At 46.3% G+C, this 121896-nt stretch overlaps 3 protein-coding genes and 1 long non-coding RNA gene across 4 annotated transcripts; 2 read left to right on the top strand and 2 right to left on the bottom strand.

The window, feature by feature from the left end:
- Positions 1-4992: 4992 nt before the first annotated feature.
- Positions 4993-54730, bottom strand: ABCB7 (ATP binding cassette subfamily B member 7). The gene is made up of 16 exons (XM_053273383.1): positions 54494-54730; positions 46149-46226; positions 42126-42212; positions 37868-37987; positions 29161-29293; positions 28306-28574; positions 26214-26302; positions 26032-26119; positions 25348-25522; positions 23904-24061; positions 23238-23401; positions 22979-23108; positions 20609-20780; positions 12323-12426; positions 10871-10978; positions 4993-8184 (listed from the first exon to the last, which is right to left on the bottom strand). Exons 1-16 carry the CDS (start codon positions 54656-54658, stop codon positions 7966-7968), a joined length of 2259 nt encoding a protein of 752 aa, XP_053129358.1. The 5' UTR covers positions 54659-54730; the 3' UTR covers positions 4993-7965.
- Positions 54731-56245: 1515 nt separating this feature from the next.
- UPRT (uracil phosphoribosyltransferase homolog) lies at positions 56246-74786 on the top strand. The gene is made up of 7 exons (XM_053273385.1): positions 56246-56824; positions 68441-68483; positions 69918-69987; positions 71548-71610; positions 72211-72372; positions 73261-73359; positions 74330-74786. The coding sequence occupies exons 1-7, from the start codon at positions 56442-56444 to the stop codon at positions 74434-74436; spliced, it is 927 nt and encodes a 308-aa protein (XP_053129360.1). The 5' UTR covers positions 56246-56441; the 3' UTR covers positions 74437-74786.
- A 5125-nt stretch (positions 74787-79911) lies between these two features.
- ZDHHC15 (zinc finger DHHC-type palmitoyltransferase 15) lies at positions 79912-103771 on the bottom strand. Its single transcript, XM_053273384.1, has 12 exons — positions 103396-103771; positions 97140-97166; positions 94906-95000; positions 93809-93929; positions 92835-92904; positions 92276-92308; positions 90908-91028; positions 89245-89377; positions 87915-88041; positions 86573-86685; positions 83883-83962; positions 79912-81950 (listed from the first exon to the last, which is right to left on the bottom strand). The coding sequence occupies exons 1-11, from the start codon at positions 103580-103582 to the stop codon at positions 83919-83921; spliced, it is 1071 nt and encodes a 356-aa protein (XP_053129359.1). The 5' UTR covers positions 103583-103771; the 3' UTR covers positions 79912-81950; positions 83883-83918.
- A 4570-nt stretch (positions 103772-108341) lies between these two features.
- Positions 108342-118371, top strand: LOC128335343 (uncharacterized). The gene is made up of 3 exons (XR_008311575.1): positions 108342-108462; positions 111027-111132; positions 117492-118371. It is a non-coding gene; the product is annotated as an uncharacterized LOC128335343 (long non-coding RNA).
- Positions 118372-121896: the final 3525 nt, after the last annotated feature.

The raw sequence follows: 121896 nt of genomic DNA, 5'->3' as shown, positions 1-121896 counted from the left end.
CCACCATGGTTGAATAACTGTGTATAACACCATACACATCCAACATTCATACATAAGAGTCACGCTTGCTAACCAGAGGTGTTCACTAGTGTGTATCACTTCCTACCCACCTCCCAATATCCTACCCACTGACCCAGAGACCTCCACTAGAGATCCTATCCCTGGCTGTCCCCATCACTGGCTCCTCCAAGCTAACCATTAGACAGTTACACCTTCACCCTCCACGCCATTCGAAAGCCCCTCCCTCAGGAATCCCACCCGGAGGGCAGTTCCTTGGTGCTGCCACTGCCAACCATCACACCTGGCCACAAAAGGTAAGCATGTCATCTGAACACAGGAAGCTGCCTTATACTGAGACAGACCATGCATGGAGTCAGAATCCATGTTGCCTGCATTGGCAGGGACTCTCCAAGGTTTCAGGCAGGAGTCATTCCCAGCTCTACCTAGAGATGTTGGGGTGGGGACTGAAGCGAGGACCTTATGCATGCAAGCACCCCTTAAGGGCCTCATCCCCGAAGGGAAATATCTCACAGCACAAACATGTAGTTGCCCATACCAATGCAAACCAAGGCAGTCCCTGCTTAGCAAAGAGGACAATTCATGCTCACTACCACAAGATCAGCTCAGAGAGTCTGAGCTTCTACTTGAGGTGCTAAGTTCAGAGAGATGTTGATCTGGTGAGGCATTCAAACACACACACACACACAAACACCCCTCCCTAAATGCTGGGGTGGTTCAGTTCAAGGAAGATTCCAGCACCTGCTTTTCAAAAATACAGTGTTAATTACAGAGATGATGACAAAGCAGCCAAGAGAATTCTAAAACACAAAGCAAACTTTATACAAAAAAGTCACCACCACTGTCACCACCACCACCAAGGAAAATTACTTGCACACATTTATCATCACTCATTGGTAATTTAATGCTTTGACCCAGGGTTTTAGCACTTCAGGATTTGCTATTAACTCCTCTCTGCATTTTATCAGCTAGACTAATTTATTGTTTGCCTTCTCTTAACATGCAGATTGGCTGCAAGGCATGTTTATATATTTGTTTCCTTATTGGGAGATCTTATCCAGTTTTTGATACAATCTTGAATGAGCAGATCAGCTTGGGACAATGGAGTTTCTTGCTAATCAGCTTCTATCTACCTGAAGGTTCCTGGTAGGATGGGGCAGCAGGCGGGGGGGGGGGGGAGTCAAACTGCAAAGGGGAGGGAAATACATTTTAAGATAGATGGATGGATGGATGGATCTAATGATGAAGTAACTTTTCTTCACCCATATCTATAATATAAAGCGATTAAGTTGGGCCTCACTGACCAACCTGAAACTCCCAGACCAAACCTCAAGATAGAAACATGTTCACAAGTAGGTTCAACACAAATATCCAAAACCCAGGGGGGGAAGCATTACTTTCCCAGAAAACTCCTCTCTCATTGGAAAACATGAGGAATGAGACCACACAAAGCTAAGAAAAGACCAGAGTCACAGTGAGATAAGACATTAATATGCTTGCAGACTGCAAGCTGTTTTACGAGCATCCCATCAATGTATCAGCAGCCAGAGAAAAGGGAAGAAACAGAATCAAGAGCGGAAGCCTCTCTCTAGCAGTCCACTCACTGAACTCTCCAAAAGTGCGGGGAGGATCTCTCCCAAATGTCTGCAAAATCCCAAGTGCCCACTTCCATTTCAAATAAGCATCAGCACAAGATGCAAGTTTCAACTTCACTGCTATAGACTAAAATACACAATCCGTTATTTTTCGAGCAGGGGCCACTTGGGCAAAAAGCCTCCAATGGGAAAGCCATTTCCTTCCAGTTGATCTCCACACAGTGCCAAGCTTGAGAGAGAGAGAGACCCCTTTCTTAATTGCTCTAGGAAGGATGACACACTTCCCAGGATTCTGGATGCGCCTTTCGTTTCCCTTGAAGGAGCCCCCTTGATGCTGGACAAAGTGCAGCCCTGCACAGTGGGTCACCTCCGCACCATGCCAGGGGGACTGTGCAGAAGATTCAGCTTTGGCCGAAGCTTCACCCAGGCCCAATAAACAATTCACCTGGGATCAGGGTTAATGGGGGCAGCTACTGGCCTTACAAGGAAGAACCCTGGTTTATAGACTAGTCTCCACCAATAATCTTCTCACTTTTATGCAGTGTTTTCTGGTTAATGTTTCCACCTCTTTTTGCTTCATTTGATTTGTTTTATGGAGTTGTATCTAGGCCTTCCTATTGTCCCATTTCCGTTCAATTTCCCTTCCATTACAGCTTGAATTAGTCCCCTCTTTCTAGAATCTGCCCTGCCACACTTGATCACCTCTTCCTAGTGCTTTTCAAGTCTTCGTCCCTCTCCAATCCTATACAGTATCCCTCTATTACAGTCCTTTTCTGTCCTACTCACTTTATGCTGCCTTCTCCAACACATTATCAAAGGCTCCGAGTCTTCCATTTTTACCTAGAAACATATTAATAGTCTCAATGCATATTAGTAATAATTGACCTTCATGTTACATCCTTAATTTTTTGTTTTAAAAAAACCTCTATTCTCTCTCTCATGCCACTCTTTGAAGGCCTCCTGCATTAGGAGAAAGCCTATACAATCTGCTGCTCAATGCATGCTATTTGAACACCAGTTCAAAAGGATGCAATGCAAACCTCAGTACAGATAGGGTTCATTCCCGCATTTTACCTGCACACAGTCGAGGTAAAACTCCTTTCTCTACACACACACACACACACACACACACAAGGCTGAAAGCTTTAGAGGGCACTTCTTAAGGTTGGAGTGACATAAAAGTGCTTTCCTTGACAATGTTATTGATGGCTGCAAAGCGCAGAAGAATAGTGGTGAATGTGCTTGCGATGGAAGATGGCACATTTGTTTTTCAGCTCTTGAGATTCAACTTTACATGTAGCCTCAGGCAGGCTTTAAAGATTTTTGTTGTTCTTTCTTCAAATCAAAACACACCACCGCAAAATTTAAGTTGTGCCAGCTGAAGGGAAGGGAGTGTGTAATAGCGCTGGGGGGTTATTTAGGTGGAATTGTGGATGGTGTGGGAGAGAGAGTAGGCATGACACCCATCTGCACCCAGCTCTTCCCAAATCCTCACCCCAACATAAACCACTTAGGAACGGATCAGGCCCACCAGTCAAGCCTGGAAGATAAACCTAAGGCACAATGCAAATTTTCTTTAAGGTTCGGTGGATTCATCCATGGTGTCTTTGTCCCTACACCTTGACAGTAATTTATTTCACAGGTATTGCAGCGATTTGCTGAGCAAGGCCACAGCTGAGAGGTTAGATTTTTGACAATGGCTCATTAGGAATTTAAGTGAATGCAGGTGTTCTCAGACCCAAGTCCCCATATGTTGCTGGGCTACAACTCCCACGTCTCCCACCATTCTCAGCCACAACAGCATCCCCAACATCTGGGGACCCAATCTGGAGAGTCCCTGAATGCATGAGATGCAACTGATTGGCAAGCTGGACTGCCCCAAGTGAGGAAGTTCCTGAACCTTTTAGCTTGTCTGAGAAAGCATGAGGGCTGGATCTGCCTGCACCGACAAGAGACCGGCTATTCTCAGGCAGACACCTTGTCCCCCTCCGCTATATCAAGGAAATTGCTGCTTCCACAGGGTGTTCAACTCACAACAGAAAACTTGCTTTTTCAATGGGGTCTTTACCAGCAAGCAAACATGCTGGTCCTGGTGACATGGACCATCTTGAGAGCCCCCCAGGCAGAGGAGGGGGGATATAAACCTAAATGCATGCATAAAATATCCCACTGAAATGCCACTTTGGCATCCATCCTTACCTGGATGCTTCTCTGCTAGGTTTCCTGTGCTCAGGGGTCATCTCTGCTGCCCTCTGCCTCTGGATCAGCAGCAGACACAAGACGACACCACCATCACCACTCTTCATCAGACTCTCACAGCACCTTTCTTCTTGCCTGGACTCTGCTAGCAGTCCTACTGCATGCCAGTGTGCTCTACTGCTTAGGCTGACCTGAGTTCAAGTCCCACTCCACTGTGCAGCTCACTGAGTGACCGTGGACCAGCAGCTCTCTTGCAATCTGCTCTATAGGGTTGTTGGCAAGATGAAAGGGGAGTCCTGGTGCAACTGTAGTGAAGCTCAGGGAACATTAATTGCACCTCAAAAGTGTGATGTGGAGAAGGTGGGAAGAGAGCCTCACCACCACCATCCTGGATCCGCATGGCTACGCCTGGGTTCATACCCCAGAGAGGTTGTTCTGATGGCTTGGGGAACTATCTCCTCCTCTTTGGGGAGGAGAGCTGGCCTTGAGGTAGTGAGCATGAATGGTCTCTTCTGCTAAGCAGGGTCCACCTTGGTTTGATATTCCCCTTAGGGGATGGGGCCATAACTCCGTGAAAGAGCATCTAAGGTGCCAGGTTCACTCCCTGGCATCTTCAGGAGGGCTGGGAAAGACTCCCAGCAGAAACCTTGAACAGCCACTGTCAGTCAGGTAGAGAGAACTGAGCTGGATAGACCAGTGGTCTGACTAGGTAGAAAGCAGCTTCCTATGGTCTACACACACACACTGCAGGATTACAAAGCTGCTTGTTAATGTACACTCTCACCACTGGGCTATACCTTCCAATTTTGACTGGGCTTAGATTAAAACATGGCAAGAGTTTACTTTTCTAATAATAACCAAAACATTCTACCATTGTGGTGGAGGGGACGGCACAACATGAACTTTCCTCTCTCCAACTGATCATCCAAGATTCCTCATTGGCTACTGTTAAAATGCAAAGCACTATAATTTATTCTCCTTTCACTGGCATTACCGAATGCTGCACAAACAATGACTTTTACTCCCAGAATAATTCTAAGGCTGTTCCCTCTGGGTAGACGAAGCGTGCTATTAAAATCATCAGCACTTCTGTTCTGTGTGAGGAACTGAAAAAGGTTGCTTTTCCTCTTGGAACGGATGATGAAGCTGCTGCTAAAAAGAGATTTCAACAGGACACCCATTTTTATTCACAAATAAATCATTTATTCCAGCAATAATTATCTACACATATTAAACAAATGAAGGAGGTTTCCTAATGGACTTCGTATATACAATAATTTTATTGCGAGTTTCTTGGACATTGGTTATCACTACATCTTACTCTATTGGCTGAAATAAAAGCCTGGATGCAACTTAAAATCTGAATTTTAGCACACCTTGGGGTGGGGTGGGGTGGGGTGGGGTAAACACAGCTCTCCCAAAACACAAACAAGAAAAGCTGGAACCAAATGCAGAGAAGTACCAAGTCATACCTACAATGCATGCTGCCTGACATCAGCAAGAGGTTAAGGAATCTCCCCCCCCCCCCGCTTGCTATTTCATCTTATTTGGTGTTCAGGGAATCTGCCCATGAATTGTAAACAAGTCTATTTAGGCATCAAAGCAAATCTCAACAGCACTATCCAGTTTGCCTCATTCTGATGTTAACGGGCATTTGTTTTCTACCTCTCCTGGCTTGGTTGAGCTGCCATAACCCGGTCTGACTCCTAAGAGCCATACAAACACACTTATTGAGTCTGCGGATTTTATAATGTCTATAATGTAACCTACCAAACAGCTTCAAAGTGCTCGGAAAACAGAACTGCAGTAGGATTTCAACCTTACAACATCCTCTTGCCTTATCTAAGCTACAGTAGTCTCAAACAGCCAAAATCAAGGATGCCTTTGATATCAAAGAATGACCTGAGAACGCTGATCAAATCCTACCACGCCAAATTAAGCATTCAGTTGGTAATAAGTAAGAGTAAGGACGACCAATTTGGTGTTTAAAAAAAGAAGCAGCACAAATTGCATTGTAACAGAGGTCAAAAGATCATCTATAATGCCAAGCTGCTAATACTAAAGTTTTTACCTCCTGCTCTCTTTATAATACCTTATTTTTGTTACATTTTAAAAGAATGTGTAGGTTTTACTATAAACCAGCAATTCATGCAACAAGTAAAGAAAAGGAAGGACATGAACAAAGAAATATGGTTGCTAAGAGTAGGGGTGATGCTTTAGAGATTTACTGTTTTGCTTTCAACTGATGCTTCACCCCAAAATACACAGAAGGTGCTTGACAAAAAACAAACAACCATTGGCATTCTCTGTATGAACCACCTTCCTGCAAAAAGGAACAAAAAGAAAATGATGAATCCAGGATGCCGTGGTTAACAGGTAAGCATGCTTAATGCACAGACAAATGCAAATGAGGAAAGTTCATCTAGGAAGAAAGCAGCTTCTGTTGTGATTAAAGGACATTCTTGTGCAGGCTTCTGCATTCATGTCAGTGGAAGCAGGCTCAACATTCAGAGAACTCTCCCCTTCCATTAAAACCCACAAGGAAGTTCTTGTGGGTGCACAAGATGGCACCCTCACAATGTAATTTAGGGTTTCTTAACCTTGCCCCCCCAGATGTTGTTGGACTACAACTCCCATCACCCTCAGCCACAAAGGCCATGCCGGTGGATGATGGGAGTTGTAGTCCAACAACATCTGGGGGCCCAAGGTTAAGAAACCCAGTTCATCCATTGATTTCTGGATGACAGTGCATGTCCCCTGAGAAATATGGAAACTTGAGCTTAGAGTTTTCACACTGGGAACAAAAAAGAAAACCAGAAGCAGAAATACAAGCTTTTATTTACACCACCTTTTCCTGTCCACAGCAGTAGGATGCTGATGCGATTGGCTCGCTTCCCTCCCTCCCAATGCCCCTTACTACTGCTGCACAGGAAAGGGGGCAGCAGCTACAGAAAGCTTTCATCTGCGGTTTCTGGCAGACAGACATATTACATTCTTTGCCACTATTCTCTGCACCAATTCAAGTAAGAGACACATCCAGTTAGGGAAAATGAGAAGACAGAGTCTAAATTAAAAGCAATTCTAAACTGCCACCACACATTAGCAGGATATTGCTTTACATCCACAACATGAAGGTTACTCATCTTTGTACTGTAATGGCCCAACAGTAATTTTTAATCAAGGTCATCTCATGCTCCAACACATCAATTTTTAAGAACACACACAGTTTCTTCATCAATACTTACAGACATAATTGAGTCCAATTATGATAGGTCCTTTGAACTGCACCAAGCATTTGAAGCATTCTTTCTTTCACTGCAGAAACTAAACTCATGGGTAAGACAATAACACTGACAATATTTTGTATTGAATTCTCATTAGAATTTAATAGAATAATAATTTCCTTGTTTTTAGAAGTGGTAGAGAACAGAGATGGTCTTGTGAGGTGCACTGATCATATTAGGATCAATTTTTGCTTGCAATTTCGACATCTTAGCTGTCCAAGAAAGAAGTACTTTTTGTAAGACAAGAACAGGGAGAATAAAGTGTGAAAGGACAAAGCAGAAATCTCTCTGAATGTGCTGGTTCAGACTCAACATCCATTATTCTTTATAAAAAGGATACAAATTTTATTAAATCCAACAGTTATTTATGAATGTTAAAGGCTTCATGTTTCCCCATTAACACACACACACTCGAGTTTATTGGCTTTTGTTAAAACTGATAATATAAAAACATCTTGAACCCACTATCAGTGGTGAAGAGCAACAGAATGCAAACACTTCACAGTGTAGCTCAGAAATTATATTCTGGCCAGAAGACAGATTCCTGTCACCTTACAAATGAATGCTGGGGACAAACGCACACGTCCCAAACTATTCTCCCCCACCCCAATATGTGTTACTCAGATATGCCAAGGAAATTCCAACATGCTCCCACCGATCTCATTAAGTATTAGAGATACCAAGAGGCAGAAGTAAAGTCTTTTGGTTAAAGAAACTGCATCCCATGGAGAAAAGCCTTTTTACAAGACCCACACAATCTCTGCATTGTTTATTCTGTTAAAATGCAGGAAATAGGTTCAGTGCAAACTTGTATTGCCATTACATCTGTGGGGTGGGAGGCAGAAGAAGAGGGCGAGTTGGGCTTGCACCTAGCACGAACAGTTCCCACAGCCTTTCACACTGTTGATGATTTCTTCTTGCAGCTTCTTCCTCTCCTCCTCTTTGGACATGTGGTTGTTCCTCTCCTCCCACCGTTCGTTAGGTCTGCTGTTCAGCATGCGGCTGCTCTGAGTGTGCCACATTTCATAGTAGAGGCTGCTGGGACTGGTAAGGAGATCTAAATGCCTTCCACGCTCTGCAATTTTACCCTGTTTTAAAAACAACAACATGAAGTCAGTGATCAAACAGTATCAACTCTCCAGAGTAGGAAGGCGTCCAACCCACAGCCCAGAGAAGAAGGCCACACACGCAGCCAGCCTCATTTTAATGGCAGAGAAGCAGCCTGCCAAGGCAGACACTCCGATTACAAGATGCTGAAGGCATCCTCAGGGTGCAAGTTAGAGAGCTGTGCGTGGGTGTGCATGCACACGTATGCGCATGCAAACTCTCTGAAGGTGAACCCTGGCATTTTTTCTTGACCAGTGGATATTTCCATTTCCAGCCTCTCTGTGCAGCCAGAAGTACAGGGGGAGGGGTGGGGAGAGAGACGACAGGTTTCCCCACATACATATCCCTAGAAATATAGGAAAGCGGTGATTCTCTGGCAGCTGAATTCTGCAATCCCCATCCCAAGCCACAGAACACACTTGGCCATGATTAAAGGCCAAGGACTTGGAGCACTGGCTGCCCATAGGTTTCCGAACGAAATACAAAGTGCTAGTTATTACCTATAAGGCCCTCAATAGCTTAGGTCCAGGGTATTTAAGAGAGCGCCTTCTCTCTCGTGAACCCTGTCGCCTATTAAGATCATCTGGAGAGGTCTGATTATGGGTGCCGCAGACCCGTTTGGTGGCAACTTGGGACCGGGCCTTTTCTGTGGCTGCCCCAGGGCTTTGGAACACACTCCCTGCTGAAATAAGAGCATTTCCTTCTCTGTTTGCTTTTAGGAGGACCCTGAAGACGGACCTGTTTTCCCAGGCCTTCAACTGAGATTCGATTTTAAATTTTAGTGTTTTTATCTATGATTTTTATCTTTTGATGAATTTTAATATTTTATGTTTTAATTCTGTACACCGCCTAGACTCACTCACTCCACTTTCAGTAGGGAAGCAAGAAAAACCACACGGAGTCATGAACCGAGAAGAAGCAATGAAGATGCAGGGTTCTGTGTGCGTGCAGAAAGGGTCAGTGGCCCCCTTTCCTGCTAACGTAAGACCACCCCGCCCTGCTCTGCCTTAAACTAGGAAAAGGGCGGGCATGTGGACCATGCCCCATCACATCTGCTTTGGTAGTCCATCAGCATTAGACCTGAGAGTACTTAAGAGTCTGCAGGCTGCACAAGTTAAACCTACAGTCCGGCATGGAGGTGGGTTTTCTGGGGCAGGAGAGACATGATGCCTCCTCTTTCCTCCACGTGAAAAAAAAAAAAGACCTGGGCATATTGCTTAGTTATGACATCCAACACTGTTTATACTGAAGGATATCCAAAAATGGCCCAAAGGTCAAGAGTAAGGTTGGCTCTATTGGATGGACTAAGTCAATCCAGTGAAGTTAGTGCCATTTCTTTATACAGACAAATAGCTAGATGGAAGTCACTGAAACTGCAATCCTGAAGCAATTTTGGGTGGAAAAGTGGGTCTTCAGAGGTCTGCCTAAAGCAGGAGGTAAATATACAAAGACAGTATGTGTGTCCTGAATTCTGCAAAGAAAGCAAAAAGTGACCACATCAAAGTACCAGAATTATCGGTAGCGGGGAGGGTACTTCAAAAGCCTTTCAAAAACATCCATTAATTATTTGAATTAAAGGCTTATCATCTTTTGCTATTGCAACTTTTGGGAGGTTAAAGTGACATCAGAAGCCCAATTCTGATGGAAACTTCTGATGTATAATTGAAGCTTGTAGCTCTGCAACATCTGTTGAAAGAACAACAATGGTAAATCAACAGGACTCTTATTCATGACACATTTACCTTGGCTCCCAATATATATTTTAAAAAGCCAAGCTCACAGTAGGTCACTCTAATTTACAATTCATCTGTGAAGTTAAATTTGAAAAAGGAAGAGCTTAAAATGGACTGTCTACGATTGGCCTTTTCCGGCAATTCTGGAAACAAAAAGCTTCCAAATACCACCCACTCATCCAGCGACATTCCTGTGCTAAGATCACTGCTTAATTCTCTTAAAGATCAACTAATTTGTTCAGATGTTTATTGTACACCAAACCTACTGCAACCCAATAATGTTTACACTTTTGGGTGGGTGGGTGGGGACAGCTCTCTAATGTTCCGAGCCCAGCAATCATAGGATCATGCCACACAGAGCAGAAATGTTTTCAGAATGTGTGGAAAGGTGGGACAGAATTTTTAAGAACAAGTAAAATAATCTAGAGACATTCTGTTACGACAGAGTGGGTAATACATTTCTCACTGAATTAGAATGTATGTCCACAAAAAAGTTGTCCACAGGGACAATTAGAAGATCATTCTAATTGTCTGATCTTGTCTTTTGTTAAAATGCGGCATCTCTGAAAAATGGTCACACTTGTGGCATGATAAAACACAACCCAGAGACACATTATGAATCTAGCATAAGAATGCATTTTACTGGGGCTTAAGAAAAGCACAGTGCTTCTACCGCTGCTAAGCCACACAGAGAAGCTAATTAACAAAAATCCACATAAAAAGCTGTTATGTTCAGTTTCCACATGCAAACCTGCAAATTCACGAGCACATAACTTCATTTCTTTCTCTCTCCCGCTGTCCACCCCAGCAATGTATCTGGTTTCTAAGGAAAGGCAGCTTGGATATGTGTAGTGGATTGTAATTGTACACCCTCAAAAGACACACAATGTTGCCAAAGCAAACAGAAGTACATCATTAGGAAGCTGGGTCTCACCTGATCCAGGACGATGATTTCATCTGCATCAACCACTGTTGACAATCTGTGTGCAATGAAGATGGATGTTCTGTGTCTCACCATGTCCCTCATGGCATTCAAAATGTTCTGTAAGATTAAAGACGTGGAACATGGAACATTTTGTGCCTTTCAGGTTGGGTGGGGGGGTGAGAGGCAGAAATGCATGTAACGTAAGATCTCGAACAAGAACAAATGAATAACTTTTTCAACAGGGTCATCAGCAGTACCAAAGAAAGGAAGAGATGGTAGTTTAAACTTAAAATGTCGCAAATAAATAATAAACAAGGAGCAAAGTTCAAGAATTAAGCTGCTGTTTGTCCTGAGAATACCTTAAACCCGACATTTTAAAATTTACAAAGAAACTTTGGAGTGTCTAGAGATGGGAATGGACAGGAGATTTGCCAGACTTATTTAGAAATTAATTTTGAAAGAGGAAAATGCATGTGTAAACAGCAACTCCTTTTTTGCATTCTTTATAATGCAACTCCTTTCAGACTGCACTTCAACAGGGTGATATACACACTTTGTTCTCTCTTAAACACAAAATACCCTTTTGATTGCATGGTACACACACTTGGGGGGAAAGGAGTGATTTTTTTACTAGCTGCTTTTAAAGTGCAGCTGTGTTGTGCAAACATTCAGCTTTGTTTGACAACCTTGTAATAAATAAATATTGCAGAATGAAAAGGAATAAGCAGAACATTCACTAGACATTCACGTTGCAATCTGTGAGTGGAATCCAAGGAGGCTACTCCCGACAGGTGCATCTTCATCTTTCTGCACTCTGTAAGGGACCAGCACATCAACTGACTGTCAGCAGCCAAGCAATCTCATGATTAGAGGTCAACAGGTATGCCAAGTAACCTAATGCAAGCAGAGACTGTTAGCAAATCAACCTCATCCCCGGATCTTGCTATAGACAAGAAGATTAGTTTAGGAAATCATTGTTGGTGCTGAGATTTCTGTATTTAACTGTTATGAAGGCTGATGCAGTTGCTACGGCAATGCCATGACATCTGTGTCACAACATCCTGATGTTTTACAGTCCTACCTGTGAAGTGAATATAAATTGATACCGGGCCAGAGGCTGATGTGCACCTGACTTGCATCTCAGTAAAGATGCTCCACAAGGAGGAAGGCTTTCTAGCTTGCATTATGCAACAATCATTTAGAGAGCTTATTTCCATGAATGTTAAGTGGCAACCAACTGCCTGCCATTGGAGTGGAAGGCAAGGCAGGCCTCACACACACAGTGAGCCCGTTCCCAACGGCTTCCTGTGATACAAAATTTCACACCACAGCCAGTTTAGAGCTGGACCCAATTATTCCCACATTGGCTCAAGGACTGGTCCACAGTGCACGAGCACCTGCTTTGGAGAGACTGAATAAGGACGCAACAGGAAAAGGCAATTGTTGTGCAGCTTAATTTACCTCTTCTGTAATTGAATCTAAAGATGAAGTAGCTTCATCGTAGAGGATGATGGGAGGGTTCTTCAAGATCGCTCTAGCAATGGCAATTCTTTGCTTTTCTCCTCCTGAAAAACAGAAAAAGAAACAAGGCCAGGGGTGGTTATTTTTGCCTCAAAGACAACTCCTGAGTGAAACAATCTACATCTTTGCACCTTTTTTCTTCACCCCCTAGGCGAATACTTCTCTCTTGTTCCCTGCTCACAACATTTGCTTCTCAAACTCCACTAGACTGCCTGCAGGTTTGTGAGCTCCTCCCAGCAGAATGGGGTAGAGGCATAAATGAACCATAAATAAAAGACATCCAGGTCGGAAACAGCATATATCGGATTAGAATGAATGAGACCTGTCTCAGCAAAGCACAGACATACAAAATGTATTTATATTGCTCCTTTTAAGGCTGCACCCAAGTAGGATTTCTGGATATTAGGTGGGCTGACCCAACAGGCCTGACACCAATAGGTCGCATGGGAAGTGGGTGCCCATCACTGTGTCAGACACCAGCAGAATCAACACAGCGCAGAAGCGAAGCTACTGCACTACTACACACCATGCTGGAATCCATAGATGAGAGTGTAAACGGAGCCATGGAGAAAACTGGTCCCTGAGCAAGCTCTGTGAACGCTATTTGGAACACAGTAAGCTGCCGTCTACCAAATCAGACCAATGCGCCATCTAGCTCAATATGGTCTGTACTGACTGTCCACGGCTCTCTAAGGAGCCAGGCAGAGCCCTAACTGAAGATGCTGCCAGGGATTGAACTGCGGACCATTTGCGTGCAAAGCAGGGGCTCTGCCACTGAGTTTACAGCTCCATCCCCTAATGGGAATATCTTACAACAGACAATGAGCACATGCAGTCACCCATCCAAATGCAAACCAAGATGGACCCTGCTTAGCAAAAGGGACAATTCATGCTCGCTACCAAAAGACCAGCTCTCCTTCCCAATTTGTACCTCTCCAGGCCACTATTTCCTCTAAGGGATCAGTCTTTCCAAGTCCCTTCAGATACAAGTTTTTGATACGCCAGCCAAAGCATGCAAGCTCATTTTTAAACCTTGAAAATCCATTTCAGGTTTTGGAGGCAGTGCAAGTAATTAACAGTTATATATGCATCTGCCTTCCCGCACTGCATTCCAAAGATTTGACAAGGCTTCCATTTAATACCTTCATATTCTTGGTGATGTGCCCTCCTAACTAACACTGACTTGTTTTAGCAAACCACTTTAGGAGGATAATAATCTCATTTCACTTTGAGCCTTAAGTGGCTGTGCTGAAGCTGAGCAATAAACAGAAATTGAACTATTCACCCAAGATGTGGTTCCTACTTCTCTCTCTCTCTTTATAAACGCCTCGTCTGAAGTGTGTTGTTTTTGCTACTGCCAGTATTTGGGAAAGGATGTAATGACCCCATAAACACACGGCCCTTTCTTAGGTTCCCTTGTGCCCACTTCACAATCTCAGCAGGTCACTCTCATGACAAACACACATCAGCCTGTGTCCATGACAGACACTGGCATGTTGAATCCCATGTGGGTTCCTGGAACAAAGCCCCTTTGAGCCACATCCTGTGCCTCCGTTTGAAGCCTACTCCGAGAAGAGCAGAAGCAGCTTCAGGAGGTGAGCAAGCTTTTCTAAACAGAACATCAGCTAGCCTTCCCCCCCTTCAAACTAACTAACAGGAGGAGGGGAGATTCTGAGGGGCTGGTTTCTCTTTTAGGGATAAATCCTAGTCTGTGTTTTTGGTTATTTGCCAGGGCTAGCAAACTCCAGTGGTGGGGTTTTTTTTGGCCCTGCCTGGAGGGGGTGGAGTCAGCCAGGGCTATAGGAGGCCTCACATGTCTTTGACCCACATCCTATGTCTCAGTTTGAAGCCTACTCTCTACATAAGAAGTGAAGGCCTGAGAGCACAGCGAACAGGGACAGCAATTGGAGTTTAGCAGGAGTTTAGCAGGAAGTGTGTGGGGGAGCCTGGAACAAGCCCCTGTGATCACAAGGAGCCCAGTGGAGAAGAGAAGGTAAGTACAAATCCCTTCCTCATATAAATACTGACCCCTCCCTCATATTCTTGAGAAAGGCTATTTGGACAGTTAACTAGCTGACCAATACAGCTGAGACCTATCCTTCTAATAAACTATCTCTAAATACTGTAAACAGCCAACAAAACCAGTTATGAAGACAGAAAGTCAGCAGGGGAGGGGGCACTTTTCAGTGTATTCCAGAGTGTCACATGTATGACTATTTGCTTCATGGGCAGAAGTCATGGGTGTGTGCTCGGTGCAAGGAGCTCCTGGCTCTCAGGGAACAAGTTCGTTCCCTCGAGACCAAGGTGGCGGATCTGGAGAAGCTCAGAGAGACAGAGAGGCATGCAGACGAGACCTTCAGGGATGGGGTAGAGGCATCCCACTCCAGGGCAGATAGCTCCTCTGCTGTCAGGGAGAATGAAGGTCTCGGGGAAGGAGGACATCAGTCTGAGGAAGAGGGAAATTCTCCTTTAGAAGGGAACCCTTCCGTGGAAGATGAACCCATATCTTCTCACACGGGGATATTCCTCCAGGTGCTGGGGGCCTCCTTGTAGTAGTGGGCAATTCAATCAGGTATAGAAAGATGGGTTTGTGACTCACATGTTGACCGCATGGTGACTTGCCTGCCTGGTGTGAAGGTTGCGGACATCATGCAGTGTCTAGACAGGCAGTGCTGGGGAGGAGACAGCTGTCATGGTGCACGTCGGCACCAATGATGTGGGGAAATGTAGTTGAGAGGTCTTGGAAACCAAATTTAGGCTGATGGGTAGCGTTTTGAAGTCCAGGACCCCCAAGGTAGTATTCTCAGAAAAGCTACCTGTTCCATGTGCAGGTACAAGGAGGGGTAGAGCTGAGGGGTTTCAATGAGTGGATGAGACGGTGCCGGGAGGAGGGGTTTAGATTTGTTAGGCACTGGGATACATTTTGGGGCAAGCAAGGCCTGTACAAAAGGGACGGGCTGCACTTGAAACAAGATGGAACCAGACTGCTGGCACTTAAAATAAAAAAGGTTGCAGAGCAGGTTTTAAAATGACGCCTGGGGAACAGCCAACGGGAGCTGGGCAGTATCCGGTTTGGCAAATGCCATCCTTTAAAGTGCGAGGATGCAAAGGATTCAGATAAAACAGAAGGGGGCAGAGCAGAACCACATAAAGAGCAGACAGAAGGCTGTGCCAGCTGGTCAAAGAGTCAAAAGAAAGATAGACACCAGTGTATAGGTGCTTATATGCCAACAAGTGAATTTTAGCCCGTTGAAAAACGGGCTCTAGTAATGGCTTCGGCCCCCGCCGCCTCGGACGCCGCCGCTGAACTGCCCGTCCTTTCCGCTCAAAGCGCCAGTTTGAGAAGAGCCTTTGCAGAGAGAGGAGCTCTGCTAGCGAGCTCCTCTCTCCTGTAGAAATGGTGGGATCGGGCAGCTGGGAGGGCGGTTTGGCGGCGGCGTCCGCGGTGGCATTTTTTAGGGCCAATTTGGCCCTTAGTAATACGGGGGGAGGAACGGGCATGGTGGGATCGGGCTAGGGCCCCAAGGTCCCCCCCGCTTGGCTTTACCAGCGGCGCCAGGCCTCGGCGGCGGCTCCGCCACCACCTCGGCCGGCTTCCCCGCCACCTCTTCCCCCAGCGCCTCTCTCCTTTGTTTGCGGCGGCCTAACCCTAACCCAGAACAGGCAGGCACGGACGCACGCTTGGTGTCCGTCCACAGATGGACACCAAGCGTTTTATTAGAGAGGATGCCAGAAGCCTCCGAGCCAAGATGGGTGAGCTGGAGTGCTGAGTTGCTAATGCAGAAATATAGCAGGTATAACAGAAACATGGTGGAACAGTGAGAACCAGTGGGACACTGTTACCCCTGGAGATGAAAGGGCATGGAGGGGTGCCTTGGAGGTGGAGTAACACTGTGTGTTAAAGAAGGGATAGAATCTCCACAGAAACCCTGTGGGTGACAATACAAGGCCTTAAAGGGAAAGTGCTACGGGGGACGTGCTATCGCCCTCCGGATCAAAACGCTGACAGTGACTGGGAGTTGCAGCAGGAAATCAGGGAGGCGTCAAGGAGAGGCAGGGAAGTAATAATAGGTGACTTCAATTGCTCACACAGACTGGGTAAATTCACAGTCAGGTCAGGACAAAGAGGTCAAATTTCTAGATACGCTGAATGACTGTGCCTTAGAACAGTTGGTCTTGGAACCAACCAGAGAGAAGGCAACCTTGGACTTAATTCTGAGTGGCACCCAGGACCTGGTGCGCGATGTCAGTATCATCGACCCTTTAGGGAAAAGTGACCATAGTGCCATCAAATTCAGCATACATGCGGGGAGAGAATCACCAAGGAAGTCTGACACAGACATTTTGAATTTCAGAAGAGGAAACTTCTCCAAAATGAGTATAGTGAAAAGAAAGCTGAAAGGGAAAATCAGGAGAGCCACTTCGCTCCAGAATTCATGGAGTTTACTCAACACCACAGTACTAGAGGCCCAGTTAGATTGTATACCCCAAAGGAGGAAAGGTACCACTAGGTCCAGGAGGATGCCAGCATGGCTAACAGGTAAAGTCAAGAAAGCCATAAAAGGGAAGAAGACTTCCTTCCGAAACTGGAAGGCCTGTCCAAATGAAGAAAACAGAAAGGAACACAAACTCTGGCAAAAGAAATGCAAGGTGACAATAAGGGAGGCAAAAAGAGAGTCTGAGGAACATTTAGCTAAAAGTATCAAGGGGAATAACAAAAACTTCTTTAAATACATCAGAAGCAGGAAACCTGCCAGGGAGGCAGTTGGACCATTAGACAATCAGGGAGTGAAAGGGATTATTAAGGAGGATATGGAGGTTGCAGAGAAGCTGAATGAGTTCTTTGTGTCCATCTTCACGGCACAGGATACTGAGCATATACCTGTTCCTGGACCAGGCCTTTTGGGGATGGAGGCTAAAGAACTGAGTCTGACAGAAGTGACAAGGGATGATGTTCTAAACTATCTGGAAAAACTGAAAACTAGCAAATCGCCAGGGCCGGATGGCATCCATCCAAGAGTCCTCAAAGAACTCAAATGTGAAATTGCCGACCGCCTTGCTAAAATATATAACTTATCCCTGCATTCGGGCTCTGTACCAGAGGACTGGAGAGTAGCAAATGTAACACCGATTTTCAAAAAGGGGTCCAGGGGCGATCCGGGAAATTACAGGCCGGTTAGCCTAACGTCCGTTCCAGGCAAATTGATGGGAAGCATCCTCATGGATAAAATTGTAAAGCACCTAGAAGAACAGGCCCTGCTGGGAGTGAGCCAGCATGGATTCCACAAAGGTCTATCTTGGCTCACCAACCTTTTGGACTTCTTTGAGAGTGTCAACAAGTGTGTGGATCAAGGTGATCCAGTTGACATAGTATACCTGGACTTCCAAAAAGCTTTTGACAGAGTTCCTCATCAAAGACTCCTGAGGAAACTTAGCGGTCATGGGATAAGGGGACAAGTACATGTGTGGATTGCTAACTGGTTGAAAGACAGGAAACAGAGGGTAGGTATAAATGGAGAGTTTTCACAATGGAGGGAAGTAAGAAGTGGGGTCCCCCAGGGATTTGTACTGGGACCGATGCTTTTTAATTTATTCATAAATGATCTAGAAGCAGGGGTAAGTAGCGAGGTGGCCAAATTTGCAGATGATACCAAACCCTTCCGGGTAGTGAAATCCAAAACGAATTGTGAGGAGCTCCAAAAGGATCTCTCCAGACTGGGGGAGTGGGTGACAAAATGGCAAATGTGGTTCAATGTTAGCAAGTGTAAGGTGATGCACACTGGGACGAAAAACCCCAACTTCAAGTATATGCTGATGGGATCTGAGCTATCGGTGACTGACCAGGAGAGAGATCTTGGGGTCGTGGTGTACAGCTCGTTGAAAGTGTTGACTCGATGTGCGGCAGCTGTGAAAAAGGCCTATTCCATGCTAGGGATCATTAGGAAGGGGATTGAAAATAAAACAGCTAATATCATAATGCCCTTATACAAAACTATGGTGCGACCACACTCGGAGTACTGTGTACAATTCTGGTCATATCTTAAAAAGGACATTGTAAAACTGGAAAAGGTACAGAAGAGGGCAACCAATATGATCAGGGGCCTAGAGCACCTTTCTTATGAGGCACGACTACAACACCTGGGGCTTTTTAGTTTAGAAAAAAAGACGACTGCGGGGAGACATGATAGAGGTCTATAAAATCATGCATGGTGGATAGAGAGAAACTCTTTTCCCTCTCACACAACACTAGAACCAGGGGTCACTCCATGAAATTGATTGCCAGGAGGTCTAGGACCAACAAATGGAAGTATTGTTTCACACAATGCATGATCCACTTGTGGAACTCTCTGCCACAGGATGTGGTGACAGCCAACAACCTGAATGGCTTGAAGAGGGGTTTGCATAACTTCATGGAGGAGAGGTCTATCAATGGCTACTAGCTGGAGGGCTACAGGCCACCTCCAGCCTCAAAGGCAGGATGCCTCTGAGTACCAGTTGCAGGGGAGTAACAGCAGGAGGGAGGGAACGCCCTCAACTCCTGCCTGTGGCTTCCAGCGGCATCTGGTCGGCCACTGTGTGAAACAGGAAGCTGGACTAGATGGGCCTCCTTGGGCCTGATCCAGCAGGGCTGTTCTTATGTTCTTAACTCCCATCATCCACTGCCACAATGGGAACTGTAGGCCCCTGCTAACTGAGCAAAGAGAACCTTTTAAAGTGGTGATTCTCTTAAATATAGCAGGGGGGAAGCAACTGGCCCTCTCCACCCCAGCACAGCACCCCTCCAGTGCCTGTTGCTGGTGTCTACTTATGATTGTGAGCCCTTTGGGGACAGGGAGCCATCTAAATTGTGTATTATTTTATTTTTCTATGTAAACCGCTTTGAGAACTTTGGTTGAAAAGTGGTATATAAATATTCATAGTAACAGTAATTATACAAAGCAGTGTTGGGTACATGTCCCCTTCAAAGAAAGGGGGAACTCACAGCTATAGAGAGACTCATGACCTGAGCAAATATGTGAAACCGTTTCAAGATGGCCAGTTTCCAGTTAACTTAACCAATGATTGAAGTTTTAATGAAGCTCCTGTTCTTTTTATGTTGAAAGGATATATGCCAGCACTACTATAAGAATACCAAATTCATTGCATGAAATATGCAACAGTTGCCCCTTATGATTAGAGGATATTTTCTCTTATAGCTGAAATAATACCAGGCAAGGCAGACCGTCTCTCAGGAGCCCAAGGCATACAGCTTGCATCTCAGAGGGGAAATATCCAAATGCAGGGAACAGCGCTTGGAAGCATTAAGCAGAGCCTGTTAAAAGCTCAGCAACTGCACAGGGCTTCCAACACCCGGTGTGAGGTGGGAGCTGCAACTCAGGTTGTGCAGCAGCCAGAGACCGCCAACCCCATCCACTTATCCCAACGCTCTGTGAAGCCGCATGGCAGGCTATACATCCCAAAGCAAGCCCTAAAAACACACCCACGTTTCCCTCTTCCTCTTACTTTCTAGTTCTTGCCAAAAACTTCCAAACAGGCAAGCTTACTATCTGAGTGATGCACATTAAAGCACAACTGCCAAAATCAGAATGTCAACTCACAACAGAATGGAGGTTTTTCTGATAACATGTTTAGAGTTTATCGCCGAATTTCCTAGATATCAAAAGAGTTCATGAGGAGAGTTAAAAGGCTACTGTTGGGGTGTGGGGGGAGGGAGGGAGGGAGGGAGAGAGAGAGAAACAGGTTTTCTTCCCAATACACTCCATTCCCTTTTACCAATATCCTCCTTAAGGAAAATATTGCCATTAAGTAGTGACATTTGAACCCATCCAAGCAATACAGTACTACGATCATAAAAGCATCCCAACCTTTAAATTACTTCATTTCCAACATGAGCTGCTAACATAGGCTACTATTTATGACAGAAAAGCTACTGATGCAGTAGCTAGTATTTATATGTCATGAATGATCACTTCACCTGCCTAACCCTAAAATATGCCCACCTTGCATTCTACCAAGGAGCCATTAATGGTTCCCAATCCAGCCAAATGTTGCAACAGACATCCCAGGTTTGGGGAGGCGGTGGGGGGGAGAGAGGGAGAGAGAACGAACGAACGAACGGAGCGAGCACCACAACCATCCTCTGTTCCCAACCACCCAGCAACTGTGTACCCAGCCTGAGGCTAGGCAGAAAGAGCATGAAGACAAGTTGCACGCTGATTAACTCACCTGACAGCTTCAGACCGCGCTCCCCCACTTGCGTGTTATACCCATTGGGCATTCTGAGAATAGCATCATGGATCCCAGCCAGCTTTGCCACAGCATAGACTTCTTCTGCAGAGGCATTGATGTTGCCATAGGAGAGGTTGTAGTAGATGGTATTATGGAAGAGAACAGCGTCCTAGGACACAGGGAGACAGGACAAAGACTTTTACGCAGGAAACACTGATTGACAAGTCAGGTGTTTTTTTCAAAAAGTCAATAACCAATTGTCTAGACCTTTCCACCAAGCCCCTTTAGGCAACAGAATCTCGAGAACATTTTTAATGGGAAGCTGCAGATATTGCAAGGATTTTACTCCTAGCCAGGGATGGTGGGGAGAGAGACGATTCCTGTTCTTTTGGCATAAATAAGGATGATATAGAAGATGAGGATCTGATTCATATCCGGATAGTACTAAACTCACAGAGTTTCCCAAAGTCATGTGAATTCTGCTGTTTTTATTTTAAGTATTCATATTTCACCTATCTACTATGCTAAGAAAGGCAGTTAATGTAAAAATCACACAAAAAGCTGAATAGGCCACAAGTCGCAGTGCTTCAGCAAGGGTTTAAATGACCATGAAGAGTCTGTCCTTCCCTCAGGCGCATGCGTGCCCTTCCCCTGTATCTCCATCCATGTTTGAAGGAGGAGATCAAAAGCTCCCTACTTTGAACCAAGTACAATTCCCAGTTCCATCCAAACTTGGGGAACCACAGTATCCCAAGTTTGGATGGAACAGATATCAGCAGTTTCAAAAGTAAGTTTTTAGTCTCTTTCTCTGGTATGTAAAGGAAGAGGAGAGGGCAGGGCATATACTCAAGAGAAGGGCAGCCTCACCTTTGATAATCTAATAGTTTAGAATCAAGGCGTTCTCAGACTTGAGACCCCAGATGTTCTTGAACTTCAGCTCCCATAATCCAATGACCTTTAGCCACTGTGGCTGGGGATCGTGGGAGTTGGAAGTCCAACAACACTTGGGTTGAGTTATCTTATTCAGAAGAGTGTGGAGCTGATGAAGTAGCCAAAGTTGGTGAAAGCCACCCCAAGCCAGGGTGCCATTAGGGCATCCAGATGCAAACCAGCAATATCCCACAGTCACGGAGACCCCTATTCTATTTTGTTTCAGCTTTATGTAATAGTTCCTATATGTGTATATATACAAATTTGTATCGATATTCACTTTAAGGATCCTTTTATCTGGGTTTGGACTGTGTATTTGATGAATGATCATTATAAACTAAACTGAATTGAAGCCATCAAGCCTGATCTTGTAAGGGCAGTCCAATCCCTTCAAGAACAAGACCAACACAATCGTCATTGTTTACTAACCCCAGGCACCCCTGCCTTGTCTCGACTGAATCTCAGAAAGGCAAGAGAGGAGAGCTGGTCTTGTGGTAGCAAGCAGGACTTGTCCCCTTAGCTAAGCAGGGTCTGCCCTGGTTGCATATGAATGGGAGACTTGATGTGTGAGCACTGGAAGATCTTCCCCTCATGGGATGGAGCCGCGCTGGGAAGAGCAGAAGGTTCCAAGTTCCCTCCCTGGCAGCATCTCCAAGATGGGGCTGAGAGAGATTCCTGCCCACAACCTTGGAGAAGCCACTGCCAGTCTGTGAAGACAATACTGAGCTAGACGGACCAATGGTCTGACAGACTCAGTATACGGCAGGTTCTTATGTTCCTAAGATTACTTTCTGGACACAGCCAGCCATTCTCTCCCAGCTGGATTTTATCAGCCAGAATGGGCAAGGCTCAAACATGCAGGTGACAGCTCCCCATTCAGTTGGACTCATCTTGCAGTTTCTTCTACCTAGCCAACAGCCCAGCTGCTGCTTTGCCCCAATTTTCAGATCACTGCTGCAGTACTGTTACAACTACAATGGATATTTATATGCCGCTTTTTCAACCAAAGTTCACAAAGTGGTTTACGTAGAGAAATAAAAATCAATAAAGACAGCTCCCTGTCCACAAAGGGCTCACAGTCTAAAACGAAAAACAAGACAGACCCCAGCAACAGCCACTGGAGGGATGCTGTGCTGGGGATGGAGAGGGCCAGTTGCTCTCCACCTGCTCAATAAAGAGAACCACCACTCTATGAGGTACCTCTATGCTCAGCTAGCAGGGGACTACAACACTGGGATTTTACAAATGATTATGATTTCCAAAACAGAACACACACAATGTCTACCTAGGCCACCTCCAGGTTCAGATGCCTCTGAGCACCAGCTGCAGGGGAGCAACAGCAGGAGAGAGGACACACCCTCATCTCTTGCCTGTGGGCTTCCTAAAGGCAACTGGTGGGCCACTGTGGGAAACGGGAGGCTGTGCTCATGTTCTTACCTGAGGCACGACTCCTATAGCCTTCCTTAGGCTTTCCAAACTGATGCTTTGTATATTCTGGCCAGCAACGTATATCTCTCCCTTCTGAGGTTCAAAGAAGCGAAATAATAATCTTACTATTGTGCTTTTCCTAAAAAAAAAAATTGAGACACAAGTCAGAGCTCTGATTACTTGTTTAGCCTTTAAAAAAACAGCATATTCATTAGAATTTTTAAGAAACCAATCAATGATGCAGAATTTTGCAAGTCTGCTTACCCACCCTGACCCACTGCCTCCTACAATGGCCACTTTCCTTCCTGCAGGGACTTCAAAAGACACGCCATTGAGGACTTTCTGCCCCGCAAGGTATTCAAAATGCACGTTATCAAAGGCGATGGTAGAGGTCTGTGGTGTGATCTGCAGGGGCGGAGCCAGCGCTTTATCCTATTAAGAGAAGAGTGCTGCTTTACACACTGCCCAGAAGGTGTTTCAAAGAGCTTAGCAACGCTAAAACATTGATCTAATTCAGAATGGAGGAACAGGCAAATGCTTCCGCCTGAAGGGGTTAAACCAAACCTAGTTATTTCAGCCACACAGATGAGTATCTATCTTCCCCTCTCGCCCTAAAGCTCAAGAATCTCTTCTGTAGCAGTCAGGCTTCTAGGCAGCATTTTGCACAATAAATTCTGCATCATTAATTAAAATGATAGAAGACTTCAATGCACGTTGCACACATACAGCACAAATACTACAAATACAGTTTTGTGTCTTTTTTTAAAATTAAAAAAAGCAGCCATCTTTCCAAGGCACGAGATTAAATAACACTACTGCACTAACCACTCTTTCAAAAGAACAGAGGCTCCTTATACAACATTCCTTTTGAGAGGAACACATTGGCTCAAACGTCTTTAGCAAGGTTTTAAGAAACATTGTGGGGAATACTCACTTTAATTTTTGTGTCTACACTAAGTAGCGTAAACAAAGTGTTCATGTCTATGAGCGCTTGCCTTGTCTCTCTGTACACTGTTCCCAGGAAGTTAAGGGGTAGAGAAAGTTGGAACAACAGTCCGTTCACCATTACCAGATCACCAACGGTTAGGTTACCTTAATGACAGAGAAAAGGTGGAGAGCTGAAGCACGTCTACCTCATCTGGAGGAGTCAGCACTCTTTAAAGCGACTTAGCCCTGGTCTTAAGACAACAGCGGCAGTAGCAAACTACAGTTAAGTCCGTTCAGCTTTGCATTCGGAACACATTCATACGGGAAAGTCAAAGACAGTTGACAATCACACTTTGGATTACAGCCATCCCCTTGCCAATTGCGGGTTTCCCATTCACAGCTTTGCATATCCGCGACAGGGAAATTGTGGCAGGTCTAACCAACCACGACCTGAGTATCAACAGTCTGATGAGGTTTTTTGGCAATTTGGGAGGGGGGTTGGGGTGATTTTCAGGGGTTCCCCACACCTCTTACTCACTCGTGGTGATTGGGGGGGGATTTGGATTCCCCCCCCTGGTTTTTACTGTATTTTGCAGTCCGCGATTCCCCTAACCCCATTTGCCATTGATCTCAAAGGCTCACCAACCGTGAATTTGCCAGGTGTGAGGTTTTCCCGGAACGGGACCCTTGTGGTTGGTGAGGGACGACTGTATAATGGTGCACTTGCTCACACTGCATATTTGAGGTTGTGGGCAGAGTTGTGCAGAATCATGAAGAATACCCTGCAGTATCTGAATATTGCTGTTTCTCATCAAGCTACAAGATAATTTTGTTTCTGCTCAACACACCATCCAATTTCCAGCAGATAGCCATTGTGCTACGACTTCCTTTCACCCAGTGCTAGCAACCACCCCAGTGATGTCCCCAAAAGGCTTCCAGGAACAACAGGCAGATCCACCAAAAATCTCTGCAGCCTGGAACGGACAAGGTTGCTCTGGACCCAAATACAGACTTTGAACAGAGACGATGACGATGACCATGTCTATTTATATACCACTTTTCAACCCAAGTTCCCAAAGTGGTTTACATAGAAATTAATAAATCAGCTCCCTGTCCCCAAGGGGCTCACATCTAAAAAGGAAACTGAAGACAAACACCAGCAACAGCCACTGCAGGGATGCTGTGTTGGGGACGGACAGGGCCAGTTGCTCTTCCCCTGCTCAATAAAGAGAATGACCACTTTTTAAAAGGTGCCTCTTTGCTCAGTTAAGAACCATCTCAAGAAGGACCAGCAGACGCTGTTTACAAGAAGTGTGAAATTAACATGGTCAAGCAATCATTAAGGGCACTCAATGCCATTATGAACTTTCATGCTTCTGTTCAGGCCTTTTGCACATTTTTATCCAAAACACATTAAAAAAGCGATTGGTTTAAGAGACATAAGGGATTACCTGCAATGATTCCTTGGCTAGCCAGCACCATGATGGCAGTTAGGCCAACACTGAATATAGCGCTTTGTCCAAAGTTAAGCACAGCTAAAGTAGAGGTAGTCTTCAGAGAGGCATTTTCGTAGGTCTTCAAAAACCCATCGTAACGCTTGGCTTCATACATTTCATTATTGAAATACTACCAAATAGGAAAAACACTTTAAGGAGACACGTCTCAAGGATGCACTGACAAGTTGTGCGTTAGTAGATAATTAGCTATGCTCTAGCCGTTTATTGCTGGGTCAGCCAACCAGCCCCAGCAGCCCAGCTCCCACACCCAGGCACAGCACGTTTCCTGCCTGCTTTGGGCCCTTGGTGGCCAATTGTTCCTCAGTTATAGCCGCTATTTTTGCATAATATCTTTATTTATTCAAACATAAACACTCTGCCTGACCAGATAACCAACAGCTTTTGGCTTCTCAACCATAATTCTGCAAGAATGCCGTCAGTGGGGGAAACAGAATACAAGCCCAAATATGTGAGAATTCAGGAGAGCTATTCAAGCTGGGGTTAATTCTGCAAGTCACTCTCATGAAGAGAAGAAAGCAGTTATGTATTCTTTTTAGGGTAAAAAACGACGACGTTAATGGATAATAAATTCTATCCAAGTTAATGGCAACATGAAAAGTTAAAATGTTAATGGCTCACCTTCACAGTTTCATAATTCAGCAGCGAGTCAATTGCGGCATTACCTGCATCATTATCTGCTTTGTTCATTTCTACCCTAAATTTAGTTCTGCAAGACAAAAGGTTTGCATAAAGGAGGAGTGTTGTTCTCATCACTGCTCCACAAATCAATGCATCCTAATCAGTTATGGGAAAGGTCTTACCTCCACTGCGTAATGCCTACTGTGTACATCGTGTATGCTCCCAACGTCCCCAGGCTTACTAGCGCAAACTGTGCACCACATTTGTAGTACTGAAGGAGGGGATAAAAGATAGTGTCAGTGACTGCGATGGTTTTCTCAAGTCTACTGTTCAGTAACGGCATCAATACAGACAAGACTGGACGGGATGAAAACCACCCACTACAAGCCAACCAGAAGAGCAGCTTGGGAGGACAGTAGTTATCCATCTCCTTCATACCAGACACATTTGGCCCTTTCCAGAGGCCTGCATATATGCTGATGCACACACCACTCGCATATAAAAGAGCCACTCCATCCATATCAATAGAAAGGAGGAATCCTCATGTTCAAAGGGGAGGGTGTGCGCACGCACACGCACACACACACACGTACGTTATATGGTAAAGCTTCTTAGGAACATAGAACACACTGCTGGACCATGACAATCTAGAAGTAAGTTCTGGTTATTTTAATGAAACAAAGACCCTATCCATGTGGTCACCTTTGCAGCGTGGTGGCTGTGATAAAGCCCATCCCTTATGACCGGTTCCCATGCTCCAACAGCAACATATTGATGAAGATACTTGCCACGCCAGCACTGACTGTCCGAACGAAGAGTTTGCACTGCTGTGATTAAGGCTACCCACACAAAATCTAAGCATCCTTAGGCTACCAACGAAACATGGGAGCTAGCCAGTGTTCCCTCCAAGGCGTGAGCACATGCTTGTGCTCACACATTTTTTGATGTCCGCTCAGTTAATTTTAGATTGCGCTCAGGTTGAACCAGGAAGGCCCCATTCTGATTGCATGCGTACACACGCGGCCTTGATATTCCCCCACCCAGAACAAAACTCATTCCGCACACAGATGAAAAAAATCAGAGAGAAAACTGGAGTTGGCCACCAGGACTAGCGGCTGGGTGTGTATGCAGGGTGGGAGGGTGTTGGCTTTGCAGCCACAAAGGTAGCACGGCTAGTTGTAAGCAACACTTGGGGCTTTTTAGCTTAGAAAAAAGACGACTGCGGGGAGACCTGATAGAGGTCTATAAAATCATGCATGGTGTGGAGAATTAGGAGAGAGAAATTCTTTTCCCTCTCACACAACACTAGAACCAGGGGTCACTCCATGAAATTGATTGCCAGGAGGTCTAGGACCAACAAACAGAAGTACTTTTTCACACAACGCGTGATCCACTTGTGGAACTCTCTGCCACAGGACGTTGTGACAGCCAACAACCTGGATGGCTTTAAGAGGGGTTTGGATAACTTCATGGAGGTGAGGTCCATCAATGGCTACTAGTCGGAGGGCTGTGGGCCACCTCCAGTCTCAAAAGGCAGGATGGCTCTGAGTACCAGTTGCAGGGGAGTAATGGCAGGAGAGAGGGCACGGCCTCAACTCCTGCCTGTGGCTTCCAGCAGCATCTGGTGGGCCACTGTGAGAAACAGGATGCTGGACTAGATGGGCCTTGGGCCTGATCCAGCAGGGCTGTTCTTAAGCAGTGTGAGAACATCTGGCCCATTTGCAAAACTCTTTGCCAAGTGTCCCCCATGGACACAGGATGGAGAATTAACTTCTGCCTGGGACAACCACCATTCCCTGGCAGCGGTCTGTGAGAGCACCCCCACCTTTTAAAAACTAACTTTGCTAACATGAATCAGACAAGAAGTGGAGGCAATCAGTGTGGTCAGACCAGGGCAGAGTTTTCTCCCATGCCTCTCATCCACCAGTATGCTTACCATGGAAGGCACGCAGAGACTGAAAGTGTCGTCAAGATGCAGGAAATGTTTTTAATTACGAGTTAAAGAACTGCTTACATTCACAAGCAGGCGAAGGACCCTGACTAGTTTTTAAGTAGCACATATTTGGAGCTGGTCCTATAACCAGTCCTGTACTCCAAGGTGCACAGCCAGCAATCACGCTTAGGAAACAGGCAGTTACTTTCATGTTTAGTCAGTGCCACATTCAAGCAGTCATCGATCAAGCTGCCACGATGGTTAAACAGCACCATCAACATATGTGCATCATCAGCAAAAGTGAAAGCTGCTGAATTCCTTTTTATAAAAGCAATACATACCAAAATCCCGCTAACAAGGGCCACTTCAAACATGGTGGGTCCCAAATTGAATACTAAAGCACTGAGGACAAAGCTGATGCCTCTGGTTCCCCTGTCAATGGCTTTCGATAAGGCTCCCGTCTGCCGGCTCAGGTGGAAACTCAAGTCCAGGTTATGCAGGTGGAGAAAGACGTTCTTTGCTATCCTTCGGATGGAGCTTTGGGCTACTTTCCCAAATACAGCATTTCTCGCTTCATTAAATAAAGCAGACCCAGCTCGTGAGATGCCATCTGGAGCGGGGGGGAGGGGGACACACACACAAGCTTTTAAAAACCCAAAAACTTATGAATCACCTCTTTCTATTTTTACTAGGTTGAACCTTCAAGTGCATTTCCAATTAAGACATTTTTTAAACATAGGCATCACAGACTTAACAAGGGGATGAGGATGTAGCTCAGTGGCAGAGCATTCGTTCTGCATGCAGAAGATTCCAGGTTCAATCCCGGACATCCCCAGGTAGGGCTGGGAAACATCCCTGAGCTTGAAACCTTGGAGAACGGATGCCAGTCAGTGTAGATAATACTGAGCTAGATGGATCAATGGTTTGACTTGGCACAAGGCAGCCTTCTATGTCCACAACAACAAGCCACTAGAATGTACTCTTGAGTCCAGCTGATTATTTCTACAATTATTATTTTTGTCCAGAATTGGAGGTGGTATAAGTCTTTTATCACAAATGTCAACCAAGTAGGTAAACCCCCATAGAATAACATCCACCCCAGATGCTTAGCAGTGAAAAGGTCAGGTGCGTGAATGTTCCAAAACCTTCCCAAAGAAAGTCAGCACCTGTCATCAGATTAAAAGAATCACACTTACATCCAATCAGAACAGCTGTTGCCATGGTTGCAACTGTGTTTGGTGCATCACTTAGGTTCAGAACATTTCCAGACATCTGGTTGAGGTTGTCTACTGCATATTTAAACATGAAGGGAACCACTATATTCATGGCCTAAAAAGCAGAACACACAGCAATTATGCAAGGAGCACTAAACTGTTTATTTACCAACTATAAATATTTCCCCTGAATTAGCTGCAATTATGATATCTGGCGATTACCAACTTAGCAGGATGGCTTTGCAGGTTTGGGGGTCAAGGGGCACTGCCAAGGTCTGCCCTTCCATTGCAGAAGCACCAGCTTCCCCCTGGCTCTTTAGAAAAAACCAGCTTCCATTGCAACTAAACAGTTCATTGAGAATGTACTTCAGTTCATTTTGGAGGCTCATGAAAGTGATGGCAAGACTGGGAGACACAAAGCAGGAAGACTCTACATTGCATATATTTATAGTGCCATTATGCTATGAAGAGTCATTGGAGGCAGTTCAGAGCCCTTCAGCTGGAAATGCTGAGCGAACAGAATGCAATCATCTCGCGGCTGACGGACCAGTACCAGCCAGGACGGACAAGGGGCTCAGCACATCTGGTGGGGAGAAGAGCACCAAATACCATGTCCGTGCCTTCAGGTGTCAACAACAGGAATCCATCCAACAGAACTGGACAAGAGAAGGCAGCTTCCATTGCAGGTGCTATGCCCAACATGGGATCCAAGCTGGAACAATTTTGAGCCGTTTTATTTGCAAAGTATTCACAGTGGCCCAGTGGAAGCTCGATGCAAGAGATGTTTCACCTCTTTCTTATGAAGTGAAACTGTTGAGAGACTGTACATAATTCTGCAGTTACTCAAGGTAGGAACAGGCATATGCACAATGGACAAATCCCAGGTGCTAGGGAGTCATGGACCCAAGAAATTCAACTGTGCCTCCTAGACTAGGCTATTTAGAGGCAGGGCTATTTAATAAAATCTTTATCTGTCCTGGGCAGCCCTGCTTCTGTCCTAAGCATGTTACTTGTAGCGGGGAGAAGCCCATGTACCCTCCCCCTCCACAATGTCCATCCCTATGGTAAGGTGCCATGGCAGAGCAAGCCATCTCTCACTGCCAAACATCGTGTTCCCCCCTCAGGCACTAACCTTTATCAGAATTATGCAAAAAAGGAAAGCAAAAATCCCTAAAGGAGCCACATTCTTAAGATTCTACAATCGCAAATCGCTCTCAGTGAAAACAACAAACAGGTTGTTGGGGCTGGAAAATAATTTCACAGACCCAGGGCTCTGAGGAATTGAGGGTGCGTTAACCAGATTTTAACGCTTTAAGGAAATATACTGTTCCAGAATCTTAATTTCCAAAATAGGCCCTTCAGATAAACAACAACAAGAAGTTGGTTAACTCCCTGCAGTGTCAGTTGCCCAGCCAGAAACTCCATTCTCAGCCCTCCTTTTGTTTTTAAAGAGGCACACAATCCCGCAGGGCTGTGCTGACCACCACTGAGAGGACAGAAACCAGGTTCTCCTAGGGGATCTTATTCAGTAGAAGTGAAATGTATTGTAATGTAGATTGCCCTGATTTGCTGGAGATCCGCACAAGGCCCTGTGCAGCCATTTCCCTTTTCAAAAACAGGGCTACGTGGAATGATTTAAGCTACATTTAGAAGAAGAGCTGCAGCCCTCCTTCTGAAGTTAAGAGGCTGCAGCACATCAAGTCCTCGCCTCAACCTGCAATTAAATTAATTGGCACCACTCTACAGTTTTGCAAGAATATTTCCTTCCCCTCCAATGTAGCCTTGCCTTGAAAACCGTTTAAACGAAGTTTAAAACTGGGGTCTCTTGCTCCCAGAGGATGAAAAGATGAAACAGAAGGAGGCAGCGTGGTATTAAGCCTCATTCACAACCAGTTTGTGCCATATCCCGCCCCGGTTCAGAACAAAACAGTGCCGGTTCTGCCATATTTTACCCCATGTGCACGGGAGGGGTTAAATACGAAAAGAAGTCCTTCACAGTTGACCCAATGACCATGGACAGGATCCAGCAGGTCACTTTAGGCATCTCCCAATGACCCTGCACGTGCCCTGCGGGATCTGCCACTCTTTCTCCTTTGAACCCCCCACTACTGCCCTCTGTTTCCAATGCAGTTTGCCAGGCAGCGTGAGGAGCTGCTGTTAAAGAACCAAGAGCCCAAAGCCTCCTTGGGCGATCAGGACTAGCACAGGGCTCTTTGGAGATCGGCCCATGACCATCAGCCAGTGACATAAGGGACTATGAGCTTCCTAGGATACAACACCATGTTATCTAGCTCAAATATTCAACTCCATTACAAAGAACGCTGAAGTTAGATGCTTCAGATCTAGACCTTTGATACTCACTGTGCTATAAAGTTATGCTATAAAATTACTCCGCAGATAAAATACTTGAAAATAGATACAAGAGAAGTAGTAGTATATGTACCCTGTCTATGCAGAACGCAGGGCAAGGCAGTTAATAAGGCCTTTGCAGGTCAATGTGGCAGACAAAACCCTACACTGCCCCAGAACACAGCAGACATTGCTGGGTGGAAAAAACGGGCTCAGTAGAAAAGTGCCCCGAAAGTGGTGGCTTGTCTCAGGCACTTCAGTGCGTTCACTGTGGGGCTTCCTGAGGAGGAACAGAGGCTCACACCTCTTGCTCCATGCCTGGGGTGAATGAGCTGTTAATAGCTCAGTCACAACGAAAGCATTTAAGTGTTAAAGAAATACTTGTAAAACTTTATTTCGGTCGTAGACCAGCAATACAACAATATTAAAATAATAATGTTAAAGAAATACTGTTCCTCTGAAGGATTGAGAACCGCCTGAACCCTGAAGCAGTATTAACAGGAGAATTCAGTATGGCAACATTTATGTTTTCAATTGACTAATCAACATTTTGATTGACTAAAAATATTCTCTCTCTCTCTCTCTCTCTCTCTCACACACACACACACACACTTTTACTTTAATGCAGGTACTTACAACAGATGAAGGTTGCAAGCACCAGAGAGAGAGAGAGAGAGAGAGAGAGAGAGAGAGAGAGAGAGAGAGAGAGAGAGAGACACACTTCTCTCTCACATAGAAGGGAATGCCTCCAACGAATACTGCTGTCACATGCACATCCATCCTCTAAAAACACTTTTTTCATTAAAATGATTGCTTTTTCTCAAGTGTAAAAGTACACCAATTTAAACAATTAAGGGTATGATTGGAGCTGTAGTCCAGTAACAGCTGGAGTGCCAAAGCGTACCTACCCTGGTCTACAATTCAGCTTAGATTTTCTTCTCATAGTAACAGGATTGGCAAGGCCTCCTGAACCCCAATAAAATGTCCCCTCTGTCTGCTTCGGTTTTAAATCATGGTTAAGGGATCAGGTTATAGGATCTTATGTTGCCTCCTATCTTAAGTGCAAACTGGTCCCACTGGTCTTCTTAACCCTGACTGAGAATAACCAGGATTTGCTGCCTGGAGATCAGGGGCATTGATGTCACCTGCATTGGGCCATCTGGGCATGTGCCCTGGTCCTCCGTGCTGCCTGAGACAGGTGTATGCATTACTAGCTTCAAAAACAGGAAGAGAACACGGGATTCTTTTTGAGAGCATGAAAAGATTTAATTTTCAACATGGGGGTGCTGATGGCTCAAGCCAGGCCCCGTGAGCATGGGCCCCAGAACTTCTAAGTACCTAGCAACACCCCTGCTGGAGTGATTAGGGTTAAAGTAAGTGCTGATGAAAAAGGAGGCAGAAATATACAGTTCCACAGGCTGATGACTCCGTAGCTGCAATGAAAGAGATTGGGAGAATTTATTATTTATTTTATTTTTTACATTCATATCCCGCTCTTCCTCCAAGGAGCCCAGAGTGGTGTACTACATACTGAGTTTCTCTTTCACAACAACCCTGTGAAGTAGGCTAGGCTGAGAGAGAAATGACAGGCCCAGAGTCACCCAGCTAGTCTCATGGCTGAATGGGGATTTGAACTTAGGTCTCCCCAGTCCTAGTCCAGCAGTCTAACCACTACACCACGCTGGTGTAGAATTACTTCTACATCAACCCTGCTCTTGCAGCTCAACTTAAAAAATACTCCTAACTCCTGAGGATATAAATGTAAAAACTTTATCTACGATATAAAGCTGCTTTGCCTCTGCTAACTGGGCAAAAAGGCAGCTTTTTAACATGGTGATTCTCTTTATTTAGCAGGGGGAGAGTAACTGGCCCTATCTACCCCACCACAGTACCTCCAGTGACTGTTGCTGGTGTCTATATTATGGTTTCTTTTTAGGCTGTGAGCCCTTTGAGAACAGAGATCCATCTTTATTTATTATTTCTCTATGTAAACCGCTTTGGAAACTTTTGTTGAAAAGCGGTATATAAATATTTGTTGTTGTTGCTGCTTGGGCCTCACTCACTCACATGAAATTCCCAGACCGAACCACAAAAAATAGGAGCACACTGTTCTTGCAGGTAGGTTCTAGACATTGCCCAGACTACCAAAAAAAGAAAAAATCCCAAACCCTGGGGAAATGCATTACTTCCCCAGAAAAACTCTCCCATTGGAAAGCATGAGGAATGATATCTCCCTAGAGATTGCAAAAGACGAGAGTCACAGAGAGCTAAGAAGCTGATTTGCTTCCAAACGACAAGCCCTCACTGAGGCTGTTCTCACGACCAGCCTAACCCTGCCTGGGGTGCTCCAGGCAGGGTCAGGCTGGTTGTGAGAAGAGGTGGGATCCTCCCAGGTCCCTCCACTCCTCGCCCACCTAACCCCCTTCACAAACCTGGCTTTCAGCCCAGCTACCCAGTATCGTTTGACACCTTGGGCTGCGTGCAGCCCGAGGAATCAGAGAGACGGGTGCACAGAGTGCCTGTCTGAGGGCAAGGGGGGGATCCCCAATACAACATCCATGCCATGCAATGCATTGGGAGATGTCTGGAGACCGCCACAAGTTCCAGCCCCAGATCCCTCTGTCCTGCTCCAAGCTTCACGGAGCTGCACAGAGCAGGGCTGCCCATGTGAGTGTGCGGGTGTGTGTCGAAGAGGACCTGCTTGGTAGTCTGGGGGGGAAGGCAAGGTGAGAGCAGCCTCCCCACCCCGGCGCCCTCCTGGGGCAATCGTGTGAATTGCCTTACTGACTCGCTCACTACCTGCCGTGAAACTCCCAGACCAAACCACGAAAGCGAGAAACGTGCCTTTTTTGCAGGCAGGTCCCAGACCTTGGCCACACTATCACAATAATCCAGAACCCCCGGGAAATCCAGTAATGTCCTGGAAAATGTGGGGAAACGCTCCCTTTGGAAAGCATGGGGAAGGATGCCTCCTAGACATAGAGAAATAAGACGTTCATATGCTTGCAGACTGCAAGCCCTTTTACTGGTACATATATAAAGTACCAGGAGACGGGGGTTCAGGAGATGGCACTGCTAAAGTCAATTAGACTGGGGAACAGGAGAGGAGCTTTCTGACTTCTTGGGACTTGGCTCTAGTGGGGGTTGCAGAAAAAGCAGCTGGTAGATCTTTTCATCCCAAGGGTTCATGAAGCTGACTCCAGCTAAATGAATTCAGAGACTGAATTGACATATCCCTTGTTGATTAGTTAGATAAGAGGTGCGCAGGAGGTAGCCGCATCTTCCATTTTAAGCTCCTCTGGCACTCAACATGCGTGCTTTGCACTTCCAGTCAGTCTCCCCCCAAAACGGAGAAAATTAACCGTCGGCAGCAACACAGAGAGAGTGAAAGATGTGCCTGGCTCATACATAATGGATGCTCAGCCCCTGAGGAAAAGGCCAAAAAAGACGGCAAACGTGACAGGAGGTGGCAGCAGCTCTTATCCAGCCTGGGAATTTAATCCAGCTCCTATGGAGACGTGCCGGCTGGTCCAGAGCCCTCCTAAGCCGAAGGGCTTCTGCCAATTGAGACCGGCCGTGTCAGCTGCACTCACTTCCAAGGGCTTCAGACTTAACTGCAGTGTGGACGGGGCTGTCAGGGACAGGGATGGGGTGTCAGGGACATGGCAGGTGAGAAGAAACGCTGAGACATCCCATAGTCTAAAAATGGCACCAGCTAGCAGCTGGGTGCTCCCAAATGACAATACTTTTCTTACCACAGCTTTTGCGGCTGTTGCTATTCCAACACGGGTCCCCCCACTTGGCGTTTTGTTTTGTTTTATTTAAGGCACGTTTTCATACGACTGCTGTAGCAGAGGGTCATGTTTTAGCTAAAAGAGACTCATCTCTCAATATCCTCCCTCCTGCTTAAGTAGCTCCCACCCTGCTGTCGGGCTGAAGGCAGCCAGCCCAATCCACACCAGCAGCTGCCCTGTTCCTGCCACCACTCTTGAGGCTGCTCCAAGGAGGGGACCCCGCGGCCCGAAGGTCTGTCTCCAGCACACCAGCGGTCCACGCCAGAGTGTGCTGTCATGTTTTACTTCCAGATCAAAAGAGTGGTGAAAGTGCTGAGGCTAAGCCACAGCTTGAGGAGATTCTAGAGGAGCCTCTTCAGTGTATAGGTGACTTGAAATTTGGAATTCTCCAAATCTCCACGGGGTGTGTGGGGGGGGGTCAGTAAAAGATAGCTGAAGAGGGGACAACAGGCAGGTAAGTAGTGTGGAATCACTGAATTATACAACCACACCAACCAGGTGAGGCAGTTATACTATATTAACTCACACCTGTGGGGCTGTTGCAACAGAAACACTAAACATCTCTATAAACCCACTATTTTAACAAAACGGGACAACAGGGGAACATAGGAATGCAAAGCTTTAGAATGAACGTCGTTTTGATTCTTAGGAAAGACTACTGAATCCAAGATCAATGCTACAGAAAACAGCAACAGTGTTATGAGTTAATGCAAAATGAGCCTGTTGACCTGGCCAAGACCCGGCTGGATGAGTTGTCTGAGCTGCTGCTTGCTCATATTGTTCTAGCAACCTGCTTGATACTATTACTGCAATTAAACATGCACTGAATGCCAATAAGCACCAAGCCAAACACAGAAGGAGCACAGCTTTGCCAAGAGGGTTTGCGGCGTACACGAGTCTAAAAAGAGCATAAGGAAATGGATAACGCGAACCAACAGGACAGGGGCGCAGCCCAGCCAACTTTTAGGCTTCAGCAAGAAGGGAGGCTTAGAGGAAGGTTCAACCACACAGAGTCTGTAACCAAGAGATCTGCACAGAACCCAGCAGTAGGAGATGGCTGCTGTGCCCAGTAGGGTTGGGATTATCAGATATTCTTGGTACATAACTGGATATATAGGCCAGGGACCAAAGAGCTAGACAGCTAGTTCTTTGAGCTCAAGGGTGCTCCAGATGTGTGTTCCTTAAAAAAAGAAGTGCCCGGCCCCTCCCCACATGCGACCTAGCAAACTGCTTTTGAAACTGAAGCGAATAATATAAGCATCTGATGCAGGGTGAGGTTGTCGACTACTTAAGATAGAAAAGTGAAAAATTCACCGGGCCAGTGAAAGTCCCCTGGGTAAGTCAAAGCAACTCTTTGGATGCAGGCATGCAATTCTTCTGGGAAATGCAAACTATTCTCCAGTAAGGCTATTGTCCAGAGGCAGACCGCCACTGGCCAAACACAGTGCATACCAAAAAGTTCCACTCCCATGCAGTCGTGCTTCTCACTGACAAGTAGGCTCTTTTTATCATCGCTCTGACTCCCTCCTTCCTTTCATACCAAGACCACGCTGCTGAATGCAGATAAGAAAATTCTCAGTTCAACCTGGTTCAGCATTGAAGCCTATTTCTCATGTAGCTCAGACCTCCCTGTCAAGCAAAGTGGTTTCTCTGTTGGGCTAAAATTTTGGCATTTTCCTTTGTCAAGAAAGGCCAAAGCAGAACTGTGGATCCTTTAATAAGACACAGCCTATGGAAACATCAGCACGAGAATTTCTCCAGTGTCAACCAACATGAAAATCCTAACTCACTCCAACATCCAAGGGTTCAACCCCAGTTAGCAAAAGCCAAAGTAAACTACAGTTCCACAGCAAAAGATGTTCAGACCTACTCCAGGGAAATATAATCTCATAACTTTAATGAAGACACCATAACAATCTCTTTGAAGGTTGTTTTAAGGCAAGCACCATGGAGCAAGTTGCTTGTCCAGAATGGATCATCATGCAGAGAGGACTTCATAATTATACCACCTCACTTAGTCGAGGATTCACAATGGCTCAGAGAGAGAAAAGAATTCTCCCTGAGACAGACGGTTCTGGGAGAATGACTTGCAAAGAAGCAACCACCACCACATGGCCATTTGGTCAACGACTTTGAATAGGTGACAGGGTTGCTTTTACTCTTCCTCCAGTCCCTCTATTTGGAGTATCAAATAGACTCAACTGCACTGAAGCTTCATACTGGAATCAATATTAACGTCAGAACTCATGTTTTCTTACATCCCACCCATCTTAGCCCATTGTTGAGATCACAACAGGATGGAAGAAAATTCCACTTTTAGGATTACAGGCACCAAGCCATTTAGTGGATTTCTAAAGCAAGAAGGATTAAAGAAACTCACCACCACCACCACCACCATCTCTCTCTCTCTCTCACTCACACACACACACACACACACACACACACACACACACACCCCTCCATTCCAATATTGCAGCCTCCCCATTTTTGAGATCCAGCCCTGGCAGGAAAAGCTCTGCACCCCATATGAGCAAAGCAGTGCTTACCTTTGCACATGCTAAAAATCCAAGGGCAATGGCTACCCTGGCACGCAGGTCAGGCCTGTCCTTGGGCCACACGTAAGACAACATTGCTTTGATGATTTTCCCACCATCTATTTCTTTCATCTGATGGGAAAGAACACGTTACAGGTTACAGAAAATAACCCAACCACACTTCAAAATAATTAACATGGATGGCTGCAGAATCTAGATCCAGAGATGCAAGTCGTGTTTAGGCAGCAATGGCTGTTTGTTTCTTAAACAGTTTCCTTCTACAGAACTACGGTCGCCACGCGGAGATTCTTTTGAAACGTGCACAGTGATGTGACTGTTGAGATCAGGAAAATTGTTCTAGGTGGCCTAATTGTGTGTGCAATGTCACCAGTTCGTTTTAACAGAAGAGCCCTGAAGTTGGGTAATCCAGCATTAGGAGGCTGTTTAACAGCCACGTGCAGAACTAGGGATGTCTAGTAAATCGGAAGACCATCCTGTGTTATTAATTCTTTGACTGAAAGCTCATACTAATCAGACAGAGCTGCAGCCTTCCTTTTTCATTTTATGAACCTTCCTATAGAACCAGCCATCTCGGGAGAGAGCCAAGAAGGTTTAGGCTGAAGTTTAACAACTAAGCTGGGGTCCTTTTCCAGGAGGGCCTCCTCAGAGGCTGGGCAGGTCCAGACAGATCTCTATGATCAGACAATGGCTTGACCATTGAGCAGCATAACATCTTCCCAACTGGAGCTAGCAGAACTATCTGACCAGGCAAGTTCCACTCGCATTAAAAGCGTCTTCATCTCAGGACTGTGTGGGATGCTCCATTTGTTGCTTCTGGTTAATTTGTAAAAGCAGCACACATACAGGCTGTACACTTTCAAAGCAGAGTGCCTATTTTACTTAATTCTATGAAGCATGTGTACCACACTTTTTGAGTGTGCAAAAGTGCTTCATATACATCTCAGTAGTACATTCCTTTCCTCAATCTCAGGATGAATTTGTTTTTAGCCAGTGATAACACCACCAAGGTAGGGGTGTGTGTGTGTGTGTGTGTGTGTGTGTGTGTGTGAGAGAGAGAGAGAGGACGACTCAAACATGCTTGTATTTAAATAAAGTGTAGCTCAGGGCTGCACAACCAGGGCCCTCCAGCTGTTGGACTACAACTCCCATCATCCCCAACCACTGTTGCCCCAACCACCCCAACCAACCCTATATACCTATAGGGATAATGGGAGTTGTAGTGCAGCATCTGTCCGAGGACTGAAATTGTGCGGTCCTGGAGTAGAGGAACAGACCACAGACCAATAGATGGAAGAAAGAGAAATACAGATTCCTTTTCTATTTTCTTCCCCCTATCCCCCACCCCCTACCTGTGGGGCGACACAAGTGTTAAGATATACTTAAGGTTGTGGACAATGTAAAGTATCTTATCCACTATAAGTACCTTTTACACATCCTGTAGAGGATGCATATTCTCTGACAACTTACAAATCTCAAGTGGGTACAAAATAAATTTCTGCTCATCCTCGATTCTGAAGAAAAGGAGAAGGGAAGTGCGACAGCATGTGAGGAAATCTTCTGTTAGGCAGAGCCATGCATCAATGGTCTCACACTTCAACAAGCAGGTGGAAGAGATGTCTGAGCACCATTAGTGGCTTGAGAGGAAGCAGAACTGGTGCCAGATTAACATGAAAGCTACTTAAGAGTCATTACACACACTGCGACTGCTTTGTCACCATTTGCAGAGAAAAGCTATTTGAAAGAGCTAGGAAGAAACCATGGTTGCAAACAAGGCAACACAGAAAATGCAGGAAGGAGCTACGAAGTAGCAAGTGGATTGCCGCACACAATGAAAAAGGGCAAGGAAAAGATCAAGGTAAAGAATGTGCAAAAATGCCACTTTACAGCAGAGGTCCCCATGAACTAAACCAGGATACAGAAGTAGAAATGGATTTAGAGAAAACATAGCGGTGAAAGCAGAAGATACAGAAGTCACGTGAATCTGCTGCACACAAAGGGACTTTATGGCTGGACACTTTCTTGCACGCATAAGGGGAGTTTGAAAGGATTTCTCTCTTTCCCCCCAAGTTAATTTCTTGGGGCATTTCTAGAGAAGAGGTATAATAATACTAGATTAAATCAATTCCAAAGAAAAACATGAATAAAGTCAATGGTATCTAGGCATCTTGAGGGCAGATTCAACCACTGTTCAGTAGTCAGCACACTGGGCCCAATCCAGTTGTTCTCTTTAAGCATTCCTGCAAGGGGTGCATTTTCACAAGCAACTCTAAGAAGGCCTTTTAGTCTCTTTAGCAATTACTGTTAACATGAGACTGAAAGCAGGAGAGTGTCATCTTGAAACTCAAGGCATTCTAATTAGCATAGCTCTTGCATGTGATTTACAGGTGCAGGAACACAAATGGAAAAAAAATAAGCATGATGAAAACCGCCTAAGGCAATTACAGGGGTCCATCAATTCAGGATTAGCTCACCAGCTGGCCATTATTTATTTATTCGTAAACCGCCCTACGTACAAAGACCCCAGGGCAGTAAACATGATAAAAACAATAATAAAATTTCAACAAATCAACCTAAAAGCAAGCCAACACAGCTACAACCTAAAAAGAGAGAGCCAGAGACCACTCATCAGCCAAAAGCCTGGATAAAAAGGGCAGTCTTCAGTTGCTCTGAAAGGCTGAGAGAGGGAGCCATGCAGATCTCAACTATGAGTGAGTTCCACAGCCTGGTGGGGGTAATCACTGAGAAGGCCCTGTCCTGTGTGCTTGACAAATGAGCCTCAGCAGGTGTTGACATGGGCAGCAGAGCCCTCCCAGCAGATTTGTTCTTGTGGTACCAGGCATGACTTGTCCCCTTAGCTAAGCAGGGTCCACCCTGGTTGCATATGAATGGGAGATTTGATGTGTGAGCACTGTAAGAAATCCCCTTCAGGGGATGGAGCCACTCTGGGAAGAGCATCTAGGTTCCACGTTCCCTCCCTGGCAGTATCTGCAAGATAGAGCTGAGAGAGAGTCCTGCCTGCAACCTTGGAGAAGCTGCTGCCAGTCTGGGTAGACAATACTGAGCTAGATGGACCAATGGTCTGACTCAGTATATGGCAGGCAGCTTCCTATGTTCCTGGTGGGTACATTCAGCTTGGAGCAGACGATCCTTAAGGTACAAGGGGCCCAAGCCATTCAGGCTTTATAGAGAATAGCCAGCACCTTGATTTGCACCCGGAAACCAACAGGGGGTCAGTGCAGTTTGTGCTTCCCACTGCTCTTTCCACAAATCCTTTCTGGCACACAGGCAGAGGGCTTAGGAGAGGAGCAGGTTCTCTCTCTCATTTGCACTGGAGTATGAAGAGGGTAAGAAACAGCGGGAGCCCTCCCCTCTCCTACTGCTCAGAAAGGATTCCTGCCGTTTCTTACTGTCTCCCAAAAACGGCATTGGAAATGAGACCTCTAGGGAGGAGGTCTGTGTGAGGCTGGGGGTCCTGCCCACCAGAGGCACACACCACTGAGCAGATGCCAAGTGGATCCACTGATGCCTGCCTAGGAGGCAGCCCTACAGTGGGTCTTGCTGCCCCATGCATCGGATTACACTGTGTACATTAGATAATACTGGATGTGCTGCATTAGTATGACCATATGAACAGAATTGCCCCTGAGCTTGCAAAGACCCAACCATGGCCCTTTGAAATAGCATGAAGGAATAATGAGTCTGTCTGTGCTTGCTACTGTCCTTCTCATGTGGACAGGCTGCCTTAGCCAACTGAAACCATCGCCGTGAAGGCTAAGGACAAAGGCTAGGGATGAGCTGAAATTCAGAATGTCAAATTCAAATAATCGATAGAAAATCAAAATCCAATGCTTCTGGGATTAAACATGCCCCAAGAATTGGGACGGCTGTGATGCACTTGAGAAAGCGAGTCGAGAAGGAAAGAAATGAATGCCTAATAGAGAAGCCCGCTTTGCCATCTGTCTGCGAAACACACAGAGGCCAGCCAGACTCAATGGCCACTTTCTGGCTAGGACAGAACTCTCTGCAATGATGGGAGGATGAACTGGTTTCAACCACTTCTTTGGTCTGAGCCATCATGGGGAGATAAGAGTTTGCTTTTGGTAAACTGTTGTTTTTAGAACCACTAGAAGGTGAAACTGGGACAATTACCAGATGTTATTTTAAGTATTACCAATAGTAACTGCGAGGACATTTGTCTACAAGATGCCTCTGTACAGAAATACCAATGCATACAAAGATCAATATTTACCCCTTTCTTTGGATCTGTATGGAGTCCTCCACCAGCATGTCCATGCCAGCACGTCCTTTTGTCTATCAGTGACCATCCCTGAAGATTCTGTGTGAAGAAGGAAACACTGAACAGCAACTTCAACCATTACAAACTCTCTGAAGAAACAACAACAGAGTGCAGCCCTATCTACACAGCTCTGCCGATGGATCACCGAAGGGTTTCATTTAATTTCACTTGCATTAGAGCACAAAACATGTCAGGAGAATTGCTTTTAACACTACATTAAGTCCAGTGGGAATAAGGTGGGTGGTCTAACAGCATCTCTTCACTTCAATCTGCTTCTCACATTTAAAGTACTTCCTGCAAGGAAAAGGCTTCCATGTTTTCATCACCTAAGAGGGCTAAACACAAACCTCAAAGCTGCTCACAGTACCAAATTTAAAACAGCACACTTAAACACACTGCCAAAATAGAGCAGGGCTGCACAACTGCAGCCCTCTAGCTATTGCTGGACTACAACTCCCATTGTCCATATTAGCCACTGTGGCTGGGAGTGATGGGAGTTGTAGTCCAACAACAGCTGGAAGCAGTGTTCCCTCTAAGAGGGATTCCCAGATGTTGCTGACTACAACTCCCAGAATCCCCTGCTGCAATGGCTTTTGCTTGGGGATTATAGAAGCAGTAGTCAACAACATTTGGGAATCCCTGTTAGAGGGAACACTGGCTAGAGGGCCACAGTTGTGCAGCCCTGAAGTAGAGCAACCTCCTCACACACAGAGCATCTCCAAAACAAAGCTCTTTCCCCCCCGCCCAGCAGTAGAGTTCTTTAAGAGCCAAGTGTCCAAAGGAGGTGCATTCTGCACCTCCTTCGGAAGGCCTGAACCATCTCATCCTGGGGGAGTGGTGGTAGTGATTGCATCTCCCTAGGCTAATTGCAATAAGAGTCCTGCTCCCTGCTGCAGACACCCTCATCTCACACTGTGAAGGAATATAAAGCAGAGCTCAATCCACAGACTGCAAGTAATGGCAAGACACATGGTGGGGGGGAAGCAACCTCTGCAGTTTGTAGGTTCCAGTCCATGGAGGGCTTTTTAAAAAGGGGGGCAGCCAGTAGGAAAGTGGCATGGTTGCAGCTTCCCAGCACAAGTATACCACATATAAAACGAAACACACACACACACACACACACACGTCCTTTAGCAACACAGCTTGCTGCTCACAGCCTAATAAACTAACATATCGTTTCCTTTAATTTTTAACCCCTGAAGTTTTCTGCTTTCAAGCAAGAAGAGAAGGCTGCATTTATAATGTCAATTTCCAAAGTGCATCTCTGCTTTAAACAAAATGCTTAACATCTCTATTATGCTAGAACTCCAAGAGCAATTTGGCAAGCATCATAACAATGTGAAGCACTTATACAGACCCTAAGAAATGCTTACAAGTGCCACAGAAAGCATTAATTCAAAGCAATTCTCTGCAGAAAACATTCCTGCTCCTGCTTTGAAAAAGGGGAGTCAGGAGGTTATGGCGAAAGCAGCACTATAAGGAGAAGAACTGAATGTGCCGTGAATAAATATTCAGCCAGAGATCACAAACTGCATAATATGTGAACTATATCACATCTGGGAAGAGGTAGGTTAACACTGTTTGGAGACTGCAAGTATGTATTCACTATATGCATTACTTGCTTTTGCAGGGTATATAATTTAAGTATAATTTTAGTGCAAACTTCCGATTCAAAAATGTGTGTGCTCGGTCTAATTTTAATGGTGAGCTTGCAGTAAGGGACTGTGTCTAGTTAACTTTTTAATGTAGATGCTACCAACGCATGATACTGTATCACCATCATCAGAGCTCAGGAACAGGACGCAGATGTCAGCACTACCCAGAAATAACAAAACTATTGTTTCTAAGGAAAAAAGCTCCAATAATAAGAGCACAGCATTATATGCGACCAGTAAGTTTGGACATTTCGTCACATTTAACTCACAGAATCTGGTGCTTTTTGACTAGGGGTAGACCTTTTTCAACAGGTGCTCTAAGTATGGGGATCGGACTTCAGACAAGCTGGGACATTGTGCTGACATGTTAAGAAATCACAGAGTTATGAGTGCTGGTATGGTGGAAGGTTTTGACTTGCGTGTCCAACCATGGATGCTTCGATAACTTGGTATCAATCTTAGGCTTGTGGATCTCTTGCAGCAGCAGCACTGTGGATGTGCTGCACTTACTATGCCCTATGACTATATGCAAATTAAACCCGCCAATTATGGGGGAACAAAACTGAGAACAGGAACCAGAGATCGTTAACATGAGGATGGAGAGTTGATTCACGACACCCTGCCAACTGTTGTATGATGCCTTGAAAATAAATGTACTGGAAGGCAAGATATAAATCTATGGTTCTCAAGTTTGGGTCCTCAGATGTGGGACTACAACTCCCATCATTCCCAGGAGATGCCTGGAGATGATGGGAGTTGTAGTCCAGCATCTGAGGGCCCAAGTCTGAGAACCCCAATATAGGGATACACATATCAGGCAGTATATAAATACAATAAAATAAACAGTTTAGATAGCATTATAGAGAGTCCAGTTTAGGCAGCTAAGCTTGTGAGTGGACACTACGTATCTTGAATTTAATTCAATTTCATTAGTGGGGGAAGAGAACTCAAACTTTATGCAGTCACCCTCATGCTAGGTCTTGGCTCCCTCACCAACTATCATCATCATACACATGTAGTAATAGTAGATAAGACTAGCCATGCTGTCATTTAAGCAAGCATCAAAACATGTGTTAATAGATAAGCACAGACCAATTTTCTATCTCTAATCAGAATTCAAGTCTGAAAGATCAGTAGCTCCTAATTCTAAGCTATTTCAAGGGCTGAATGAAACTACAGCATTAGAGCACTAAACGACTAAAGGGAAACAATATACTGGGCAGCGCCCAGACTTAAGTTAGCCATGACCAGCTCGTTTCATGGATTTCCATGGTCCTGACTAATAAGTCTGAATGCTGTCCATTATTTTATACAGCATTTCATTGTTCTGAAAGAAATCAAAACGGTTCTCCCCCTGCCATCCCCCAGTGCCAATATTTCTGTGCTGAGATTCCAAAAACAAAAAGAAGGCAGGACAAAATATGGGCATGATCCACCTGCTCCTACAGGCAGGTCCCTCATGCTCTGAGCAGGCTATTTAGATGGGGAAGCATTCATGGGCCTCCCTTAACAAATAATGGCTTCGAGTGTAGCTAGATACTTGCATCTAGCTGAGAGTTGGCAGAGAAGGGCTCCACTGAACTTTCTGCAGGGGAGCACAGATTCAAGTCAATTTGTTCCAGGCTTTTGTATGCCTATGTATTGATATGTCAAGGATTTCATACTGAAGTAGTATCATCATCATCATCATCATCATCATCTTTTAAAGGATTTAAGGGTGAATCAATACACACAATATGAAAATCCACCATGCTTTTCATCTCATTAGTGCCAATATATTTGCAAGGTTTATTACCACAAGCCAAGCATAGCTAGCCATGACCAGGGTTCCCTGTAACAGGGATTCCCAGATGCTGTTGACTACAGCTCCCATCATCCCCAGCCAAAGGTCAACACAACTAGGGATGATGTGAATTACAGTCAACCAACTGGGAACCCCTGTTACAGGGAACCCTGGTCATGACTAATTTAATAGAACTTCTTGCGCTCCTCCATGTTCTGCAAATCAGAAAATATTGCATGAAGGTAAACCTGAGATCTCACTCATGCCCCGGCATCTGTAAAACCTTTCTGAAGCATTACTATATTAACAAAGATTTGTGTTTCCCCACCCCCCGCAGAGGATGGTCAGCGTAGAAGAAAACAAGGGAAGGTTTCCGAAGCTCTTTCTCTGTTTCTGCAAGCAGGAACAGAACTCCGCTTCTTTCGCACAAGTACTCTGAAGCAAAATGTATGGCATCAACAGGAAACCAACACTGGGGTGCTTGCATTTTTCTTTCCTTGAAGATCTACAAGGGGAAAGAAAGGCCACCAATCCTACCTTTGCAGCATCCAGGAATTGCCTTGAGTAGCATCTCCCTGAACTCTGCCACACGAACTGGTTTGATATTGGTGGAATCTGAAAACGGAGAAAAGCGAGGCTGTGATAATTAATAGCACAAAGTCCATGATCAGAGAATACTTCAGCCATCTCACATATCCATGCCTGGCAGCACACTCGAAGACCATTTGCTTCTGAAAAGCAACAAAAGGAAACCTGAAGAAAAGTGGAGAGCAGGTGTAAGATGAAATGCATCCAACCATTTAAAATGTTAAATGGCAATGAATCTTCCCCTTCCCCACTTGTGCTCCCACCAGATGTGTGTCCCTTTGTATTCTCAAAACCTCAAGTCTCTTTTCCAATGTAAGCTTTTCTCTCTCTCCATTGTTATGTATATTTGTTTCAGATACATCTCATGTTTTCCATTGCACATTTTCATATTTTCTTATTCTCATGATTTTTTGCCTCTGTCCCGATGCTCAGTCAGGGTGATTGGCTGAAAGACCAGATCAAGCTTGAGATGGGCTGCCTCAAGGCAGAGTAATCAAGAACCAAAGGAGACAAGTTATGACCTGGTAGAAGATTCCTTGTTGGCTCTACAAAGCTGCCAGGTAGCCATAAGAAAACCTATGCATCAAGACTATCCAAGAGACAATTTTGGTTCCTGCTCAGAAAGTTACCCGACACAAATACTTTGTGTTGGAAACTGAAAGATATGATCCAAGTCTCTTAATTAACAAACGAACAAAATGTGCTTCCCCTTAATTCTTCTCTTTTCCATAGTATTGGTGGTCCTCCTTTGGGTTCTCTACAAGGATGCTAAGTGGACTTTCTGCTCCTCAGTCCAAGTAGTTAACACTGAGCAAGTGTTTAGGTCAGAATGAAATCTACTGGGCAACCAAGATGATCAGGGGCCTGGAGCACCTTCCTTATGAGGCAAGGCTACAACACCTGGGGCTATTTAGTTTAGAAAAAAAGACGACTGCGGGGAGAATGATAGAGGTCTATAAAAGCATGCATGGTGTGGAGAAAGTGGATAGAGAGAAATTCTTCTCCCTCTCACATCACACTAGAACCAGGGGTCATCCCATGAAACTGATTGCCAGGAAATCTAGGACCAACAAAGGGAAGTCCTTTTTTACACAACGTATCATCAACTTGTGGAATTCTCTGCCACAAGATGTGGTGACAGTCAACAACCTGGGTGGCTTTAAGAGGAGTCTGGATAACTGCATGGAGGAGAGATCTATCAAGGGCTACTAGTCGGAGGGCTATAGGCCATCTCACTATACTCCCGCCAGCCTCTCTACACTCCTGGACCCACCAATATCTGGGCAGAGTCAGTGTAACAAAATGTGGTGCCGGCTGAAAGTCGGGAATCTAGCTCTGGGCATCTTACCTAAATAGTTCTGAAGTTCCATGCCATAAATTTGTTGTTTAAAAGATCCTTTTGCCCTCTCAAAACCCAAAAATATTTTTTTTTAATCCGATAAGAAGTCAGAGATAATTTTCTGGTGAGAATCTTCACCCATTTCGAGTGGAAATCATTAGCAATACATATTAAAGGACTCCTGCAACTAGAAATGTAGCTCTTCAGGGAGTAATCTGGGCTGGACCAAAATCTGTGCGAAGCTGAGGCCGACGTCAAAGGGCACCGCGTGGAGGCAACTGTTCCCACTGCCCAATGCTACACTTTCCCCAACACCCGTGGGGCTCCTTTATAGGAAACTAAGCCCTCTAGAGCCTCAGCACCATCTTAAAGGGTGTGCATGTCGTGCTGGGAAATGTAGTCCTCCTATGGGGAGAGCTCTGGGAAGGACTGCTTCCCCCTCACACTCTGCACATCCCTTTCAAGGTGGCACTGGGGCTCAAGAGGGCTCTATTTGATTTTAAAGGACAGCACTGCAGGGGGGAATGTGCCTCCACATGGTGTCACGGGCAGTGTTCCCTCTAACGGGGATTCCCAGATGTTGTTGACTACAACTCCCATAATCTCCAAGCAAAGGCTATTGCAGCTGTGGATGTTGGGAATTGTAGTCATCAGCATCTGAGAATCCTTGTTAGAGAGAGCACTGGTCACAGGGGCTGGGTGGAGTATTCAGCTTCTGCCAAAGCGTCACACAGGCCTAGCTAGAAGTCCTCTTGCTTGCAGCGAGCTCCATTATCCAGGGGAGTTTCCCAAATTTTGTTTTCTCCACCTGCATTCTGAGGTGTTCCAGTCCCTTTTACCACTTAATTGTGCTGCACGTATAAATAAGACCTCTACTTAGAAAGCAAAAGCTTCTGGGACACATTATCAAAGGCAGGAGAAATTCTGACTGAAAAGCAGTAATACAGACAGTTATCCATGAAAAATAATTATTGCAAGAGTATATCCACCCCTACTTTGCTATACATGTAAATTAAAGCAAGGGGATGCATTTAAAAGCATTAAACATAAGTGCAATTAAATGTCAAATAACTTTGAGAAGAGCCTAGATAATGGCTGGGTCTTAACTATGAATTTTGACATGTTACATGTCATCAATTATCCTAAATAAATAACTCGTGAGGGGGTGGGGAAGAAGAGAATTACTGAACAAATGCCAAAAAAACAGAGATAAGAGTCGAAAACGTCAAGCAGCACTACAAAGCAGATAATATTGGAGAGGATGCTGCTTGCTGACCAGCTTGCAAACAGGTAGTGCAAATAATTTGCTTTCTGGAAGGCATTTCCAGAGAGCAACATGTGTCAAGAATGCCAGAGGTGGAATTAGCCGTTCCAAATGTGGAAACAGTCACTCACCTGTGGCGGGACATAAGAACTGCAGGCATGGAAGCATCATTTTATTTTAAGACTGCTGACATACCAAGGAAAGATGGCTAATGGTATGTCTAGGCAGGTTGGCTAGCAAAATTTTTTGTGGGCTATAAATTTTTCCAAGCTTATTTGCAGGACTTTGCTATTCATCTCCTTGCATGGAACAAGCAACAACTGCCACTGGACAAGAAGATGAGTGACATCATCCATTTACTAGATTAACTGCGATCCCAACTTTCCTCCAAGGAGTTTAGGCTGGCATACATGGTCCTCTTTGTTCCCAACTCTGATTTTGTGCTTACAAACATGTCATGATGTTAACTCCTGCTAACCGGGCAAAGAGGCACCTTTTACCGTGGTGATTCTCTTTATTTAGCAAGGGGAGGGTAACTGGCCCTATCCATCCCTAGCACAGTACCTCCAGTGACTGTTGCTGGTGTCTATCTTATGTTTCTTTTTAGAATGTGAGCCCTTTGGGGACAGGGATCCATCTTATTTGTTTGTTATTTCTCTGTGTAAACCACCCTGAGCCATTTTTGGAAGGGCGGTATAGAAATCGAATTAATAATAATAATGCAGGTTAGGCTGAGGAATAGTGACTGGTCACTCAGTAAGCTTCATGGTTCAGCAAGGAATTGAGCTGGAGTAGGCTAAGACTAGACTAGGAGTCAGTGTGATATAGCAGACAGTGTCAGAAGAGGACTGGGAAGTTTTTTTTATGTTTGGAAGTTCAAACAATGAACCATGCTTTAGGTTCTAAATTATGACCAACACAAGTCACAGTCTGCTATGATGTCTGACCTAAGGCAAGACGTCTCGGGAGCACAGTCGACATCAGGGATCCAAAAATTTAGACATAATTCACTAGCCAGCAATTTATCTGTGCTAACACCAATTCCCTCTCTTCCCTTAAAGCGTTTTCCAGCACACAGGCAGAAGAGAGAAGCGGGCCTTCTCCCATTTGCACTGGGAGATGGAGGTGGTTAAGAAACCATGGGAGCTCCTATGGCTCAGAAGGGAAACCTTCTCAAAAATGGCAGTGGAAATAAGATCTCTGCGGAGCAGATCTGTGTAGTGCTGGGTGTCCTACTCACCAGAGGGCTGGAGGCACTCATCAGTGGCAAGTGGATTTGTAGGTGCCTGGTCATAATATCCAGGAGCAGAAGCCATTCTTTGTGCCTTGTCATTTATCCACATAACAAGCTAGCTTAGAGGGAAATCAGCTAGTTCTGGACCTCTATGATCAGCCTTGCGATACTGGTGTTCCAAAGGAAGATTTCCCTTTAGAAACATCCTATTTCCAGCCCTGCATGTCACAGCCTGAATCAACAGGAGGTGGCTCAGTTGCCAAGGAATAAGTAACTTCATCATCTGCCCCTCTACCTCTGACAACTGCAATATGTACACACCAGCATTGCATTAGTGCGCGAGGACTCCAGAATTCTTCCAGGCAAGGTTTTTCATGTTTGCCTAGCAAAGCTTTAGCTTTCCTAGCTCAGAGGGCCCCCGAGAAGTTCAAGAAATTAGACTGTTCTCAGACATCTCTCAGTGAAGAGTCAGCTTGTAAGTATAATTACATGGGATATACATGCAATTATATTAACATGCTCCCTTTGGGATTAAAAAACAACGCGCACTAGACTGATTCACAAGACCAAATAAACCATGAGCCGAAGTGGTAACCACAACAGCCACAACCTAACACAGACTTGAGCAAGCTTAAGCACATTAATTTAAATGTTTTAAAGAGTTCTTTGCTCAGAACTAAATTGAAGCCAACAAGTGGGTGGGGTGGGGAACCTTTCTTATAGCTGGCTTCTTGTCTATTTCTCAGAAGAAGCAATACACCAGTGGATAAAAGCACATTTAATGTGAAATACAGCTAACAGGTGAATAACATCTTAAAAGACTGAATTAATCAATATGGCCCTTATTAACACAAGGCAATCTACATTCACTACTTTTTTCATGTTAGTTTATGCAATATTGCCACAGGGAAATTTCCATCCATGCACAATCATAAAACAATATGACTAGATACCCATGGTTAAAGTCCCCCGCCGACTGAGCACAGAGGCACTTTTAAAAAGTAGTGATTCTCTTTATTGAGCAGGGGGAGAGCAACTGGTCCTATCCAGCCCTAGCACAACATCCCTCCAGTGGCTGTTGCTGGTGTCTCTCTTTAGACTGTGAGCCCTTTGGGGACAGGAAGCCATCTTTATTTATTTATGTTTGTTTCTCTGTGTAAACCTCTTTGGGAACTTTTGTTGAAAAGCACCATATAAATATCCGTAGCAATATTTGTGGTAAAGTGGGGTTGTAATGATACACTTGATAAGACAAGACTCATTTTGCATAGCTGACACTGGACAATTCATAACCTGGAAGACTAAAAAACGGACTACTCTTCTCTCCGGTCTATTTATTTATTTATTCGATTTTTATACTGCCCTTCCGAAAAGGCTCAGGGTGGTTTACAATTCCAATACCATCTGTTTGTTGGAGCTGTAGCTCAGTGGTAGAGCATCTGCTTTGCACGCAGCAGGTCCCTGAGAACCTGGTTCAATCCCTGGCCGCACCTCCAGGTAGCACTGGGAAGACGACTCTCTGAAACCCTGGAGAGCCATTGACAGTCAGTGCGACAATACTGAGTTAGATGGACCCAGGTGCATAGGAAGCCAGCAGCAGCATGGGTGCAACCCACTGGTGGGAGCCCCTAGGCGCCCTAGCCACACACCCTGTGCCCCACACGGCCCCATTCGCAAGGCGCTTCAGCCAGAGCTGGGTTTCCAGCCTGGCTGGGAGTGCCTTTCCCTGCCTGTTTCCACATATGGCCATGTCTCCTGCATTGGATGCAAGACACAGGGGTCATGGCTAGGTTGGATGGGACGGCTCCAGAGGGAGTGGCGAACGGGTTCTTTGGACCTGTTCGCACAATGGTGGCTCCATCCCTGGTTTTGAGAGAGGAGAGCTGCTCCTGTGGTAGCAAGCATAACTTGTCCCCTTAGTTAAGCAGGGTCCACCCCAGTTGCAAATGAATGGGAGACCACATATGTGAGCACTGTAAGAGATTCCCCTCAGGGGATGGAGCTGCTCTGGGAAGAGCAGAAGGTTCCCAGTTCCCTCCCAGGCAGCATCTCCAAGAGAGGGCTGGGAGAGATTCCTGCCTGCAACCTTGGAGAAGACACTGCCAGTCTGTGAAGACAATACTGAGCTAGATGGACCTACGGTCTGACTCAGTATATGGCAGCTTCCTATGTGGACCAATGGTCTGACTTGGTATAATGTGGCTTCTATATTCCTGTCACTTGTTTATTTTTAAAAAACCTGTACCCTGTTTCCCCCCAAAAAACCAGCTTCTACAGATGCATTCATAAACAATTCAAGAAATAAAACCTATTGCAATTCATTTAAAATACACTAGATATTACAAAACTGGAAAAGCACACAAAATAAGCAGAAAAGTGAGGTGTTTGCCACAGTGTCTCTGAATTCTTACTAGCAAAATGCAAGCAAGAGGAGATTACAATTGAGAATAGTGCAATGGAAACATTGGGACGTGGCTAAAGAATGAATGGACAGAGCTGTTGCTTAATGGAGGACCACCTGCTGGGCATAAAGAAGGTCCCAGGTTTAAGCCTCAATACATCCAGTAAGGGTTGGAAAAGAGATACAGAAATCAGTTTGTGTTCCTAGGACTAGGAAAGAGTCCTGTCTGACATTCCAGAGAGCTGCTGCCAGCCAGTGCAGACAAACAACCTGGGGCAAACTTGTTGCTGCTGCTACTACAGGACTACAACTTCCATGATGCTGCAGCTGCGGACAGTGGGAGTTGTAATCCAACAGTAGGATATCTTCCGCTTGACCAACCCTGGTGTGCAGAACACCCAACTCAACAGGAGAGACCATACTACTTGGGTTTTGAAAGAGCTACACCGGCTGCCGATACATTTCCGGGCAAAATGCAAGGTGCTGGTATCTGCCTATAAAGCCCTAAACAGTTTAGGCCCTGGGTATTTAAGAGAACGTCTTCTTTACCATGAGCCCCATTGCCTGTTGAAATCTTCTGGAGAGGTTTGTCTGTGGTTGCCACGGGCTTGTCTGGTGGCTACTCAGGGACAGGCCTTCTCCATTGCTGCCCCTGGACTTTGGAATGTGCTCCCTGTTGAAATAAGAGCCTCTCCATCTCTGGTAGATAAGACCCTTCCCATCTGAGAATGCAGATGATCTTAAAGCTCTAGTAATGAAAGTCATGAAGCCCAGTACAAAAATGGGACTACGACTAAATGAAAAGAAGACTAAACTAATGACAACGGGTACAGCAACCAGTCTCAGAACTGACAATGAAGACACTGAAGGTGGATAGCTTCTGCCTTTTAAGATCAACCACCAACAGCAAAGGATCATTAGTCAAGAAATACACTGCAGACTAGCACTTGATAGGTGAAGGCCTTGGAAAGGAGATTTAGATGCTGTGACGTGCCTATACCTACAAAGATTAGAATTGTTCAGACAATGGTTTTTCCCATGACACTCTAAGGATGCGAAAGCTGGATTTTGAAGAAGCAAGACAGAAAAAGCATTGATGCTTTTGGTGCCGGAGAAGACTTTTGAGGACACCATGGACAGCCAGGAAAACAAACAAGTGGATCATAGAACAAATCAATCCAGAATTTTTACTTGAGGCACCAATGACCAGGCTCAAGCTATCATACTTCAGACACATCATGCGAAGACCCAGCTCCCTCAGGAAATCCATCATGCTGGGGAAAGTTGAAGGCAAGAGAAGAAGAGGACGGCCAGCAGCAAGGTGGATGGACTCAATTATGACAGCAGTGAATGCACCACAGAGAGACCTTAAAGGCTAAGTAGAAGACAGGTCATCCTGGAGAGAATCTCTCTATGTGGTTACTAAGAGTCTACATCGACTTGACAGCACTTCATCAATCAATCAATCAACTCATTCCCATTACAGCAGAAGTGAACAGGGTCTCAGGGGCAACAGACTTGTAAATTATAAGCATGGAGACTCATGTAAGGTTAAACTAATCCACTTTATTCAGAAGTCCATGATGAAAGGCAAGACCTATATCTAACCACTGGCTACATGGTGGTCAGAGAGAGACCTATAGAAGCATGGTGCTCAGAGAAAGGCTTTAGAAAGGCACTGAAGACATATTTATTCACCCAGGCTTTTAATTAGGTTAATAGTTTCCATACTCTTAGTGTTGGGTTTTAATTGATTTCAGTTGTTTAATTGATTTTAACTGCAAACCGTCCAGAGACGCAAGTTTTGGGAAGTACAGAAATATGTTCAACCAACCCACCCGGTTCCAGGGACTGCAACCCTACATGGAGGCGATCCCTCCTGCCGGGGAGAAAGGGGAGCGCTGAGCCGGACGCCTCTCCCCATCTCCGTCTGCCCTGACCCAGGAGGGCCAGACACAGCTCCGCTCCCCGGAGAAGGGCGAGAGCCAGCTGTGCGTGCCCCCAGCCAGCCAGCCAAGCAAGCAAGCAAGCAGCCCGCCCGAGCCCCGCAGCACACCTGAGAGGTCTTGAGGGCCGCCCGGCGGGGCTTGCAGGCGTGAGTCCAGGCCGCTCCCGCCGCCGCCGGTCGCCACAAGAAGAGAGGCAGCAGCGACCTCCTTCGCCGAGCAGAAGCTGCCGAGCAGCTCAGCGCCGTCGACGGCAGAGCCCTCAGCAGCGCCATATTGGGAGGGGAAAAGGAGAAGGGGATTGTGGGACGCTGGAGGACTCGGCGGCGGCGCCGGAAGTCAGCCTGGCCCGGCTCGATTGGAGGCTGTCGGCAGGGAGGGGGAGGAGCCGGCCAACATGGCGGTCATGGGGTTAATAAAAAGGGGCTTATCATCACTGCAGTCACGACGAACACGTGATTAATAACGATAGGGATAAATCGCATGAAATGCATATTAATTCATTTAATATTCCCATTATACATACGGAAAAATACAATACTTCATTTCACTTATTTATTGTCAGATTTGTATACCGTCTTCCTTTAAAAAAAAAAAAAGTAACCCCAAGGTGGTTACAGTATCTTTAAAGCAATATAAAGATATGAAAGAGCAATACAAATATTAAATTTCAATATTAAAAATAGCACAAACCTATTAAAAAGAATAAGGCAAAGCAATATACAGAGCAGCAGCAACACAGGACATTTTTTATTTTTACATTTATATCCCGCTCTTCCTCCAAGGAGCCCAGATCGGTGTGCTACATACTTAAGTTTCTCCTCACAACAACCCTGTGAAGTAGGTTAGGCTGAGAGAGAAGTGACTGGCCCAGAGCCACCCAGCTAGTCTCATGGCTGAATGGGGATTTGAACTCGGGTCTCCCCGGTCCTAGTCCAGCACTCTAACCACTACAGGCGCATGGCAGAACATACTGTTCTACTGGATCAGACCAAAAATCCGTGGAGCCCGGCTTCCTGGCAGGGCCGCAATGGGAAGTGCAGACCCAGGGCCTGAGGGCAATTCTCCTCTGATGCTCTCCAGCAGGAGGTTTTCAGAGCTAGACTTCCTCTGAACATGGGGGATCCAAGCATTTATCGTGGGTAAGAATTTTGGGAGAAACCTGCTGGATCAGAGCACAGGGCCGCCCAGTGCAAGATTGTGCTTCCCATAGTGGCCCACCAGATGCCTCTGGGAAGGAAGCCCACAAGCAGGAGATGCCCCCAACATGGTTTACATAGATATAAATAAAGATGACTCCCTGTCCCTGAAAGGCTCACAATCTAAAAAAATACACAGAAGATAAGACACCTGCATCAGCCACTGGAGGAATGCTGTGCTGGGACTGGATAGGACCTGTTTCTTTGCTCAGGTAGCAAAGGACAGCCCCGTTAGCTGTTGTCGGGCTACAATTCCCATCGTGGCAGTGGGTGATGGGAGTTGTAGTCTAGCCGCAGCGGGAGCGCCTCGGCCTACAACCACCGAGACGGAAGGCCCTCTGTAGGGGACTTCAATCTCTCTGGAACTGCCCGCAAAGCCTCCTGGGAAGTGTAGTTTGGCCTGGGGCGAGCTTCCCCTCAGCGTCCTCCTGCCTCTCGGCCTTTCACAGAGCGCCGCCTCTCCCCCAAGCAAGCCCCCTGGAAGGGCGGCGGCAGCAGCGAGGCCCACGGGGCTGGGAAATCCGGGGCCGCGGGGCCCGGAGAGGGCGGCGGCATGACAGGCCAAGCCGGCCCGCGCCTCCTCCTCCCTCTAGACTCGCGCGCTCTCGCCTTTCCGAGCGGGGGCGGGGCAAGGAGCCGCGCTGTCGGGGGTGGGCGGGGAGAGAGGTCGGGGGGTGGTGGCCGAGGCCCGGTTGGCCGCGCGCGGTGAGGGGCACGGCCGGCGGCCAATGGTCGCGGCGGAGGGCGGGCTGCGGCCGGCGCCAGGCCCGCCGGAGAACGCCGGGCTGCAGCGCGTGGGCTGAGGGAGGGACGCCGGAGGAGCGGGCAGGGAGGCAGGCGGCGAGGGCCGCCCCAGCGCATGGAGACCGTCATGCCCTGCCACAACCAGCGGGTGGGCTCAGCCGCCGCCGTCGCTTCCTCCTCCTCTGAGCAGCCGGAGGTGGGCGGCGGGGTGGTGGCGGCAGGAGGCGGCGGCGGAGGCAGCGGCTCCCGGCATCTCCGCTTCGCCGAGCCCGGCGGCGGCGGGAGCAGCCCCAGCCTGGACGGGAGCGGCGAGGGCCGCTACTGCTCGGCCAACCTCCACTCCCCAGACGCGGCGGCGGCCCCCCTGTCGCCCCCGGGCTCGGGGCCGCCGCCGCCGCCGCCTGCTGCTGCGCTCCCTTTGCCGGCGGCCGCCACCTCGCTCAAGCTGCTGCCCATGAACGACCAGATCCGGGAGCTGCAGACCATCATCCGGGACAGGTCAGCGAGCCGGGCCGACGAGGGCGCCTCTGGGCATGTGGCGAGCGCTCCCCTTCTCCCCCTCCCCCGGGACTGGCCGAGGAGGAGCCTCCCGCCACGTGGCCAGGCTGAGGCGGGGCCGCCGCTGGAGGAGGAGAAGGGGGGGCTCCTGGGGGTGGCGAGGGTGGGGGGATCCCCCGTGTCTCCTTGCATCCCTCCCTCCCTCCCGAGTCCCGGTCTGTCGGTGGATTCGGGGCCAGCGAGGGGCTGCTGGGAAGGGAGCCCTGTGACTGGCCTGGCGGTGGCTGAAAGGCAGCCGCGGGGCAGGCGGTGTGGCTTCGGGATTCATCCCCGAGGCGGGGGGGGGTCTGCTGGATCCCAGTGCCAGGGGCACCCCCACCCCCTTGCAAAGTTCCTGGGTGGGTGGGGGTGTTGCCTTTCCCCGGTGGCAGCGAGGGCGCCTCCTCCTCCTCCTCAGCGGGGCTGCTATAAGCTTGCTTGCTGGTTGACGGATTGATGGCATTTCTCAATCAAGCCATCCTTTATTACGGTCAGAGACCAGCATGAAATTAATACAGGTTACAAACTTGCATGTGATGTGATTACATTTCTCGACCGCCCCCATCCGAAGGCGCTGGGCGGTGCACAGCCCGTTTAAAAGACACAAGCAGAGCCAACCCCGTGGTTGGAAGCACCCTGCTCACAACAATAGCAACACAACTTTGAAACAACCCGGAGCCATTTAAAACCAGTTAGACTGCTTTAAAAATAATAATTCAATAAAAAACTTGGGAGGCCAGGCTGAAGCAGTAAGTTGCTACGTTTGGGGTGAGAAGGGGAGGCACCTTGTGCTCTGCTGGGTTGGGAGGATGGTGGGGCTGGGGCTGGGCTTGCAGGGCTGGGAGGGTGAGCTGGGAAGTCCCTGGTCACCGTTGTTGTTAATTCGATTTCTATACCGCCCTTCCAAAAATGGTCAAAGATAACCATTGGGCTTGGGTTAGGCGGGCTGGCCTCTCTCTCTCCGTCGCAGCCCTTGGCCCTATCAGAAGTATGGGGATGTGTGTGAAGACTTGAAATGTGTTGTGTGAAGTTAGCTGGTAACTGCTAGTGGCTATCTAGGTCTTTGGGCACTGCAAGGAATGCTAGCGTCCTCTGCACCCAGTTTGGTTTGGATGCAAGGCAGGCGATGGAGTGGTGTCCTTAAAACTATGAAGGGTGAATGTAAAGGGGCATTTCCCCAAAGAGTTCCATGGAGAAAGAGCAAGTCGGAGGGCTGGAGTGATGGTTTTAGTTCCAGCCTGTGCTTGGGTTGGGTGAATGGGGAGCTGAATGTCCAGCTCTGCTGTCTCACTGTCCTTGGCTGGCCCCCAGGGCTGGTTTTGTCATACAAAGATGGCCTGGAGACAAGTCATCCTGCCTCCACTTGCTTGGTTTTGGAAACAATTTCTTGCCCTGCTGGGTGGATGCAGAGAGCTGTAATATTCATGGCAGGCTGCGAGGTAATATGGATGAATAAGACTGACATGAGGTGAGCGAGGGCTGGCCCAGCATCTCTCTGAGTCTAGTCTGAACCTTGTCTGAAGGAAGAGGCTGTGTCATCCATTCTGCATCTTGTGGGCAGGCATAGGAACATCGGGAGCTGCCATATATACTGAGTCAGACCCTTGGTCCATCGTGCTCAGTATTGTCCATACAGACTGGCAGCGGCTTCTCCAAGGTTTCAGGCAGGAATTTCTCTCAGCCCTGTCTTGGAGATGCTGCCAGGGAAGGAACTCGGAACCTTCTGCAGGCAGGGGCTCTTCCCAGAGCGGCTCCATCCCCTCGGGGAAATGTCTTGCAGTGCTCACATGTAGTCTCCCATCCAGATGCAAACCATGGTGGTCCCTGCTTAGCAAAGGGGACAAGTCATGCTTGCTACCACAAGACCGTCTCTCCTCTGGCAAAAGAGCAGGGACCATCTTTTAGTGAACCAAATGGTAATTGGGGCACAGCGTTGATCAACAATCTCTCTCTCTTTCACTCTTCATATAGAGGCATCATTGCATCCTTAGAAGTGCTTTGTAGGGATGTGCATAGAACTGGCGTGGGGAAATTTGAAGGCAGGGGGTGCACTTACCTCTCCTGCTGCTTTCCCCCGCTGGCGCTGCACTGTAAACTGGTCTGGCGGGGCAGCAGCATACCTCCCTGTCACCCCGTCCCTTCATCAGACCGGAAAAATGCAGAAGTACCTGGCCCACGCTGGGCACGTGCACACGAGGAGCAAGCGTGACATGTGCATGCACGCCAGGCACCTCTGCTTATTTCCAGTCCGACGAGGGGATGGGGCGGCAGGGAGTTGCACTGCTGCCCCGCCAGACCAATTTACAATGGTATGCCGGGTGGTGGGGGGAAGCAGTGGGAGGGGTAAGTGCACCTTCTCCCACCCTTAAAGTTATCCCCCCCCCACTCGCCTTGGAACCAGCGGAACCATAAAGGGCCTCCGATCCGGTTCAATGCCCATCCGTAGTGCTTTGCTTCAGGTGAGGCTTGGGTTGAACAAGGTGCTGGGGGGACTTGTAGACTTGAGTGGCTCTCAGTTGTCCCTCATCTAGTTGCTGGGTAACAACAGGAATGCAAGATAAGGATCCTCCCACATACGTGCATTGTTTATAGTGATATCCTAAGGTCTGGATTGCATGTTTATCTGCTTGGTGAGCTTCTCCCCTTTCCTCCCTCCGCCAACTCAAACAAAAATGGGTTATGTTGGGCTATTGTGCATACAGACCTCTGTGGAGCATCCTTTGTCACAGTGGAGGCATAGAGGAACTCACCTGCTCTCCACTTCAGGAAGCAGTTGTGCCAGCTGTATATCTCCTTCGGAAAGACTCTGGTTTAGCACTTTGAAGATAAAAATAAGATTCATACACAGTTCGGCTGAGGCAGGTGTCTGAGGTTTGCCAAGATAGCTACATCATAAGCAGATAACTTTGGTTGGAAGCCAGGTTGCTTTTCCTTCAGTAGCTCAAGAGCCTTTCCTGTCTGTCTGTCTGTCTATCTATCTGATTTCTATACTGCCTGATATGTATATCTCTAGGCTGTGTACAAAATTTAAAATACTTAAAAGTTACAGATTAAAGTACGTGACAAGAAAAACAATAGAATAAAATATATATTAAAACAAGTTTTAAAAATTATTAAAATTCTAATTAAAAGTCTGTGAAAACAGGAGAGTCTTGAGGTTCCAAGACTCTAAAACCTTCTCCAAAAGAGGGAACAGATAAACCCTGTTTCTGTTGACAACCTTTGGCAAAGTAAATGACACTTCTTGCCAAAGTGGTACCTTTGAGATAGGGATGTATATTTGCTGAACTGCTTTGCAGCTGTGATCCAAAAATGCATGCTTGGAAATGAAGCCCATTGAAATGGTGGACTGATTTCAATATGTGCATTTAGGGAATAGCAGTGCTGCTAGTACTTTGCAATGAACTATGCCTGCAGTCAGCATAAATATGATTTATTTGATGTGAGGTATCTGTATTAGATGCTCTAAAATAATTCAAATCACAATATCCGCTTAGCAATAATGAAAAATACATAGTATTACTTTAGATATGTATTTAAAATCCACATCCAATAAATAAGCAGTTAAATCCAAAGGCACATAAATCTGTCCATCAAATCACATCTATTAAAGTGCAACAGGTGTACTTAAGTCTTTTGAAATAAGGTTCTGACATGCTTTCTGAATAGCAATGAAACCAGGCATCTCTGGGCCTCCCTGGAGGGAGAGTTCCAGCGCCTGAAGCCATAACAGATTTATTTGTTCACTCATCTTTGTAACAGCAAGTTACAATCCGTTGCCCTGTGAACACGTGAGAACAAGAATCTTTTAGGTGAAAATATGGCTAAGGAGGATTGTACGCTAACATGGTAACTTGCATAATTCTGCACTCAGTGTTGAGCAAATAATGGTGTGTAACAGGTGTGGCACCCCAGATATCGTCTTTATTTCACCGACTTGCTGCAACAATAATGCCATGGTGTAGTCCCTGGTGACTCTCTGTGGATCCTCTCTCTGTCATCTTCTTTGTTATGATGTTCTTGTATGACCGTTTCTTTTTTTTCCCTGCTTCCACTTGCCTTTCCCCTCCTTCCTGTCACAGCTTCTTTCTTCCGTCCCTAGTTTCAGGTTGCTGAATAAATTGGGGAACAATTGTGGGTTAGAATATGAGGAGGACTCTTGTTTGCAGGTAATGCTGCTGAGATGATTGGCCAGACTTTTGTGGAAAAATCTTTCATAAAATTGATGCAAATTGATCAGTTAAAAGAATTGGCAAAACTGCAGAGGGTGACACTCTCCTTGTTTTGAGTCACAACCATTTTGAGTCACAACAACAAATATTTATATACTGCTTTTCAACAAAAGTATCCAAAGCGGTTTACACAGAGAAATAATCAATAAATAAGATGGCTCCCTGTTCCCAAAAGGCTGACAATCTAAAAAGAAACATAAGATAGACACCAGCAACAGCCACTGGAGGGATGCTGTGCTGGGGGTGGATAGGGCCAGTTACTCTCCCCCTGCTAAATAAAGAGAATCACCACGTTAAAAAGGTGCCTCTTTGCCCAGTTAGCAGGGGTTACTTTATTCATAAGCTCTTGCAATAGCTACTTTCTAAGCTGCCTGTGGTTAGTTTGTGATCTTAGAGATACATACTGAGACGTACAGCACATAGTGTCTGGTGAGAAGCTATATTTACATGCAGCTAGCAATAAGATGGTTCCATGATTAGTTGCGTCCTCCAGGGCAAGAAGAACTGCTGCTTGCCTTCTCTGACATCGCACATTTATTATAGACGCACCCAGTGGTGTCACGCTGCCTTGGGCAGTGTCAGTATTTCCATTCCAAAAATCCTGTTCTCGGAGTCTTAATCTAATTCCTTCTTGTTCAGAATGCAACATTTATATTTTGGGGCATATGTCTTTTGTAAAATCCATTTTAATGTACTAGATTAGTGCTAAATGAATATGTGATGCAGAATATCAAACAGGCACCAAAAGCACATGCAGCTGTTGACAAAGAAACTTGTCTTCGGCCAGAGGCATGTTCCTGTGATTTCCAGCTGCCACCCACTTTGTTGGGGTCTTGTCATTAAGGAAGCATGTTCCCACATTTTGTGAAGTGAGAAAAAAACAATTTGAGGAGTGATCTAGCCTTTACTAGTATAAGCTATTGGTGTACATGTTTCTTGCTCAGGTACAAATAAAATAAACCTGGATTCTTGGAGTGAGATGAAGAGGGAAACCAGGATGACACATCCTCCATAATAACCCAAACCGAATCTTCTTTATGCTTCATTCATAAGTTGAGCGCTTGGGTTATTCTAAGAAGTTGATTTGCAGTAGATTCAGGGCAGACAAAAGGAAAGCACTTCTTGACAAAATGCATAATTCACTTATTGAGTTCAGTTGGATGAATTAGTCATTGCTAACTAAACTCCTTTTGACTCCAAGGGAATTAAATGCAACTAATGTCTTATAGAGTGATGCCCCTGTAGATAGCCTGCCTGAAATTTTTTCACGCCAGATCAGACAGCTGAGGGGAGTTGTAGCCATTAGACTGCAGCTACTGCTAGCACAGGGCTTCTCAGACTTATGTGCCCAGATGTTGTTGGTCTTCAGCTCTCATCATTTCATCTGGGGAATCAAGTTGGAGAACCCTGTGCTAGTGAATAAGGGCGCTCTGGCCAGCACCTAAAGATCCACATAACTACCGTAGTTCTGCGCGCTCATGGAAGTTTGAGCTTGTGTGTCTTAAACAGCAGCCCTTGGTGCCACATGGCCAGCTGCTTCTAAAACAAAGGGGGTTATAAAAAGCAGTTTAACATGACGTGGTTTAAAGAAAAGGCCAAGCATTCCACTGGGCATGCCTAAATTCTTGCGTGTGTTTTAAAATAGTTCTTTAGACCCCAGCCTGTGTGGTGTGGTGTCCAGGAAAGTTCCTGTTCTGTTCTTACTTTATTTAGATGGGGGTGATGATCTTATAAATAACTGTCTCTTTAAACAAAAAATCGTTTAGCCTGGATGCTTATGAATGAACACATTCCCAGTAACACTGCACAAAATATAATTTTGTTAGACACTGGAAACTCATAAATTTGGTTCATTAAAACCTCTCCTGGACTGATGACAAATCGAAGAACTGTACTTCATCCTGAACTTGGCATGATGACAAGGCTGCAGAGTTGTAAGTGATCCTTGAGTGCTTTCTGCAGAATGCTAGCAAGAAATAAAAAGCATCTGCCAAGCCACTAAGGTGATAATTGGAGGCCCTTCTCTAGGTGTCCTTAGCTGCGGAGGTTAGGCAGATGGCTGCTGGGCAGAGGGCGCTTCCTGCGGTTCTGCCATGCTGTGGAACGCCTCCCAAAATGAACCCTAACACAGTTTTTTTTCAAAAACTGCAGAAAACTGAACATACTGCAGAATAGTCTAGAGCAGGGTTTCTCTGGGGCTGAGGATTATGGGAGTTGAAGTCCAATAACATCTGGGGACCCACACATTGAGAAACCCTGGTCTAGAGCATGTTCTATCATGCATGCTTCTCACAGAACACTGTTCAGGTCTATTAGGCCTCAGCGGGGTTCTCTGTCAATCAAGGGAGCCCCTTAAAATGCACCTAACACTCTCTCCTGAATGCTGTAGGGGAACAGTAGTGGTGATGGGGAAGTTGCCTTACAGCAGGCCTGATCAACATAACCCCCCCCAGCTGTTTTTGGACTACAACTCCCATAATCCCCAGATCCAGTGGCCAGTAGCCAGGGATTATGGGAATTGTAGGCCAACATCTGCAGGAGCCCTGCCTTACAGGGACCTTTGCCAGGGTCGGACAAAGCATAATGTGGGAGGTTGATTTAAGAAATGTACCCTTTCTTCTTTCCACGGGGCTCCAGTCGGCTCAAAATAATAACAAATAGCACAATAAAATACACTAAAACGTTAAAAAGGGGAGACCTTCTTGAGGGATGTGAGGAGAAACTGACCCAAGAGAGACCTATTAACGTTAGTGGTGTGCAGAACGTTCCGAGGTTCGAATGTTCTACCCCCAGATGGGCTGTTTTGACTGTTCCGAGCTCAGAACAGAACACACGGGGGGGGGGTGCTGTTCTGAGCTCAGAATGGAATGACTTGCTCTGAGGCGGAACATTCTGACCCCGTTCTGAGTGCCATTTTGGAATCCAAAATTGTGCTCGGAATGGGGTTTGTGCATTCTGACGGACCGGGGTCGCTCCATTGGACCAACCGGCTTCCCCAGTTGTTCCAACAGAACAATTTGTGTATTTTGTGTTCCGTTCCAAGCTCAGAACAGAATGTAAAATGCGTTTTGTGCACACCCCTAATTAACACAACTCCTCATGCCTCTAGTGGCCATAAAAGGTTACTGCGGTGCTAAGAGCCATGCTTTAGGACTCTCACTTCTAACAGATCTGTGGTCTGATCTCTGGGTGGGGGGGCTCCCTTTGATACAGGCGAGGGGGGGGGGCTCCAAGTTGCATCCGAGCAGCAGCGCTGTAGCAGGGAGAGTGGAATGTACTTCTCCCCCACTCTCCACAAGTCCTCTTTTCTATCTCAGTTGCCCTCTGAAGCTGTTGTTTTCTGTGTGTCTGGTGAAGAACTCTTCGTGGCTGCCTTGGGAAGCTTTAACTTCCCAAGGGCCATGTTCCCTCTTGCTAGTGTAATGGCCTCTGCAAGCCTTGGCCTTACTAATGGAGCAGTAATCCCTGGGACTTGGGCTTTTCCCTTGGGGTTCTGCATAGGAGAGGAGAAAGTGAAAAGTTGTGATGCTGCTCCTCCTTGGCACTGGTGGCAATTTGCTGTGTTTTTACTTACAGGTCTTCGACCACAGCAGCAGTTTAGGGGGCACAGAATTTGAGTTGCTCAGTGGACTGCAGGAGTCTCCTTTAAGAGCTGAATGTTGCACATGTCCCTTGTTTACAGCTGTCTGCTGAGCTTATTATGGAAGATATACAGTCTTCTCGTAAAACATTCATTTCTAGCACAGGCTAATTCTGGCAGTGCTGCAGTTTATGATGAAAAAAGGATTTGGAGACAGTTGGGCTTGAGAACTGGTTTCCATAGAAGCAGCTCCGAGCAGTGAGTTTCTGTTATAAAACAATCTCATGGCTGGCATTGTGTAGAGAACTGTGGATGGTCTTGAATGGCTATCTGACTATATAACCTGACCCTAAACACTGGCACCATTGGCTCATCAGAATGGGGGACATGCCAGCCCTCCCTTGCCAGGGTATGGATGGAACCATTAGGGTGACCTTTCCAAAGAATGTTTTACTCCAGGAAGAGCGAGCAGACAAAATCTGCACGTGTGTGCGTGCTTGCATACATGCACGTGCACACACCTGCGCTCCTACCAAATGTTATCAAAGTATGTGGGAAAAACTTGACCATAATTCAGTTGTAAAGAAAAGAAAACTATCCCACATTTTAATGCAGTGTCTCCTAGGAAGCAAGAGGTTGCTGGTTCGAATCCCTGCTGGTGGGTTTCCTAGATGAGGGATTCTCAACGTTGGGTCCCCAGATGTTATTGAACTTCAATTCCCATAATCCCCAGCCCCAGTAGCCTTCAGTTGGGGATTATGGGAGTTGAAGTACAATAACATTTGGGGACCCAATGTTGAGAATCCCTGTCCCAGACTATGGAAAACACCTATATCGGGCAGCAGCAATCTAGGAAGATGCTGAAAGGCATCATCTCCTACTGTGCAGGAGAAGGCAATGGCAACCCCCTCCTGTATCCTACCAAACACAACCACAGGGCTCTGTGGTCACTAGGAGTCGACACCGATTCGATGGCACAACTATACTTTACCTCCTTGATTCTGTACGTGTCATATATTCATACAATGTATCAATGTACATATTTGTAATCTTGTAGCTGGCACATTTCCTCCATAATTCTTCTCTCCAATACTTCTCATCGTGTTTGGGCCTGGGATACCTGAGGGACCACCTGCTCCCAAGGGTTGCTGCCTGCTTGACGAGGTCATCTGAGGGGGCTCTGCTCTGGGTGCCGACAATGAGGGAGGCTCGGTTGTCGTGCACACGGGACAGGGCCTTCTCTGTTGCTGCCCCCAGACTCTGGAAGGCTCTCCCGGTGGCTATTCGCTCCTCGGACTCCATCACAGTTTTTAGAAAGAGTGTAAAATCTTGGCTTTTTACCCAGACTTTTATTTGATTGTCTCTGCTGCTGCTCTTTGTACTCTGTATTGCTTTTATGCTTTTGTTTTAAATTTTTGATCAGATTTGTTTTATATTTTTAGCTTAATATTTTAATTATGTCTTTTTTACAATCTTGTTTTTAAATTTTGCTGTAAACCGCCTTGGGATTGTTTTAATGAAAGGCGGTATATAAATTTAACAATAAATAAATAAGGTGATTCTTTCAAATAACCAAGCAGCTAGTTTTTCCCCACTATGACAATTCCATTGGAATACTTTTATCAAATTATATTGGCTGGGCAGCTGCTAGAAAAGTATCTGACATCCTGGGAATGTAGCCTCTGGTTCACAAAAGCTTATGCTACAATAAATTGGTTAATCTTTATGGTGTCACAGGACGCCTTGATGTGTCCGCAGTGGAATGGGACTGTAACTCTAGAATCTGGCCAGAGAAAGTATTTTCTAAGTTCAACTTGACTGCCTAGATAAGCCAGTGGAGGGGTGGGGGGAACAGCCTTGGGGTTATGACGCAAAGTGAACAATTAAGGTATTTGTTTATTTTGTTGTCTTTGTAAACTGTGGTGAGAATCCTTCCTGTTTGTTGGCATGGTTCTGGCATGTTTCACGCTAGTCTGGAATGCTTGATTTTAAGTGCAAGAAAAGTCAAGGTGCACAATACCTCTGAACCCAGAATTGGCTTTAAAGGAACATTTTATCTTGGAGTATTCAGGAAACAGGACTAACTTCTGGCAGTACAGAATCTTAATGCTGTGCATAAGATTGTAGCTTTAAACAGGGAAAACCATGACACAAAATGACTGCCAAAATGTGTAATACAGTAAGGCCATCTAATTAAAGGTAGATGAGTTGTTATGGTTATCTTAACACTTGTCCTTTCTAATGTTTTGAAATGTCAACTTAAACGGAAACCGATCCACTTTATTGCAACTAGCATCTCTCAGCTCGCCTTCTGAAAGCGTTTGCTTCCCTTTCCAGCTACATATCAGTGGTGTGTGCACCTTAAGTACAGCCTGCATTTCAAGAGTGGTGTGCCAGTTTGCTTGCGTGCCTTATTTCAGTATCCTGTTCTAGAAGACAGTGTTGACTTGCTGCTGCACAAATTGCCAGGCAAAGCAGAATTGGGGCTGTCAGGCATGTGAAGGAGGACAGCAACATGGGTGAGGAGAATAGATGGTACTAGGAGGAATGGGAGATGGTGACTTGGGAGCCCCATGGCTTGTAGACAGCATTAGGGGTGGCGGTGGGGTGGGGAAGCAAGCAGGGAGGGAAAGGGAAGGGTTAACCCCCTCTCCTTGCTTCATTGCTCCCAAATCCTGCCCAACTTGTTCCATCCAACCTGAGTTGGCCTAGGTTCCTCTCCCTCACCACTGAGTCCCACTTCAACCCCAAGAGCCTCGGCTACTGGGCAGGCAACTTTCTCTGCCTTGCAGCTTTTTTGCAGTTTTCCCCACCCGCACCTTCCCTCGGTGTGCTCTTTCTCTCTTTGCACTTGCAGCTCTGTGGTGTGTTTGCAATTGGCTTGAAAGCCTGATAATATAATTTTCCATTTCTTTGCTAAATTTTATCCAACAAGCTGTCCATCGTGGCAATATCAAGACCCACAAATTTAGCCAGCCATGATTTGTGGTCACCACCAATCCCCCCTCTTCCCTCGAATCTTTCCTGACACACAGGCAGAGGTCTCGGGAGAGAAGCAGGTCTTCTCTCACTTGCACTGGGAGAATGGTGAGGGCAAGAAACGGGGGGGGGGGGGGGCTTCTCCTCCTGCTCCGAAAGGAATCCTGCTGTTCCTTGCTTTCTCAAAAAGGTGCTGGGTGTCCTGCTCACCAGGGGGTTGGGGGCACTCACCCCTGGCCAGCTGGAAAGTGTATTTGTAGATACCTGTAAGACCTTCACAAGCTACTCCCTAATAGCTGGGCAAGATGAGTTTCCAGTGTCTAACTGCAACCCAGATATTCCTTGTTAAGATCTGCCAGGTCAGAGTTCAAACCTGAACATTAACAGCACAATGGAATTATCTATGCCTGTAATCTTGGAATGATTCCACTTTAATCTGGATCCAAGATGTGTTTGGAACTGCCTGCATAAAAACACAAAGATTCCCCTCTTCACGTGCTCCTGTTGATACGTCCAACATCTGTCAATGTTTGTTTTTAAAAACTCTGTTTGCCCTGGTAACTGTCATAAAATGAAACCACCTTTTGTACTGAGATTCCCTTAAGACATTTTAAAATGAAAAACCATGAACTGAATGTGTGTGTTTCTAAATCCACATATTATCTGAAATATTATCATCCTAGACCTTGTGTCCAGAGTACCTTATATGGTTATTTCAGGTGGATCAGACGAACTTAAGTTGATCTTGATAAAATTGTGTATTATTTTCTTTCTTCCTCTCTCCAGAACGGCCAGTCGGGGTGACTTTGTATTTTCTGCCGATCGGTTGGTAAGTTAATCCTTTTTTGTGTTTGTGTCTTGTGCATTAGTAGTAGTATTATACCACAGTCATCCTGTTTGGCAAGAAGTTCAGTTTTTTACAAACCTATAGTAAATTTGCAAATAACCACTAACAGGCATGTTAAGATTTCAGCATTCTTTTGCTGAAACACTATGCACGTTAACCTTGGAAATGAGTTAGACCTTCTTCCAATTAAACATGGTTAGGATTGAGTTGCTAATACCCTAAATTAAATGTTGGCTGGCTTTGTTTTTCAACCAAGGTTTGATTGTTCCGATACACACACACACCACACGTACGTATGTGTGGGAGTGGGAGTGGGAGAGATAGAGAGTGGGGTGGAGAGAGAGAGTAAGACTTACTGCATTTCTCTCCTGCCTTTCTTCCATGGAACTCATGATAGTGTAAATAAAACTCTCAAGCAGTCTCCCATCTCTGATCTGGACTGACCAGATCCTCACCTGTTAAGTTTCAGCAAAGTGGTTGCATCCTGTGCTTCAGACTATACACTGTCATGTGAAGATGCCACATGTTACTAATATGTATAACCACAGTTTAAAACAAAACCAACCTTCAGGCATGATGGTGTATACAGGTGTGCATATTTTCTTTTGCTACGTGGAAGAGGGTCATCTATGAAATGACCCTTAGTAGATACTCATAACTTCCTGTGAAAAGCAATTGAAATCTTGTTGAAACTCTCAGCCTTGAGTTATCAAGATATTCACATAAATGAATGTTGGCTGTTCCGTGCATGTTGACTTTGGAGCGTCTCAAAGGACAAGGGGAACAAAACAGTACATTATGCTGTGTTTCTTGGCTGCGTAGAAGAAGACGTGGCAATGCAGGCAGGGAAGAATCTTCAGGGAATGGCCCCCAGTGGATGTTGTCCTTGTCTGACTGTCCCCTTGCCTTATTGAGGGAGTTGAGCCAGACTAGTGAAGGCACAGTGCAGTTGGCAGTCTGGAAAGGTGACTTGTGCTGCGGGGATTTGACAGGCGTGGTGGTGCTGTTCACAGGAACGCCTCTGCCGGCCAATTGCACAGTAGCTCTGCGTGCTCGAGTGACAGCTAGTCCTTAAGCAGAAGGACGTGCAGAAACGATTACTCTCACTATGATTTGGTAGAGCCCGGAGTGTCTGAAGTAGCCTTTTGGATCGGAGGGATTTTGCTTTACTGGCACAACTTTAACTTTCATGTTGAATGATTGGTAGGTGGTGCAGATGGCAGAGCAAAGTCCATTGGTCTTATTTCTGAGCAGTCCTCAGGTATGTGGGAGGGAGGCTGAAGGTTTGGTTCTTCTAGTCAAGGTGTGAAAGAAGCTGCAGTGGCATGCTCATGCTGGAACATTTTCCTGAACCTGGATCCTAATTGTGGTGGCTCCTCTCTTCTCCCTCCCCTTTCTCGTCCTCTGTTTTGATAGATCAGACTTGTGGTTGAAGAGGGCTTGAATCAGCTGCCATTCACAGAATGCACAGTGACCACTCCAACAGGTAATGGGGAGCACATGGGTTGCTGGGGGTGGGTTGAGCAAAGACATTGTGGGAGACTGAAATGGATAGGTAGTTTGTGGTCCAGTTGACACGGCACGGAAAAGAGCTGGTCTTGTGGCAGCAAGCATGACTTGTCTCCTTAGCTAAGCAGGGTCCACCGTGGTTGAATATGAATGGGAGACTTGATGTGTGAGCATATTCCCCTCAGGGGATGGAGATGTTCTGGAAAGAGCATCTGAGGTTCCCAGTTCCCTCCCTGGCAGTATTTCCAAGATAGGGCTGAGAGAGAGTCCTGCCTGCAACTTTGGAGAAGCCATTGCCAGTCTGTGTACTGAGCGAGATGGATCTGTGGTCTGACTCAGTATATGGCAGCTTCCTAGGTTCCTATGCTGCTGCTGATATGGAAAAGCTTTGCAAGTGTGGGACTTCTCCAGAATGATTTTTCTTAGGGAGATAATACCGTGTGAGGCCTGCACAACTTGCGACTTGCCAAGCCCAATGTAGTGGTGCCCATCCTGCACTGGGCCTGCTAAGCACTGCCCAGGCCTGTGTGTGGAGTCGCAGCGAGACAGTCAGGGGGGAGGTGGATTGAGCCCCTGAGTTCACAGGGTGCTGAGGATAACCAAGAGACTGCACGGGGAGGACCCGGGATGCTTTGAAGTGCCTTATAGCTCTTGAATGGTGGTGTGCTTCAGCCAAGCAGCTGCATGGTAATTTGGCCCGCCTGTAGCAAACTACCCATAGATGGGTAAGATTTCAAGAGTGGCAGCTCCCCCGGCTTCATTCTTTCATGAGCACAGCATAGATGCAGCGATGCTTTTGAGGAGTGACAAGACGCTCTCTTGCCACTCCTTGCAGTTTAGCCCGACTCGTACAGCTGCCTTCCCTGCAGTGCTACTTTAACGCCCCTTTCTTCTGGACCTCTTTATCTGATAGACTGATCTTGCTGTTGTCAGAGTTCCATTTGGGGCAGGGATCTGAGCCCCAGCTGTGATCTGTGTGATGCATGTTGCAAGTAGCATCTTCATGAGTGGTTTTTGTGGCTTCTCCTCCTGTTAGTAATACATCATTCAAATTGACCCTTTAGAGGGCCTTCCTGCTTAGTGGTAGCTATGCTTTCTCCACAAGGATGAAGTCATTTGTGAACACCCTGAAAGAGGACAGGATCATTTGGGGAAGTACAAAAATTGCGCTTTCGCTGAGTGGAGTTTCCCTTCCTGCTTGCTGGAGTGACTCAGAGCCTTGCTATTGCCAGCTCCAAGTGTGCAAAATTGCACAGCAGCTTCTACTAAATAGTAAAACATTTGACTTAGAAATTGGGTGATAATTGCCACTGCTATTGTGTCTTACACTCTCTGCACAGCTATAAAGGGTAGAAATTTAAACAACCAAAACTACAGAAATGTGATTTTGAACATTTGAACATGTCCATGAATTGCATAAAAAGTGTTCCTGGCTTAGTGGCTAGTAGGCCTTCTGTTGCCCGTCTTGAAAGAGGACATTAAATTGAGGTTCAAAAGAAGTCATTGTTTGGTTACTGGTTGTGTGGTTTTTCAACAGGGTACAAGTATGAAGGGGTGAAATTTGAAAAGGGAAACTGCGGAGTCAGTATAATGAGAAGTGGTAGGTCCTGTCTTAAAATAGTGTGTTTTGTCAGTGTTTTGTTCTTTATGTCAGTACAATGCAAAATATTACTGTTTCCAGCAAGGTTGCATCCAGATTGAAAATAGATGCATCCAACAAATAACTACTATGTAAATTACTTAATTATAGTAAAGAAAATAACTTAAGGGATTGCACAGTATGAGAAGAACAAAGCGAATGCTTTGTCCCATGTGCCCCTTCCAAGAGCCAGTTTTGACCCACCCCTCCTTGGCTTTTCATGCCCATGGAAGAGGATGTACAAGAAGGGTGTATGTCCACCGTTTGCCACAAGGCTGTAGATTGTTGCTTCCCTTGATGGCCCTGTGCTTGCCTTCCACAGCCAAGCTTTTCTTGGATGGCATCAGATGCTTTTGGATACTGAGACCTCGATTGTCTTCTACTATCCAAATATCACCAAAGTCATTCAACTGGAAATATGAAGAGTGAATCCTTCATAGAGGATCTCTCTCTCTCTCAGGGTGAATGGTGGGCCCCGGTCTCAGTATATTCCTGGAAGCGGAGTTTGCCATGCCTTAACATAGAACCTCCTCTCTCCTGTTTTTCTTTCCCTAAATGGAGGAGAGGCCATGGAACAAGGCTTGCGGGACTGCTGCAGATCCATCCGAATAGGGAAGATTCTGATACAAAGTGATGAAGAGACCCAGAGAGCCAAAGTGTACTATGCAAAATTTCCACCAGATATCTACAGGAGGAAAGTTCTCCTCATGTACCCCATCCTAAGTGAGTGCCTTAAATATCTTTTTGAAACCCTAAGCCACATGTGGTCAGAAAGCCGCTCTGTCACTGGCTTGCACTGAGCTACACAAGATTGCTCAAGGTTTGCCCACGTGGACCATAACAGCACTCCATTAGTGGATAGCACATTGTGCCTGTAGCACTAGCAACACCTCCTAGCCAGGCAGGGGAGCACCAAAGGAGGCGGCTTGGGTGGGGAGATGGATCCATCTCCCTATCTCTTCCGCCCTGCCTGAGAGCCACACTGCTTGCCAGCTGACCGTTCATCCGCTGGTAGAACTGCACAGTTGACCTGATGAACGGCTAGCTGGCAGGCAGTGTAGCCCTTGGGCGGGAGAGAGAGTTTCCTTCCAAGCTGCCCCCTTTGGTGTCCCCCTGGCTCATTAAGAAGAGCTACTGCTGGACTGCAGCATGGTGATGTGTCGAATGATGTAAAGGGAATGTCACCTGGAAGCCAGCAAGGAGGGTGTGCGGAAACTGACAGAATGAAACTGTAAATAAATGCTTGGAAAACGCATCACGGGCCGGTGAAGACGTTAGCGGGAGACTCGGCCTTCCAATCTAAACGTGCCCAACAGATTCTAATGGGATTGGTCTTAAGATGCACGTTTTGAATAGAGGCATAAGCCTGTGGCTGCTCCTCTGTTCTGAAACGGGCTCACTGGACTTCCCTGGCAATGAATTACTCAAAGTGTTCATCACACGTTGGATGTTCACAACATGGCAAGCAGTACTAGTTGGCGGATAAGAAATGTTAAATACAGTGTGAGTCACTCTGAAACCAGCCTGACAGCAGAACAGTTGCTGTCCACCGTGAGGGATTTTTCACCCAATTTGGAAAGGCACTAGGATCATGTCTCCTCTTCTTTTCAGGCACTGGCAACACTGTGATTGAGGCTGTAAAGGTTCTTATAGAACACGGCGTCCAGCCCAGCGTCATAATCCTGCTGAGTCTATTCTCTACACCCCATGGTAAGCTAAAGGAGGATGTATTTAATGCATAGTGGACAATGGCATGCTACTTGTGAGTAGTAGTCATGTGACACCGTTACTGTAAAGCTGCTTCCTAATAAGCTTGACCGGACATGGTTTTAGGTCAGTAAAGGGAAGGCTGCGGCTGTGCTTTCATGTGAAAATCTGCTCCTCTGCTTGGAGTCAGAGGTATTTCGACAGTTGTTTACTTGTTAAGAAAAAATACAAATATTCTGTATCCAGAATAAAATGTATAAATTAAGCATTTATGTGGAAGGCACAGAAGCTGTCTTCCTTGACAATTTCAAACCCATCCAGACGAGTTACTGGCACATACTACTTATATAGACTCTTTTAAAGGCAACTGACATTAACAGGATTCCAAATTCTGAGCTTAAGCTGCTTGTATTCGTATGAAATAATAGGTCAGCCCTGGGTCTGTCTTTAATTCAGCAGTGACCTCTTATGGTTGATTAGTGTTGTAATGTATTGACGGATGGAAATCTGGGATTCCAAGCAATTCTCCTCTGGTGACAAGTAAAGGTAGATTCTTTAGAGATTCCCATGAGACTGCTCATACAATCTTATGCACGTTGCAGGTGGATCAGTAGCCTTCGGCTAACCATAACTTATAGAAGTTTGTCTGGCCTCTAGATCATTATATGTAATGCAGCAGCGTAATTTACAAGGCACTGGGGAAGGAAATGTATCTTCTCAGACTTTTTTCTCAGAAGAAATGTTTCTTCTGAGACAACTTAAAGAGTTGATGCCAGCAGGAATTGCTGCTACTCAGCATGCAGAGAAATACGATGATTGGTTGAAGACTCTGCACGTGAGACAGGTTTGATCTAAAGGCAAAGGGAGGCAGGTGCGGAGAGGAATAAAACAAGAGCTCACAGTGGAGGGCAGTGCAGGAGACGCAGGTTGCTGAAATGCTGGCTTCAACTATGTCCTCTTTTCGCTCTTTAAGGTGCCAAATCAATAATCCAGGAGTTCCCAGATATCACAATTTTAACAACAGAAGTTCATCCTGTTGCACCAACACACTTTGGACAGAAGTATTTTGGAACGGACTGAAGTGCTTAATCAGTTTGTGTTTTGTTACTGTATACGACTAGACCATTTTTTTCCTACGTTTTATAATTTTAAGTGGAGGTATCTGGGTATATTTAACATGTCTTGCCAAAGGTGAAAATAGTTGACCTAGGCCAATCTTTTTTATTTCAAAGGGGAAATATTTGACCTTATGTCCAGTTTTAAAACAACGAGTTGCGGGCAATAATGAGGCACAGCAGCCTACTACAGAATTCTGATGATGCGTGTTTCCAAATGGCTGCATTCAAAGTTCCTTTATTTATTTATTCTTCCATAGCCAGTTTCAGTGGCTATTTGCAACTGCAAAATAAAACTGTGAAGGCACAACTGTATATTTCTCTAGTCCCTTGGTCCTCGCAGCCTGCTGAGACTTTTTCAGGTGTGCCCACTTGGAAGAGGCAGCAGGTTTCTGGCAAAGGTTCTCGAACTACATAGTAGCTATGCACCTGTGACAAAGATGTGCAAATGGAAATGGTGTTCTTGAGCCAGAGGGCGATGTGTGTAGGACAATAAATGGTTTACGTTTCCCTGCATAGGGATGCAGATACCCTTGTTGGGCAAACTATACAGGGGGCTTAGCGGCTGTGTGAATTACTTTCATGCAGAATCCTCACTTGAAGATGGCCATCTATCCCATTGTGTCTGAATAACCATCCTAAAAGCAGCTGGCATTTCAGTTATGACATGGTGAGACAGTGGAAAGAGTTCTGGTGTGTTACTTTCATGGCGGCATTACAAACATCTCACGATCCTGGTCTTGTAACAAATACAAAAAAGAGAGGAGCCAAGGAGCATTTTGGTTGAGTCGGAAGTCAGGCTGAACTTCTTGATATGAAACAGGTCTCTCTACTTGCTTCCCCTTATAGCAGGACATCTCCTTTCTGATGGTCGATAGCAAAACAAACAAACCGAGTTGTGATCACATATTTCTGGCATGTGCAAATGAGCCAGTTAAGAAGACAAACTGTTGAGTCATTCATTTGGCACTTGCCAGTTTGTCCAGTAGCCTTAGCTGTTTTCACGTCCCCCCCCAACATAGATTTTTTCAAAATGCTGGAGCCTTTAATAAACTACTCTGTGGACCAGGAAGTCCCTTGAGGATGATTGAAAGCTCTTTGTGAAAAGTCTTGAGGCAAGGATTTTCATACTTGGGTCCCCAGATGTGGACCTACAACTCTCATCATCCCTGGCCACAGTGGCCACAAGCCTGTGGCCAGGGATGATGGGTGTTGTAGTCCCACAACATCTGGGGACCCATGTTTGAGAATCCCTGTCTTAAGGGAAGGCATAGAATATACAGAAATAATACCTTCTTGGTCTAACTACCTTGCTAGAAGCATTTGTAGACCTTTGAGCCCAAAAGGAAAAAAAGTGAGCATTACAAATATTTTCACAGGTTTTTAAACTTACTTGAAATACAGCCTTAAAACTTAAGTATTCTATAAAATATTTTTATTGTAAAATGTTTGTGCTTATGGCTGCCATAAAACCATGAATGTACATGTTTTTTTTAATGAACAAACCTGAGAGAATGAAATAGTTTGACATTCAAGAGAATCAACAAAGTGGAACTTCCTGCAGTGATCAAAATGCTGAATACAGGTACATCCAAGGAAAATTGCAGCGTTGGTTACAGATAAACCAACTCTGTTCCATGATGCTTAACAATCCTTTCCATACACTTTCTTTTGTAAAATCAAATGAGGAAAGGGCATCTCTTTGAAATATCAATGAAATAATTTGGTCTTGATTAGACATGAGAAGTGCATAAAGTGAAAGGAGTAAGAAGTGTGGTGAAGAAAAGAGTTAAATATACAAATGAAAGGACCAGACCTGAGCAGATGTCTATCAAATGAGATGCCCATCAAAAAAAGGTAAGACACATGCTCAGAAAAAGGACCATGCAGTAAGCCGCCACTTTCAGATTTCTAAATAGAACAATTTATTTTAAATAAAGCATGAACTTTGTGGTACAAATTCCTTGATTATTTGGAGAAGGGTTTTTCCAGTCATTGGAAGATACTATAAATAAATGGAAAGATTCATTGGGTCAGTGCCTGATGGTGCTCCATGCCAGCTTCTGAAGGAGACTGTTTTGGTTGGAAGAATTATCCATCCTCTGGTAAATCTTTAGTTTGTTTTACAGTGTATGCATTCTTACATGGGTCAGCAAGGCACCCCTTCCATTAGAGTTTCTTCTAATATGACCATTTCAACCTCTTGATCAGAGAAGGAACTGAAATATGTAGTTCTACTGAATTGGGGAAATTGGGGTTTAAAAAAAAATAAAAATCCACAGGGTTTCATCTACATCTTACCCTGTCTCATCAGGTATATAAATATTTGTAGTAGTAGTAGTAGTAGGTAATCTTGTGACTGATGAGTGACTTTGTTTCCCTAATGTCACTATTTGCTCTTGTATGTAGGTGTTTCACTCTTGGTAAGCAATGATGGCTCTCTGTTTTCAGACAGAGCTGCAACTATACCCCACCACTAGCTATTCCCTGAAGTGTTCCTTCTCTGTTTCAACAAGCTAATGCAATTGTAGCAGTTAATACAGCCTTCAGATAGAGGAGTTTTAAAACACTCTACTGCGAATTACTTACCCTAAAAGTAAATCCCCACCCCATTTTTAATTGGTCAGCATTGACAATAAGCAATGCTTGTCTTGGTGAATTACAGTTCAGTGTCTCGGCATGCATGGCCACTTTAGCCAAAGCAGCCTCTGGGGTCTTTGGAGTTCTTGGCAGAACTCATTCAAGCTGGGGGATGGGGCCCAAATTAGATGTTATAAATCCCAGTTTTTAAGCAAAGGGATGAAGATCATTTGGCTTTCTATAGGTTATGAATGTGTCCAGAGTGGGGAGCAGAGGAAGCCTCTATGTTAAGGTTAAATTCCAATATTTGGTTACATCTGTAGTGTTCTGCATTTTCATGAAAACATTTAGTTGTGTGTGGTTTAAGTTCTCGTTCCATCCAGGCTGTTGCAACTACATACCTATTTAGTAGCTGATTGTACGTAAAGAGAGCGAGATCTTGACCCACCAGCCAACTCAGCCAAAGCTCTACCCAAGATGATGCTGATGGCTTAATCAGAGTCTCAAATGAGAGAATAAGGCTGGAATGCCCATAGAGGAGCTGCCTTCAGGGGCAGGTTGTGAGAACCTCTCTGTTGATAGTGCCAATATTACGCATACCTAAGCGAACATTTAACCCTCAGACCTGTTGACACAAAGCTGGAAAAATGAGCATCACATTTTAGAAAGATGGTGTGCCAGGACTTCCATGGTGGTGGTCTGGGATTTGTCATGTTGCTTTATTCCTGAACAGTGCTAATGTGGAATGTTATTACCGGGGTTCATAATTTCAAATTGGATACTGTCAGATTAATCGGTTATTGGCATGCTTGCTTGTTCCTGGCATGCAGCAAATATCCCAAATATTTGTTGCGTGTGCTTGAGTAGCTTTTCAGGCGTTGGAACTGCTGATTTGGCACAGCTGGGTCCTGAGGGCCCCCTGCACGCATGCACAACAGAGAGGGGTGCTGGCAGGAGCAATGCAGGCCGCACTGTCACAACCCAGTCAAAGGAGCAATATGGGCAGAGGCTTCTGCTCCTACGTCCTCTCTCCGCAATGTCCTTTCGCCAGTTTGGGTTTTGTATTTAATCATGCTTGGCATCTGTATAGCACTTAAAGGGCTTCATGTGTGTCATCTGGTAGTTCTCTTTGCAACAACCCTGCAAGGTGAGCATTACCGTCCCTGCATTGTGGATAAGGGCTGTGGCTGAGAGAGGGAGCTTGCCTAAGGCCACCTAGTGCGCTGCATGCAAGAGGCAAGATTCAAACTGGGGACTTCTTGATCCATAGCTCAGTTTCTTGGCCGTTATATCTATGGCACAAAAGCACTAGAAATAGAGCAAGCGGGGTGAAAAACTCTCTGCTTCTCAGGGCGTTTGCTTATCCCTTTTGGCTAATGAATGTCCCCATGTCTCATGTTCTTTGTGGAGGGAATTCCATAACCAAGGAAGCTATGGCAAACTGAACAATTAGTTTTGTGGGGGGGGGGGTTGCTGGTCAGATGACCGTAACAAAGATTTGATTTGATTAGTTGTTGTATTTTAAAGTTGCTGAAAGTGACAATACTTCTAATGGTACCAAGTACTTAACAGATTTTTAACTTGGATATATCAGGAAAGAGCTTCTGCATACAGTAGCCTATTGCTACTCGTCAGCAGAGTTCCTCAAGGTTCTGTTTCTCAGAAGGAGAGATGGGGAACTGCTGTACAATCTTCCATCAATTGCTGATGACTCTTGATAATGAATCTAGATACTCTTCATCATAAACTCCTGGAAAAGGGCTCATGAAAATGGGTAAGAGGAGAGGTGGCCAGGCTACTTCTGTTCTTTTGAGAACTAGTTTTCTGTACTTGGGTTTTTATCTGCAATCTTCCATTTAGGATAATGCTGACAGCAATATACAGACTACTGCTTTGTTAGTGCGCCTGGTGTCAGATCTTTCTCTCTCAAGGACAGACAGTTGTGCTCTGCTGGCTTGTTGTGCTTGTATCTCCATCACACTTTGTGTACGCCTGATTCTGCAAAATCCTCTGGATCACAGCCTTTCTACATCTACAGCTCATAACTCAGGGTGTTCATGGAAGAGTTAAGTTGGCCTGTCTGCAATAAACTGGTTGCTAAGGTATGTTCAAAGATAAACCCGGTAGTTACGTTTGGTTACCTGGTAACAGGAAGCTTTTATTTAGACAGATTATGAAATTAACCCCCCCCCCCCTCCAGTGTTTGAAAAAGATAATTTACAAGTATTTGTGCTGCTACAAGTTGAACAGCTGCACAGCCCCAGGGGCCTGGCAGGTGACTGGAAGAACAGCCTGATCGTGTCTGCCAAGAGAAGGCAGTAAGAGCTTCCTGCAGCTCCTGGTGGGGTTTGTCCTATGCTGTCAGCTCAGACACAAGATCAAAGGTCCACATGGGCTCTACACACAAAGTGAGGAAGATACAGGCAGCTGCCTGCAGCAGTCCAGAGCTCCAGGGCAACAATATTGAACCAACTGACCCAATGGCCTGGGGAGCAGGAATATCCTAGTGCTATTCAGAGGTGAAAGGGCCCATATGGTGGCGAACGAACAGGGTGGCATCCACTCTCCACTTCTGCTCCCTGCCCTGCAGTCTGACAATTCCACACATTATATGCTGTATCGGGAGAGAGAAGGAGAATCGGGTGTGTGTGTGTTAAGGCATCACATGATGCCCAACAGATGAGTGTCTGAAGCTTCTAAGGGCAGCTGCAGGCTTGACTCCCTAGCACATTTAGAATCTTTACAGAGCCAAAATCCATTAAGGCTTCTGCCTCTTTGTAGCTTCCAAAAAAAAAAAAAAAAGTTTGACAATTTAAAAGTTATTTTAAGTTTGGCAATTTAAACGTTAATTAAAATTAAGTTATTTTCCAGGAGTTACTTTAATTTTGCTGCCTTTTAATGTCTGACAAGCTTAGGATTGATGGGCAGAGGAGGATGTGCTGGCATGTTAAACGGAAATTAATTACAGAATCCTGGCTCCAACCAGGGAAGAGAAGGGGGAAAATACATTCAAGTAACAACAACAAATTACAATTTTTCACACTGCAATTAGTACTTCTATTGGGAAACGAATGTAAATGATGTGTGAACAGCCATGCAAATATCCATTTTGCATCAAACACACACCACAGGAATGATACACAGGACCAAGTTTCCAGCAGGTGTACCCAGGTGAGCAGGATACGTGTAGTTATCCATTCACTGCATAAAATCCAGAGAAGAAGCCGCTCACAGAGGTCCCCCTGAAATCAATAAGGCTTAAACATGAAACTCTAAGCCTAACCCTCCTGGTCCTCAGTGGGATTTAGGCACACTTAATTTTCTCCAGTTTGTCTCTGCAGGGCAGGGCAGGGGTGGCACATGGAATACCTTGAGATTCTCAAGTCGGAGGCTGGGCCATGGTTGGAGGCCCTGTAAATGGGCCCAGTGGACGAGTGTGATCCACAGAAGAGACGGCACAAGGAACCCAGCGGAGTCTTTAAAGACCGAAAAGCATCTTTCCCAGCTTCTTGGCCTAGATGTCTCAGTACGACTGCACAAAGAAATGTCTTGCTCTGAAGAGTTCTATAGCCTCCCATCTCTGCTGTAGACGGGTTTACTACAGATCAAGCTCCAGAAGATGAGTATTCCGCCACAGGCAACCACCTCCTCTTGCTTTCTCTAAAATGTCTCTCTTCCGCTGGTGCATTGTTACAGCTCACAGCAACACAGAAATCTCAGGGGTCTGGGGAGTCTTATTTGACTGGACCTTCATAACAAAAAAGCTTCAGCTGCCGACTTCTAGTAGAATTTAGGAGAGAAGGTCTGGCTCTGCCAGCATACCCAAAGGGAGAAAACACTTGGGGGGCGGGGGGGAATGCTTGATAAAAAAAATTCAAGTGCTTTGCAAATTCTCACTATATTGATATTTTCTGAGTTGTACCATTTCAGGCGGAGGGGCGGGCTATCTACTTTCATACAAGAAGTATCCTATATACACAAAAACCATACAGCATCAGGAAGAAGGCTTGACTGGCACTTTCCAGCCTGCTACACTAGTTTTCAACCACAGAGGAAAACTTGTGTAGAGGAGCAGTTACTCATGTTGGCCCCATCAGCAGCCTGAAGTGGACTGGCTCAGAGATATGTTTGTCTCGGTGAGAGCTAGGCTACCGCTGTGCAGCCCAGAGACAGGCATCCTGCTCCAGAAACCTGAACTTACTCTGGGGCTGCATTAACATAAGGGTTCCCCAGATGCTTTTGGACTACAACTCCCATCATCCCCTTGGAGTTGTAGTCATCAACAGCTGGGGACCCATGTCCCAGGCTTCTGCTACAAGCACAGTACTCTTAAGACTCTTGAAACCGTTACTGTCCACCAAGGTCAGGGCACCTCTAGACCCAAAGGGCCAGAGCTCTTGGCAGAAATAAAGTGAGGAATCAAAAGTGAGGAGTTTTGGTGGACACATACACAGGCTGCGTCTGTACTGCATACTCACCTGGTTTTTCTAGTAATAAGACCTGATTTGGCAATCATGATTTCTGCCACAAGCATTTGGGGAGTAGTCCAGTTGGCAATCCATCTGTAAATCCAGCTGTAATTACTCTTTGTTATAGGACCAGACGTTGGGATGTTGGGTAACTACAGCATAAGGCATTTGGAAATGTGGTTTCCACAAGCAGTTTCCACTTATTCTGGGTAAGACTTATAAGGAATAGGTCACTGATTGCTCCAAGGTTGCCCCCTTAAAATCAGTAATGTAGGAACTCTTGGAAGCATCACCAAGGCAGGTATCTTGGAGAACATTCCAGAGATCCAGGATATGGCGATCAGACAGCAACCCTTAGTCCTGGACGTCCAGCAGCTTCCTTCCCATTTCCCCACCACCACAAGTGTCCATCAGAGGAGAAAGGATGACGCTGGAGTTAGGGGAGGAGAAGAGAGAGAAAGGCTTAATTAGCATGAAGCTGGTTGAAAGCAAACCATTCTCTTACTCTCAGACCTTGGGCGGGCTTCACTAATCCACTACTCTGTTATTTCTGTACTACCGTTACAGCCACACACACGGTGCCACAGGATGCTGGATGCTTTATCAAACACGGAGAAGTTCTTAGGTCCTGGCCCCATTGCAGTCTAAGGCAGGGGCACACAACTGTGGCTCTCCAACTTCTGTTGAACTGCATCACCCCAGCCACAATTTATTGGGGATGGGGATGATGGGAGTTGTAGTTCAACAGCAGCTGGGGAGCCAAGGTTGCCTACCCCTAGTTGGAGGGCCTGTCAAGATGGTGGCTTCCCCACAAACGGCTGCAGCACTGCAGGGCTCCATCATTCATTGAGGAGGGAGTCTAGAAGCAAAGAGGAACCACTCAGGTTCGAGTGTTGGGCAAGGGTCTCTCTGGGACTGAATGTTCTGTCCACTGCATTGCCTTAACTGGGACCAGCTGGCCCTGCCTCCTACCAGAATGGTCTCCTCAGTGACTATTTTACCTGGCTATTTTGCAACCTGCATGGTTTAGTACCTGAATGTGTGTTTTCCTCTTTCGTCTCCATCCCTTTTTGCTTTTGTGTCATGTCTAGGGTTAAATATTTATATACTGCTTTCAGTGGACTGTACACCAGTGGGCAGGGCCTGCCATAATCTAGGTATAGTGTCAAGAAAATGCAGGTTGTTTAAAAAGATATCAGAAGCTGGAGGTGGGGGACCTTCAAGGGCCCCATCTGGATGTAATAACATCAGTGGGGGAGGGCCTAATTCAGATGTAATCCTGGTCTGCTCTCTTGGACTCTCCCTGTTCTCCCTTCTCTGAGCACAAGAGAAGGAAATGTAAAGCTGCCATCCATGGTTTGTAGCAAAATGCAGTTTCTTCAGTTTCTTCACGGGGGTTCTGATCCTGCCTACTTCCGCAGATAACGAAACTAATAAAGAGAGCTTAACCCTAATGATTGGGGGGAGGGGTTTAGGTTCCTAAGCACACTGAAGTGTGCTGAAAAACCTGGGGGGGGGAGAAGAAATAAGTACAGTAACTTGCTCTCCAGCAGTGCCCCCCAAACTTCCAAATTCCATTTTGCAGAAAAGAGCCACAAAATAGCTCAGCACTACAAAATGGCACCAGGAAGCGACATCAGAAGTCATTTCCTGCCACTCAAGAATCTCTAGGTGAAAATAACCCTATTTCCATCCCATGAATAAAGAAACTGTGTCCCTATGACCCAACCGCGGATTTGCAAAACTGCCGGTGTCGGGACCATGGATAATGAGGGCCCCCTGCACAGGACACTGGTTTGCCCAGAGCACAGTTAGTTCACAGACCAGGATAAGAGCAGAAATTTTACAAGTTCTACCCTCACATGTGAAGGAGGGGGACGGTGTAGACCTGAGGTGTGTAACAGCGACAGGGTTGAGGAAAGAGCCACAGAACATTTTTGTAACAGAAGGATGCCTTTGCCCTGGCTACAGGCAGTGCAATAAGTGGCTGAGAAATGGAGATATTTCCTGGGAAAGCCATGGACTTAGCCATGCCTACTGATAGGATTAATCAGGGCTGTTGGTGGGTGGTGGGAGAAAGGCTTCTTAGCTTCTGAGCTGTGCTTTAAAGAATTTCAAAAGGAGGTTAAATTAAATCATTTTAAATTTAAACAGGTTGTGGTCAACGCAGGATGTGTACGTCGTTTGCTTCACAGCATGCTAATCTATCAAGAGCATTTGCTAACTGCTGCTCTCGGGGGCGGTTCGTCTCTTACCAGCCCATGTATGCAGCTGAAATTGTTCATGAAACCAAGCTGAAACCTGGGCGAACTTGGAGCCTGGGCTAAGGTTTTCCCCTTCAACTTGTGGAAAAGACGCTTACCTGAGCGAGTTTTGTACCATCAGCCTTTCAAAAGTGCTACGTCTCCATTTCTACCGAAAGCAAGGAACCGTGCTGGTAATCTAGGCAGTTAAGCAAAATAATTAGGCTGGATTAGAGAGCTGCCTATGGCTGCCCACAACAGATGTCCTCAGCAACCTGAACATTGCATGACATGGTTGCAGTAAGAAGTTACCAGGGCCCACCACGCTTGTCAAGTGTTTCCTTACTGAGCTCTGTGCCAAGACTCCGTATGGGAAATAGCCTATTCTTCAGTGAGTAAAGACACGAAAGAGGAATAGTATGAAAACGTAAAGCAGTAAGGCATTAAATAGGAGAATAACAAACAATGGAAGAGCAGCACAAACAATCTCTGCCTAGGAGTGCAGCAGGACTAAAAGAACTGGGTGGGGTTATCCGTCCCAGGCTCTTAAGGCTAGTAACAGAATTTCATTAGTCCTGCCTGGGAGCACGTGGGAAAGGATGACCCAATGAGAGATGTCCTCGGCTCCAGGCATCAGAGAATAGCCTATTCTTCAATTGTCCAAAGTGTAGTGGAGGCAAGGTAATTTGTGGTGCAGGGGAGAGGGGAATCGAAACCTTTCTCTTATGCTACTGTCCACGTCCAAATTTTTGCCTCAATGTGGTTATTAGAGGAGGAAACCTATGGGTGCAAGAATCCTAAGAAGTTTCCCCTCTGCAACCAATACCAATTTTTCAGAGCAGAGGAGGAATTTAAGTTGGGAATCAGTGCAGGGACAAAGAATTAAACTTCCCCTCCCTGCACACGATGGCCATGATCCAGACTGTCCCGTCCCCCCGCTGCTCCCTGCTTTGTGAAAAACGAAGACACTGAGTGTTCCACGCGTGGATCTCCTGCTCTGCATCTAGCTTGCCCTAAACAATCCAGTCCTGTATTTAATTGAATAGGTTGCTTTTTCCCCAGTGGACACTGCTTGAAGCATGAGAATTAAAAGGGAGCACTTTTGAGAGAGGTTTTCTGTGATGGAAGTCAAAGAAAGCCACAACTCTAATAAATTCACACACCACCCACGCATGATACTGTGTAGGATGGGTGATCTATTCTGCAGTCTAGAAGAGGAGGAAGAGACGGTGCTCCCAGTGGAGGTGCACAAAAAACGCGGAGAGCCACTCATTGGAGCGAAGGCTGAAGTGAGCCACTTGAATGCAACTTCCAAGATCCTGGAGAGAACATTTCCCCAGTAGCGTTGATGCTTGAAGTGCAAGTCTGGGGAGAGGTGGCTTATTAAATTTTGCAGTGAAGCATCCTTCAGAGTATTCTCCAGCGTGGAATAATGCCCATGCTAAAGCAGAGAAGAGTGTTTTGGAGGCCAGGCATTGTCAGGGAGGGAAAGCGAGTCTCTCCATCATCCTTGCTGAAGTGCTGGCAATCGAGATGGCCAGGGGAGCCGATTGGCTCTGCACCCTCTTGACCGTTTTTGTTGGAAATGCAGGTAGGGTAACGGAGCTGGCTGGGGCTGTGCAGGAGAGAAGCCTTCGGGGGCGGGGGAGGAGGAGATAAAATGCAGGAGCTTCATCGCCTCGCATTAGACAGCCTTATTTTGCCTAGAGCAGACTGGTTATTTTTGTTTTGTGGATGCTTCCTGTGCAAACAGTTTGCTGCTGAAAAGGAGAAGTCAGCGGCCTTGCCTCACTCTGCGTCCAGATTTGTGCAATCTGACTGTGTCGCTGATGTAACTGCGTGTATAGGACTCAGAGCCTGCACACTTGGGGCCTGCTAAGAGCTCGTTGCTGCCTTGGGTGGAGACAGGGCGGGAGCGGCACTGTGTGACTCCTTGCTAATCAACCTGGGGGACGCTTTCAATTCTCAGGGCCAGTTGGCCAGGCTGGCAGGAATCGCCTAAGCGTGTGTGCCGCTTCTAGCGGGTTGCCGCCTCTTGGCTTGCTTGCAAGACATAGTGGGCAAAGAAGCCCCACTTCCAAGAACGGGAATCAAGTACTAGCACGTTTCACTCTGAACTCTTGGGGCATCTTGGATGTGGAAAGAAGCAGAAAGAAAGCAGGTTCCATTACGTCTGCTTTGAATGACTGCTTCAACTCCACTAGGACTAAGAGGCATCTCTGCCCCCAGCTGTATCCACACATGGGCCATGGTATTTGCTGCTCCTTCTGTGCATCTAATGAAATGAGCTCTTGCCTGCAAATACTTCGACTTCAATAACTGTGCCAGTCTTCAGGTTGCCAAAGGGCGCCCTCCAAAAGCCAAGTCAGGGTCCTACCCCAATTGGGACTGACTTAAGTATCCGGAAGTAGTGAGCAAGCTGCTGTCTCCTCCAGCACCAAGCCCACCCAGTGGTGACTGTCACATGGGCGCTCCCCCCCGAGGCCCCTGCGATGCCACCGTATGAGGGACTCACTCTGCCACCAGCAATGGGCTTCTTTCTGGATGCCCCTGCTGGCGCCTCTGGGAGAAAGCTCCCATTTGCAGATGGGGAGGACAGGAGAAGACAGCCATGGACTGCAGTTCTCAGCGGAGAGGGCCTTGCTGCCTCCACATGCATGCAGTAGACCCAGGGCCGGGCTGCGGGGCTTGGCAGCCCTGGCAAGAGCCCCAGGTGACTGACTTGCACCACTATGCCTGAGCAAGAGGCCTCTCATAGAATCCGTCTGCTAGAGACCCAACTTCCCCACCCATGTAGCAGTATCCTTACCCTGGCTCTCCTCATCCTCCAGACCATCTTCTTCCCACTGCTCTTCATTGGCTAGCAGTGGATTCCGAGCTTCACTGGAGGTTCTTGTCAGGAAAAAGTGTCCATCACCTTGACTGCAGGGACAAAAAGGGCAAAGGAAACAGGTTGCTTGAAAAAGGAAAGCCGACTCTGCTCCTCTCCCTGACTGCACCCTCTTCTTTAACTGCAAGCAATTCTCAATACGCGTCTGCAGTCCATGCTGCTGCCGCCACCGCCCCAATGGCAGGAAAGATTAGCAGCTTCTGATCTACGATTGCAGGAGTCCAGTCCTATTTATTGATTTGATTTCTATATCGCCCTTCCAAAAATGGCTCAGGGCGGTTTGCCCAGAGAAATAACAAGATAAGATGGCTCCCTGTCCCCAAAGGGCTCACAATCTAAAAAGAAACATCAGATGGACACCAGCAACAGTCACTGGAGGTCCTGTGCTGGGGTGGATAGGGCCAGTTACTCTCCCCCTGCTAAATAAAGAGAATCACCATGTTAAAAAGGTGTCTCTTTACCCAGTTAGCAGGCGTGGGCCAACGACTTTGGCTTTTTTTACTAGACCCCAGAGGTCCACCAAATGGATACTGAAGAGTGGCTCAGTGGGTGGGGATCTGGATTAAGCAACTGGATGCCTGAGAGCACCTGTTCAGCCCCAGAATTTGCCATCAGGACCAGAACGAAGCACACAGTCCTTCCACACAAAAATCCACTCCTGGCTTTTCTTCATACTTCCTTCTTTTCAGCAGTCTAACTGGGATGGAGGCCTTCCTGCTATTGTAATCAGAGACCCTTGCCGATGTCCTATACATCCTGTAAATACCAGTAGTCCCCAGCTAACCTCCTGCTCACCCCAGTCTACAGCCCTATTCACACACTGTGTTCAACACTCGTACAACCTGTGGACCATGTACACACAGTTATTCACACGTTACGCTGCATGCAGGTGAAGCAGTACACTTCTCATCTGTATCCTGCATTTCAGCAAGCCTAAACCTAGGTTCACTTTTAAAATGAATGCAGGTCCAATCATTCCTGCAAACATATGAACAAGTGTACACCAGTTGCAGGGGTGTGACAGCAGGAAAGGGGACAGTCCTCCCCTCTTGCCTGTGGGCTTCCCAGGGGCATCCATTGGTCCACTGAGGAGGGAAACAGGATGCTGGACTAGATGGGCCTCCTTGGGCCTGACCCAGCAGGGAGGTTCTGGGGTTCTTATGGCATCTGGTGCCTCCTCATGTCTGAACAGGGCGGTACAGAGCCTGCTCTTTTGACGAGAGCCCAAGCTCTGTTCTTTGGTAGCTCCTTTCGCACTTACCTGGATTCAATAGGCAGCAGCCAGAGCCTCTTTTCTTCCCCAAACACCTGCTGAAGATTCTTTACGAAGCCAAGGTTGAATCCATTTTTATCAGGGCCGTTCTGGAACACGGGGGGCGAGAATGCCTCTGCAGGGAAACACAAAGCATACCCAGTGACTTCTTTCATCCAATGCTGAGCAATTGTGAGAGATACTGGCCCAAGATGACCCAGTGAACCTCCTGGCTGAGCAGCATCACTGCAAAGCAATCCAGATGGGTGGAAGACTTTAGACCAGGAGTGTGCAACCCTGGCTGTTGAACTACATCTCCTAGCATCCCCAGCAACAATAAATTGTGGCCAGGGATGCTGGGAGTTGTAGTTCAACAGCGGGAGTGTCAAGGTTTGGAGTGTCAATTTTGGCCCTCCTGCAGATGTTGGCCTACAACTCCCATAATCCCTGGCTATTGGCAATTGTAGCTGGGGATTATGGGAGTTGCAGTCCAAAAAACAGCTGGGGGAGGGGCCTAAGTTGAGCATGCCTGGTCTATCTATCTATCTAGCACATTTCTATACTGCCCAAAACGCAAGTTCTCTGGGCGGTTTACAGAACAATAAGAACAACCAATAAAAAGATTAACATATTTCAACAATTAAAATTTTAAAAAGTTAAAAACTATTAAAAGCACAATTAAAACATATCTAATTATGTCTAGACCTTCTTCTACTGGTGTGGGAGCAACTTCAGGAGGCAGCAGCTCTATCAGAGAGAGGATCTAAAAGGGGCCTGACATACAAATGAAACTGCCCTACGGAGTCAGACTCTTGGTGCATCCAGCTCAGAATCGCCTACACTGACTGGCAGCGGCCCTCCACGGTTGCAGGCAGGAGTCTTTTCCCAGCTCTTCCTGGAGATGCTGCCAGGGATTGAAACGGAGATCTTCAACATGCCAAGCAGGCATTCTGCCGCTGAGCTATGCCCCCACCCACCCCCACAAGGGAATGGCACACGGTGGGGACACTTATTCCAAGGTGTATTTGTGGGAGACGCAGAGGAAAAGCTAGCCTGAGGATCTCAGCATGCAGGTAGGTACACAGGGAGAGGTCCATGGGCTCACATGGGAGATGCCAGTGTGGGAACGGCACACCCATGTGCTCAGGACCCTCTGATGCCCATCTGCCAGAAGAAGAGGTGCAGTCTTGCTGTGTGAGCATCCCTCTCTCTCTGTTGCTCATCTATTGCAGCACCTCGGCAGTACGTTTTCTGGCACAAATCAGTCCCTTCCAAACCCCCCGGGTGAGACGCTGCCACCACCAAATAACTGCGTGGAGAATTTGTAAGAATATCTTACCCAGCGTGGACCGGTTTCGACCGACAAGCCAGCAGTGGTAGCCAAAGAGAAACATGAGGCTTACAAAAAACATGATTGCCACAAAGAGGAGGAAAAGGACATGGAACTTGGAACGTCCGTTGTTCAGTTCTGCCTGGGAAGGAAAGCAAAAAGAGGGTGAATGTTGCGGGGTGGGGGGGGGGAGGAGTTGTCACAACATTACTTATTTATTTATTCGATTTCTATACCGCCCTTCCAAAAATGGCTCAGGGCGGTTTGCACAGAGAAATAATAAATAAATAAGATGGATCCCTGTCCCCAAAGGGCTCACATTCTAAAAAGAAACATAAGACACACACCAGCAACAGTCACTGGAGGGGTCCTGTGCTGGGGGTGGAGAGGGCCAGTTACTCTCCCCCTGCTAAATAAAGAGAATCACCACATGAAAAGGTGCCTCTTTGCCAAGTTAGCAGGGGATAAACCTTCATGCTGCCTTTATTACAGATCTTGCAGGGCTCAAAAGAGTCTAAGAACTTGGAGAGATGCTGCCAGTCATGGCAGACATCACTGGGTCCTCACATCAACCCTGTGAGGTAGGTTAGGCCAAGAGAGAAGTAACTGGCCCAGAGTCACCCAGTGAGTTGCATGGCTGAATGGGAAATCTGAACTCTGTTTCTAGTCCAGCACTCTAATCACTACACCATGCTGTACTTATTGTGGTTGTAGCTTGGTTAGATGTTTGGGAGTCACTCGGAATAAACTGTTTTAGAAAAGGGACTAATACATAATAATCACAATTTTATAACAATTCTGTCCAACAAGAAGAAGCCTCTTTTGTTTTTCTTTCTCTTGGAAATGCTGCCAGGGAGGGGAACTTGGACCCTTCTGCACCCAAGCAGGCAGGTGCTCTTCCCAGAGCAGGCCCATCTCCCAGTGTTCACACATGTAGTCTCCCATTCAGATGCAAGCAGGGTGGACCCTGCTTAGCAAAGGGGACAATCCATGCTTGCGACCACAAGACCAGCTCTCCTCTTGAGCAGATGTGCTGCTCAGGCTACCTGAAGGCAAGTACATGTCTTGCAAACTACTGGACTGCGATTGTCCTTGTCCTTATATGCAGGCTGCTCGACAGTTTGGGCCAAAATTCCTGGCTTGTTTTGCAAGTCACTGTGCTTGCTGTCCTGGCTTCACTAGTGGGGTTGAGGTAGGCGCAAATTTCAGCAAATCATACAGCTCTTTTGGAATTTATGCACACAAAGCAGCCGTACACAGAGTCAGGCTCTTGGTCTGTCAAGCTCAGGAAGGTCTACTCTGGCTGGAAGAGGCTTTCTGTGATCTCAGGCAGAAGTCTGTCCAAGCCCTGCTAACTGGAGATGCCAGGGAAGGATCCTGGAGCCTTCCACATGCCCAGGATGTGCTCCTCCACTGAGCTATGGCTGCTGCTTTAAGCCCAGGGTGACCCAAACCCCAATGAAGGGCAAGGAAAGCAGGAGCACCCCAGGAGAGGACACCCCGACCATCAGCTCCTGAAAGGACACCAAAACGGCCCGGGACAGTTCTGCCCTTTTATCTCTTGTCTGTTGTTTCAGTATTTTAAATCTTAAACCTCCTCTGGTGCCTTGGCAAAAAGGCACGGGATGCGGACAAATGCAGTGCCCCAAAGCAGACAGAACCCAACACTTACTGTCCAATACTTGATGAAATACTTGAAGACTGTTGCAGCAATATATATGCAGTACAACAAGGAATAGGCTAAAAACAGTAGAAAGAATTTGTAGTTAGAAAATCCAATGCAGTTGTTCACCCTAGAGAGCAAGGGATAAGGGGGAAAAAATGGAGTCAAGACACGTTCCGCATCGTGGCACCAAGAACCAACCAGAAACAATAAAAAGCACCGTAATGAAACACAGTTGCACAGTACAGTCAACTCATCCACTAGTGCCCGGCTAGAGCCGTGCTTGGGCACAATCGGAGCCTTCCTGGGCTCGGGATTCCAGCCTCAGGCAAGAGACATTCAGGCTGAGGGACACGCAGCACCTGCTGGTTACAACCAATGTGCTAAGAGACACCACCAGCAACCACTGCTTGTGTCCTTGACTGGGACGGCACAACCATCCCAATAACACCTAGCTTGAAAATGCTCTCTAGACTGCGGAGTGGCCAGCCAGTTCAGCTCGCGAGACATGAACAGCCACCCGACAAACTGGGATCCTGATTTTCCACACTGAGAGGAACACACGGAGAAGAGGCAACCTGCTGGATCAGGCCCAAGGCCTCTCTGTCCAGCATCCTGTTTCCCACAGTGGCCCAGCAGAAGCCTCTGGGAAGAAGCCCACAGGCAGGAGGTGAAGGCAGGCCCCTGTTCCTACGGTTGCTCCCCTGCAGCTGGGATTCGGAGGCACCCTGCCTCTGAGCCTGGAGCCATCAGGATTAGTCGCCATGGACAGACTTGTCCTCCGTGGATTTGTCGAAGCCAAACTGGTGGCCAACACCATACTCCGTGGCAGAGAAGTCCATAGATTAATAAAGAACACCCACTTCACTTTTATCCTGGTGCTCAGCAAGCATTAAATGCCACCAAACTGTAATTTCTAAGATGGTCTTTCTTCGGCTGTAATTCTAAGCATGAGGAGATCTGTCCCACTGGACTCAGAAGAGGGTTCCGTGGAATTCACGTTCACAGATTACACCGTGTTGGATTCACTCCAAATCACGGCACACACAAGACAACATAACTAGCCAAGGATCCTCCAAAAAGGTTCACCCCAGATTCTGAATTCTTAATTTTAAGCTGGGTTGGTAGAATGGGATCACCAGACAGAGGATTATGTGAACCTCTGTCCCTCCAAAACGTAACATGCCTTGAAAAAGAGGGGCACTCCTGGAAAACTACCTTGGGATTGTTTTTAATGAAAGGCAGTATATAAATTTAACAATAAATAAAATAAAATAAAATAAATAAAAACATGAACCACAATGTACACATGGCTTTATGAATAAAAGGACCAACAACCACCACCAAACAAGATAAAACCCAAATGCTCTCACGCACCATGGGCAATGATGGTCCATTTTTAATACACACCTGTGGAAAAAGAAAAGGAGACAGATTCAGTGAAGGGAAACCCGAAGAGAACAGAAAACAGGTTTCTCGGTTTTTGTGAGGACTATCTGAAACCATGCTGTAACTTGTAAAAGTGGTGATATTTGTGAGTGAGCCCCCAACCCCCGCCCCAGGAAGATAGTATCAGACCCAAGGTCCATCTAGTCCAGCCTCCTGTTTCCCACAGTGGCCCACCAGATGCCTCTGAGGAGGCCATAGTCAAGAGATGAAGGCCTGCCCTCTCCCCTGCTGTTGCTCCCCTGCAACTGAGATTGAGAGGCTTCTTGCCTCTGAGGCTGGAGGTGGCCCACAGCCACCAGACTAGTAGTCGTTGATAGACCTGTCCTCCATGAATTGGTCTAAGCCCCTTTTAAAGCCATCCAAGAAAGTGGCCATCACCACATCCCATGGTGGAGAATTCCACAGGTTAAGGATGCGCTGTGTGGACAAAGCCCTCCTACTGCTGTCTGTTTTAGGGGGTCAGTGCCAGTCCACCTCAGTCACTTACATGGCACACACCGAGCAGTGATGGCAGCGGTCAGGCTTGATGAGTTGGCATCTGTCACAGAACCGAATGGCTGGAAAAGAAGACGCACCTGCATTCATTGCAAGGGAACGTAAAGCATGCACGCCGCCAGTGAGTCCCCCATCCAGATCTTATTTCTGAAAGGCCCTAAGCAAGGTGCTGTTGATCCTTTTCTCAGCAAACTCCCCCCATCTCTCCCCGTGATAGGATACCGGTAGCTCTGGAGGGCTGTTGCAAGGGTTACTGAGATCAGGGTAGGCAGACTGCTCTGAAAATCTGAAACGCACGATACAAATGCTTTGTAATAACACTGCTCTTCTGGCTGACATCTGCTCCTCAGTCTCCTGGGCCGTTTTTAGGGGGAAAGTAGAGATGTGGCTCTTCACCCAGGCTTTGGAATGGAAGTATTGTTTTTATTGCTGCTGCTTTGTGTTCTATGAATTACAATTATTATTTTATTTTAACGGGTTTTTAAATAGATATTTTATTTTTATATTTATATTATCTGTACTTTTGTATTTTAATTATGCATTATCTTAATTATATTGTAAACCGCTTTGAGATTATTTTAATGAAAAGCGGTATATAAATAAAAAAACAAAACAAAAATATTCATCATTCTCTATGACGGTTTCCCAAGCTTGTGCCCACAGATGATCTTGGACTACAACTCAAATTATCCTTAGCCACAATGGCCTTTGGTCATCGGGGCTGGGGATGATGGGAATTGTAGTCCAAGATCATCGGTGGGTCCAAGCTTGGGAACCTTAAGGAGTTTCCAGGAAGGCTGGGGAGGGAAGGAAGTTCGAAAGGAAATCTTTCCAAACTCGTCTTCTTCCCTCTGCCTGAAGAGCCTCAAGAGCCAAATGTGGCCACTGCCCTGGAAGCCGACATGTGCTACCTACCAGCCACCTGGACAGGCTGCTGAACGCTGCCAACCCTTCTGCACAGCTCACCTCCATTCCCCGTCCTTGTGTAGACGGGCAATTTCCGCGCCATTTCGAAAAGGATCTGCCTCTGCCCCTCGGGTCGTTCTTCATTCTCGTAGCGCTCCTTGTCGGCGTAGGACATGTGGAACTGGAAGGAGAAGAGAAGCAGTGACTCCCACGCGGCCAGAGAAATGTGTCTCGGCCGCAACCGCTGCTTGCTTAAAAGGGCCGCTGCCTTCCGCAGCTTCTGCTGCAGCTGTATTAATCTGCCTTGCAAAGAGCTGCAATGCTGCCAAGATCAGGGAACCGGCATTTAGAGAGATTTGAGCTGAGAACAAACTGATTGAATGGGAAACGAAGGGGAAAGAAATGCTGAAAGGAATCAATATGAATAAGGGGGGGCGGGGATGCTCATTTGTAATATGGAGGCAAGACTAGAGGGTTTGTCTCAGAATCAGAACAAGATATCGGTGTTTTCTGCTGAGAAACTGCCCTGAGCCATTTTGGAGGGGCGGTATATCAAGCAGTCAAAAAAACAAATAAGATCTTGTGCCCTCTCCCCACTTTACTGCAGTTGTCTCCACTCCCCATTACTATGAAGGCAAAAGCAAGCATTGCCAAAAGGGATGTCAGGATGCCCGAGCAATCAAAGGCACCAGACTCAAGGCACATATGGAGGCGTGGGTTTGCATCCCACATTGCTTTCGGGGAGGAGAACTGATCTTGTGGTAGCAAGCGTGCTAACCAAGAACCCTTTGCTAAGCAGGGTCCACCCTGGTTTGCATTTGGATGGGAGACTATATGTGAGCGCTGTTAAGATATTCCCCTTCGGGGATGGAGTCACTCTGGGAAGAGCATCTGCACGCTTGCTTGCAAGCAGAAGGTTCCAAGTTCCTTCTCTGAAGGTTCCAAGTTCCTTCTCCAAGGTTGCGGGCAGGAGTCTCTCTCAGCCCTGCCAATTTGTGTAGACAATACTGAGCTAGATGGAGCAATGGTCTGACTCGGTAGAAGGCAGCTTCCGAGGTTCCTCTGAATGGTCTCTTTACCCTTGGAGAGGCTTAGGCAGTCGCACACGGCCCACAGCCCAGCGGTTTTCTTTGCCCTCCTTCCCCCTGCTGCTTTACCTTTTTGTCCGGTTGCTGTGGGGGAGTGAATATGGACTTCCAGTACGTCCACACAAAGAACACAAAGATGATGTGGAATATGGTGAGGTAGGCCACTAAAAGAGGAGAAGAGAGAGCATTCCAGCATTAATTCAGTGCAGCCACTTTCCCCTTCTGCGTTCTTTGTTCTCCTACTTTCCTTCAAGGGTTCTCAAACTTGAGTCCCAGATATCGTTGGACTACGGCTCCCATCATCTGGCCTTTGGCCACCGCAGCTGAGGGTGATGGGAGCTGTAGTCCCACAATGCCTAGGGGCCCAAGTTTTGAGAACCCCTGCTTGACTTCTCTGATGTGCCTGTCTTCAGAGAAATGGGGGTGGGGGAGGAACCCATACACAACCCCTTACTGAACTCTACCTTCTTGAAATGTTAGGTGAGAGTGGATAGTGCTGTCACTGCTGAGGGTTCAGTTCGCTCATCATGGTCTCTAAAAGTGACATCTCTGAGTGAGGAAGGCATGCATCTTGTCCAATGGCGGGAATTTTCCAGAGCGTTTTAAATGTACAAAATTTCTGGAAAAGCTTGCAATGTTCTAAATGTTCTAAGTGTTCAGTCTGGATCCATTTTAGCATGCTGGATTTGTAGTGAGCAAACAAAACTCAAAACAGTATACATGCTAATTTTATGTGCTATGTAAATATCTCAAAAGCTTTTAAAAGAACACCCGAAGAGCCCTGTTGGATCAGACCCAAAACCTTTCTAGTCCAGTATCCCGTTTCCCACAGTGGCCCATCACAACGCCTCTGGGAAGCCCACAAGCAGGAGATGATGCCCCCAATCCTGCCGTTGCTCCCCTGCAACTGGTATGCAGAGGTATCCTGCCTCTGAGCCTGAGGTAGCTTATAGTCACCAAGACTAGTAACCATGGATGCAGTTGTCTTCCATGAATTTGTCTAACCCCCTTTTAAAGCCATCACCACATCCTGTGGCAGAGAATTCCACAGACTAATGATGCACTGTATGTAAAACGTATTTCCTTTTGTCGGTCCTAAATTCCTGGCCACCAGTTTCATGAGATGATGACCCCTAGTTCTAGTATAGTGACGGGGGTGGTGGTGGAATTATTCCTTTCCACTCTCCATACCATGCACAGTTTTATAAACCATGTATTACCTTAGTCAACCTTTTTCTAAACTAAAAGCCCCAAATATTCCAGCCTTTCCTCATAAGGAAGGTGCTCTAGACCTCTGATCATGTGGGTTGCCTTCTTCTGCCAAAATGAGGGCAACCAAAATGATCAGGGATGGATTTTTCTTCCACTGTCGAAATGTATTTGAATGGAAATATTTGATTAGGAAAAATGTATTGGTACAGCACACTTAATAGGACTTACATATTATTACCTAAACAAATTCAAAGCTTCAAACACAGATACTATTGTTATTGGACTATCTGTAAATATTTTAAGACATAGTAACTCAACAGCATACATCTCCCTGTTTTACATTTTAAGGAAACAAATGAAAGCTCTAAACAAACCATTAAAATATTAATTGTATGCACTGCTATGCATTGATGTTTATTCTATATGCATGCATGGAATAATCCGGGGGGGGGGAATTAATTACAAATTCAGGCAGTTTCAGTTTGACTCTATTATCTTGCTACCGTAATTTTGAGTAGAAAGGCTGCAGTGGGTACTTATAAAAAGTTCTTTATTGATGCCTGCGGTGTTTATGCTAGAATTCAGGATCAAGATGTAGTAAAATTTTAAGCGTTCAACGCAACTGAAAAAATAATGCATGCTGTCCCTCCTCTAACTGCGGCATTTCTGCAAATTTTCAGCCTTTTCTCCTTACTGTGGAGTTTACACAGATGCAGTGTTTCTGCCCAAAATTACGGTACTTAATTTTATGAAACAATGCTTTTTAGACATGGACACTTTTAAATAGAAAAATATAGCAATGGAATTGTTTTCCTAGAAGTTTTCCCACCCTACATCACTGATCTTGTTGACATACTCTGACCTTCTGTTAACTCAGGAAAGAGCTCTATAAATATGGACATATTCTCTTTCTGCTTCTACAATGTCTGTGCTGTCCCTTCTCCTTGTCACCAAAGCAGGGATTCAAGAGGATTTGGTGTGGCCTCCTTCCTTTGGTCATCCCATAAAAGGTGACTTCCAATGGCACTTTTAAAAAACCCAATCTTGAGCTAAGAACGAAGCATAACTAAACAAAATCAGTATCCACGCACCTTTTTCTATGGAGTTGGTCAGAGTTACTGCAAGAGAAAATAAAGACACATGAAATTCCCAGGATGGGCTTTAATGTTCTAAGAACATACTCAAGTTGAACAGGACTGACAATGAAAAGAAATTAGCTCCTATTTCATTGTTAAACCTGATCACATTTAACATGACTCCAGCAATACAGCAGCACCTCTGTTCATGTATTCACTTGAATGATCACCGTAATAAGATGTTCAGTCATTTTAGAAACTTCTGCATTCTCCACTGCAACAAAATACTTTTTTCTTTTCAGATTCCCAGTACAACTGCCAACTGAGAAATAATCTCATTTTCTTTAATAACCTGCCCAAGCCACATCTTCTCTGAGATACCTGCTGGGAACATCAAAGGCTCCAGATGCTTCTGTCTCCAGGAGAAAAAGACAGAAAATTCTCCAAAGTTCTCCCCAGGTAGCCCAGAGAACCCTGAAATTTGGAGGCATCACACTAGCCTGGAGGTTCTTAACTGAGAGCATGTAGAGCAAAGCCAAAACTAAGAAATGGTGCAGGCCATACATATAACATCAGAGCTGACTGAGCAAAGAGACGCCTTTTAGAAGTGGGGATTCTCTTCTATTTAGGAGGAGAGGAAATGGCCCTATCCAGCCCCAGCACAGCATCCCTCCAGTGGCTGTTGCTGGTCTCTATCTTACGCTTCTTTTTTAGATTGTGAGCTCTTTTAGGGAGCCATTTTGTTTATTTATTTATATTGCTCTATGTAAACTGCTTTGGGAACTTTTGTTGAAAAGCTACTATATATAAATATTCGTCATATTCAGAGGAAGGCTCTGGTCTTCTCACACCATAGAGCAAGCCTTGACATATTTTCTTTGGATCCAGGAGCCAGCCCAAATTTTAGGAGCCCGACAATGGGCATGTGACAAAATCACTGGACTTAGTGATGGACACTGCAGAGGGAGGGCAAACCTTTTCTCTTTACAGGTAACATATTTAAGGCTGTCTGGGACAAATAAGGATTTTATTAAATATTTCTGTCTCTGGATATAACCTAGTCTAGGTGCCATGCTTAGATTTCTAGGTGGGCATTCATTCTATAGCTAAATGTATCTTTAGCTGTTGGTGTAACCTACATTTCTGAAAAGGGGGTACAAGATGGGATGTTCAAGCAGGCAGTCTATGGTTTTAAAACGGCATTCTCCTTGATTAGCAATAGCAATAGCACTTACATTTCTATACCGCTCTATAGCCGGAGCTCTCTAAGCGGTTTACAATGATTTAGCATATTGCCCCCAACATTCTGGGTACTCATTTTACCGACCTCGGAAGGATGGAAGGCTGAGTCAACCTTGAGCCCCTGGTCAGGATCGAACTTGTAACCTTCTGGTTACAGGGCGGCAGTTTTACCACTGTGCCACCAGGGGCTTGCTTTTCACACCTAAGTTGCCATGTGAGGCTACTGGTGGAAAAGGCTGGCCTGCCCCCTGCCGCGTCACTGGCGAGGATGGCACTCGGGTGCCTTGCTAACGAGAACTTTCTTTGCTCACGTGTGGAGCGAGCGCATCGGGACTGTGTGCGCTCTCGGAACGGGCTGTGTGCACTCTTATGGCCAGATTACAACGGCACATAACCTTTGCTCCATAGGAAGCTTCCTGTTTCCTTTCTGCTAAGTCTACGGACCAACTAGTCTAAGTCTAAGGACCACATCACTTAGCGCAGCAGGTTTAACCAAGACAAAGCAAGCAGCAGCGGATCGGGAGTGGCGGAACACTCGAACTCGTTCTGTCGGAGCACTCCAGAGCCAATAACAGCCGTGGGGCCTGCATGTCGCTGGCATGGGGCAAATCCATTCTTCTTCTGTGCTGGTGAGCAGCTCAGCCCCACCTCAGTAGGCTCACCGGTGAGTTTCCATCCCTGTAAATGCTCGGCACTTGTGACCTAAAACCTGTTGGAGTCCTCCACCCCCCTTCTCTTTCAAAGGGCAAAGCGACAGAAATGTTTGTTCAGGCTGTTTTAAAATCAGGTGCATGGGGGTGTGTCACGGCAAGGCCTCGCTTTTCCTTTGAAAAAAATCTGTCCAAGCAGGAAAGCGCCAGTCTGCCTAGCGGGCTGATTAGCTCCTTCCGAAGGCTCCTGCTGATTCTCCCGGTAGGGCCTTTCTTGGCACCTTCAACCTGAGCTGCTGCTCGAGAGGGAAAGGAAGTTTCCAACCTTGTGGTTTCAAGGACCGGTTCTTTCCCCTCTCTCTGACAGAAAACTCTCCCTGCCTCACACTGTGGCACCATCTGCCAGCCAGTCGCCAGAACAAGACCCCTCTGGAGCCTGGCCTATTCTCCAAATCCTCCAGCGGGGTTGCAGCGTTAATGGGATGAAAGCTGTTCCTGTCTCTGAGCGGAAGACAAAGGGGATGAGGCTGAGTCAGATCAGACCCTGGGATCGGAAAACAGCCTAGACAGACGAGGAGGGTTTGGACAGTTTGCTACATTCTGGTGATTTAGTTTGAATAATGTCCTTATAAATGCTTGGCTGGATACAAAAAGAACTGTATTCTGCCTCAGTTTGCAAGCCACACCAAACCCTAGAAAGGCAATTTAAACCAGTTTCCAGTCCTGATGCCAAGGTTTGTCTACACACAGCCCCACCAAATCCATGGGACTCTGGAAAGGCATGTGCCACGCCTATTTCCCCACCCCACCCCACCCCACCCCACCCAGAGAGAGGAACCAGAGGAGGGCAGGGCTAAAGGGCATCAGCTGAGGAGTGCAACAAGCAAGGCAGCTCCAAGGCCAAGGCTGCTGAACGTGCAGTCATGAGGAAGTGTTTGGACTTGAGCGGCTGCTGCACCCACTCCTCCCTCTCTGCCCTGGGGCAGGGAGCAAGGGGACCCACAGGCACTCCAGGGACCATCCACGTAGACTGCAATGGAGTGAAAGTTGAGGGGAACAGCAGCCCCCTGGCCTAATGAAAAGTGGGTGCTTGTGGGGAAGAAAGCCACCCCAGAGCAACGCCATGTGCTGGAGGGATACAAGCAGTCCTGAGAAAAGAGTTTCATACAAGCTGCTTGGGGATCTCTCTGGACTGCAAGGCAGGGCAGAAGTCAAGCCCTACATCAGTTCCCCACTCCTCTGCAACCACCTGGATGGGGACGTTCACAAGTCTCCTGATCTTACACGTGGCTCAGCACAGGCCAGAGCATAACTTGGGCTCAGAAATCCTGGTTTATGCCAAACGATTCCGATAACTGGGGTGTGGCTAGACATGAGATGGCTGAGGCCTCAAACACAACGTACACGAAGCCACTGGTGATTCTTGACTCAACTTTCCTTCCCCCACAAACCAAAAGCCACCAGGAAGGAAGCTGACAGCTTCCGGGGAGGACTAGTGGGGGCAGGGGAGGAGAACACATATTTTGCTCTGCAGGTGGACATTCAGCTTGGGAGTGGGGAGGAGGAATTAATCTTGAGAAGGAAAAACAGCCAGAGCCCTTTAAGATCCCAGCCTCTGTAGCTAGTTGGCTAAGACAAAATGCACGGGGCAGGGAGATTATTCAGGATGAGAACTGTGTGGAGTTTGTGTCCCCGCCAAAGTGCTTTAAGCCCAAAGATGTGGTCACCTGGGGGGAAAAATACCACTGAACATTTCCTTGTTTTTTAATGATGTTTCTCCTCCAACTGTCTTCCCCATTAAAATACAGCAAAACCACTACAAACAGCTTCATCAACAAGATGCAACAGAATTTACAGTCCCCAACTGTCTAAAACAATGCAATGGACTGCATTAAGCAGCTGAGCAAGGAGAGGCCTCCGCCAATCTCCCTCTTCTCCCTGAAAGGCAGGGGGTGGAACATGGGGCAGAGGAAGTGTGGGGAGAATGTCAGCCCCCTGACTTTTCAAATGGCAGGGAGAACTTGACTGGGAGGGGGAGTGTCAGCCACCATCAGGTAGCGGAGTGGGGTGTGTGTGTGTGCGTGCAGTGGATGGGAAGGCCACGAGGGGCCAGGGTTCAGGCACAGAGGGATTCAGATGACACAGCAATAGGGGGCCTTTCGACTCAGGGCACGCTCCGCACCCCACAGTGCTGGGAATGCGGGCGACAGGTCACTACAGGGCGGTTTAAGATCTACTTGCAGTACTGAGCAGAGCATGGCATCGCTGCTGTGGGGGCCCTCCATCTACAGAAGGCACCTTGTCAAGGCTGCTGTCTCAGAGGATTTCCCAAATCCACAAAATCTCCCTGCCAGCCTGCAACATTGGGCTCAAGGGCGCTTCTCTGGGGAGGGCATCCTGCAAGGCAGGGGCTGCCAGGCCACAAACAGCTCTGCGCTGCAAAACATTCTTCTTCAGGGCACACACGGATTCCGGCATATGACTTCCAAGTTCAGGACTTCCCAGTCACCTCATTCCTCACCACTTAGAAAAGGACCACAAGATAAACAAACGAACAAACAAACCACACCCTCCATTCATCCTTCTTGTTGGTGCAGAAGTTGCCCCTGCCCAGTATACCCAGGATACGCAACCCGAATACTCCCTGCTCAGACCTTCGCCCTGCCCTCCCTTCTTCCACCCAGTTCCCCACAAGCATCCTTCCAAGCAAGCCCCTCCTCCCCAGCCTCACAGGATCCTGCTCTCCCTCATGCAAATTGCACACACAGACCTTACAATCCCGGCCTTCATCATTACAACTTCAGAGCTCTTAAATTTAGGTTTCCATTCATAACACGTTTTTACAAGGCCCAGCCTGTAATCACCTAAGTCTAGTCCTGCTGGCTGAATTTAAAGGGCTCTTTGACAAAGCCACCTAATGGCGCAGCAGGGAAATGGCTTGCCTAGCAAGCCAGAGGTTGCTGGTTTGAATCCCCGCTGGTCTGTTTCCCAGACTATGGGAAGCACCTCTATCGGGCAGCAGCGTTCTAGGAAGATGCTGAAAGGCCTTATCTCATACTGAGTGGGAGGAGGCAATGGTCAACCCCTCCTGTATTCTATCAAAGACAACCACAGGGCTCTGTGGGTGCCAGAAGCTGAAAGTGACTTGACGGCACACTTGACAATGCAAGCCCCTGCAGATCCAATCAGAAGGAAGCACTGCTGAGTTGGCTGCTTACTCTCCAGTAAGTGCATCTGCAGCACTGGGGAGAGCCCAATCCCACACTGGTTTACTCAGAAGGCAGCCCGTCCTCCTCCTGTGTGCCATGGGGCTGCCTGCTGGCCTACCGGGCAGTTCTGTGTGCCTGCAACCTCCCTTCTCGACAGTCCTCAAGATGTCCCAGCAGGACCCGAGGAGGTTCACACGACTCGGAAGCAAACCCCGCGGGGCTCAAGGGAGCTCACATGCCCGCGGCAGTGCAGGCAGCCTCCCAGGCCGATCTTGAATGTCGGTCCTTAGAGGGGCAGCATCTGTCCCACATTTATTGAACAGCATCCCATTCAATTCCATCGACGTCAATGAGACTCGGGCTCTGGATCATCACCACGGCATACACCTCCTGGACCCCACAAACCCGTGTCCCTCATTCTGGCAGTGAAGTGTGGGCAACCCAAGGATGCTCCCATGCTCCGCCACGCTCCCTCCCTTAGTGTGTTTTTTTTTAGAAAACCATCTCTAAACGCACCTTTTTGAGGAGGCTTTTTGATGCTCCCTTATTGTTTTGTTATATCTCGTAGCCTTTTTAGCTTTTTATAATTTTCAGTTTTAATTTGGACCTAATAATTGTGGCTATTAATCTGACTTTTTTAAAAAATTAAAGTGAAATTTATTACTTTTATTGCACCTGTGTCTATCTTACTGTTGTGAGCTGCCCCGAGCAGTACTGCCCTGGAGGAGTGGAGCATAAATATCTTAAGTCAACATAAACAATAAATAAACCCTAATAAGCCCCACTGATGTCTCCTAAGGCTAAGGCTTGCAGTTCCTCCTGGGCAACCTCCTTAGGCCTACTCAGGAGCAAGGCCCGCCACTCGCTCCAGCTTTGCAGCGGGGGGCGGGGGGCCCAATCCTGCACACCTTGACTCGTCGGGCTCCAGGGAAGGGCGTGCCCAGGAGGAGGGAGGGAGCCCCTGCAGGAGGAGGTCTCCTCAGGAGTCAGCGCCCCTTCCTCCCAGCACAGGGCGGGCAGAGTCCCCCCAGGCAAGCCAGGGCAGGGCTTTGGGGCCCGATCCTCCTGCACGGCTTTACTCTGGAGGGGGTCAGCCCCCTCCCCACCCCATCCCACCCACCCCGTCCGGCCCCCCCGCCACTGCCTCGCGCCCCGCCGCGGCGGCCTCACCCAGGCAGAGCTCGAAGACGTAGGCGTAGTAGGACCAGAGCACCACCAGGGTGATGATCAGGACGGGCACCCAGCCCAGCACCCGCTGGCAGCAGCGCAGGCCCCGCGACAGCGCCATCTTCTCCCGCCCCGGCCCGGCGCGGGCCTGGCAGCAGCAGCAGCAGCAGCAGGAGGCGGCATCGGCCATCCATTGGGCGCGCCTGGCGCCGGAGGGCGGAGGACGAGGCGAGCGGGCTCTCGGCACTCGGCTCCACAGTCTGGCTGGCTCAAAGAGACACCTGGCCGTGGAGCCAGGAGTCAGAACACTTCAGGCACCCTCTCGACCGTGGCTGCAGCTCTCTTTCTTTCGTTCTTATGCCGTCTGACTCCAGAGGCTCTAGGTTGTTTACAAAAACAATAAAAACAGAACAAAACCAATTATAACTAAACAATTAAATTTTTAACCATTCAAAGATTACCACAGTTAGAAAATTTAAAGAACAATTAAAAATTTAAAACATCCAGGGAAGGGATTATTAAAAGCCTGGCTGGAGAAGTTTGTCTTAAGGGGTCTTTTAAAGCCTGGTAAAGATGTGAAAGCCACGAATATCCATGTTTCTTCCCAGAGCCCTAGTATGAATGTTAGGGCAGCTGGCCACTGTGGCTGGGGATTATGGGAATTGTAGTCCAAAAACATGGGGGGAGGAGGTGCCATGGATGGGCAGGTGTCCCTTCCCAGCCAAGTGGCTTCCCCCCCATTTCTGCTCCAGAAATCTAATATGTGGGACACAGCTTGCCCACCAGAGGCGTATCTAGGGAAAATAGTGCCCAGGGCAAGCACTGAAATTGCGCCCCCTGTCCAAACATCTGACACTCATCTTTCAGATAACTTTACCATAATATCAGCTGAAAAATACAAATCAAGCTTGTTAATCTTTTAATATTTCAAAAACTATTTAGCAGTGGATGTAGCCAGACCAAAAAATGCCGGAAAATGACAAATTTCAGTATGCTGGGGCTCATGAGATACCCAAATACTATGTGGAGGTGTACTTGGAAAACTAAACAGAAGTACCTGTCTAATTATCTACTATGCATTGTAGCATCACTATTACATCAGTTTTAAAAATAAATGGAGAATTTGGCATTTCCCAGGTAGAATTAGGGAGTAATAATTACATACTTTGGACACATTATGCGAAGATGCTCTTTTGAACTTTTACTTGTATTTGTTCTGTTTTTCTGGAATTGTTTTTATCTTGTCGTTAACCACCCAGGGGTCTTACTCTTATGACAAAGGGCGGTATATACATATACATATGTAAACTTCCTTGAGCCATTTTTGGAAGGGTGGTATAGAGGGGCCTGTGTTCACCCCTCTCCCAGGTGGCCCCTCAGAGTGAGGGAGATAATGGAGAAAAAAGGGAGGTGTTGATTGGGGGGGGGCTGGCTCAGGTTTTGGGGGCCTGGGTTCTTTGAACCCATCCGCTCAATTATAGCGACACCCCTGCAGTGTTCCTTCTAACAAGGATTCCCAGTTGTTGTTGACTACAGCTCCCAGCATCCCCAGCTACAGTAGCTTTTGCTTGGGGGTTCTGGGAGTTGTAGTCAACAACATCTGGGAATCCCTGTTAGAGGGAACACTGGTCAGGACCATTTCTCAGGCATGCAGCTGTGCCTCCATGTGTTACAGTTTACACACAAGTTAATCTTAACTCCTCCGTGGAATTGCTCTCCATGCAGGAATTCTGTAGGGGGTGAACCATTTGCCAGACAGTGGGCAAAGGCTGCGTCCTCCTCACTGGGGATGGATGAAGGGACACAGCCTCTGCAGCACACCACTAGAGGGTACCAGAGTCCGCCCAATAATATTGTTTTGCCTTCCAGTTCAGTGGTGAAGCTCTCCGTGCCTTCTCTAGATTACACAGCTCACTTGCATTATTATCCTGAGTTCTGCAAATACGCTTGCAGTTTGTGCACCTGAAAAATAAGGTTATTAAGACAGCAGTCTGCCCAGTCTTGGATAACCTGACCCTAAATTGCTCCGTAGTAAGGTGCATAAGATTGCAGCCTTTTGCTACGGAATAATATACAGGTTGTTCCTTCTTTGTAGCCTGTTAGATATAGCTTACAGCAGGAGTTCTCAACCTTGGCTCCACAGATGTTCTTGACTACAACTCCCATGGATGATGGAACTTGTAATCCAGCAATACCTGTACCCCCGTATCATTATTTTCTTGTATAAAAGGTATTGCTGGATTACAAGTACAGCTTCGCAAGGCAGCATAGCTTTAAAAGTGGGGATAACCCACCCAAAGAGAGCAGTCAGTTGGTTTTGAAAACAACAGTCCTTTCCTTAAAGGCACCTAGAAACTTTGTTAGGGGCTCTTGGAGCGGCCCCATTTTTTATCCCCCACCCCACCCCGGGTTTTTGCACCTGTGAAAGCTGCAGGGCTGGTGGCAATGCCCCAGGTGCCAGGGTTCCCAGCAGGCTCCTCGTGCTGGGAAAAGGGGCAGCTGTTGAACTCTGCACAATGGACAGGAATGCACCAGCTGCGCTTTCAGGCAGCAATGGAGAAGCACTGACGGGAAACAGGCACCGGTTACATTTCCACCCATTGTGCAGTGTTTAAAGGCACTGCCAGGGAAAAGGCTGCACAACTATGGCCCTCCTGCTGGTGTTGGTTTATCTTGTGGGAGCAAGCATGAATTGTCCCCTTTGCTAAGCAGGGTCCACCCTGGTTTGCATTTGAATGGGAGACTACCTCGGAGAAGCCGCTGCCAGTCTGTGTAGACGATACTGAGGTAGATGGATCCAAGGGTCTGACTCGGTATATGGCAGCATCCTATGTTTGTTTATTTTATTTATTCATTCGATTTCTATGCTGCCCTTTCAAAAATGGCTCAGGGTGGTTTACATTAAAACAAAACAATTAAGATCAATTAACAGTTAAAAACAGAGACTATAAAACACCATAAAACAATTAAACAATTAAAACGTTCCACAAGGGCGAAGAGCACACCTTAACTACGTGACGCAAAATGCCCAGCAATCGGTCAATGCTATTAGGTCTTTTTATTTCACCAGAGGAGCTCTCTTCATTCTGGCTGCCATAAAGCTTTTTGCAGCTAAAGTTTGCCCACAGCTCTTGTATGGTGCCCAACTTGGTCCCTACGAGAATTTTACCCCCCTGGAAGTAGTCCAAACCACATTTTTAAGAGCAATATTTCAAGTGCCATACTGTGTTTCTAATACAGCTCTCAGACGTTAGGCAGGGGTTTTTAGATCAGAAAAAAGACTCCAGCTGAGTATGTTTGTATTTTGGTTGAAGTTGTTATTTTCCCAAGTGGCCTTGGCAACCCTGACCCTTATAGATAGTTGCGCTTCGAGATGGAAGGTGATGTTAAGACAGAAGCTGCAACCTGACGGCTTTTCCCAGGAGGAGCTTCTTAGGATGGGGTATGCCCAAGCAATACGGGTCATCAAACAGCGTGTATTTGATATGGAAATGCAAGAAGAGTCCGCCAAGCTGCCTAGAGGGATTTATATAGGTAATCAGTTTTCCAATGTAAAACCTGCTGAATACCTAATCAACTTAACAGCAAAATTTAGAAGAGCAATGACCCTTGCTCGGCTAAATGCACTTCCTACTGCAGTTTTAGAGGGGAAGTTTAAGCAATTACCATACACAGCCCGCTTATGTCCTTGTGGTTCAGAAGATATAGAAACAACTGCAGATATATTTCTCTATTGTACATTTTACAAGGATATTCAAATTAATTTTCTTTTTTCTTTTTAAATGGAATTTCCTGGCCACTCCGATGAGTTTTATTTAGATTATTTGTTGTCAAATTTTAAAGACTCAGTGTCTTGGAATGTGGCCAAGTTCTGTTATGTAGTTTGTAAAATTCGCAAATAACTCACCATCTGATTATTGTTGGTAGTTGTTGTCTGTTTATTATTGCTGGTCAGTGACAGAAATAAAAATCTCTCTCCCTCCCTCCCCCTCCCACTCTCTCTCTCTCTCTCCAACCTTCAACACAGTTTAAAAACCCTATGTTCCTATGTGTGAGCACTGTAAGATATTCCCCTTAGAGGGGAGGGGGCCGCTCTGGGAAGAGCCCCTGCCTGCTTGCATGCAGAAGGTTCCCAGTTCCCTCCCTGGCAGCATCTCCAAGACAGGGCTGAGAGAGACTCCGGCCTGCAACCTTGGAGAAGCCGCTGCCAGTCTGTGTAGACAATACTGAGCTAGACAGATCAAGAGTCTGACTCAGTATAAGGCAGCTTCCTATATTCCTAACTCCCCAAATCCCTGATTATGGGCCATGGTGGCTGAGGATTATGGGAGTTGTAGTCCCCAAACAGCTGGAGGGTCGAAGTTGTGCAGCCCGGCCCCGTGTGGTTATTAATAATAATAACAATATTTATTTATTACATTTGAATCCTGGCCTTCTTCCAAGAATCTCAAGTGGCAAACATGATCCATGCCGTTCTACCCCCACAACAACCCTGTGAGGTTGGTTCGACTAAGAGAGAGCTATTGGCCCCAGCTATGGAAACCCAGTGGGTTTCATGGCAGAGTGGAGATCAGAACCTGAGTCTCCTAAGTCCTTGTTTGACACTCTGACCACCAGGTCATTCTGTGTACTAACATAAATTTACTTGATGACACCAGGAATGTCCACCCTTAGTACATAAACGGCCACTCACCACCCTTCCTCACTAGCTCTGTGTGTGTGAGAGAGAGATTTCTGGACAGCGCTTCAGAGAACTCTGAGGTTTCCTCAGAAGCAACAGAACTTGGGTGTCTGGGTGGCAGTTAGAACTGCCCGTGAGACGAGGGCCACTTGAAGGCATGGCTGCTGGGCATGGCAGTCCTGGCCGCCTCTGCCTCAGCAGAGAGGAGGGTATTCCCTGGAAACACTTCTTGCCTTCCAGACCAAGTGCAGGGCTGAAGCAGAGAGCAAGACTGCCAGCCTCACTGTTGGGGTGGGAGGGGACAGAGCATCTGCTTGGCATGCAGAAGGTCTCAGGTTCCATCTCTGGCAGCATCTCCAGTGCCTGAAACCTGGGAGAAGCTGCTGCCAGTAAGTGTGTGTGTGTGTGTATTTATCTATGATATTTGTACACCACGAGATGTGGTGACAGCCAACAACCTGGATGGCTTTAAGAGGGGTTTGCATAACTTCATGGAGGAGAGGTCTATCAACAGCTACTAGTCGGAGGGCTACAGGCCACCTCCAGCCTCAAGGGCAGGGTGCCTCTGAGTACCAGTTGCAGGGGAGTAACAGCAGCAGGAGAGAGGGCCTGCCCCTTTCAACTCCTGCCTGTGGGCTTCCAGTGGCATCTGGTGGGCCACTGTGTGAAACAGGATGCTGGACTAGATGGGCCTTCTTGGGCCTGATCCAGCAGGGCTCGTCTTATGTTCTTATGTACACCACCCCAAACCTCCGTCCCTGGGTAGTTTATAGCAGCATACAACAAATTAAAACAGAAATTAAAACCTCAAAGCAATTTAAAACCACAAGTCTAGTTAAAGACGTTACTGAGCTAGATGGAACAACAGTTTGACTTGGTAAAAGGCAGCCTCCTACATTATTGGGAGGGAGGGAGACCATCCAATACAGAGTGAGTGGATTATCTGCAGCCTTTGGCCCTTGTGGTGGGTGATGATGGGAGTTGTAGTCCAACAACATCTGGGGACTCGTGATTTGGCAATCCTTGCTCTGCAGCATGATCCAGGTTCAGTTTCAACTGGTTTCATTCCAGATGCACCCAGTGCAAACCAAAGCACCCTGTGGAGCTATGCTGTGTGCCTGCTTCGTGAGCCCAAGATGTACGGCAGGGAGCCCATTCTGGAAAGTGCCTCGCTGACCTCACCGCCGGCCACTGGCTTTTCATTAGGCTTGGTCTGCTACACCTGCCCTGCGTTCCTTTGGCTTTGATGGGCAATATTTCAGTGATGAAAAGCAGTCCCTGGGTACAGGCAGGCAGCGTCTGCCATGTGCAGCTTTTTAATTTCCTGGTGGCAGCATTCCTCACAGGCAAGAGTGGGCTTATTTATTTTTTGTTCTTCATCAGGACGTTTTATTAACATTCTGTTAGATCCCTTTAACTGCACCTGGCCTATTAGGAGTCATGTGGGCTGGCATCTTTACCCCGGGGGACTCGAAGGGATACCGCAGGTGGCCGCTTATAGAACAAAAGGAAGAATGGGGGTCGGGGGGGGGGGCAGTGGGGACAGGCATTTTAAAATCACCATCAGCTGTCAGGACAAGGACAGTGCTCCAGGGAAGCCAGAGCCGGAGTGTGGAGTCGCTTTCTGGTTGATCTGCTCTGCCCCATTAGGCCTTCAGCTTCTCAGCAGGCTCCCTCTCCAGCGGGGCAACAGGACCAAACGATTCCAGCCTCAGTGAGCTGAAGGGAACGAAGACGCCCGGCTTGTTTCTGTGACAAGCCGGGTGTGATTGTCTGCTGAGACTCAGCTGGGTAGGTCGCTTGTCCTACCCACTTAACGGTTGTGTGAACAAGCTTACAGCTGTGCAGACTGTTTCTTTCCACCCAAGACACCAGTGATGCCCAAATAGCAATACACGATAAAGGTGCGGCAGGGCACTCCCTAGAACGGGGGTTCTTAATTAGGGTTCTTCCAGATGTTGCTGAACTACAACTCCCGTCACCCCCAGTTACAGTTTATTGTGTCTGGGGATGCTAGGAACTGTAGTTAAGCAACATATGGAGGTTGGGAGGAACCACCGCTCTAGAACTTGCAGCAATCGGCACAAGTTATCAGTGCATGCAATGAGTGCAAAAATGGTAGGCCCATTCACACGTTGTGTTCAACACTTGTATGGTGAGTGTGCAGTGTACACAGGTACAGATCTGTAGTCAGGCACAGTCCTTCACATGTTATGCTGAACACAGGTACAGCAGTGCACTTCCTATCTGTACCCTGCATTTGAAGGGCCTGTATCCCGGTTCACTTTTGAAATGAACCCAGGTACAGCCACCTAATGGTGCAGAGGGGAAATGACTTGCCTAGCAAACAATAGGTTGTTGGTTCGAATCCCTGCTGGTATGTTTCCTAGACTATGGGAAACACCTCTATCGGGCAGCAGCGATATAGGGAGGTGCTGAAAGGCATCATCTCATACTGCATAGGAACATAGGAAGCTGCCATATACTGAGTCAGACCATTGGTCTATCTAGCTCAGTATTGTCTGAATAGACTGGCAGCAGCTTCTCCAAGGTTGCAGGCAGGAATCTCTCCCAGCCCTATCTTGGAGATGCTGCCAGGGAGGGAACTTGGAACCTTCTGCTCTTCCCAGAGTGGCTCCATCCCTTAAGGGGAATATCTTACAGTGCTCACACATGTAGTCCCCCACTCATATGCAACCAGGGCAGACCCTGCTTAGCTAAGGGGACAAAGCATGCTTGCTACCACAAGTTCTCCTCTCATGGGAGAAGGCAATGTTAAACCCCTCCTGTATTCTACCAAAGAAAACAACATGGCTCTGTGATTGCCAGGAGTCGACACCAACTCAACGGCACACTTTACTATTTACAGTCATTCACAGCAACGTGTACAAATGTACAGACATCTGTACACTCGTACAGCATAATGTCTGAATTGGGCTCATTTCTGTTTCAGTTTGCTGTGACTGTCCAAAGCGAAGTTCATGGAAGCTACTGTTCTGGATTCACTAACTGCTCAGAACCATCATGGAGCGTCAGAAGCAGCACTGAGCACGAGAAAGGTATACAACTTGTTATTAATCCAATTATGTCAGGACAAACAAGTTATTTAACCCCAACCTGCCCCCTTGTGTGCTAAAATTGGTGCGTGACCAGTTGGCTTTGAAATTCAGAACATTACATAGTTCACAAGATTCCCTTATTTATTTCCCCCCACTTTGTCATTGGGTCCCAAGACAACTCATAAATCCCGGAAGATTAATTAATTAAATTTTGCCAGTTTTTGTTCCCATTCATGTGTCATGTGTTAGCACACGCAGCATTGTGTAACTGAGTTAGTATCTGACAGTGTTGCCAGGCTTTTATTCAAATCTACAAAGCAGCCACATTTGGAATACTAGGCACAGTTCTACTCAGCCACATTCTCACAAAGGATATCATAGAGCAGGGGTCCCCAGACATTGTTGGACTACAGCTCCCATCCTACCCAGCCGCACTGGCTTTTAGCTGTGGAGGATGGGAGTTGTAGTCTGACAATATCTGGAGATTGATGGCTGGGGACTCAGTGAGTTTGGAAAGGCGCAGAAAAGGGCAAACGCCATGATCAAGGGCTTGGAGCACCCTTTGAGGAGAAGCAAAAGTGTTTGTGGCTTCTCAGTTTTAAAAGATGACAACCAAAGAAGGATGGTTATACAATTATGTGTGGTGTGGAAGGAGTGCATAGGAAGTTTTCTTCCTCTCTCATAATGCTCAGTACTGGCATCATCCAAGAAATGAAAAGGCAGGAGATACCAGATGAAATTAAGTAGACCGGGGTTACTTAAATATGGGTCCCCAGATGTCATTGGACTACAACTCCCATCATCTTCTGGTGGGGGGATGATGGGGGTTGTAGTCCACCAGGATCTGGAGACCCACTTTTAAGGACCCCTGGATTTGACAATTTATTAAGCCTCCAAAGGCTATGACATGAGTTTTGGGCGGTATAAAAATATGTCTGTTCGATCAATCAGTCCATCAATTAAATATAGTGAGGGTTTAATGGGAACACAGGAACATTGGAAACTGCCTTATCCTGAGACCATGGGTCTATCTAGCTCAGTATTGTCTACACAGACTGGCAGCGGCTTCTCCAAGGTTGCAGGCAGGAGTCTCTCTTGGACACTCCTGCCTGCGTTTCCCTCTCCAGCCGGGCCTGCCTAAATGTTTCCAGTTTTCCCAGTCTGAGCTTGGATGCCTAACATCTGAAGCAATGACTCCGTGTCAAGCCTTTCAGCATGGCTAGGGCATGTGGAGCCCATTCCAAAACGGAGCTGGAGAATGTCATGAGACATTAGAAACTAACCCCCTTTTACTAAAGATGTCATAATCTCAGTTGCCCTCAATTGCACGGTGCAAGTTTTTCTCATGAGCCGCAATAAGACCATTCCCGTGTATACTGTGAAGTATGAACTTTGGCTGTCTCCTGTGTGAGATGTCTCCAGCCTGAAGAGGCTCATGCCCTTGTCTTCTTATTCCTCCCGCAGTTCACAGCTAGTAAATTCACTGCTAATAAACTGCGAGCTATCAAAATGAAACAGCACAGCCCTGCAGACACTTCCCATCCAAACTGAGAGACCCCAGTGGAAAAACTAATCTCCGGGTCTGCTGACCAATATCTTGGTAAACAGGACACAATAAGGGAGTTGGCTTTATGAGTGGACAAGCAAATGAAACACAGAGGCTTGGATCCAGAGAACTGTGAGCGGAAGGAGGAAGTGTGTGAGCATTGCCCTCTCAGCCCTGGTGGAAGAGGCAGTGGAGGACCTCTCGCAGGGCTAGGCCACTGCTATGCTTTGGGGGGCTGCATGGGGGAAACTGCAGGATGCAGCATATGTGTTTGGGTGAGCCATTTCTTGGAAGGACAAAATTGAGATTGTGCAGAGGCATGTACCAAAGCTAGCACAAACAGAAGGGACTTCTCTGGATTTGGAGTCGCTCTTCTCACGCTCACTCAAGTCTCTCTTTTGTGAGTGGAAGAGCACCTGTGGAGGCACGCTGCTGTTGGGCAAATGCCAGGAAGACGAACAGTCTGTTCCATCAGCATTTGCCATTATAGTCTGTGCAAATGGAACCAGCCTGGTGTAGTGGTTAGAGTGCCGGACTAGGACTGGGGAGACCCGAGTTCAAATCCCCATCCAGCCATGAGACTTGCTGGGCGACTCTGGGCCAATCCCTTTTCTCTCAGCCTAACCTACTTCACAGGGTTGTTGTTGTTGGAAATTCTCTGTGGTGAGAGAATCCCTTTCTCATTATAGCAGAGTGCACAGAGGCACAACACAGCGGAATTGGTTAGGCATGTGTGTATGCTGAGAGTAAAGTAACTTGGAGCCGATGCATAGTTTCAAATCAATATATAAGGCATTTATTAAGGAACTCCATTCTAGATAGGAAAGTGAGGAGTTAGGATCTCTAATCTATCTATCTAGCTGGATGCAGATGGATTCTGCATCCTCTCTGCACATATGGTGCAGGGAGAGAGGCTTGCCATGTTGCAAGGTAGGAGGCCAGGTAGGGAAGAGAGAGGAGAGAGGAAGCTGAATTCCCTAAGAGTAGCAATCTACATTTCAAAGGGGTAGCATCAGAGCAGTGGAGAAGGGATGACCAATGTCTTGACTCTCTAGCCCTCTGACTTAACTAATCTGTCCTCCACTGTCTGAGGCAAAGAGACAGCGCAAAGTCCTTTAACTTCCAACAGTTGTGAGGAGAAACCTAAGTATGTAGTACACCGCTCTGGGCTCCTTGGAGGAAGAGTGGGATATAAAATATAAATAATAATAATAAAAAATGATAAATGGAACAAAATGAGTGCCCAGCACATCTAAGCTGCATGAACATACAAAGCTCCTAACCCAAACCGCTCATCCATCTAGCTTAGTATTGTTTACCCTGACTGGCAGCAGCTTTCCAAGGTTTCAGGCAAGGATCTTTTCCTCTTTCCCAGCCGTACCTGGAAATGGGTGGGATTCCATTTGAGGAGAAGTCAGAGAACATCCAAAGTTGATCAGAATGAGGAATTTGCAGCCGATGTAATCAGCCATAATCTTTACAGTTCTCCAAATCCCCTTGCCCCATGCAAAGCAGTTTATATCTCAAAGCAAGTGGTGCTGTGCTCACTTGTGTAATCCTGAAGTTGTCACCCATTCCTGTGGTCATTTTTGCTGTTTCTTGCCAGTATTTTCATCCCATGCCAGGTAAAATTCATAGGTTGGGTTAATTAGAAGAAGAGGTAACTCTGGCGGTTTAATTCTGATGTACATTTTGCCATAAATAACAAGAAATACAAAGACCCCAAATTATAATATCCAGCTTCCCAGTGAGGGCATATTAGACTTGCCAGTCATGATTTCTCCCATGCATCTTTTTCTCCTGTGGTATAAGTTAAGCAGAAGGGAAGCAACTCTGAATCATAAATGCAACAAGGATGTACTGACATCCGGAATAAAAACTGGTAGTCAGAGGCTTTTGAGCATGAGAAGCAATAAAGATGTTTGTATGTTAAGGCTGAAAGTGGGTGGAGGCAAAGACAGGAGGTAAACTGAAAAAGTGACATCAACAATGGTGTACGTTACACACCAGCTAGAGAAAGAGACAAGAGATCAGCTTTTAGCTCACAGCTTCTTCTCACATTCCCTGTTTTGTTGTCTTTACAGTTCTGGAGCTTTGCAACCAGGGACTCACAGCAGATTGGAGAGCTGGTCTTGTGGTAGCAAACATGAATTGTCCCCTTTGCTAAGCTAGATGGGTCACCGGTCTGACTTGGTATAAGGCAACTTCCTATGTTAATATGTCATAGCGGGGATGGGCCCAGAGCTCAGTGGTGGAGCATCTGCTTGGCATGCAAAATATCCCAGGTGCAACCCCTGCCTGGCAGCATCTCTGGGTACCACTGGGAGAGAATCCTGCCTGGAACCTTGGAGGGTCACTGCCACTCAGTGTCGACAGTACTGAGCTAGATGGACCAATGGCCAGACTTGGTATAAGGCAGCTTTCTGTTCCTGTATCCCTTTGAACCTTTATACTTCTGTATGGATAATCATTTTATCACCCATGTCAGTATTTCACAAACCTCTATGATCTGCGGTCCTCCCACCCCTCCTGCCGAATTGGAGCCATATCACTCTTACACCCCCCAAAGTTTATTTTTTAAAGGAAATGCAAAAAACAAAAAACAAAAACCACACCCACCATCCTCTGTGGTGTTGAATTGGAGACACATCACTCTTACACCTCCCCAAAGTTTTGTTTTGTTTTTTAAAGGAAATGTAAAACAACCACAACAAAACAACCACCCCACCATCCTCTGTGGTTCTGCCTGTTACTGTTCTGGACAAGCCCCTGTGCTGACTCATGCAGAGATGCAATGGGCAGGCTCCTCAGAGGGTGTGCACTTGATGTCACTCTCTATCTGATTGGCTAATCCAGTCATTTGGGATGCATCCAACAATGCAGTAGCAGAACTGCCCTCCCCCGACACAGAGCAATGGAAGGAAACAAGCCCAGGAAGGTCAAGGATGGTGAAATGCAGGCTGCCCACCCCTCGGTGAGTGGGTGCTTTGGACTCACTGAGCTTTTAATTAAATCAGGACCTTCGAGGTTTGGGGGCCCTGGGTCCAAGTTTTATTTTGCAGCCCACTCCCCACCTCCAGCCAAGAAGTACCGAGTCCCAGCTTTCTTTAGCTGTGCAGGCTGCTCATTCAAAGGGTCAAATGGCCAGTCCACATGGATGACATGGAAGACTCAAAGGCAGGATGCCTCTGAGTACCAGTCACAGGGGAGTAACAGCAGGAGAGAGGGCCTGCCCTCTACTCCTGCCTGTGGCTTCCAGCGGCATCTGGTGGGCCACTGTGTGAAAAAGTGTGCTGGACTGGATGGGCCTCCTTGGGCTTGATCCAGCCGGGCTGTCCTTGTGTTCTTATGACCAGTGGATGAATAGCCTCCACTGGTCTGAGGTCCCAGTGGAGAGAGTTTCCAGTCTATTACGGGGGGCAAAACCTGAGAGATGGAAAGGTGCTGCTGTTAATTTGAAAATCCAGCCTGACACCATTGCTTTTAAAAAATGAATGTTGAGGCAGGCAATTCAATGTCAAGAGAGGGAATGCAGCTCATGAGATTAGCTGTTTATTGGGGGCGGAGGTGCAATGAGCAAAGAAGGTTGTGGCTTTTGGGATGCAGAATGTGCAGGCCCTTTGGGGAGTACGGGGCAGGGTTAGCATCTTACACTCTTACACCACTGTGCAGTACTTTGGAGTGCAATACAAGAAGGAGAGAAAGGATAATTGGCAGTGCTATATCCTGGCACTGTTTATGCATCCCCCCACCCCCAGGATTGGTGCTTAGGTCTGCCTAGGGGATGGGCTGGCCCTGTAAGTCATTGGTCTTTTTCCTCACAGCACACTAAGAGTTCTCCTGTGCCACATGGGTAGGGAATCTCTGACTTGAATCATGCCAATATGCAAAACAATTCAAATCTGAAGTTGAGGGTGAATCCAGAGTGGCAGTGTTGCAGGTGACCTGCTACTGCTGTTTGCGGGGAGTGGGTGGGATGCAGTCACCATCCGCGCCTCCAGGTCTGTTACTGTTGGCTTCCAGCTTCCTGGCTCCCCCGCCCTGAATGAAACAGCTTGCGCCAGACACAAAAACACCTGAACTCTGGAGAGAAACCTCACACGGTCGGCCGCGCTCCACAGCCATTGCCCTGCATTTCATCCCTCATCACTCGAAACTTTACCAAAAAAAATTATAAAGTGGTGACTTCATGCCATTGCATACCATTTATGCAGATACCTTGTCCATTTCATCAGCAGATTTATTTTGCTAGAAATGGAACCTGGCTGCTTCCAGATACAGAGCCCTGGTGGGCTGGAATCCCCCCTCAGCCCCTTCTTTTCTCTTTCCATTGTGGCAATCAACACTGAACTTATCAGGGCACAGATATGAATGGCATGACGTTCGGGTGCATGCTCAGCTCGGTGCTGCTGTTAATCAGGCCTCTCTGATAAGGATATCCATTAGTACGATGTGCCCATTTGCAGGCAAACACACATCTGTTGTGTTCACACATTGCATTTTTAAAGGCATGCCCTTAAAACTCTAGCAAACGTAAAATGTGAGGTGCACCCAAAGTAGGAATTCTGTGCAAATTCGTCAGCAGACTGGGGCGGTGGCCAGGGGTGGGGGGAATTGGACCCAAATCTGAAGCACTCAAGTCAGCCTTTGAACTTGCCGATCCCTTGAGATGAGGTACAAAGCCTTTGGCTCTGAATCCTCTTTTGCGGCTTGCTTCCATCTAGTTCTCATGAAAACAATGTACATCAAGTTTCCTCTATGGATTTAATTTCTTTTGGTGATAATTTGAAACAATCTGTTCCCCATTCCACAGAATTCTGGATCCTTGCCTTCCCTCAGCAAAGTTCAAAAAGCTCACACAATATCTTCGTGAAAGGTACAGAACTTACCTCTATTTCCATTTTGGCGCATTTTTGTAAAGTTTCCACGTGCCACTGGGTTTTGCAAGATAACTCGGTTCAAACTGGTGCACAGCTGTTCTGGCATGAGGGAGCACCTGGCCGGGTCTGAGCAAATGCCATTCTTGCTTGAGGGGGATCCAGGAAGTGGTCATGGACATGGCTGATTTGCTTCTCCAGTGAATAACTTCTTAAAAAATCAAATCACCAACATTCTGGCTAGTGTGAGTCCAAACGCCCTCCCAACTTTATTCTCGTGTTTCTAGGCTGCAAACCTGAGGGAATTCCTGTAGGGGAAGAATGGTTGTTCATTCTCCAAATAGCAAAGCAAAACCAGTTGGGTGAGAAAGCAGCAAAGCAAGAGGTCTTGAGATAGTTCTTTAGTACTGAAGAACTACAAGGATTTATTAAAAGAAAAGGTTACAAATGAATGTGAAAAAGCCTGCAGCTTAATTTCAGCTGTAGCTCAAGCCTGAAGAGAGAGACCAAAACAAACACCCATCTCTGGAGAAACAAAATGGAGACTAACACTGGAAGAACAAAGAGGGGAGGAGTCCAGAACTTTTATCCATGACCCTAAACCCCCCCCCCACACACACACACTGGTCACTGTGAGACACTGCAGCGGAGAACTGATGCTGCCAGGGTCCTAGCTCCAACACTCCTTCTCATCGGTTCGTGCTGCTGTCTGTAAGTCCCAACTTCTCTCTCAAGGTTTTGAAATGATCCCTGGGCAACAGCTTACTTAGCACATCTGCTACTATTTGTTCACTTTGACAATACATTAATTTTACAAGTCCCTTTTCTTGTGCATCCCGCATGTAATGACATTTTGTTTTGTGCTAAATTAAATTTTCTGCGTTTGTGAGATCTGGATACAGCTTTGATTATTCTCGGACATCTCAGTGAGTTTTGGTTCGTCTGTGTTGAAATCTGACATTAGTTTGTGCAGTCACGCCACCTCTTGACATGCTTGAATGGCAGATACATATTCTGCCTCAGTTGGTGGGAGAACAACTATTGATTGCTTGCAGCTCCACCAACTGACTGCTCCACCACCATAAAAATAATACACTCAAAATCCAAGTAGTGCTTGAACAATAGCTAGTAGAGATGTACAGCAGTTTCATCTCCAGATGACAACTACAGCTTAATCCAGACCAGTTACAGTGCAGAAATATAAGCTGCTGTACGGAGAGCTAAAATAACGTGGATGGCACCATCTGTGTATAATTGTTACAGTTACGTTTTCCATTACACTTTCTTCTGGAAGAAAGGGGTGATATACAACCGAGTTGCAATCATAACAATCAAACATTACAAAATATCAATCAAAAAATCACACTTTCATGTACTGGAGGGGCAATTTGCATTTCATTCTGACACAGACAAATGGTCTCTTTCTAAACAATGTCACAAAAAATTATATGAAATTCAATTTTTATTCTAAATATTGTAAAGCAATAGGCCAGACAGATGGACAGGTATGGCATTACTTCATCTGCAGCCTGCTAAGTTTGGCTGGGGGCCTGCAGAGTGCAAATGTTTCAGGAATCCTTAGGGGTTAACAAGCATTAAATTCAGTGGGGCCCAGAAATGAAAAGATCTGGCAATTTTTGCTCTTTGTTTTAACCCTGGAAGAGGCTGTTGGATGGGGAAAATAGCTATTCTTGATTAATTGACCTGTCACTTTTAGCTCCTTTAAACAGTTTAAAAGGAAACTGCAAACACTGAAACAGTTACAAAGGGCGGGGGAGTTTTCAAGGAATAGATTTATACGATCTTTCTGTGGGGATTATGTAAGCAAATACGTCAAAACTAGTGCAGCATTCTCCCTATGTTCCAAAGTGAGTTCCGAACTGACGAGGAAAGCTTAAGGGTGAAGACAGACAAAATATTTCATGAGCAGTTTCAGAGCACCTTTTCTGGTTTATAAACAAACAGATTTTCCTCCTGTGGGATGAGTTCTGGAAAAACGTCTCTGCAGATTTTTTGAGGAATTCCGCTTGAATGCGGAAAAGCTATCAAAGGCGCTTGCCTACTAGTGGCTAAGCACCTGTAACATCACCAACGTCTTATCCATATCTCCAAATTCCTGGATCAGTTTTGCAACTTTAAAGAAAAAAAATTGTTGGTGATGTTTTTCTTTACAACTTGGCCTTCTCCCTGATATGCACATTGCTTCATTTATCTCCTTTTCCAAAAGAGCATCTTAAAGCTGACTTTTTCTCTCATGTTTTTTCTAACTGAACTCTTCTTTTTGTTCTAGTTCCATCCTGAGTTCAGCCTCTTATCTCCTAGTTTCAGTCCCTTTCCTGAAATAATTGCATCCAGTTCCATGGAGAGCCAGCATGGTGTGAGAGCCAGCATGGTGTAGTAGTTAGAGTGCTGGACTAGGACCGGGGAGACCCGAGTTCAAATCCCCACTCAGCCATGAAACTAGCTGGGTGACTCTGGGCCAGTCACTTCTCTCTCAGCCTAACCTACTTCACAGGGTTGTTGTGAAAGAGAAACTCAAGTATGTAGTACACCGTTCTGGGCTCCTTGGAGGAAGAGCGGCATATAAATGTTATAATAATAATTATATAATAATAATAATAATAATAATGTACAGTGCCTGGCCGTTATAGGTGCTTGATAAATATAATTAACCTAGCCAAGAGGCCAGTAAGATGAAGTGTGCTGTGCTGGATCATAGCCATGGTATTTCTTGCGAAGGAAACATCCAGGCAACCTGACAAGGAAATTTAGTCAGATCCAAAGCTTAAACATATCACTTGAAAATGCATGTACTGTTTAATAATAAAACACTTTATTTGTTAGCCACCCCATAACAAATTCTTCTCTGGATGGCTCACTAATTAGCATTAGAACATGAAATAAAAACACATAACACATTAAATGATAACAGACCAAAAGTGTGTGTGGGGGGGATACAAAGCAATTTAAAAACTCTTTTAAAATCAGGTAAAAATCAAATTTGAAAATCAAAATGTAATCAAAAATTTGTTTAATCAAAATCTATTTAAAATCTGTCAGTACCCACTTTAAAGGGATTCTTTCCGGTTACAAAAGTCAGTTTTGTGGAGCTATGTTGCTTGAGTCCCGACCAATGATTACATTTCTGCATCTGTTTTGATCTATGCATTCCAAATAAATCCATATGCAACATCTGAAAACTCGGGATTCTTTTACCCAGGAGGAAATGCTCGCTCATGAACACTGGAGCTTATTCACTACCCTCTGTCCAAAACGCTTTAAGCTAGGAATACGCATTTTAGAGCAATCCTCTTTGAAGAAATAGTGCTGAATGTTTTTTAAATGACTTGGGGTGAATTGGCACCAGAAAACTGAAATCTGTTTAAGTGTCATGGCTTCCTCCAACAGTGGAGTTTTGTCAGGAGGCAGAGAATTCTTTTTAAGGATCACTTGCCTCCACATAGAACTTTAGCTCCAAGGATCCTAAGTTGGAAGACAACACAGTTAAACAGGTTTGAAAGGGGTTTGCATTTGTAGCACAGACATGCTCTTGGATTTTGGTGTTCTTTTAACACACTGGGGGAAAATAGCTTTCCTTTAAAAGCACTGCATATATTTCTGGAGCTGGACACATACTTCTGTGCATACGGCATGCCTGTGGTGTCTTTCAAAAATGCAGCTGCAGCCAGCTACCAGCAACAAGGAGCGGTTAGGAAAATCTACAGAAAAGAAGTTTGCCAAATTTGCAGATCAGTCTTTCACAAGCATAAAATCTCTGGGCAAACTGCTCCATATTTAGACTTCAGTGGCCTTCAACTGGAATATCAGAAGGAGGAAAATCAAACTGAAGAATTATTAGAAGGTTTTCAGGCCACAATGAGAAGTGGGTGAGATATCAAAGCAATGCAATATAAAACAATGATCATGATATTCTGGCTGCAAATACTGCTCAGAATTATTGTTTTGCATTTAGAGCCAGTACATTTAGGATGGAGCTAGGAGTTCTTTCTTTCTTTCAAAAACATACCCAGCCTTTTACTTACAAAAATGGAGGCACCCAAAGTGACTAACAATAAAAACATCCAGATTTTAAAAAGTAAACATGTAAACACCATGTTTACATGATTTTTAAAAATACAGCAGTTAAAATGTTATTTATCCTCTCATAGAGCCATGTCCATCAATAATATTTATTTTAACATTATTAATTGTATTTATCGCATAATATGCACTTCTTTCCAACCAATCAGAAGACCAAGAACTTGTATAAAATATAAAACTGATGACAAAACCCTGCCTACAGGCTGACTATTTAAATAAAACATGAAAGTACTAAAACAA

The sequence above is a fragment of the Hemicordylus capensis genome, chromosome 11 (assembly GCF_027244095.1).
Source record: "Hemicordylus capensis ecotype Gifberg chromosome 11, rHemCap1.1.pri, whole genome shotgun sequence".
In the NCBI taxonomy this organism is placed as follows: Eukaryota; Metazoa; Chordata; class Lepidosauria; order Squamata; family Cordylidae; genus Hemicordylus; species Hemicordylus capensis.
Note: the sequence above shows the minus strand (reverse complement) of the source record. Positions and strands in the feature narration are given on the sequence as shown.

Coding starts and splice junctions, on each gene's coding strand:
- ABCB7 (XM_053273383.1), bottom strand. CDS start 54,658: ATGGCGCTGCTGAGGGCTCTGCCGTCGACGGCGCTGAGCTGCTCGGCA. Junction 37,988..42,125: donor ATACAGATCCAAAGAAAGGG/GTAAATATTGAT, acceptor CTTTCCCATCAG/ATGAAAGAAATAGATGGTGG. Junction 23,109..23,237: donor GTAGGAGGCAGTGGGTCAGG/GTGGGTAAGCAG, acceptor TTTTTTTTTTAG/GAAAAGCACAATAGTAAGAT.
- UPRT (XM_053273385.1), top strand. CDS start 56,442: ATGGAGACCGTCATGCCCTGCCACAACCAGCGGGTGGGCTCAGCCGCC. Junction 68,484..69,917: donor TATTTTCTGCCGATCGGTTG/GTAAGTTAATCC, acceptor CTGTTTTGATAG/ATCAGACTTGTGGTTGAAGA. Junction 69,988..71,547: donor CACAGTGACCACTCCAACAG/GTAATGGGGAGC, acceptor GTTTTTCAACAG/GGTACAAGTATGAAGGGGTG.
- ZDHHC15 (XM_053273384.1), bottom strand. CDS start 103,582: ATGGCCGATGCCGCCTCCTGCTGCTGCTGCTGCTGCTGCCAGGCCCGC. Junction 92,905..93,808: donor CACAAGGACGGGGAATGGAG/GTGAGCTGTGCA, acceptor CTTCTTTTCCAG/CCATTCGGTTCTGTGACAGA. Junction 91,029..92,275: donor ATGGACCATCATTGCCCATG/GTGCGTGAGAGC, acceptor CTTGCTCTCTAG/GGTGAACAACTGCATTGGAT.